The 144179-nt window shown below is 39.0% G+C and overlaps 1 protein-coding gene and 2 pseudogenes across 5 annotated transcripts; all 3 read right to left on the reverse strand.

Moving 5' to 3' along the window:
- Window positions 1-6259: 6259 nt before the first annotated feature.
- Window positions 6260-34395, reverse strand: LOC145800282 (pyruvate decarboxylase 1-like; annotated as a pseudogene). Its single transcript, XR_014341437.1, has 7 exons — window positions 34096-34395; window positions 22622-22814; window positions 21530-21692; window positions 8478-9126; window positions 8275-8392; window positions 6539-6727; window positions 6260-6430 (listed from the first exon to the last, which is right to left on the reverse strand). The product of XR_014341437.1 is annotated as a pyruvate decarboxylase 1-like (transcript).
- A 9312-nt stretch (window positions 34396-43707) lies between these two features.
- LOC145800283 (receptor-like protein 6) lies at window positions 43708-46953 on the reverse strand (annotated as a pseudogene).
- A 13992-nt stretch (window positions 46954-60945) lies between these two features.
- LOC145801053 (uncharacterized) lies at window positions 60946-67673 on the reverse strand. 4 transcript variants are annotated; one of them, XM_082891233.1, is made up of 4 exons: window positions 66987-67673; window positions 65790-66695; window positions 61964-62075; window positions 60946-61636 (listed from the first exon to the last, which is right to left on the reverse strand). In XM_082891233.1, exons 2-4 carry the CDS (start codon window positions 65810-65812, stop codon window positions 61238-61240), a joined length of 534 nt encoding a protein of 177 aa, XP_082747359.1. In that variant the 5' UTR covers window positions 65813-66695; window positions 66987-67673; the 3' UTR covers window positions 60946-61237. The 4 variants fall into 4 exon arrangements, with proteins under 4 accessions (XP_082747359.1, XP_082747357.1, XP_082747358.1 ...); XM_082891231.1 differs by having other exon boundaries at window positions 60946-66695; window positions 66987-67083; window positions 67245-67671; XM_082891232.1 differs by having other exon boundaries at window positions 60946-62075; window positions 66987-67669.
- Between the last annotated feature and the right edge of the window lie 76506 nt (window positions 67674-144179).

A 144179-nucleotide genomic window follows, 5' to 3' on the forward strand; every position in this document is an offset into this window, starting at 1 on the left:
TCTGATGAAATATGTTTTAATCATGTTTGAGGCCGTAGGTAATCTCTTGATTACTGGTCGGTTATGACCCTAATCCACAGGGGCGGGTTCGGATCATGACAGGTTTGGTGGTTTAGGTCTTAGACACCAACCTATTTGAGTTAATAACTTTTATTTCATAGTTTGCATATATGCATTCACCCTTGCAATAATCATCTCTGCAACCTCCCTCCTTTCTTGGTTTTTTTTCCTTTTTCTTAAGAGTTGTTTCAAACAATCGATTGTTGTTTAAAGTATGAGAAAGAGACCTTCCATTCTTAATGGTTTAATCTCATCAGAGGTTCATTACCAAGGCATTACATCTCTCTCATGCCAAGAACAAATTCTTGTTTGACACTTCTCTTCATTAGTGGATATAACTATCAATTTTGGACAAAATGACTAAAGAATGGAAAGGTAATGAAAGGGCTAATAAAAATTGGACTAAAAGAGGCGCAAGATAATAAAATTGAGTTAGGTTCAATCGGACGTTATATTGAACCCATTGAGTCTTGAGTCATTTTATACTCTTTAGTGATGATAATGATCCAAGAATCAATGTCTATCGCTTCCCTTTAGGTAACTCCGTGATAGGGAGGAGGTTTTGTTAGTCTTTTATTTTCATTCATTAAGCCTTTGTCCCATCGACTCATGGATCATCATGCAACAACCTTGCGACCATTGATGATTTATGAACCGATTCTACTCCTCCTTTGATCAATGTCATGATAGAGAGAGGTTGAGAGGATAAACATCCCCTGGAAACACTCTGGTTTTGCTCTGTTTCCATTCTGTTGCAGCAGGGTAGTACCAAAAATTAGTGTCCAACTGGCCACCCTTTGAATCTGGCCGACCATTTTTCGTGGCCGACCGGCGACCTTTTGTTGAGCAGATAGTGTCATTTTCATGACAAAGCAGAACAGAAGCTGGGGCAAAAACAAAATAATTATTCGACTGCAAACAGAATAGAGTCTGGCAGCAAAACAAAGGATTTTCCGAGAGGATGTTCTCGGTTGCGTATGTGGTTCTTCGACTGCCGTTCGAATTTAATCAGCTTAAATTGCTCTTAGATTAATTAGTTAAATTCCTTCGCATTTGTAATAGCTAGTTAAACTTAGGTAATTAATTTGGTGTTGTAATAGTTAGTTAATTAGGACATTCATTCGGACCTTCTAGTGCGAGGGCCAATTTATAACACTTGTAATAATTTGTGTATGTCTTCCAACCCTCATTTCTTTCTCCTTTTTATTTACTCGCTTATAATGGTAACATCATATTTTCATTAGCATTTCCCATGTGTACATATCCATGTTGGCATGCGTAAGAGTTCGGCTCATCATACTAATCAATGTCAATTTCAAATTCCTTTCTCAAATACGTGTTTTGTCGCATGTCTTGAATTGACTCACATGCCATACTAGTAGCCGAGCCTATTAATTGCATGTTGAATGCGTTGCATTAGTCAGATTGCATTATTTAGGATCATGCATTTTGTTTTCTAACTATTTTCTTTATTTTGGCTCGCCTCAGATATTTGGGGTAAGCATTTTTTTGCTTTAGCATTTTGCATGCTTGTGATTGTTGCCATATCGAACATGTTTACCATGAGGCTAAGTGTTTATTTGAGATATCTCTTGAATACCGGTGGATGAAGGCTAATTTGCTTAAATTGGGATGATTCGATTAAAGTACATATGAGCCCACTTTTTCAAGTGACACATATTCAAAACAAATTTTCAAACAAAAATGAAATCAAAGCATTCCAAATTTTGTGAATTAGTCTATACTTGTGTGCTTTACAGAATAGCCTAATAAATTGTAGTTGCAGCATATAATGTAAATAAAAATCATATCATGATTAGTAGAGGCCGATCTTTGATAAGGTGAGTGGAGTGCTCAATTCATGACCTTCCCCTCTCATACTTAACTTCCCAAGCCGAGACACTTTGGTGATGACAGATAAGTGGCCATCGCCACGAGTTACGGGCTTCTTAAATTTTTCAAAAATATTTAGGTGGCGACTCTAAAATCTAGCAAAGCAGTCCATTTTTGGCATTTTTGATTGAAAATTAATTTTCCAAAAGATTTGCCAGATTTGGACTCATTTGTATTTATCTATTTCACATTGCACTTGTGAAATCAGATTCAGAACCACGGGAGTCCAAACTGTAGGGCTATCATATTCGAGGAGACTAAACCCCTCCAAGGAGCAATGAGAAACCAGCTACAGTTATCACTTCTATCTTTTCAAACCTAAGTGAGAGCGTCATGGAGCTGCAACCATGAAAATAAGGCTATTCCCTAACACTCTCATGAGAATCAAGATTGAGCACATGGCTGCTAATAGGGCTAACCCGCGCCACAATTATGTATCATACCATATGTGTGACATGTTGAATTCTAGTAAAAGGGATTTAGTTCAAGACCTGGTTCATTCAGATTTTTTTAGAATGAAACTATTAATACTAAGTGAAGTTTAGGTTTGGAAAACACCTACACCTATTGTATGGTTTTAGTATTGCCCATATTATTTTTATCTTTATATTTATTTGATATTTTACAAAGTTTTGAATCTTGTGGGGGATTGTGGAAAATTTCCTAAAAGCTTCAAAACTTTATTTGTACTTTATTTTGTAATATTTTTATTTATTTATTTATATATTTCTTTTATCAATTTTATTTGTTTGAATTTTAAATAAGTGTTTGGTTTCAAAACAAATGGTATGTCTGTTCTCAACAGACATCAAAGAGCCTATATAAATAGAATTCTAACTCAGGAAAAAAAATATATAAAATGTTCTCTGTTCTTCTCTCTCTCTTCTCTATACTGTATTTTTATATTCTATATTTCTGAGCAACTGAAACATACTTGGTAAATTCTTTTGGTGTAACTATGCATTGTATTAAATCTTGTGAAGTTTTGGATTGTATCTTGGAGTCGTTTGTGACCGTTAAAACCTACACGGAGAGAGCGTATAACGACTTTAGGACAGCGCCTTTAACGTGCCTCTCACAATCACACAGGCTATTTTTTTAACATTTTTATTCATCTTCTTGTTATTCTGTTATATATATATATATATAGTTTTATCAAATTGGAAAAAACCAAATTTTATAATCTGTTTCATTTAATATCATTATTCTGAAAAATTGTTTTTTAGAAAAATTATTGTTCAATTTCCACAACAACTTGTAGATAGAGCAAAGTCGTGTGCCTTGGAATAGCTTTTGTAAAATATCTCTTGTACTACTTTTCTTTCATAGTAAATTATTTGTCTGGCCGGGAGTCCGTGATTTTTTATCACAGGTTAGTGTGGATTCTAATTACGGTTTTTTCATATAAAAAATCTTTTATGTCGTGATTGTGATATTTTACTCCATTTCTATTTTGATCATGATTGCATAAATTTTTATTTGGATTGCCAAAATCAATAATCACATAAACACAAGACATATCTAGATTTTCAAAAAGAGTTTTCAATAAATTTAGATATTAGAGATTGAGCATTGCTATACAATTCAAAAAATTAGACCCAATTTTCAAATTCAATAATGTGATAATCAATTAGGATATCTGAGATAACACTATCTCTTAAATTTTATCAATTATCAATCAATCATATCATTTATACATCACTAAATTTAAAAATAAGTCCAAAAAGTAAAATTATATATCATTTTACCTAGTGATTTTTTAGTCATTTTATTGTCAGTCCCTCCCGCAGAAGGTCGATTTCAGAGAAGTTGGCTTCCGATTCCAATTCCACTTCTTGCGAAGTGGACGAGTTTCTTAGGCTGTATTTGATTCATATATTTGGGAAGAAATTTAAAAAGAAAATATATATATATATATAATTTAAGTGAAATGTACATATATTTTATTCACATTTTATCTAACTTTTTCTTTTTTTCTTTTCCTTTTCAAGTCCCTCCCAAAATCAATGAACCAAACACAACTTTAAGTGACATTTATTTTATTTTTAATTATATGCACATTTTTTCAAATGAATTATCCATAATACTCCTTATATTATTATATTTTCCAAATCTTAACATATAGGTTATTTGTAATACAATTTTATGTCAGAATTTTCAATCCAATAAGAAAACATGATTCAAATTGTATATGAAAAATAACAAATTAAGATTAATTATTTTTTTATACGAATACAACTTTGACACAATTTAATAATACAAATATTAAACAAGCCAAGTTAACATAAAAATTGCACAACACAATTTGATATAGATAATCCATTTAATAAAAGATTAATAATTTATTTTAGCATTATTTTCATTAAGAAGTGTCATAACATATTTAAATTCCTTATGTAATTCCATCTAGCTAATTAAAAATGTATATAAAATAGGATTTTAAAACTAATATATCTATCTACCTATCTATTTATTCTATTATAAAGTGAACTCCTATGGTGGTGTGATGGAAGGAGTGAAACTTAAATCTTACACCTTCGTTCTAATGAAGAAGACTCTTATTCATTGAGTGATATACAATATATAATAAATGTTTTATTTTATTTTTTACTTATTTGAATTACACATAAATCGTATGTGCTACTAGTGTGTGTATATATCTATATTCATTTTTAATTGTTTTTTGATTGAAGATAATATACTTTTTCATCATAATTAATCTAGTGAAAAAATATAAGATAAATTATACTAATCTTTTTTAGATTTAAAAATAATACATCAAGTCTGATAAGTTTGATTTTGCAGGACTTTCAAGTATATATTCACCAAACATTCATTAATCTGCCAAAGTCCTCATAAAAGTCATCTTTGAAAGTTCATTTTCAAAAAGAACTTAAACTACGAGAAGCTATAACAAGAGTAGTGATTGAGGCCCCTCAATCACCAACCCCCACCACCTCCCACACACACGTGGGGGTTGGTGATTGGAGGAAGAGGAAAAAAAAAAATATAGCCAATCAAAGGCCAGAGGGGGTCATGGGGGTCACCCTAGAAGGGGTCACCCCTGGAGGGATCCAGATCATTTTTCCTACAACAAACATCTAAAGTGCGAAGTATTTACAGTAAAAAGTATGTTGAGAGACTGTGTTTGGTTTAATTTAATATGAAATCATTTGTATGAAAATTCAAAACAAACCCTCTATTTACAGTAAAAAGTAGGTTGATAGACTCTGTTTAATTTATGCTTTGAGATTAAAAAAAAATTAAAATTAAAAAAAAAATTGAGAGAGTTTAAAAAAAAATTTAATTTGTTTAATTGTATATTTTAAAAACAGTTTTGGAGCTTAGAAGTTTGGAATAATTTGATATTTTGTTGTAGTTGAATAGATATATGTGAGAGAAAAAGTGATTGAGAATGAGAAAGGAGAGCGAAAAAGTGATTGATTGATATGTAAGAGAAATAAAATAATTTTGAAAATATTCTTTCAAAAAATTTTAAAAAAAAAATTTAAAAATTATATCTTAAAATACAGACCAAACAATGCGTCATTTAACAAAAATGCCGGAAAGCTATGCCCTTCTCTAGTGCAGCTAATTTTGTATAGACTTTTATTGCTATTTATAAATATCTAGTGTTTATTCCTCAAAAAAAAAAAAAAAAGATTATTTTCCTTGCTTTGAGTTTGGAAAGTTGTTATTTGGAACAAGTTGATACATCACTTTTTTATTTTTCTACATATTTTTTTTATAAAAAATTAAAAAATTACTAAACAATCTCTAAAATTAGTCCCTTTTTTATTTTATTTTTTATATATTTTTTATGGTGGTACTTATTTTTTATGAGAGGGAAGGTTAGAATAAAACGACGACAAATAAATACACCATTCTGTCTCAGAACAACACTTCAGTATTATCAACTTCAAAAAGTAGTTTGAGAGACATTATTTATGCATCATTTTCCATTGACGAAGATATCCAAATCCATTTACTCCATTTCATTTTCATGCCTCTCCATTTCCATCTCTCTCTCTCTCTCTCTCTCTCTCTCTCTGTGCATTGGTCCATCCAATTATTCCAAACATCTAACAGTCAAACTAAAAGGAAAGTTTTAATATGAAAAAAAAAGATAAAAAATGAGGCAAAGAGATCGGTAGATGTTAAAAATCAAAGGGAATATACACAAAAAAAATTCAGCAGAACTATGCAGAATACGCGAACAGGTGACTCAAGCGAAACCTAGAACTTAATATACCCAAGGAAGCATAAAAATGTTGTTCTATCCACTTATAGCAGCAATGATAAGTATTTACTGAGGGTTCGGTGGTCGGCTATTTGCAGCAGAGACTCTGGAGCCCCATTCAAGCAGCCCTTTGCTCGTGTCATCCTTGTGAACAATCACTTCTATGAAGCACAAGCAATCACTCTTAGCACCCATTGCTGTATCAATTGCTTCGATGAGCTCTTCCTCACAGCGCACCTGCAACAGTAAGGACAAAAAAACAAAAAATAAGTTTTTTTGATCACTAATCGTCCCATTTCAGAGTTGATACATCAAAGCGAATGTGCATTAAGCTTCCCAACTCACCTTAGCTGTCCAACACTTGCCTTCACTGTTGTGGATTGCATGGACCAAATCAGTGTAGTTGCAGTTCTTGATCACATTGAAAGGACCATCATGGATCTCAACTTCTATGGTGTATCCCCCATTGTTTATAAGGAAGATGATGGTCCTCTGTTCACATCTCAACATTGTTGACACATCTTGTGCAGTCACCTGTGAAGCATTCACCAAAATGAGTGTTAACACGGACAAATTCAGGAGATAATCAGTAGTGAATTCCATTATTGCAATACTTAAAGTTTCGAGTCTTTCATATTGTGTATGCAAGGTGATATAAGCTGAAGATATACAAGCATAGACAGCAATACAACACAACCCTTAAACATACGGTGGGAAATATTGCAGAGGAAGTCAACAATCTTCCAGAACATTGGGAGAAACTCATACAGATTTAATTTGAATTGGAAGAAGCATTCTCTTTCTTTCCCGAAATAGAGATCTATGTCGTATTTTTTGAGATAAATAGGAACAACAGAGAAGTGATTGCCAGAATTCATATGAAGTATCATTAGGAAAATTTACAAGAATCAAAACTGTTAGGTTTTATTCTTGGCAACCCCGTTTGACAAAACTCCTTTCAGTTGTATTTATTTTCGCATTTTTATTTCAGTGAGGCTATGAGTGTTTAGATGCGAATCCAACCTGAATTGTACCTTTCAGAGAAGTTTGTGATGCTAATACTTTCAAGATTACCACTTCGCTGATTATGACGGGGGATCGAGCTGCCCGGTCAGCTCGCGGGGGTCTAGGGAGCAGCCCCCCTTGGCGGGTCCGGGGCAGCGCCCAGGCGGGGTCGAGGGGCAGCGCCCCCGAAGCAAAATGCAAAAATGCATTCCAAGTTGCCTGTCCGCTCGAGCGGACACTTCCCTGCTCGAGCGGAGAATCCCTGGTTCCAGCAGTTTTGGTCGCCTACAAAAGTACTGAGATATGTGATTTCGTGCTCGAGCGGGTTCTATAGCGCTCGAGCGGACCTCTGTTATATCACGCGCATATTTTGCTGAAGCCGCTCGAGCGGGCTATTGGGCGCTCGAGCGGACCACGCGAACACAGTTTTTCGGATTTCAATAAGGATTGGGTTTTCTTCCAAATCTAGGATTACTTTTGGTTTTCTATAAGTAGTTGGTTTTCTCCCAAAACTAGACTACTCAAGTCCTCTAGATCTTCTTTTTGGATTCTAAGGTTTATATCTGGGGATATTTTGTTAGTTTTCTTTGATGTTTTATTAAGTATTCAACTCATGGTTCAAAGAGAGTACATCAAAGGTTTGTTTGTTCTACAAAAGAGAGAGTTGTTCTTCGGTGGATTCTGAAGAATTCGAGCCTGAAGCTTTGGTGGATTCCGGGGTGGCTCATCGTAAAGACAATTCCGAGGTGAAGACGGGTTGGAAGAGGCACATAGAGGTTGGTTCAATTAGGCGTGAATTCGCTAGGTAATTGAGAGTATATCTGTATAATTCCTTTAAATCTTCTTAGTGGATTGTTTTGTGGCTGTTGCCCATGGTTTTTTTATCACAGTTGGAGGTGTCCAATTGTGGTTTTTTTCACGTAAAATCGTTGTGTCTCTGTGTCTTGATTGTTTGATTGAGACTGTTATATTATGCTTAAAATTGATACATAATCACAAATCAATATCTAGGAGGTTTCTAGATTTTTCAAAAACCATATGGAACACAACAAAGATGGATATGTATGCATAAATACCTGAAAGCTACCATCACCAATGCAAGCAATCACTCGCTTATTTCGTGCAGCCTGTGCATATCCAAGAGTTGCACCTATAGCCCAGCCAATTGATCCATATTGCATCTGGAACTCGTACCTGCAAACCCCAATTTCACAATGTTGTTGAATCATGAAGTGTAATAAAAAATAAAAACAAACGCCACATTCTCTCAGCCACTTACCCACATCCCTCGGGCAATTTCAGTTTCTGGCAATTAAACCAAGAGTCCCCAGTCTCAGCAATCACAGCACTGTCACTTGACAGCATCTTTTGAATGTGGTGGAACAGAACATTGACCTTTAAGGGCTCGTTAGGCTCACACTTGAGAGGATGTCCCTCGGGAACATAGATCCTATGGTAATTATCATAGGCAGTTGCGTTGCGCTTAAGCCACTTTGACAGAGTTCTCAAGAAATCTTTCATCGTAACACACCCAAACGCAGGCCCATTTCCAATCACCACACGTTTAGGCTGCACGATGATCACCTTCTCTCTCTTCAGAAGCAAAGAGTACCCAACAGAGCTGTAGTCATTGAAAATGGGTCCTGCAAAAGAGTAAGCATCGGCAGATTCGACGATTTCTGCACAAAATGCGGTGCTTACAACACCCCAGTAAGTCCCAATGAAATGGGGATGGTTCTCCGACACAAGTCCTTTTGCTGATGGCATCACGGCAACTGGATAGCCACAGGCATCGGCCAATTCAACAAATGCATCAGAAGCCTTTGACACTCGCTTTCGGCCCAGCCACCAACACTGGCTTCACTGCCTTGTTCAAGAACTCTGCTGCTACTTCCACTACAGCCTCCAAACCCATCTGATTACTCAATCTGCACACCATTAAAATCAAAATCAATATAAATTGAACCAAAATATATCATTCATACGTGTACACACTCACCACTGCAATACACACACATATCTATTTATATTAAAGCACACAACTCATAACTTTATCACCCGTTTTTCTATTCCGAAAATACCAATAAAATTAGTAACTGCTAAAACTCCATGTCCAATAATTATTAAATGGTTTTCAAATTCAACCATCATTCGTTAAACTGGTCAAAAATTTCTCACTTGCACAAGTCAGCAGGTGTAAACACTTTCTTGGTCACGCTTTTTTGATTTTCTAAAAATAGTCATAACAATTGATGAGTTTGAAAACTACGTGTAAAAAAATCAAACTGATTCAAATAATTAAATCTCATGAAAGGTTTCTACACATCCCCTTCATTCGTGAGAGGGAAATTTATATGAAAATTGGGCCGAGCTGGGTAATGGGCCGTTATGGGCAACAGTATGAAGGGCTGAGTAAAAAGGTCATAAAGTTACTCTGGTCCAAAGGAGGCTTAAAGTTACTCCGATCCAAAAGCGGCTTGAAGTTACTCCGTTCCCAAAGAGCTTACGGTAAGCTTGGTTGTCACACACAAAGTTATCCCGGTCGGGACCACGTTATTGGTTATCCCGGTCGAGACGTACCATGGTTAGCACTGGGAGAAACCGGGGTAAGAGCAGTGAATGGAAGAGCCGAGCTAAAATTAGCTCGGTCTAGTCTGTGGCTTAACATAGCCATACTTACCTCAGTCATATTGGAGTCCGACCATGGTAAAACCATCTCACTTGGTTTAAGCAGTGAGGGGGGTGTTGAAGGATAAGCATTATCTTTCAGGAATGTGATTCTTAGGAGGACTCTACATGGAGGAGTAAAAGTCCTACTAAGATTGTGCCACGCGGAACCTATAAAAGTTCACAACATCACCTATGGAGAGGTAACACAACTTTGATTCTCGAATTCACAGAGCTTTGTATATTTGTCTATTTTTGCTGACTTAGGCATCGGAGAGGTATCCGGCACACACCCACCGGCCAGCTCACGTTTGTGCTTTCAGGAAGTAAAGCGACGACGTATGGAGGAGCGCAATCTTCATCAACAGGATTATACGATAAGGTTTATTTCTTTCCCGTACAATTGGCGCCGTCTATGGGAATAAACAGAACGAACAAAACCTCTTGATTAAGTTTTCCTCGCTAATTGAATGGCGCACAACGAAGATTTGCCGCAGTCTGCCATTGACGGACAAACCCCAGAGGGGGGTGGGAGGCGCGAGGGATTGCCCTCTAGCCCTCCCATGGCGGACTTAGAGCCCCAGCGACAGAATCCCCGGAGGGATACAAGGGGGAGGTGGAACAACAACCCCCGTCGCTCTCGCTCACAAAGTCCTGAAAGGCAAAGGCGAAGAATCGACCCTCAAGCTTTGGAGGATCACGTAAAAGAGCAAGATGAACTGATAAGGAAGATGGCGGCGGACATGGAGACCATGAAGCGCCAGATCAAGGGAAAAGGGGTGGCGACAGGAGAAGGGCGCAAAGGCAATACACCTCCTCGCCACTCAGAAGATCGTGGTGGGCATACCATGCCATCGCAAGCAGAGAGTAGAAGCCTCAGGACAGGCGACACTCAATCAAGGACTTCCAGAACTCGTTACTCCAGGTCTGAGAGAACGAGATCATTGAGGTCTTACACTGAGGGAAGTACCTATCGGCCTTCACACACGCACCAGACATCATCCAAGCAAACAGAGTTGCCTAGATCATCCGACTTACGGGCTGTGCTTGAAGAAAGGGTGCGACAGAAGGAGGATGCCAGGGCACGCGACCCACACAGAGTTTCAGCCCTTCAGCGGTTGGCTCCTCGGACGCATGGAAGCGTCGAGGTTGGAATGCCAATACCGCACCTTGCCTATGAACCAACAAATAAAGCGTTGGCAAGACTACATAGCTCGCCGTTCGTTCCAGCGATTGAGAACGCACCATTACCCTCAGGCTTCATCCAGCCTAAATTTACCACGTACGAAGGGAAGACAGACCCTTACATGCACCTAAGCCACTTTCGCCAGGTTATGGCAGTATACCGGCGGAACGAAGCTTTGATGTGCATCCTATTCCCATCTAGCCTTGGTGACCTAGGTTTAACTTGGTTCAAAAGGCTACTAAAAGGTAGCATAGCCTCCTGGGCGCAATTAGCGGAGGCGTTCGTGACGAGATTCAGAACGAACACCAAGACGCCAGTGGGGATTGATCAGCTACTCTCTATCGACATGGGCGACAAAGAGACATTAAGGTCCTACAACAGTCGCTACTGGGAGACGTTCAACCAGATAGGGGACTGCCCCACCAATCTCGCCATCGCACAGTACAAAAGAGGACTTCCAGTCAGAAACAGATTGAGGGATTCGATTACAATGACTCCACCCCTCACGATGGAAGCCTTGATGGAAAGAGTGCACCAACATATTCGGGTGGAGGAGGATGGCGCTCGTGCCAAGGCAAAATCTGGTGCGACAATAACACCAGAAAAGAAGACTACGGCAAAGGTCGATACAGTAGAACGTCAAAGCAAGAATGGATGAGGCAGGAGAAATAACGAAGAAGACCAAGATAAAAGATGGTTGAGAGTCCGCACTGCCATCACCACGGTATTCAAGAAACCAATCTACCAAATTCTCAGTGAGATACGCGATGAACCATTCGTCAAATGGCCAGCTAAATTGGGAGAGGCGCAAAAGGACTACGACGAAAGATCACGGTGCACCTTCCATAAAGAAAAGGGGCACCACACTGAAAATTGTACACCATTGAGACAGCATCTAGAGGAGTTGGTGGCAGCCGGTCACCTGGACAAATACATTGAAGAAGGGGCGCAGCCAGCCCCCAGAATGACAACCACCCAAACGGAATGCAAATCGACACCCCACCTCAAGGCGTGATAAACGTAATACATGGGGTATGCGAACCTGAGCGCGTATGTGAGCTCAGGGGCATGATCAAAAAGGCTGAGCACTTAAGGGAGGTTCTAAGTGCACAACCCACAATCAAGAAAGGAAGAACGGAGGCCACCAATGTCATCTCTTTTTCAGATAGAGACTTGGTGAGGATATATTGCCGTCACAACGACGCGCTGGTCGTCACACTCCGCATCAAGGATTACGACATCAAGCGGATTTTGATAGACCAAGGTAGCTCGTGTGAGATAATGTACTATGACACCTTCAAACAACTGAAATTTGAGGACAAAGACTTGGCACCAGTTGTATCCCCCCTGATCGGATTCAACTCAATGCCAGAGTGGCCAGTCGGCAAGATTATCCTTCCAGTCAGGGCAGGAAGCGTGACAAAATAAGTGGAATTTTGGGTGTTGAAGGTCCCTTCCACTTACAACATAATCTTGGGAAGAACATGGCTACATGCCATGCGAGCGGTAGTTTCATCCTACCATCAAGTAATGCGATTCCCCAACGAGGCCGGCGTAGTTGAAGAGGTCTTTGGAGACCAAATTATGTCCAAGCAATGCTTTGTCACGGTTAATGGCAACCGCGCTGCCAAGGGATATGTCCATTCGGTGGAAGAACCTAAAAGCAATGAACTGATCGCAGATGTCGGCAAAGCAGCTAATCAAAAAGTAGTGGAAGACTTGGTAGAGGTAAGAATAGATGAAAAGAACCCGGATAAGTTCTTTTTGCTCGGTTCATCGTTGTCCAGCACTGAGAGATTAGAGGTCTTGGAATTCTTGACCTCTAACATCGAAGTGTTCGCCTAGACGCCCTACGACATGCTAGGAATTGATCCAAACTTCATCTGTCACCAACTCAATGTCCACCCATCCGCCAGACCAATCATTCAGCGTACTCGCAGATCGGCACTCCACCACGCTGAGATAGTGGCGGAAAAAGTAGGAAATCTGCTCAAGGCAGGAGCTATCAGAGAAGTGCACTACCCCAGATGGATTTCCAACACAGTCGTGGTGCCAAAGAAGAATGGCAAATGGCGTGTCTGCGTCGACTATAAGACAGTCAACAAAGCATGCCCAAAGGACAGCTTCCCCCTACCACAGATAGATCAACTGGTAGACCAAACGGCGGGGCACAACCGACTTAGCTTTCTTGATGCGTACAGAGGCTACCATCAGATCGCCATGTACGAACCAGACCAGGAGGTCACGTCCTTTACAACTCCAAGAGGACTGTATTGCTACGAGGTCATGCCCTTTGGCCTAAGGAACGCAGGGCCAACATTCCAGAGAATGGTCACCAAGATGTTTGAGCCGTTGTTAGGCAGAACAATGGAGGCTTACATCGACGACATGGTGGTCAAGAGCAAGGATGAGAACGACCATCTAAGGAACCTAGGTGAGATGTTCCAGATTCTGAAGAGGCACAAGTTGCACCTTAATGCATCGAAGTACGCGTTCAGTGTAGGATCTGGCAAATTCTTGGGCTTCCTAGTGACCAACCGGGGTATAGAGGCAGACCCCTCCCAGATCAAAGCTATTCAGGATCTAAAGAGGCCTAACTCAGTAAAAGAAGTGCAGCATCTCACCGGCATGGCAGCTGCACTCAACCGATTCATTAGCCGGTCGTCAGACAGACTACGACCATTTTTTCAAGCATTAAAAGCCAAGTTCGAGTGGGACGAATAATGCGACCGCGCTCTGGAAAACTTGAAAGAATACATGTCTTCTCCACCACTGCTTGTCACCCCAATACCTGGAGAAGAACTCTTCATATACCTGGCAGTCTCTCAGCACGCAATTAGCGCAGTGTTGGTCCGTGTGGAAGGAATCCAACATCTGCCCATCTTTTATGTCAGCAAGACATTGCTGGGCACCGAAACAAGGTACTTGCCATTGGAAAAATTGGCCTTGGCCTTGGCCTTGATGATGGCCTCAACGAAGTTGTCGCACTACTTTCACGTCCACACCATAGTCGTCCTCACAGCTTTCCCATTAAAAGCTTTGTTTGAGAGGGCAAACTTTTCTGGGCGAATCTTGAAGTGGGCAGTAGAGTTGGGACAATTCGACATCAAGTTCCAACCCAGAACCGCGATAAAGGCCTAAGCTTTGGCAGACTTTGTCACAGAATTCACCCCAGGAAGTCATCATATTTGCCCAGTCGACCTGACTGACACAACCGAACTAGGGATAGAAGTTGACGCCGGAATAGCGCAACCCCTGGTGTAGGATACTCAGTCAGACCCCAATGCAGACCAGAGTAAAGAAAGCAAGGAAGAAGCGAACCATGCTACACCAAGCCAAGACTCACCAACAAATAAAGACTGGGTACAATCAGATAGCGAGGGGCAGACAGCAACCATGGACCTTGAAGAAAACACCAGCAACATTCTTGACCCCACGACATCATCTGACCCCTCAGTTGTTCATTGGAGAGATGTGGAAGCTCTTCGCAGATGGAGCATCCAACCAGCACGGCGCAGGACTTGGCATAGTCCTCATCTCACCAGACGGCCTAGTTGTGGAGCAAGCAGTCAACCTTGGCTTCCCAGCATCAAACAACGAAGCAGAATATGAAGCGCTTCTTGCAGGTCTCAAAACAACATTCTACATGAAGGCCACCGAGCTAATGGTTTACAGCGACTCACAACTGGTGGTAAACCAAATTTCAGGCGACTACGACGCAAAGGATGACAGGATGGCTAAGTACCAAGACTTAGTCAGAAAAGAGATCAAGAAATTTGAAGTAGTAAGGATAGAACAGATTGGCAAGGAGGAAAATAGCAGGGCAGACGAACTAGCAGGCTTTGCTTCAATGACGAATACATCCATTCCTCATCCGCTGCTAATCGACTACCTACCAAGACCAAGCATTGAAGACCCAAAGCAGAAAAGGTATGTTGCGCCGAACTAGGCCCCTCGTGGATGGATCCCATCATACTATTCTTAAAAGACGGCGTTTTACCAGAAGAAAAGAAAGAAGCCAACAAAATTAGAGCAAAGTCGCAGGGATTTTGGCTCTCCCCTTCTGTGGCATTGTACAAAAAGTCATTCTCAGGACCTTATCTAAAGTGTGTTCACCCCAACAAAGTAGAAGCATTCTTGTTCGAGATACACGAAGGTGTGTGCGGAAGCCACCAAGGAGGAAGATCGTTAGCTTACAGAGCCATTTCGCAAGGATACTGGTGGCCATACATGCAGGCAGACATGGAGAAGTATGTGAAGAAGTGCGAGAAATGTCAGAAGTTCGCACACCAAATACATCAGCCAGCCAGAGAGCTCCTACCATTGACCAGCCCATGGCTCTTCACAATGTGGGGCTTGGACATAGTAGGACCACTTCCAACAGCACCCGGAAACAGAAAGTTCTTTCTCGCAGCAACAGACTACTTCACAAAGTGGGTGGAAGCAGAAGCATTGGCATCAATCAAGGAAAAAGATGTGAAGAAGTTCGTCTAGCAGAATATCATCACTCGGTTCGGCATACCTAAAGCCCTAATATCAGACAACGGCACTCAGTTTGATGGCAGAATTTTTAGAGGCTTTTGTGAAGAATACAACATAGAGTTCTACAATTCTACACCGGCATATCCCCAAGCAAATGGCCAAGCAGAAGCATCAAACAAGGTTGTCTTGGATGGATTAAAGAAGAGGTTAGAAAAAGCAAAAGGCAAGTGGGCTGAGGAACTGCTTCATGTCCTGTGGGCTTACCGTACCACACCTCGGCAATCAACTGGAGAGACACCATTCTCTTTAACCTATGGCATGGAGGCAGTAATCCCACTGGAAGTTGGCCTCCCCACAATTAGAAGCGAAAATTTTGATCCAGACTTGAATGGAGAAGCCATAGCATTGGAGCTCGACCTCGCCGAAGAAAGAAGAGAAAGAGCACTGGTTCACATTGCCTCGTACTAGCAAGAGTTATCCAGAAAGTATAACAAAACAGTACATCCAAGACAATTCAAAATCGGAGATTGGGTACTACGCAAAGTGATCGGAAACACCGTGGTACCAGGAGATGGCAAGTTGGGGCCTAATTGGGAAGAACCTTACAAAGTGGTCGGATTAGCTGGCAAAAGGGCATACCACTTAGAAGATGAGGACGGCAAAGCAATTCCCTGGCCATGGAACACTGCCAATCTCAAACTATTTTATTTTTAGCCTTTTTTCAGAATACTTGTAATTTTTCCTTTCGCAATAAAATAAGTAGTTTCTTTTCAGTATAGTTGTTTCCTTCTGTAAAAGATCGTTTTAGTGAGTTAGGGACATTGAAAGCAAAGTTGGCCGGAATAAACCAACTATGCACCCTCCTAAGCCTAGGATAAGGATCCAGGCTGCAGGACGTTTGGTCGGAATAACCAAACACTTTACTCTAGGTTGGCTAGAAAAACTAATCTAGAGGTTGGCTGGAAAAACCAACACCCCTCCTAAGCCCAGGATAAGGATCCAGGCTGCAAGACGTTTGGTCGGAATAACCAAACACTTTACTCTAGGTTGGCTGGAAAAACCAATCTAGAGGTTGGCTGGAAAAACCAACACCCTTCCTAAACCCAGGATAAGGATCCAGGCTGCAGGACGTTTGGTTGGAATAACCAAACACTTTATTCTGAGAGGGCAGGAATAACCAATAAAGAGTGGTTGGCTGGATTAAACCACCTCCTAGTACTCTTCAGCCGAGGTAAGTATCTCGGCTGAAGAATAGTTGGCTGGATTAAACCAACTCTTGGTACTCTTCAGCCGAGGTACGTATCTCGGCTAAAGAGTGGTTGGCTGGATTAAACCAACTCTTGGTACTCTTCAGCCGAGGTACGTATCTCGGCTAGAGAGTGGTTGGCTGGATTAAACCAACTACTAGTACTCTTCAGCCGAGGTAAGTATCTCGGCTGAAGAATGGTTGGCTGGATTAAACCAACTCCTAGTACTCTTCAGCCGAGGTAAGTATCTTGGCTGAAGAATGGTTGGCTGAATTAAACCAACTCTTGGTACTCTTCAACCGAGGTAAGTATCTCGGCTAAAGAATGGTTGGCTGGATTAAACCAACTCTTGGTACTCTTCAACCGAGGTAAGTATCTCGGCTAAAGAGTGGTTGGCAGGTATACTTGTAGTTGCAATGATTAAGACCGGAATAAAGTATCTCGGCAAGAGAATGTTGTACCTCATCCAAGACTTCAGTTAAAAAGTAAAGTATAAACATAGAAATCAACCGAAATAAGAGTTGGAACAAAAAAGCAGACTTCATTAAAAATTCAAAGCAAGTACAAAAGATGGGGCCTCAACCCGATTACAATCTGTGTCCAAAAGCAAAGAAAAGAAAATACAGAAATCAAGCAAAGAGAAGAATAATGCAAAGTCAGGCAAACAGATCATCAAGATCCGCATCAAGTTCAACTCGTAGCCCGGTTTCAGTTGGAAGCTCGGTTTCGGTCGGGAGTATGGTCTCAGTTGGAAGCACGGTTTCAGTTGGTAGTTCGACAGTCAGGTCTTTCACCGTTGGCTCCGACCGAGCCGACTGACAGGCGGGATCATTGACAATCGGGGTATCGTTGGGCACGGTTTCTTCTTCATCTAAAACTTCAAGAAACTGTTGCTGAGTGGTAGCAGCATACTCCGCCAGTGAGCTCGGTATGAAGTATTGAGGAGGATTAAAGACCTCGGTCTCAGGCCCATGACCGAGCTGCACCACAGCACCCCTCCACCCGCATTTAAACAAGAGATCCTTTACAGCTTCACACTGCTTAATGTATAGGGCTTCACCCTCTTTAAAGCCCCGGTCCTCTGCAGCCTCCAACTTCTTCTCAAGCTCCGTTATTTCGGCTTTATTTTTTCCTTTGAGCTTGGCCAGCTCGCACAGGTATTTGTCTTTCATCACGGCCAGGGCCTTTTGTTTATCAGCATTAGCCGAGGAAACTAGTCCGGTTAGACGGGTCACCTCGGTCTCTAGCTCAGTCGTCTTCTGTTGACATTCTTTCAGCTCGGCCGATTTGGCATCCGCTTCTGCCATGGCTTGCCTTGTTGTTTTCCTAAGTTCCAACACTCGCTTGTGCGCGATATGGTTTTACTGAATAGCCTGCAAGAGGATAGAGAGTAACTTTTTAAACTGAGCAGACAGTTGAGAAAATCAAAAAATAATGAAAAAAGGGCAACTTACCAGCACCATGGATTTTGTGGACGAGCGAAGGGCTTTTAGCTCGGTCAGGTGGTCGTGGTGCCTCATGTCGGCTAAAAGGCAAACACCTTTAGCCAGGTTGAATGCCATCAGGTGGTCTTTCTCTGCGACCACTGAGTCAGAATCTGTGATCGCACGGTTCTGAAAGGTGATTTTTGGAGCCCATTTGGAGGAGGTAGCTTGGTCGGAGTGCTCCGGTTGTGGGCTCGGTGGAGGGCTTGGCAGAGTGGTTTGAGAAACCACGGTTTCATCTTCATCAATAAGACGTTGCTCGGTTTGGGTAGTCCGGGCACGCTTCTTTGGGCGAGATGATGAAGGTTGTTGAGAAAGAAGGGCCACCACACGGTCCCCTGAGTTTGATTGGCTGGTGGTACCTCGGTTGGGTTTGTTTCGGTCAGAAGGGCTCGCAGGGCTCTCTTTTTGGCCATTTCTTGTTCAGCAGTAAGAGGGATAAGGTTGATTTGAGGCAAGGATGGGTCCGGTTCGGGAGAAGCTTCTAGCAGAAAGTCAGTTACCCTGGTCCTTCGCTTTCCACTGTATCGGTAGGTCGGTTCAAAATTCAGCAGGTCAGTCCAACTCTGGTCTAGATATCGCAGCGCAGCTCGAAGCACGTTCAAGTTGGGGTAGTTGTATTGGGACCTAAGAAAGTTCCTATCTGCAAAAAAGAAGACAACATTTAGTTCGGTTCACAATCAGAAAACTGAAATAACGAGACGAATACAGTAAAGCCGAGGCAACCCTACCGACTACACCCTTGTTCCAATTTATTCTGTGGCCGGGGATCTGGGCTTGGTGGTTTTCAAAATTCCCAGATACCCAGAAAAAATCATCATCGTTCAAGTCTTTGTCCGGTGTGTCCTTTATTATTTTTTCACGCCAGCGCTTTATTCGTAAGTAGTAAACCCAGCCATCTTCGGCTGATCCTATGGAATACTAGTGGAAGAGCTCGGCTAGACCGAGGTTAAGGCCAGCCCGGCGGTTTAGCTCGGCTATTCCGTTTATTGTGCGATAAGAATTGGTGGAAAGTTGGGTAGGGCAAAGTTTGGTTTGCCTGAGGAATTCACAGAGTAAGGGCTGTACAGGGAAGCGTAGACCACACTCCACAATGGAAATAACATTAAAAGGGACAAAGCCCTGTTTACCCCAAGGAACAGTTTCTAGTTCGGCCACTGAAAGGTGGACGTTATCTGGAATTTGATAGTCTTTTCGAAATTCGGCCATGGCACCTGGTGAGTTTACTAAAAATCTATACTTTCCCATTTGTGGTTTAAGTTATGAATAAGTCAAACTCGAGTGTTAGCTCGGTCGAAGAATGATTCTGAGTAGCTCGGTTGAGAGCTCAAAGGAGTGCCTGGGCAACCTAAGTCTGCAAAGTGAAAAACAAAGGTGTTAAGCACAGATCGTTGGACCATGCTAAAAGAAACAAAGGCAAGATAAATAAAGTCCTAGCTCGGCTATGTGAATTGCTTCGTGTCTTAGCTCGGTTTGAGCAAAGGGTCTGTTAGCTCGGTTTTAAGCGAAGGTTTGCAAGCTCGGTTTGAGCAAGGGATTTGTTAGCCCGGTTGAGCCTATAGGGGCAGCATTCTTAGTTCGGTTTGAACTAAGAAGGCTGGTTTAGCCCCGAGTTGTAGCTCGGTCATGGTCGAGGCTTTCAAGCATACTATTAGCACGGATCAATAGCCCGGCTAAGATAAGTGAAACAAAAGATGGTTCGACCTGATGAAACTACTAGTTTAGCATGAAGTGCTAGTCCAGTTGGTAGTCTGGCTAGATTGACATCAACTACAAACAACTTCCTAGTTCGGTTATATTGTGATTTTGGATCGAAACCAGTGTTTCTCAGGTTATTTCATGAATACAAGTGATTCTATTACAAAGTTTTTTTCCAGAAAACGCAAGGCAAAGCAAATGGAAAGAATATGTTTTGTAAAAACACAAACAAAAAGCTATGGATTAAACAAATGCGAAAACAACAAAAGCAGAATATATCTATATAGCTTACCAGGTCAAGATGAGGGCAACAGTTGCAAGAAAAAATCATGAGCTTCACAGTTACCAGGTTGAAATGGTGGGTTCAGAGGCTTGCAAGAAAGAAAGGGTGAATAGTAAAGTGAGTGATTCAAAGCATTAGGGATTGTTTTGTGAATAGAGAAGGGCTAAAGGCGGGAACTGTTCAAAAAACACGAGGTACGAAGGCGGCGTGACAGCTGCCTTCAGCCAATGAAAGCATGCCACGTGTCCTTGGAAGGAGGAGCGATTCAGTTGCTATGATTGAAGAGACATTTTGACCGGACAGGTACAGCCCGGTGTGAATCTAGCTCGGCTGGAAAGGCTAAAAGAGCTTTAGCTCAGCTGGAAAAGCTTAAAAGCTTAGCTCAGTAGTAAGATTAAAGTTTTTAGCTCGGCTGGTAGACAAGGTAATCCCTATCATGCTGCGCAGATGGAATTAAGGGGCAATTGAGAGGGAAATTTATATGAAAATTGGGCCGAGCTAGGTAATGGGCCGTTATGGGCCACAGTACGAAGGGCTGAGTAAAAAGGCCATAAGGTTACTCCGGTCCAAAAGAGGCTTAAAGTTACTCCGGTCTAAAAGAGGCTTGAAGTTACTCCGTTCCCAAAGAGCTTACGGTAAGCTCGGTCGTCACACACAAAGTTATCCCGATCGGGACCACGTTATTGGTTATCCCGGTCGAGACATACCATGGTTAGCACTGGGAGAAACCGGGGTAAGAGCAGTGAATGGAAGAGCCAAGCTAAAATTAGCTCGGTCTAGTCTGCGGCTTAGCATAGCCATGCTTACCTCGGTCATATTGGAGTCCGACCATGGTAAAACCATCTCACTTGGTTTAAGCAGTGAGGGGGGCGTTGAAGGATATGCATTATCTTTCAGGAATGTGATTCTTAGGAGGACTCTACATGGAAGAGTAAAAGTCCTACTAGGATTGTGCCACGCGGAACCTATAAAAGCTCACAACATCACCTATTGAGAGGTAACACAACTTTGATTCTCGAATTCATAGAGCTTTGTATATTTGTGTATTTTTGCTGACTTAGGCATCGGAGAGGTATACGCACGCACACCCGCCGGCCAGCTCATGTTTGTGCTTTAAGGGAGTAAAGCGATGACGTACAGAGGAGCGCAATCTTGATCAACAGGATTATACGAGAAGGTTTATTTCTTTCCCGTACAATTCGTATGCTAAAGATCTTCACACACAAATCACTAGTATTTATATATATATATATATTCGACAAGATCAAATTATCGAAGTTTTACCTGGGAGAGATTGAAAATGGAACAGGCTCGGGCTAAAAGTAGGATGTGGAATTGCTGGCAAGTTGCAGCTAACACTGATATAGACAGGTTTGCTTTCTTTCAATGCGGTTAATATTGCATTATCGATCAGTTCATGTGCATCCTCCAAGTTATTCACAACTGCCTAATTGCATCGCAATCCACAATTCACTCAAAAACATTCACTTCAACTGACATCATACATACACATCCACACACACATTTATACAAACAGATCTCACTCAATTGGTGTTCGATCAAGCAAAACTTGCCTTGATTTTGAAACTCAAAAATAAAATATTTTCGAAAAAATTTATTAAAAAAAAGGGGGGGTGAATTACATCAAATGTACCTATAGTTTGGGATTTGTGTCCTAACTTTTCAATTGTGACACATTTGATCCTGAATTTTGAATCTTGTTTCAAATAAAAACAATTAAAGACACTATTGCATTTTTTAAGGGCAAATTCGTCAATTTGATAAAATATAAATTAATTTAACAAAAATAAATGTCAAAAAATTATTTTTAAATTTTTTAAAATTATTTCTACCTACTAAAGATTAAATTATATAAAATTGATAAATCTTTTAGACATTTTTTTTTTTACCAAATTAATTTTTATTATGTATTTGGATGATGATCATATAAAATTAATTTTTAAAAATTAATTATGTAATTTTTATTAATTTTTATCAATTTTACATAATTTTATCTATGGTGGGTAGAAATAATTTTTAAAAATTTTAAAATATTTTTTTGACATTTATTTTTGTCAAATTAGTTTATATTTTATCAAATTAACGATTTTGTTTTGAAATTAAGTAATTGTATGATCAATTGTCCTTATTTGAAACAAGATTCAAAATTTAAGGTCAAATGTGTCACAATTGAAAATTCAGTCACTAAAGTGACACGAGCCCCAAACTGTCAGACTATTAGTGTAATTTGCCCAAAAAAAAAAAATACTAAAAACAAATCAGTACATTTTAGTTTTTTTTTTTTAAAAAAAAAATTACGTAGATTTAAAAAAACAAAAATTCAAAAACAATTCTCAAACACTAAACTCTACTGACCTGGTAGCTAGTAACGGTTTGAAAGCAGCGAAGCTCTTGATTGAAATCAGGTAGTCCGATGGTGTGATGAAGAATTCTATTAGTTCCATAATCATTCGAATTAGGACCGCCGACGATACAGATAACAGGGAGATTCTCACTGTAAGCTCCGGCGATGGCATTGATGACGCTGAGCCTCCGACGGTGAAAGTGACTGTTGGAAAAATGGTTTAATATAGGCATATTTTTTTTAGCCCAATTTGAGTGGGCCCCAAACGTCTTTTGGGGTGAGTCTGAAGAAGTGAAGTGTTCCTTGCCGCTTGGCAAATCACACCGTGAAGACGGAACGTCAAAACTATTTATGAGTGAATGGAAAGTTAACGTCGTTTTTGGGTCTAACATTAATTTTTTAGATAAAATTCATTTGAATTTTTTCAATAAAAATTATTGTGGGAATTTAATTTAATTCTAAATTAAAATTTTGGACTCCTAAGTGGTTTCCTAAAGTTTGTAATTGTGGGAATTTAATTTAATTCTAAATTCAAATTTTTGTTTCCTAAAATTTGTACCTCTTCCTTTATTTATTAAACAATTTCAATAGTTTAATATATATATATTTCAAATAGTTTAATAAAATACTATTTCAAGCAGTTTTGAACTTGGTCCTCCAACAGCTACTTTTCAAATTGTTTGGAAGGAAATCAGTTCCTTGTGCAATGGGCAAAAATCTGTTTGAAACAGATTGCATCTGTTCATTTGGTTTTGGTACCTGTTCGAACAAAGTTTGTGCTTATATATACCCTTCAATTCCAGCAGTCTTGGGATCTAATTTTCCATCCAAAAATCAGTCTAGAAAATTCCTTTTATTGTCCAAACTTTGATTTTTGGTGCATTATTCTTCATTTTAGTTTTAGAATAAAATAAAGAGAGTATTAGAACACAGGTTTGGTTCGCCGAACAATTTATTTTGGAGTGCTACTACAAATTGATTAAAGATCATTGTATCCTGGGAGATAGACGCCACTCAACCGTAAGCACTATAGCGGGGCGAATCTGTCTTAAGGACAGAGTGTCACACACTCGACTTGGTCTTTGAATTATTTATTCGATTCTACAAAATAATTACTGTAAGTTTTATTTTATTTTGTTTGAATTAGTTTCAATTTATTTTATTTACACAGAAGATTGTTCCAACAATCTTGAGACAGATTCGAATTATTCTGTTTACAGAATTTTTCGTTTGTTTCCTTTTCTCTTTCTTCTTTTAAGAAAATTATTTTCTGTGGATTTACAAAATAATATTCTGGTTGGAAAAACAAATAGTGATTATATGCTATTTGACAGATAGTAGTAATATACTGTCTATTTTCTTTGACAACTAGTAGTACGATACTGGTGTCATTAACAATTCAGAATATATTTTTGTGAAATTTTTTCAGAAATTAATTTTGGGTTTTAGAAATTATTTTCTGAGTTTTTATTACTTAAAATTCTGTTTTAGTATTTTAATTATTGAAGTGTTATAGAAATTAATTTTCTGTGTGGAATTAATTTGGTTGAATAAAATTTTATTTTATTTCCAAATTAATTGAAAAATAAAAGTTATATTCTTATTACTTTTATTTTACAGAATTTAATTTCCTGTGTGGAATTAATTTGGTTGAATAAAATTTTATTTTATTTCCAAATTAATTGGAAAATAAAAGTTACATTCGTGTTTCTTTTATTTTTTACAGAATTTAATTTTGTGAATTTGGTTTAATTTTCTGTGTAGTGTAAATTCTAATTATAATTTGTTTTATAAATTAGAATTGATGGCTACTGAAACTAATGCCCAAACAAGTACTATTGTGGTGGCTACAATGACGCCAACCCCCTCTCCTGTTGTAACAGTACCGGTAAATCACAGTGAAAAGCCAGAGAAGTTCTCAAGAACTTACTTTAAAAGATGACAACAGAAAATATTGTTCTATCTTACAACTCTGAACCTGGCTCGTTTCCTCTGTGAAGATGCTCCTATCTTGAAAGAGGATGAAACCGACCGGCAAGTGGTTGCTGCGGTTGATGCCTGGAAACATGCCGATTTCCTTTGCCGGAACTACATCTTGAACGGACTTGACAACACATTATACAACGTCTACAGTCCTATCAAGACAACAAAGGAACTTTGGGAGTCTTTGGAGAAAAAATACAAAACGGAAGATGCCGACTCAAAGAAATTTGTGGTTGGCAGATTCTTGGATTTTGTAATGGTTGATTCAAAAACTGTGATCAGCCAAGTTCAAGATTTCCAACTCATTCTGCATGACATTCACACAGAAGGCGTGTCTCTCAGTGAATCCTTCCAAGTTGCAGCCTTAATTGAAAAATTACCAAAAGGCTGGAAGGAATTCAAGAACTACCTCAAACACAAGCGCAAATAAATTTCTATGAAAGAATTAATTGTGCGTTTGAGGATTGAGGAGGACAATCGCAATTCTGAAAAGCGGGCCGGTAAGCATCCTATGGAGTCTAAGGCAAATGTGGTGGAACATGCTTCAAAAACCAAGAAACGAAAGTCTTCTGGAGAAAGTTCATCACAAGGCTCTAAAGGGGGGGGAAATAAAAAGTACAAGTTTAATGGCAAATGTTACATCTGTGACAAAGAGGGACATCAGGCCAAAGATTGTCGTAGCAAAGGCAAAAACAAAAGAAGAACAAGCAAGAAGCCTGCTCAAGCCCGTATGACCGAAGTGGACAAGATTTCCAATGGTGTAGATGACATCAACCTTTCTGCAGTTGTTTTCGACGTAAATCTTGTCGAAAATCCTAAAGAATGGTGGGTGGTGTAGACATCCCCCGAACGCCCCGGGAGGGAATCCCGTTTTGTTCGTTTGGGCCCACTACAGTTCAGGACTCAAATTGTCACGGTTCTAAATCTGAGCCAAAGAGTCCAAATCCAGCAAATTGTTTTTTGAAAAAAGATTTTTTGTAAAGAAGTGCCAAATATGGACTGCTTTGCCAGATACAGAGTCGCCACCTAAATATTTTTTATAGGGAAATTTAGGAAACCCTGACTCGTTTTCCTAAGGCCACGTGTTGCCTCGGCTCGGGAACTTGGGTACGATTGGGGAAGGTCAGTTATGAGCACCCCCGCTCGCCCGATCCGAAGATCGGCCTCCACTAACCATGATATCTAGTTTTGAAAACATTATGTGTCCTTATTCTGATTAATTAGCTAATCTTACTATGTGATGCGCACAACACAAAAGTATAGACTAGATCACCTAATTTGGAACAAAGCATTGCATATCCGTTTGTTCGGAAAATGGTTTGAAATTTGCTACTCGCGAGTAGGCTAAAATACGGATTTCAACGAGTTGTTCCAACTCAAGCAATCCAACCTTCACCCACAGGCATTCAGGCAGTTATAACACATAAGCACATAGCCTCATGGTAAGCATGCTATCATGGCAACACTTACACTCATGCAAGGATGCTAAAACATTAATGCTCACCGAGTACTCCAAGCCAAAACAGAAACTAGTTAATAATCATATACATGATCCTAGTTCATGTTAAGATGGCTAATGCAACACATGCAAAATGCAACTACAATAGGCTCGACTATTCTAAGATGGCATATGATGATGCTATAACTAACACGTATTCAACTTGGAATTAAAATACAATGCAGTTAGTATGATGCACCGAGCCCGGTGAATCCAAGACAAATGTATGGATGCACGCATGCATAGCATAAGGTATGCTAATTTAAATATGCCCTAATACTAACCATAGAAAGCAGGTAAGTAAAAGGGAGAAAGAAATGGGGTTGGAAGACATGCACACACGCACGCACACTTATTACACAATTGCCCTCGCTCGAAGGGTCCGAAATAATAATACATGCCAAATAATGAATTAACTATCCTAGCTAATTAATTATTACAAAACTTCTAATTAATTAACAAATTAATTACAAAAAAAAAAGCCTAAACATGAAACTAAAGAGACCGCCGCAGCTCTGCCTCGGAATGCGTGGATGATGCCTGCTTGACTCGCCTTGCTCGGAAACCCGGTACCATGCCACTGTTGCCTTTGTTTACACTGCCTTACTCCTCTGAAAATTATGAAAGTTTCCAGGACCCTTCTGAATAACTCCCTAAGTGTTGTGGGATGCCACCGGCCATGATAGAGCATTACCGGCTATGAGAATGTGGCCATCGGCCAAAAATTGAACCACCGGCTGGACTTTGGTAGCCGGTCGGCACTGTAAGTGGCCGGCCGGCCATTCCTTCCTACAGAACCCTGTTTTGACAGCAGCAGAGGACAGATAGTGCATGGCATGGAAATTTCAAAGCAATGTGTGCATGGTCACTCTCCCAATCATGTTATGGACTCAAGAGAGTGCGGCCCTTGGTCCTCAGGCCACCAATCACGCATTTCGATGCATGATGGCCAAAGGCACCAAGCTTGCAAATCAATGTAAATGCATGCGACAAAACAAATGAATGCCTCATGCCCTATCATGTTGAGATCAAGGGCATCAGCGACCGAGGGTTGAGACGTGTTTCGTCACTTGGAGTACGAAGACACCTCACCCCTCTTGCTTGGTTTGACACCCCAAACCAAGCAAAATGTAATGCATGTATGCAACATGGCTCAAACATGCGAAGTAGCTCAAGTATGCCATATGGGACTAAGGTAATGAACATGCCAAATGCAATGTGCCAAACATGCAAGATGCAATGCCATGCAATCTATCATGCAAGCTAGGATACGAAATGCAACTAGCTAAACAATATGCAAATGTGCAAACATGATACAATGCAAGCATGATACCAAAGCAATGCAACACATTAAACATGCGATTATATACAAAGATGGACTTAAACCGAGATGGGAAGGCCTCAGCCCATCCCAAAACAGTGGCCAAGAATACTAAAATAATGGTGCCAATCATGCAAAATAAACATGCCAACCGAAGGGCCTAAGACTAAGGCATGAAAGGCAACTCTCAAGAACACTCAAAGATGACAAAAATGGACATTAAGCACTCATGTTAAACTTTGAAAAGCATGCGAAGGATGATGCCAAAACATGCTAGGGAATGGGTGAGAGATAGAAGACATTGAAGGCCACAAAGAAAGCATTACTCAACACCTACCCCAAGCAAACATGGCATGGATTTTTCAATGCAAAACAAAGTTTTATCATGCAAAAATGAGCCCCAAAAACCTCTGATATGGAAGTCCAAAACCTCAAACACATAGGCATGCACAAAAGCCCCAAACATGGAGCATAAGACCACATCTCTTCAAGGCATTGAAAGGGTAACAAATGCAATTATGTAAGCATAAAACATGAACTGAAATGGCATAATAAGTGACTCCAAATCACTAAAATAGCCCAACTAAAGCATGCTTATGACTCACACACCCAAGGCTCAGTACCCAACAGACCTTAAGCATGGCAAAATAATGCTAAAACCTTCTTGGAACCAAACCAAAATCATGCTAGAATGTCATCTCATAACATAATACATATTAGACCAAAACATGAGATTACAAGGCAAGCATATAATGCATGAAATGGACCATTAATCCGACCAAAACAGTGATATAATATGACCAAATAACATCCAAAAACCTCTGAAATGGAGCCAAAAACAACTACGCATGCATGCTACCCTTGTGAGCCAAAAAAATGAACAAATGAGAGACCAAGGGAGAGGGGTGTCCCTCCCCTATGCAAGACTTCAAGACCCCTTCACCACCACTGAAAATCCACTGGGTTTCAGTGGTGAGAAGGCCAATACACAAAAGGTTCTAAAGCTCAACAAAAGAAGGCACAAAAGGGGCCAAACAAGGCCTAAGAGGGGGAGGTCGACCCCAAACACAAAAGAGACCTTAATGAAAGATCTTAATTATGCAAATACAAGACTTTTTTCAGTTATACACAAAGCTTAAATCAGTATGCAAGATAGGTTAAAAACTAGTGCAAGAATGGGGAATATAAAGCAACTATACTCACCCTTGAAGAACACTTGAAGAACAGCAAGTCCAGCCCCTTTTTCTGATCAAAACCAACCCAAAACCTCCAAGAACAATCTCTCAACACCTCAAGAACCGAAGTATGGTGTAATACTATGTGTTTTAGTGCAAAACTAAGAACAAAACACCCTTTTAGGCCCTCTAACACACACAAATGAAGAGAGAGATGGAGATATAGAGAGAGAGTGGTGTATATATCAGATATATATGTATTATCTCTGGGTTTGTTTTTTTTTTTGAACCTCTTCAAAGGAGAAGGAAGGCTCTCTTATATAGACAAGGCCAAGGCCTAAGCTTCCAAGAGAAGCTAACAAAAGGGGTCAAGGCTTCTCAAAGAAGCTAAGGCAAAGGGGCCAAGGCTTCTTTAGGAAGCTGAGACAGGTGTCCAAGCTTCTTGAGGAAGCTAAGACAAAGGTCCAAGCTTTCCCAAGAAGCTAGACCAAAAGGGTGCAAAGGGTGCAAATTCCTCCATACACGTGTATGGAGGACAGGTCCGTGCACTCCAGCTGGCACAGCTGGCATGCATAATGCCTGAAAAAGGCAAAAAGGTGGTACCGGCCAGAAAAGGAGTCCATCGGCCAAATAAATGGTCGGCCGACCACACAAAGTGCCGACCGGCCATCACCAATGGCCGGTGGCAAGAAGACACGGCCGGTGGCCTCAAGCCATGGCCGGTGAGGCGTGGGGATGGCCAACAAGCCATTCTCTACCTTCTAAAGCAAAAACCAACAAGTGTTTGGTCCAACCAAGCACAAGACAACCGAGTTGAGAGATCTTGAGGCAAGGTGCGTAGCCGAGACCTCCGGGAACTCAAAACGAACACGAACATGGATGATCACCAAGTGTTCAAACGGTGACGTCCAAGTCTTGAGGACGGTCAAAAATGGGGTGTCTACAGGTGGACACTGGTGCTACTCGCCATATCTGTGCCGACAAAAAGATGTTCACATCTTATTCTACAGTGGACAATGGTGAACAACTTTTTATGGACAACTCCTCAACTTTCAAAGTTGAAGGACAAGGAAAGATTGTTCTCAAGATGACATCAGGAAAGGAACTCACTCTCAACAATATGCTGCATGTACCGGACATTCGCAAGAATCTTGTTTCCGGATCTTTGTTGAGTAAGAATGGGTTTAGGCTAGTATTTGAGAAGGATAAATTTGTACTTACTAAGAATGGGATGTATGTAGGAAGAGGTTACATGTCTGATGGCCTTTTCAAGTTAAATGTAATGACTGTTGTACCCTCAGTTATTAATAATAATACATCTTCTTCTTACTTGCTTGAGTCTTCAAATTTATGGCATGGTAGACTAGGACATGTTAATTATGGATCTTTGCGTAGATTAATTAATATGGAATGTTTACCTAAATTTGATATTGATTCAAATCATAAATGTGAAATTTGTGTTGAGGCAAAATTATCTAAAACTCATTTTCATTCAATTGAAAGAAGTACGGAACCACTTGAATTAATTCATAGTGACATTTGTGATTTTAAATCAATTCAAACTAGAGGTGGGAAAAAATATTTTATCACTTTTATAGATGACTATACTAGATATAGTTATGTTTATTTAATTCGACCCAAAGATGAAGCTTTGGAAATTTTCATTCAATGTAAGAATGAAGTTGAAAATCAACTTGGTAAGAAAATCAAGAAACTTAGAAGTGATAGAGGTGGTGAATATGAATCACCTTTTGGTGAATTTTGTAAAGAACATGGAATAATTCATCAAACCACTACTCCTTACTCACCTCAGCAAAATGGAATTGCTGAAAGGAAAAATAGGACTTGAAAAGAAATGATGAATGCCATGTTAATAAGTTCTGGATTACCTCAGAACTTGTGAGGGGGAGCAATACTTTCTGCTAATTATATTTTAAATAAAGTACCCCGAAAGAAAGTGAATCAAACACCTTATGAAATGTGGCATGGTAGAGTACCATCCTACAAATACTTAAAAGTGTGGGGGTATTTGGCTAAAGTGGCTATTCCTAGTCCTAAAAAGACTAAGATAGGTCCTAATACCATTGATTGCATTTTCATTGGTTATGCCAAGAATAGTAGTGCATATCGGTTTTTGATTCATAAATCAGAACATTCCGAAATACATGTAAATACTATTATTGAATCTCGGAATGTATCATTCTTTGAACATGTATTTCCAAATAAGACTAGACAAGAGACTAGTAACCAAAAGAGATCTCATGATGCTATTACTAGTCAGGATCAAGAACAAGAGTTAGATCAAAATGAGGAAGAAGAACCTAGGCGTAGTAAACGTGCTAGAACCTCAAAATCTTTTGGTCCAGATTTTCCAACATTTTTGTTAGAAAATGAGCCTTTAACTTTTATAGAGGCTATGTCTAGTCCTAAGGCTCCTTTATGGAAAAAAGCTGTCAACAGTGAAGTTGAATCCATCTTGCAAAATCACACTTGGTAATTAGTGGACTTGCCACCAGGTTGTAAACCTCTTGGGTACAAGTGGATTTTCAAAAGGAAAATGAAAGCGGATGGATCAATTGACAAGTACAAGGCAAGACTTGTTGTCAAAGGATTTAGACAAAAAGAAGGTCTTGATTACTTTGACACATACTCACCGGTTACTAGAATAACATCCATTAGAATGCTAATTGCCATTGCATCTCTATACAATCTAGAAATTCATCAAATGGATGTGAAAACCGCTTTCTTAAATGGTGAGTTAAATGAAGAAATTTACATGGAACAACCATAAGGTTTTTCTGTTCCCGAAAAAGAAAAGAAAGTGTGTAAATTGGTTAAATCATTATATGGTTTAAAACAAGCACCAAAGCAGTGGCATGAGAAATTTGACAAGGCAATGATGTCAAATGGATTCAAAATTAATGAGTGTGACAAATGTGTTTATATTAAAAACACAGACAAAGGTTATGTCATTGTATGTCTTTATGTAGATGATATGCTCATCATAGGTAGTAATAATGATATGATTAAAACTACCAAGAAAATGTTAAATAAACATTTTGACATGAAGGACATGGGCATTGCTGATGTAATTCTTGGTATAAAAATTACCAAAACATCAGAAGGATATGCTCTGTCACAATCTCATTACATTGAGAAAATACTTGACAAATTCTGCAAAGATGATGATCATCTTGCTAGAACACCTGTAGATGTTAATTTGTTTCTATCTAAGAATGTACAGGAAAGTATTTCTCAATTAGAATATGCCCAAATTATTGGAAGCTTAATGTACATGATGAACTGCACTCGCTCAGATATAGCTCATGTAGTAAGTAAATTAAGTAGATATACGAGTAATCCGGGAGTAGAACACTGGAAAGCAATTATAAGGGTTCTAAGGTATCTCCGATTTACTCATAATATTGGGCTGAATTATACTAGATATCCAGCAGTACTTGAAGGATACTGTGATGCAAATTGGATATCAGATACTAGAGACTCAAAGTTCACCAGTGGATATGTCTTTACTCTTGGTGGGGCGGCTGTATCTTGGAAATCTTCCAAACAGACTTGTATTGCTAAGTCTACTATGGAATCAGAATTCATAGCTTTAGACAAAGCAGAGGAAGAAGTAGAATGGCTTCGCCACTTCCTTGAAGATATTCCAATATGGCCAAAACTGGTGCCTGCTATATGCATACATTGCAATAGTCAATCAGCAATAGGTAGAGCACAGAGTCATATGTACAATGGTAAGTCTAGACACATTCGTCGTCGACATAATACCGTGAGACAACTACTCTCCAATGGAATTATTTCCATTGATTATGTAAAGTCTAAAGACAACATAGCGGATCCACTAACCAAAGGGTTAGCAAGAGAGTTAGTTGAGAATTCATCGAGGGGAATGGGACTAAAGCCTATTAAATAAGAGTTACCACAACGGCAACCCAACCTAGTTGACTAGAGATCCCAAGATCTAGGTTCAAAGGGACAATCGAGTTGTGAATGATTCAGAAGGATCACTGGGGAGTTAAACTCCTACCCGTTTCTATGCTGAAATAGTGATGACTGCAGAGTTTTAGGTTAAGTAATACTTTTAATGATTCTTATATCTAGCTATACCTAGTGGAGTATAGCAGGATACTCATCATAAGCATCACCTATGTGAGTGTGAACTGGGCCGGTTCTGTGAGATTTGTGAAGGGCTACAATTCTCTAAAGCACTCACGAAAGACCAAGTTGTTCAGGGCCAAAATGAACACAATAGTGAGAACTAAACTGTGTCTGGGGATATACTGTGTGAGTTCTATTGTCCTGGTTTACACAAACGGATGAACAGTTCAAGACATCATGTTCACTGGTTAGCTAGTAAATCCGATAGTGTCTCACAAGGGAAGGTTCAAAGCCAAAAGCTACCTACCATTTGCAAAATATTTCCAATTTCTATACTCTCTGTATTTAGATCATGTTATTGCATTTTCTCTCCGTCAAATTCCATTCATGTGGGGGATTGTTGGAAAAAATGGTTTAATATAGGCATATTTTTTTTAGCCCAATTTGAGTGCGCCCCAAACGTCTTTTGGGGTGAGTCTGAAGAGGTGAAGTGTTCCTTGCCGCGTGGCAAGTCACATGGTGAAGACGGAACTTCAAAACCATTTATGAGTGAATGGAAAGTTAACGTTGTTTTTAGGTCTAACATTAATTTTTTAGATAAAATTCATTTGAATTTTTTTAATAAAAATTATTGTGGGAATTTAATTTAATTCTAAATTCAAATTTTGGGTTCCTAAGTGGTTTCCTAAAGTTTGTTTTGTATTTAATTTAATTCTAAATTCAAATTTTGGTTTCCTAAAATTTGTACCTCTTCCTTTATTTGTTAAACTATTTCAATAGTTTAATATATATATATATATATGTACAAATAGTTTAATATATATATTTCAAATAGTTTAATAAAATACTATTTCAAACAGTTTTGAACTTGGTCCTCCAACGGCTACTTTTCAAATTGTTTGGAAGGAAATCAGTTCTATGTGCAACGGGCAAAAATCTGTTTGAAACAGATTGCATCTGTTCATTTGGTTTTGGTACCTATTCGGACAAAGTTTGTGCCTATATATAGCCTTCAATTCCAACAGTCTTGGGATCCAATTTTCCATCCGAAAATTAGTCTAAGAAAATTCCTTTTACTTTCCAAACTTTGATTTTCGGTGCATTATTCTTCATTTTAGTTTTAGAATAAAATAAAAAGAGTATTAGAACACAGGTTTGGTTCACCGAACAATTTGTTTTGGAGTGCTACAACAAATTGATTAAAGATCATTGTATCCTGGGAGATAGACGCCACTCAACCATAAGCACCATAGCGGGGCGAATCTGTCTTAAGGACAGAGTGTCACACACTCGACTTGCTCTTGGAATTATTTATTCGGTTCTACAAAATAAATACTGTAAGTTTTATTTTATTTTGTTTGAATTAGTTTCAATTTATTTTATTTACACAGAAGATTGTTCCAACAATGACGACGCAGGCACCAACGCCGCGGGACCGAGCGAAGCCATCAGCGTAGCCGGCGTTGAGCTCGTTGCAGCAGTCGATGAGGTTGAGACCGGGCTCGGCGAGGAGGTGGTCGAGGAGAGTGAGGTTGAAGTCGCCGGGAACGGAGAAGACGTCGGAGACGCCGATCTGGACGAGGCGAGGTAGCGGCCGAGGATGGAGACGAAGCCATTGTGAGGTAGAGTTCCAATGACGTCGGTGGAAGGGATGTTGGTGGGTTCGACTGGTCCGATCGTAGTGTCCATTGATGATGATGATGATGATGATGATGAAAATGAAATAGAAGCACACAAATATATATAGAGTTTAGATTGTGCTTGAGGAAACCAGGAGGTTTTGCCGTTTGTGGTGTTCTGGTTTGGAGAAGACCTTTTGGGAAAGCGGTGGGTGGTGGTGTGTGATCTTATTGCAAATGTTATTATTATTATTAAAATTACTTTAAAAAGGTGATTTTAGAATAGACTAGAAACGCGGTGTCCAAAAATTAACCGGTGGTGTTATATTGCATGTGGACCCAACCGCATAGTGGTAAGTTGCCGATTTATATAAAGGTGGAGGATTGATTACATATTTCTGATGGGAATTGTTAAGGTTGCGTTTGATTTTTTCAGGAATTATAATTTTAATTAAAATTTTTAATTTTTTTAAATTCATATCTAAATATATAACTTAAAATTACTTAAAATTTAATTCAAAAATTATTTTCAAAACTTATAACTAAATACATACTTTAAAACTCTTTTCAAAACTTAAAATCAAACTATTTTTAAAACTCTATTTAAAAAAAAATCAAATTTTATTTATTTTATTTTTTAAAATTATTTTTAAAATCATGATTTTAGTGTGGAGTCATGTTTTGAGTTCTGAGTTTTGAGAAGAGAAAATTTGTTTGCTTATGTGTTTTGAGTTATATTTTGAGATTTTTGAGATTTATTTTTTTAAAATATTTAACAAATTTCTTAATTTTATTATTTTAGGGTAAATATTTTATATTTTAAATATTTATTTATTTATTTTAATGTGTTCTATATTTCATACATTTGTGTGCAGTATTTTTAAAAATATTTTAAATATTAAAAAAAATTTAAAAATTATTTTTTTATTTTAAATATATAATTTTTATTTTAAATTTTTTTATTTTTGTAAATATTTTAATTTTTTTGCTATGTGCTTGGTTACAATTTAAATGTAGAGTTTTGAAAGTAGTGTGGAGTTTCGAGTTGTGTGTTTGGTTATCAGTTTTGAAAATAGTTTTTGAATTAGTTTTGAGTTATGTGTTTGGTTACGATTTGAGTGTGGAGTTGTGCTCTAAATTTAAAATATTAAAATTAAAAAAAATTAAAATTTTTACAAAATAAAATAAAAAATTTTAAATTAAAAAATTTAATATATTTAAATAAAAATTATATATTTAAAATAAAAATAATAAATTTTTTTTGATATTTTAAAAAAATAAATCCAAAAAATTTCAACAACTCAAAATTCAAAGACTCAAAACTCTTTTCAAAATTCAAAAACTTTTTTCAAAATTCAAAAACTTTTTTCAAAACTCATAACCAAACAAATTTTATCTTTTCAAAACTCAACTCACAATTCCACACTTAAATCACAACTGCACACTCAAATCATAATTTCAAAACTAAACCAAACATAATGTTCCTGTTTTTTTTTCTTAGTATCCCTTACTTTTTTTTGAATTCCTATCATCAAAATTGCTTTCTTTCTTATTTTTCTTTAGATCTTTTTCATAATTCCAAATATATCCTTTAAACTCTCATCTCAATACTTTTCAACCGACAATCTCCCCCCACCTCCAGTAACCCCTTTCCGTTGCCGACAACCCTCCAACAGCCCTTCTCCTCCACTGGAGACCCTCATTCAGCACCATTTCCCTCACCGGTGACTTTTCTTTTTCGACGGCTCACTCCTTAGCTCCATCTCCCTTTCCCTTCTTTCACTGGCGATTCTCTACTTTGTTTCTTTCACCCAAATCTCTCATTCCACGAATCTCAGTCATTTGTCATCGCTGTCACCCATACAACTACCTTGGAGCCCTTTCCTACATACTCGTGCTCGATTTTTCTTCATTTGAAATTTTCTTGCTTGGTTCAAAAAACCAGTATGAAACAAATGGTGGAAGTTCAAATGTAAACCACTGAACAAACGGTGGTAGTTTAGTTGTAGACCACCGAACAAATGGTGGTGGTTCAGCCTTGAACTACCAAACGAAATCTAGAGAAATCATAAGCGATACTACAATCGTGACAATCATGCAAGGAGGGTAGATTTGCCATCATCACTGGTCTTCTGTAATCGCGATTACGATCTGACGAGAGACAGATAGATAGAGATAAAAGAAAGTGAAAGAGAGTCTATGAGTGGTGTGGGTAATGGCGTTGTTGGTAGTTGGTGAGTAAGGGTGGAGGTGTTAATGGCTAGAGGTGATGTTTGTGAGATGGTTGGTGGGATTAGAGTTAGGGTTTGAAAATTTAAGGTTAGAAAGTTAGGGATGGGAATATAAATGGAATTTTATGTTCAGACAAAATTGAAATTAAAAAAATAAATAAAAGATGTGGGGGTCTTAAGAAAAATGCTAGAGGTAAATAGCACTAGTCATTTATGATACTGAGTATAATGCGCTCAAATTAAAAATATTTGTTCTACTAATTTTATGTATTTCAATAATAAGTCGCAGACTCATATATAGACGGAGATAAAGATTTATTCTATCAACTGTGTCTGACGCTCGAGCGAGGCTTTCTACGCTCGAGCGGACTACGTGTATAAACAGTCCGTGAAGATGATGTTTTGTATCACTTTTTCACTTCTCTCTCTCTCTAAAACTCACATTCTCTCTTAGATTTCATCTAAATCTATTGACCTTTTCACCCTAGTGTCTTTGAGAAAAAGGTAGAGTGCATCAAGATCTACATTTTGATCCGAATAGAAGTGGGTTTTGATGTTCTCGGAGTTCCACTCTTGCTTGGCTCGTCTTCTCTCTTTGAGGTAGGGATTTTCTACACTTTGTTATGGTTTTTAACTTAGTTATTTGTACATTGTGTAACAATGGTGGTCTTGGAGGTATTATGGACAAACCTAGGGTTTAGGATATAAAATGAAAAGAGGGGCTTTAGAGGAATGTGGAATAAGTGGGTTTGGGGTTTGAATATAAGACTATATTGTATTAAAATGGTTGATTTGATGCTTGGGTTGATCTTTGAAAAAATGGAAGTTGTGCCCTAAATGACTAGAATAGCTATTTTATATAAATAGTTGAAATTGATGTTGTAAATTTGGAATTGGGCAAGTATTGAAATGGATGGTGAAATTGAATAGATGGTATGTCTCATCTTCGGAAATTTTGAATAAATTATCTGTCTTGAGATTGTATATCTGTTTAGAAATATCTTTATTGGATTATCGGCGGAGGATAGTTTTGATTGTTGTAGAAATTGCATGTGAATTAGGTGAATTGAAACTAATCACTTGTTGGTTGTCATTGAACATGACTATGCTTATATACATTGTATATGTATGATTATTTGGGAGTGGAAAGGGGATGTGCACCATATATGATTATGTGTTTAAATACATTGCATATGTATGAATGATTGTTTGGGATGAGAAAGGGGATGGACTCCATTATAATTAAGTTGGCCAAAGTGTCTTCGGTGAAAGTCCCGAAATTATACATGGGTGCTGATCACGCAGACGAAATATCTGTAAAATGGCAATTGAAATTATACATGGGTGTCGATCCCGCAGACGAAATATCCATAAAATAACAAGCTGGAAGTATTATCTGTTGAGTGTGAAATTTGTTGGACCATTGAGTTGTAGGCTCATTTGGATTATTGATAAGTAGTGAAATTGACTTATGTATTGAGATGAATTAAAAGAGAATGAAATTGAATAAGGAATTGATATTTTATGAATATGTATAAGGGTATGAATGTTACATCCCGGATATTGTTTATGCATACTGTATTTATACATTTGTTAAACCTCAGATATTGTGTTAGATTATTTCTACTGGGTTGTGGCTCACCCTATTTAGGAAAAACCATTTTCAGGTAATGATGGCATACCTCCACCAAGGCAATAGCATTTAAGGGATTTTGGAAAGTAAGAGCTTCTTGTTTTGTTTCATTTTGTATAGCCTAGGACTAAATTTGGAAGGGCTAGTCCCACTTTTGTTGTAACCAAGTCAAGGCTTGGAAAGGTGTAAGCCCGAAGGGAATTTATTCATGATAAACTATTTTTGTATTATTAACTTTATGTAATGAATGGACTGTTTACTCTGATTTATGTAGCTATAAATGAATGTTTTGGGTTACACTTACTATATTATTTTGGGGGCGTTACAATTGAGACATTGGCAATGTACTGGAACAATACAAATGCAGAAGATCAAGAGAATAGTGATAGAGAAAAGCCAAGCAAAGAATGCAATTATCATGTTTAAGGGTATTGTGAAGCACAAGCACAACAATGGAATTGAAATGAATTGCTCAAGTTAGGAGTGGTGGCTTCTAGTAAAAAGCCTCTTGCAAAATTTAAAGGCTAGTGTTCCAATATTTTCTCCTTCTATTAGTGTAGTTCCTTTGACTGTTTGGCAAAATAGCATCACCTTTCCTTTGTCATGGGATGATAATCTAAAAGGTACTCTTTTTGGATATTTTGGTCTTGAGATTTCTCTCTAGCCCCATTCCCAATGACTAGGTAAATCATTTAGTCACTTAATTCATTGGGTTTAATATAAGAAATTTTAAAAATTCTTATAATCAAAGGTTCTAATTTTTCAAAATTGTAATATCATAAGGTTTTAATGTTTGGACGAAATTTAAAAAATTTAATCCACTACTATTCTTGAGTTGATTCAGGTACACTACCCCTCACCAGAGGTGCTAAAGGTCTTGGAAAGACTAGCAAATAATAATGGGTAATACACAATAAGGAAAGTAGAGATCTCCATTTCAATTTATAAGATTGTAATATATTAAATTTTCAAGCAATGATTACTAGGTCAATATGAATTTAAAATCTACTACCTTAACTATTTTTGAAATATGCCAACCAACTCTATGGCTGCTTTAGTTAAAGCCACGAGAATTTGACATATTCCACATACTCTGTTTTTCCTATTTGTTCTTCTATTTTGCCTACAAGTCAAGATTGGTGTAATTGATTTGATCTAGATCAGTCCAAGAAATGGGTTAGATGTCTTAATCTGGAATTCATGTTCTTGGTGATTTCACACCCACTCAAATTTTTATTTATTTATTTATTTATTTTTCTGACAACTACTTCCCGAGAAAATTCGAAAAGATAACCGGTCATGTAAGTTAGTCATATCGTTAGCTTCTCTTTAATGTAAATAATAGACAATGATTTGAACCATCTATTTCTTTGACATGATTTTGTGGTGATCATATAACTATCGCTATCCAATTAACTTAATTTTTACATAAATAATCTTCTCGATGGGTTCAACAAGATTGTTAGGTTTTTGTAATTGACAATCTTGTTGGACAAAACTTTATTTAATTATATATTCATTTGCTCTATTGTATCTGTGAGTTATGAGACTTTAGATGCGAATCTAACCCGAGTTGTGCCTGTGTAGAGGAGTTTGTGCTAACATTCTATATTTTGACTTGAGCATTCCTTATTTGCCACTTCACTGACTAAGCACGAGGTGTACTCGAGTGGTGAAATGGTTCATCCAGTATCTCTGCCTGCATTCTGAACTTCTGGGAAACATATTTTATCGCTCGAGCGGTAGATTTTACGCTTGAGCGGTTGGCCTATATGTGAGTACCACCTTTAGTCACACCACTCAAGCGGTAAACTGAGCACTTGAGCGGTCTTCATGGCTTTGTTTAGTATAAAGTGCACTGTTTGTTATTTTTAAGATTTAACCCATCCAGATTCTTAGAGAGGAGAAGAAAACAAAGTATTCTATATTGGATGGTATTTATGTATTGATTTTCTTGATGATTTGAGAGTGATTAATTGATTAATGAGCTTCATATTAACTATCATCAAGGGTTTTTTTGTTCTTTTATTCACAAAAGGTGAGATGTGTTCATCGGTGGATTCCGGGAAACTTAAGCCTGAAGTTTTGGTAAATTTCGAAATAACTCATCGTTGTGAATTTGACATTGGCATTGTGGATTTAACATTGGGCAAAACAATTTCGAGGTGTAAACGGTGGTGGAAGAGGCACATCGGGTTTTATTTAATTAAGGCACGAATTCACTAAGTAATTGAAGGTTCTCGTATGTAATTCCTTTTTATCTTCTTAATGGATTATTTTATGGCTTTGGCGCATGATTTTTTTATCACAATTAGACTCCTCTAATTATTGTTTTTTCCACATTAAATTATTATACCGATTTGTTGTTGATTGTTTGATTAAAATTATTATTCATTGTTTAAAATTGAATCTGTTGGTTTTTTTGGCTTTTGAAGGTTAATAATGTAATTTTAAGCATACCAGCAAGGATCAATAAGTCCTTACAGAAATTTTAATTGCCAACCAATTGTCAGACGATTGTGTTAAAGTTCTTTCAACTTCAATGAAGATGACTTTTTACTGGTGGTTTTGCTTAGGGGAGAAAGTTAAAGCTATTGAAAATAACAATAGATAAAAACAGTTTCATGAATTGAATTTCATTAAGTAATGAGAACTTACAATGATACTTTCGCACTTCCATAGTCTCGAAGGGTTTTATAGCAACAGACTACTTGTAATTACTCCTAAGAATTGAAGTGCAGTACAAGAATTGAAGAACATGAAATGTAAAAACTGGAAAGAAAATATAAAGTAAATAACTAGTTTCTGAACCTGAGTCTTGGTCCTTCTTCTGTTAACCTTCTCTTCTATTTATATGGTAACCGTCAAAGTGGGCTTCTAACAGTCGAAGTGACCTTCCACGATCACTGATTGCTTCTACTATGCCATTATTGCAGTTGGGCTTCCCTCATGAATTTGAATTTGAATTGTGAGTAACTGTTGAGCCATGTCACCTTGCGCCTTCTAACTACTTTAATGCTGCGCAGATCCATTGTCACCAAGTTGAACTGTCACGTGTCTGCTGTTGACTGGAGACTTGCATTAACTCCTCAAATTATCCTTTACGAGTCATGTGTTAAGCTGCGATTGGCTTATACAAAATATATAGTCAACAAAATCAGAATCACAAATCAATATATCAGGAGTTTTTAAATTTTTTAAAGATGAATGATTTTAATTATTATGAATTCATAGTAAGCAAACCAATCTAATTATCTAGATCAGAGAATAAGCATTATTCTTATTCTTATCTTATTCTTATTATATACCGAGTAAAGGAAAAAATGTCGAGTAGGGCATTGGCTAGTGGATTGTACTTCAGAATGCAGTAACCTTTTTTCTTTTCCTGTTTTTGTGAAAATATTGTAATGACAAACTATTGGAGGATGGAGGGATATGAATTTTACGTCTTACTGAACCAAGCTTCACGGTATTGGACCACCTGGATGGAGTTTGATTTTGACCTCGTTTGGGAAATTGATTATTTTATTAAGTTATTTTAATTTTTGATTATTTTAATAAGTTAAAATATTTATATTTAGAAAGATGGTTAAATTTTTTTGTAATTGGATATAATGTTTGTGAGAAAAAAAGTAAAATGATTATGGATTTGATGTCATATTTTGAATTGTTTTGAAAAGTTGGTTAAAAGCAGACTTTTTAATTTTTTTTAACTTCTTTTAAAAAAACGTGTAAAAAAGTATAGGTGATGTGATCCAAATTTGACTTTTAACCATGTTATCAAATTAATCCTTTATCTTATTGACTATTTTAACTTATTTTATTTTTTTGTAATTTTTAATTAGAAAAAAATAAAAAAGAAAAAAAGCATTGGTTCGTTGTGAACATTACTCATCTCCATCATTGATTCTTTCATTCGAATTCACCTCCATCAAGGTTACAAGCTCTAAATGGTGCCTTAACGCTAGCATAGAGTGTTTTGGAAAGATGGTTAAAATTTAATTTTTTAATTTTTTTAAACTTTTTTTTAAAAAATGTATAAAAATATATGAGAGATCATATGTCCTAAAATGAGTTAAAATATAGGAAGTGACTTTTAACCCATTTCCCAAAAGATGCCTTAATTAGGGCAAAATGTAAGCAAATATACTGTTCATATTCATATTCATATTCATGTTCATCTTCTTCTTTTTTTCCTTTTTTTTTTTTTTTGGTAAATTACAAATGCAAGTTTATAAAGTTTGGTTAAAATATCAATTATTCCCTGTAATTTTGAAAATTATATCCCGCCCCCTAAAATTTTTAATTTTATAACAAATAATCCTTTTTATTAATAAATAATTAAATCAATTAACAGTTTTTAATAATAGAATAAATTTATTTTAATTGATAATTTAGATAATATTATTATTGTATTTTGTTCCAACTTCACTATGTAGTATATATAGATATAGGACTTATTACAAATTATATTTTGTTCACACACTTCTCAAATGTATGACCAAAACAATTTTCGTTTTCGAGGTACATTTGACTGTAGAAAACATCAAGAGCTTTTAATCATTATAGAAAAGATAGTAACCTAGGCAAATTGTCAAGAAATGTACTCTGAATAGTGAGATGTGTTCTAGATTTTTTAATATTTGTAAAGGAAAATGCCTGGTAGCTCGAAGCTACCAGGCTCGAAATGGCTCGAGAGGAAGAGAGGGAGAGGGAGAGGGAGAGGGAGAGAAAGAGAGGGAGAGGAGAAAGAGAAGGGAGGGAGAGGAAGAAGGTCAGCGTCGTCGCAGCCCCGCCCCGCCGTCGTCGCAGCTCCGGCCGCCGCTGCTGCTTCCTCCTCCGTCGCAGCCCAGCCTCCCCTCCTCCTCAAACCGGTTTTTATGGCCCCCTCCCCTCCCTCCTCCTCCTCCTCCTCCTCCTCCTCCCTTCTCTTCTTCTCCCTTCTTCTTCTTCTTCTTCTTCTTCGTTCTGCAAACCAGGAAAAACAAAAAAAAACAAAATCGACACCAAAACGGCGTCGTTTTGGTGTCGAGCCGCGTTTCGAGCCGCGGCATTCGAGCTACGTAGCATGATCGTATTTGTAAAGTAGGACTCACGCATCAAATTAGTCATAACCACACAATACATTTTAGAATTTTTTTAACAAAAATGTTTCATGCCCCTTTTCCCCCACCCCCTTTGACCCCCTCTCTCTCTCATTGGTTACATTTTTTTTTTTTTTCCTGCTCCTCCAATCACCACCCGCCACGTGTCTGTGGGGGTTGTGGGGGCGGTGATTAGAGGGGGTCTCTATCATGACTCTTTTTTTAAAATAAATTTTCTGAGTCCTGACGTTGTTGTCATCATTATAGTTTCTGAATCACTCCTTTCAGTAATGAACTTAACACTACCATTTATCTTAACATTACAGCGATGAACACACTTAAACTATAACCAAAAAAAAAGGGGGGGGGGAAATCAAGCAAGTCCTAAACAATAATATAGTGTTGTTAAGATTTATTCTAACCTTCCACCACCACTAAAGTCTCCGAAAGGGATCTCTGTAAGCTTGTCGTCTACGATTTCTTCTTCTTCTTCGTTTTTCTTCCTGATGGAAAATCCTCTCAAGAACTTGTTCAACATGTTTGAAGTACCATTCATTCCATCTTTTACAACAAACAAGTAACCCAATGAAGATTCCCAAACCCACCACAAATCCAACAGAAGCATTTATAAAGATTTCGGGCTCTAAACTTAGTGGAAATTCTAAGGGCACTCTGTCAGATCTCGACACCGGTGATGGTACCGGTGAGGCATTGTTGCAACTGATGTTCAAAGGATACCCACATAATGCCTTGTTTCCTTGAAAGGAAGTGTCTCAAAATGTTTGAACTTGAGAGCCTTTTGGGATCATTCCAACTAATTGATTATATGATAAGTTTAGGAATGCAAGAAATGTAAGGCTTTCAAGTTGCATTGGGATGCTCCCACTTAGCTTGTTATGTGAGAGGTCTAATGATCCAAGCTGTGTCAAGTTCCCAATTGATGATGGAATTGGACCTGTGAGAGCATTGTGCGATGGGTTAAGAACATAGAGAGATTTGAGAAACCCTACTGTATTTGGTATCATCCCTTGGAAATTGTTGTTCGAGATATCAATGGAGGTAAAAATAGTTAAAATTTTCACTAGCTCCATCTCCATCCCTTTATTGTTGAGTGTTACTGTATCTTGATAGTAGAAGCCGTTAAGTTTTAGGAACTCAAACTGCAGGTGACTGAAATTTGATTTTGCATTATGATCAGCAGCAGTCATTGCTGTCCAATGTAAGAAGACTTTATATGGCAGATCACCACTAAAGTTATTCGAAGCTAGGTCAATGATTTGAAGCTTTGGCCACATATAATAGCCTAGTAGACGAATGTGAATGCCTCCATGAAACTTGTTGGATCGCAAAACTAGTACACGCAAGCTAGATGAGTTCCCCGAGAAGCACAGGAAACTATCATTTATCTGATTGTTACCAACATTTAAAACCTCTAACACTGTGCAATTGGCAAGAGATTTGGGAACCTGCCCTTCCAAATGATTCCTACTGATGTCTAGTGTCTTCAAAGCACAACTTTTCGGAAATGTACCCAAGATTACCACCAAGACTGTTATTTCTCAAAGTCAGCACCCCAAGAGTCTCAGTACTCCTTTCAATCAAGCATGGAGGTATTGTGCCACTGAAATTATTATTGGATAAATCAAGAACATTGATGAACCTTGCGATGCATATTGATTTGGGGATGGTTCCTGTGACGCTATTACTTGAAAGAGAGAAGAAATAAGCAAAGGTGAGCTTGTTGCCAATTTTAGCAGGTATAGAAGAGTTGAAATTATTGCTTGAGGAATCCATATAGGTAACAGACTCTAGTGGTATTGGAATTTCCCCATGAAGTTGGTTAGAATGCAGGTCAAGGACAGAAAGACTAGGAAATTTATATGGGTTTTCCAAATCTACTAGGAGATTATGAGAGAGATTCAACTGCATCAAAGATCTAATTTTCGAAATCCAGTTTGGTATTCTCCCTGAAATTTGATTGGCTGAGAGGTCCAAACTAATCATTTTTTATCGGTTCCGTAGCTCAGAAAATCTTCGCAGCTTGCAAGAAGCCATTTTTAATATACTGATCTAGGGAAAGGAAGACAAGCTAGACTCACTGTCACTTGCATTAATTGACAAGCTATTGTATGAAAGCTCAAGACTTGTGAGATTTTGGAGCCTCTAGATCATTTCTAGCTGTATGGTGCCACTGAAGTTGTTGAAAGAAAGTGAGAGGACATTGAGACTCCGAAGTTCAAACAAAGATGAGGGAATTGACCCTTGTAATTTGTTTCTACTCAAATCCAATGCATCCAATGAAGGCAAGGATTCGTTAGAAAATCCAATAACAGGACCATCAAATTGATTTTTGGAAAGCTGAATTTTTTGCAGCAATGGTAGTGAAAACAAAGACAAAGGAATTCTCCCATTGAATGAATTGTGCGCTAAATCAATATTTAGAAGATTTGAAAGGCCTTGAAAGTGAGTGGAAGGAGCATGACCTGTTACAGCATTATGAGATAGGTCTATGTATTTAATATTCTTGGATGCCTGAAAGGATGGGATTGTACCGGTAAAACTGTTGGATGACAAGTCCAAATAAACAAGTTGATTAAGGTTTGCCATAGTACTCAGAATCGTTCCGTTGACATTGTAGCCTGGAAGCTCTATTATGGATAGCATCTTCAGGTTACCAACAGAATCTGGTAATGTCCCTGAAAAATTTGTGTTGCTAAGGACCAGGGTGTGAAGGGATCCATTTGGAGGAAACTGTGGCAAAACCCCTGAAGATAACTATTTCCTGACAAGTCAAGAGCCTCCAATGTTGATACTTGGAATATCTTTTTCGGAAATTTTCCATGCAAGTTGGAAGAATAGAGATGCAAGGATCTCAAATTAGGCAAATCTGCAAAGAACTTCGGAACTTGGGCATAGAGACTGTTTTGACCAAGTCGGATGTCAGAAAGAAACTGAAGCTTCTAGAGAGAAGAATCAATAGGACCTGAAAGATTGCAATTGGACAAGCTCAAGACTCGCAGATTAGGTAGTGAAGACGAAATGGCCTCACACCACTGGCTTGCCTGGGCCGAAATATTTACCCCATCAAGTAGGAGTGTTTTCAGCCCCGTGAGGTTTTGAACGAGCTTTAATAAATTTGGGTTCTCAAGTTTCAGTGAAGGTGCTCCAGGGAAGTATAGGGTAGATAGATCAAGAGTAACCTATGTTGTCATGCGCGACAATACAATCGGAATTTGCCCAGCAAAATTTGCATTTGACAAATTCAAATATGTCAGTCTGGTAAGATTGCCGAAATTGGGTGGAATTTGTGTGAAGTTGAAGTTGTTGTAAGCCAAATTCAGGTTTTGAAGAAATTGGAGAATGAAAAGACTACTCAAGTGGCTGATTCCACCTGAGATTGATTCTCTGGTCAAGTCGAGACCAATAACATGACCCTCTTTGTCGCAAGTAACGCCCTTCCAACGGCAACAATCAGTTGTTTGAGTCCAATTTACCAACTTGACAGAAACTGCTGAATTATATCTGAGGTTGTTCTTCAATTGGAGCAACAGTGAGCTCTGATCATTGAGGCATTGGCTGTGTACTGGAACAGTACTAATGCAGAAGCTCAAGAGAAGAGTGATAGAGAAAAGCCAAGCAAAGAATGCAATTCTCATGTTTAAGGGTGTTGTGAAGCACAAGCGCAACAATGGAAATGAAATGAATTGCTCAAGTTGGGAGTGGAGGCTTCTTTATCAGGTCTATTCTTCTAGTAAAAAGCCACTTGGAAAATCTAAAGGCTGGTCTTCCAATATTTTCTCCTTCAATTGGTGCAGTTCTTTTTACTGTTTGGCAAAATAGCATCACCTTTCCTTTTTCATGGGATTGTAATCTTAAAGGTTTGATTCACAAGATTAATAGTGAATGTGTAAATAATCCTATCAAATTAGTGTAGTATTCATTATCTAATTGGATTAGTAGGATAAATTATCCCTTTGTCAATTGTTTGATTTGCATTGGATTAGTAGGTAAAAGAGTTTTTTATTTTATTTCCTAACTTAGGATATATAATCTCACCCCTACCCCATTACTAATAATCTTACAAATTTGTTGGATTAATTATCCATATAATAATTCTTAAACAAAATTTCAAAACAAACACAGAATTATTGGACTCACCAATTAATAATCTCAATCTCATGCTCTAATTCTATCAATCAAACAAGCCCAAAGGGTACTCTTTTTTTGGATATTTGGTCTTATAATTTCTACTCTAGTCCCATTCCCAATGACTAGGTAAATCATTTGGTGACTTAATTCATTGGATTTAATAAAAGAAAATTTAAAATTTCTTACAATCAAAGGTTCTAATATCATAAGGTCATGTTTTAATATATAGACTGATGAAATCAACAAATCTTTAGCCTCTACTGTTCTTGAGTTGATTCAAGTACAATACCCCTCAGCCGAGGTGCTAAAGGTCTAGGAAACTAACCCAAATCTGCTATAAATGTGGTTTTGAGATGGCTATGGACAATATTCCTCAGCTTTGACGATTACCATTTGGACTTGATTCAATATCTTTGGAAAGACAAGCAAATAATAATGGGTAACACAATAAGGAAAAGTATGTTATTATTTATGAATGGATAAATTGTTAATAGGTCTTAATAATTGGACTTAATTCCCATTAAGTTCTATTGAAAATAAATCTTAGTAAAATTGTCGCTAAAAATAATTTTTTACATATATAACTAAAAGTTGACAATTAGTGACTTTTTTTGTCACGTTTTTATGAATCGTCGCTAAAACTTACAATTAGTTACCTTTTTTGTGATGAATTTTTCAAACTGTCGCTGAAAGTTAAACATTAGTAACTTTTTTGGTGACGATTTTTTTAAACTGGCACTAAAAATTAGTAATTAGTGACTTTTTATAATAGTATTTGATGAAAAACGTCATTAATTATTAGAGGACATATTGAACAATAAGTTCACCTATGAAAATTTATACATAAGTCCCTGTATGACATAGATTAGAGATTTCCATTTCAATTTACAAGATTGTAATATATTATTGAATTTTAAATCAACAATTACTAGGTGAATATGAATTTATTAATATGCCAACCTGCTCTGTGGCTGCTTAAAGCCACGAGAATTTGACATATAGTTTCCACATACTCTGTTTTTGCTATTTGTTTCTTCTATGTTGACTAGAAGTCAAGATTGGTGTAATTGATGTGATCTAGATCAGCCCAAGAAATGGGTTACACATCTTAATCCGGAATTCATGTTCTTGGTGATTTTACACCAACTCATTTTTTATTTATTTATTATGACAAATACCTCTAGAAAAAATTGGAGAAGATATCCGGTCAAGTAAGTTAGTCATATTGTTAGTTTCTCTTCGGTATAACTAGTAAACAACAATATGACTTATCTATTTCTTTTACATAATTTTGTGGTGATCATATAACTATCGATATCTAATTAACTTAATTTTTTACATAAATAATTTTCTTAGTGGATTCAACAAGATGAATGGTTCAGATTATCAAAATGGATTCATGATAAACAAACTATATGCTCCAATCTAATTATCTAGATTGGAGAAAAGCGTTATTTATTCTTATTCTTATTATTACTATTATATACCAGTGTAGAGAGAGAGAAAAATGTTGAGTAGGGCATCGGCTAATGGATTGTAGTTCAAAGTGCAATAACTTCTTTGAGAAAATATTGTAATGACAAACTATTGGAGGATGGAGGGATACGAATTTAAGTCTTACTGAACCAAGCTATACACGGCATTGGACCACCTGGATAGAGTCTTATTTTGTTCATTGTGAACATCACTCATCTCCATGATTGATTCTTTCATTGGAATTCACTTCCGTAATTGGTTTCAAGTTCTAAATGGTGCATTGACGCTAACAAACTTAATTGGGGCAATATGTAGACAAATATACATTTCATATACTAAAAAAAAAAAAATTGTAACCATCATAAGCCATCGCAAATAATAAAAATACAGTCGTAAAAGATTTTTTGCAACAATCATGCAAATAGGAGACGCAAATGTGGCGGTAGCAAATACTTTTTACGACATCACTTTAACTACTTTTTGTGATAGCTATGTTGCAGTTGCAAAAAAATAAAAAAAATAAAAAAAATAAAAAACAACATCTATGTTTTAGCGACCATTTTTTGAAGGTCACAAATAATTATTTATTATAAAAATCATATATAGGTTTGCTACAACAAAAAATCAATTGCAAGCACCCAACAATTTTTTTAATGAAAAATAACATGAAATTAACAAATTAATTTAAATATAGACATGTGAACACAAACACACATATAAACTAGTGAAAAAATCTCGTGCAAGGCACATGCTAGTATGACTTTTAACTCTAATGTTTTATTGAGTATACTAAATGAAATGGAATAATATGACATTTTTTTGAAAATATTTATTTTATATTTGATTCATTCAAAAAAATAATAAAAAATGCATTGTAAAAGAAATAATAATTATTCCATAAGAAAATAAGAAAATAATTATTTCATTCCATTCCACTACCTGAACTTTTTTTCAAAAATAAGCTTAGCTTCTTACAAAATTGAATAGAATCAATGATTAAATATATGATAGGAACTTTAATTTCTATTATAAAATATAATTATGGAATAAAGAGATGAGATAAAATTTTAATTCAAATGAGTGGATTCTTTTTTTTATTAATTTTTATTAGGATGGAATAATTGAATGGTGATATTACACGCCAATGATCATATGGTATCACCGTTAAACTTTGATTTAGTTTTATTTGTAAAAAATTGCTTTTAAACCCATGCAAGGCATGGACTATTCTTTTGATATATTTCCAAAATGCAAATCTTATAACAAATTATTGTGTTTAGTTTGATTTTTTAAAAGTTATTTTAGACAATTTTTCATTTGTTTTAATAAATTTTCATATTTTATTCATTTTTTTTTTATTTTGTTAAATTAAAAATTCTAATAAGGAATAGTTGTGATTTCTAGTCTTATAACCTCATCCAAATTAGTACTACTAATATTGGTCAATAATACAAAGTAAAAAACAACGACTCAATTATTGCACATTAATATGTGTTTAGAAGGGAAAAGATTGAGTACATATTTAACTTTTAGCATAATATACAAAGTGACTTGAACTCATAATCTCAAGATTATTAGGTCAAATCTTAATCATTGAACCAATGGTCCCTTGATAAATAATACAAAATAAAAGAGCAAAATAGAAAAATTAAAATGCAAGCCTCTAATAATAAATAATTTTTTGGGATACTTACGTGTAGGTCCTAATAAGTAGACTTATTGTCTAGTAGGTCCTATAGAAAAAATTTGTCATAAAAAAAAGTCACTAATTGTAAGTTTTAGCGACAATTTATAAAAATCATGACAAAAAAAAGTCACTAATTATCAATTTTTAGCAACATATATAAAAAATTGTCACAAAAAAATTATTTTTAGCGACAATTTTACCAAGATTTATTTTCAATAAGACTTTATAGGAATTAAGTTCAACTATTAAGACCTATTGGTAGTTTACCCTAATTTTTTTTTCTAAACCAACGGATAAAATTAAACAAAAAAAACACAAGTCTCAAGCAGATAAACACTTCCTTTGCATATATATATATATATATATATGCTTATCCTTATCGCTAGTGAATATTACTTTTAAGTCAGGAATGAACGGTGCTTTTCAATGCGTGAAAAGTCAATTTTGCCAATCTGTCTAATAATCTTTGTCATTAGGTCGTGGGGGCATTTATGGAAATATGTAGACTTTTTGCCCTTTCTCTTAACAAATACTTTGCTGACAACTATCTATTTGAGGGGTAATTTAGGAACTTCACGTACAGTGTCTACTTACACCCAATGGAGATAATTTGGACGAGTTGGAAGTAAAGTTGCCCAAGTAAAAGATGTGTCATGTTCATATGAATAAAATGGGACTCCATCCAAGCATTCCAAAGTAGTGTACATTGGTTTTGTTGGAAAATTTAGTTTTATAAGGCTTATTTTGGATCATTTTTGAGCTCAAAATTGAGTGGGCTCCAAACGTCTTTTGGGATGGGCTTGAAAAGGTGACATGTTCCTTGTCGCGTGGCAAGTCACAAAATGAAAACGGTTCGTCAAAACCATTTATGAGTGAATGAGAACTTGATGCCGTTTTCAGGTTCGTGGAATGAATGTTTAAAGAAGTAAAATGTGGGTTTCCTTGAAATGGTTATCCTACATTGAAACTTTAAGAGAGCTTTTGTGAGTATATAAGCTCTAGATTACAACACTTGGGTTGGGCCCCAAGGGGCACCCCAAGTTTGTAGAAGGGAGGAGTTATGGACAAAGTGAACCTTAGCCCAAACCGCCGCTGCCGCTAGCTGTCCGTACCGGGTGTGGGTCAGGTCAGTTCTTATATTAATTTTTTGGACAAAATTTGTTTGAATTTTTTCCAAAATTTCTTGAGGGAAAAATTAAATTGAATTCGTTTTTTGTCCATTATTTATGCCCCTTATCAGGTCCGAATTGCACTAATTTTCCATCTGTTGAACAGTTAGAAAACTGCCCAGACAGATTCAAATCTGTCCAGCAGTTCTGCAGATCTATCCAGGTTTTGAACTGCATCTGTTCAAAGCAGTTGCATATCTGTTAGGCAGATTGAACAGATTCAAACAGTTTTTTGACCTGTTGGAACCTTAACAGATTCATAACTGTCCAGACAGATTCAAAATCTGGACAGTTTATTTAACTACTGCAGTTATCTGTTTGAATTTCAAACTGTATTTGTTGAAACAGTGCACTTGTTCCATATCTGTACCAGTTTGAAATTAACACCTGTTCAGGTCTATAAAACCAGATCTGTTCCAGCATTTTTCCAGATCCGAAATCAGTTTGAAAATCATCCAAAAAAATTCTGTTCTCTTCATTTTCTTGCTCTGTTTGCATAAATTCTTCATATTAGTTTTAGAGAAAATTAAAGAGAGTATAGAACACAAGGTTCTAGTTCGCCGGACAAATTTGTTTGGAGTGCTACTACAAATTTGTAAAGATCATTATATCCTAGGAGATAGACGCCACATAACCGTAAGCACCGTAGCGGGGCAAATCTGTCTTAAGGATAGAGTGTCACACACTCGACTTGTTCTTTTATTTTTCATTTGGTTCGGTAAAATAAATTCTGTAAGTTATTTATTTTATTTTGTTTGATTTAGTTTCAATTTATTTATTATAGACAGAAGATTGTTCCAACAGGTTCAGTAGAACTCAGTTTCATAACCCTTCAATTACACTCTCCAGTGTTTGTCTAGCGGGTGACATACGCGATATTTGTGCAATTCAGATACCTAATAATAAAAATAAATATCATAATATGTATGTTACTTAAGTGATAAATATGTTCTTAATGAAACTCTAGTTCTTGAGTTGAAAATTTGTTTACGCTGTGTATAATAATTTTTTTATTTTATAATATATATAAAGTTATCACGTGATATGAGGAGAAGAATGTTTCACTAAACCAATTTAGGCCTTCATTTAATAATAGTAAAATAGATAGATATTTAATCTAAATATATTGAAAAGACAAAATATCTATTAAAAAAATTAAAATTTCAACAAGCGCTTCTTATAAAATATCTATTAAAAAAATTGAAATTTCAACAAGCGATACTTATCTATCTATCTATACTATTATTAAGTGAAGGCTTAAATTGGTTTAAAGCTTAAATTGATTTAGCGAAACCTTTTTTTTCCTTATGCCACATGGCAACTTTATATATGCTAAAATAAAAAAATTATTATATATAGTGTAAGCAAATTTTGAATCCAAAACCTTGGGTTTCATTAAGAATATATTTATTACTTAAGTAACGTACATATTATGATATTAAATTCTTTATTATTTATTTTTATTATTAGTTATTTAAATTATACACGTATCACGTGTGCAACCCCCTAATATTCTTTTATAAGAAGGTAATCGATCACCACCACCACCGCCACTATCTGCTACCACCACCCACCCGCCATCCACCACCCACCTGCCACCACCATCCACCCATCCGTCACCGCTTTCCACCACCGTCTTCCGCCGCCACTACCCACCACTTGGCATCACTTTCCACCACCGTCTTCCGCCACCACCACCCATCCACCCGCCACTTGCCACCACTTTCCACCACCGTTTTCTGCCACCATCACCCACAACTTGTCACCATTTTCCATCACCATCTTCCGCCGCCACCACCACCTGCCATCATTTTCCACCACCGTCTTCTGCCGCCACCACTCGTCACCACCCACCACCCGCCACTACTTGTCATTTCTCACTTTTTTTATATTTTTAAATTTTTTTAAACATTTTGTCTAAACCAAACGCGTTTGTAGTTTATGTTTTTTTAAAAATAAACAAAAAATAAACAAAAACCAGTTTATAAAATTTTTGTAAATATAAACTGAAAACGTAAACGTTACCAAACAGGCCCATAGTTTTTACTGATTTGCAACTTGTTACTCATTTCCCATTTAAATGATATTTGGGGGAATTGCAAAAAGGTGAAAATAAATCAAAATAATTGCGAGCAAATGGATGCAAGTGATAGGTATGTTTTACACAGATCCATTTGTATTTTCATAAAGATGCAATTATTTTGAATTGTTTTCGTTTCACTGAATTGCAATTTCCCCATGATGTTTTTATTTTCTTTAGAAACCCATAAGTAGATTGAGCGAAAACAATTTGAATAATTGTCATTTTTTCTTTGAGATTAAGGCTCTTGAGTTGAGTTGAGTTGAGTTTATTGCTCGTATGATTTGGCTAGCAAGTGACACCATTTATCAATTAGCTTCTCGCTTAATCATTGCTATGGAACACTGAATTATGCAATGATAATACTTTAATATGGACATTACATTTAATAACGGGAGACTTCATCCACTAAAAACTCGTTTGAGAATTGATTATTTTAATTAACTTTTTAACTTTTTATGAAAAGATTGCAAAAATTAAAAAGACTGATGTGACAACTTATAGTGTCTTTTTGGCTTTTTGTCTATTTTTACGTATTGACAAACGAGGTTAAGTTAATCTTTGATATCTACCTTATCAATCGACTTTCCCATTAGTACCCAAATTGCATCTCATTCGACAACCAGTTTTACTAGATAGATGTTACATGTCAATTTTTTTTTATCACACTATAACATTGGCATCAATCAAGTCACAACAATCTGAATGTCTGGCCTTTTCAGCCAATTAATGGAGACAAACTCCCAAAAGAGTATTCACCCAAAAAACTCCCAAAAGAGTATAAGCTGAAGTAGAATTGTGACAGAGCACAAGCCTATGTGATGAACTTACTTGAAAGAGGGGATTTCAATGCACGACACTTGAATGAAACCTTTTCTGGTTGATTTATGGTAATGTGGACAGCTTTGTGACTGGGAAAGATTGAGAGCATATGTGTTTTGTATTTTCCTCGTGTTAAGAGATTTTCTTTTTCACTTTTGTGAATGTTTTTTTTTTTTTTTAGCTGTATTGAACCTTGGGAAAGTATCATATATTTTATTGTAATAAATTTTGCTCACTTAGCCAATAATAAATAAATAAAAAGTCTCACACTAGTTGGCTTCTTGATTTCAATATTAAATCATTCTTACTCTCTCAAGAGGAATTGATTTAGGATGAAAATGTTAATTAACTACACTTATTGCTCTTCTATTTGCAACTAGAGAGGATGGTGCAACTGAATAATATGTTTTTCCCAAAAGATACCAATGCTCTGAACACTATCAAGGCAAACAAAATGAAATGAAATTTATGAAATAATTTCACACTTTTCCCCCATTTTCTTCTTACTTTTTCTGGTTTCTTTTACCCTCCCCTTTCTTCACAATCCATGATTCAATTTTTCTTCAAGGAAAATGATATTTTGTCACTGTCCTCGTTAATTCTCCTATATGAAGAGAGGCACACAATACAAATGCTGTTTATATTGGTCTCGTTCAATTACAGCTGGTCCATTTTCCACCAGTCAAATCCAAATCAATATTTGCAATCGACACTCAGATCAACTAGATACAGAGGCAACTCTACAGCTATCATTAGGTGTTCAATTGGACACCTTGAAATTTTTTATTTTATTTGATACATATATGTAATTTAGTTTAAAACTTTATGTTGAACACTCTAATCCACCTTCCTGAACATCCAACTCAGTTGAACACCCACTCAAGCTCACTTTCTTAAACACCCAACCCAACTCATAACCCTTTAATTATATATGCTTTGTGAAGCAATACATAGTATGTTTTGAAGTTTTGCTTCCTCATGTGTGCAAAGTATTTCTTTGACAAAATTATGTAATTTACAATTCCCAACAAGTATACCACTTGAATGTTAATATCGATCAACAGTTTTATACCTTATCTCAATTTAAATTAAAGGAGATTTCTTCTTCTTTTTTTTCTTTTCTTTATCATGCTAGTGATAAAAACAAAATATATTTATGTAAATTTTTGTATTTACATTTTATTTTTTAAAACAATGATATTAATATATTAGAATTTCATTTTATTTATTTATTTGTGTGATCTGAAAAGTAAAAAAAAAAAATTAAGTTTTTAAATGTTTACTCTGAAAAAAAAGTCACCCACAATGAACACCTTGAAAAAAAAAAAAAAAAAATTGGAGTCTCCACTGACTAGATGAACATCCGAATGATCCACTTCCGAGGGATCAGAGGCGGTTGATTTTGTGATTGGGTAATGGATGCTTCCTATCATCAGCTGTGATGAAGAGAAACAAAGATACTGCAATGAGGTTGAGGAACACCAGAACAGAACCATTAGAAAATCGTTTACTTTGACATTAGATTGGCAACAAAACCATTTACTTGTTATGTCTTGAAAATATGTAATCAGAGTAACTGCTAATTTCTCTTCTTCCATTGCAAATCCTAAAATGCAAATATGATTATAAGATTAAAATTTTACTTTTATGTTTGCACTTTCTGATCGACTTTGAAGTCTGTGTTGTAAAGTACAAAATTTAGAAAGAAAAGAGAATGTATTAAATGTGAAAAAAAAAAAAAAAAGTATTACAGTTATATTTCTTTATTAAATTAACGAGTACCAAGAATTTTATTTTTGTTGTTTTTAATAAGTAATCCAACATGATTGATAAGGTAGAGATCAAAGATTGACTTACTGGATGAAGTATCCCGTTATTAAATTTCTGGATGAGTAATTGTATGGTGAAAATTAAATTTATATAGTGTGGGATCTATGTATAAAATAAATATGAATCACAAGATAATTCTGAATAGTTAAATCTGAATTTATAATATTACTGTAAATGGAAGGAAAAATTAGTCTAAGGTCCCTCTCCCATTTTCAGTAATGGAAGAGATCCACAAAATTATTTTTTGATGTCTAAGATCCGTAAACATATATCAGAGAAATTTGACTCTTTGTCTCTCCTCCTCTACTGCAGAGCAGCACTTTCTCTCTCTCTTTCTCTCCGAAACCCTAGAGAGAAGAGATGGGCAAAGTCAAGGGCAAGCATCGTTTGGACAAGTACTGCCACCTAGCACAAGAACACGGCTATAAATCTCGTGTCGCATGGAAGATCATCCAGTTCGAGTCCAAATTCAGCTTCCTCTGCTCCTCCCGCGCCATCTTCGACCTCTACGCCAAGCCCTCCTTTGTTTCTGAATTGTTCAATAATGATGATGACTTGCTTAACTGAGTCTCTGCATCGAAAAATGCGAATGAAGCCTTGGATTTGATCGAAGAAAACTTGAATCCAAGTGGTGGTGGTGTTGTGAGCGGTTCAGATTGTTGTTTGATCATATCTGTTGTGTTTGATCGGAACATTGTTGACTTGGCATTGTCAGTTTTCTCCGCCATGCATTCTAGCTTTAATCCTGGTACATAATACTATATATATGCACTTGCGTTTACCAAATTTGAAACTAAAAGTAGAAGAATCGGTGCTTAAATTAGGTGAATATTGATGTTCTATGCTGTAAATTGTGTTGTTTGTTATTGTAATGCTGAGCCACAGCTGCTTTTAATGCACATTGCTTATTATGATATGAAATTATTAAGTTTAGTTGAAAGTATCTAATTTTTTTTTTATATATTTCTTTATATTCATTTGCTTAGTAATCATAGTGAGATGATGAAGATACAATACTGTGCTTGAAAAGGAGAAAAGATGTGGTTTAACTTGGTATTTATCATCAATTAGCATAGTATTCTGTAGATGGAAATTATTTTTCACTTATTTTTCTTGGCAACCAAACAAACTTTATGCTTTATAGTTCACTTGAAATCCAAAGAAAATTCAGAAAAAATCCAGAGAAATTCTCTAAAAATCAAAGAAGATTGGGTTTTAGATAATGTGACTCATCCAATATACAGAGAAGATGAATATGAGTTCCTCATAGCTCGAGTTCATCTCTCTCTCTCCCTCTCTCGCTACTTGATCTCTATACCATTTTCACTAAGCTTCAAGCAGTTCGATTTCATATCTTATTCTCTGAAAAAGGCCAGAGAAATTCCCATAATTTGCTTGACACCAAGATTGAAGGCAAGCAAAGCATGCTGCTCAGTCATCTGACCATCCTTGGAAATACCAGCTTCAAAACTACCAGTGGTGGAGTTGATGAAATCACAATGGCCAGGAGCATCAATGACAATGCAGTAGTATTTGGTGGTCTCAAACTTCCACAAAGCAATATCAATGTTCCCTGTTGAAAAATATTTCTCCAGCTGCAAATCATGCATGGATATATTTTGCTTCAAGAAATGATGTTGAAAAGAGAAAACATGATGGGATGAAGTACACAAACATGCCTGCAGAAGTATCCTTGATGTTGATACAATAGTTAAACCTGTTGCTGTTAGGGGAAATAGAAGCAAATCAATGTTGTTTGATGCTTGCATTCTTACCACGTTCACATTCAAAGGTCTATAGAAATTCTGGAGAGAAATTTCTTTGGACGAAATTTCTCTGGATGAGAATTTCTCTGGAGAGAAATTTCTCTGGGAAGTCTAGAGAAATTCTCTAGATGAAATTTCTTTGGATCAAATTGAGGGACCTTAGACATTATGAAAATATTTGGTGTCATTTATACTATAAAATTTTAATACCATGGACCTTAAAAAAAAATCCCCTAAATGTAATGTCCATATTCAAGTATTATTATTGCATAATTCAGAACTTTCTGTATTTCTTTTCTCCTCCCAAATTGTGTTTAAAAAAATAATAATTTGTTTGAAATTAAATTATTATATAATTAGAAACTAGTAATTTTGTTTCAAACTGCCTTATTGGACTTGCAATGAGACCAATTCACCATCGTTTAAACACAGCCTTGCAATGATTTCTTTTTTTGGTTCTCGCATTAGCTGCTATTTTTTGTAAGGTTTGCTGTCAAATATTAAAAAATAAGATCAATGAATTATTTTACAAGTAAAAAGTTTTACAAGAAAAATATTTTTCTTGTAAAATATACATTACAAAGGTTAAAAGTTAAAAATAATTTATATTTATTCTGTACACTACACAAGTCAACTGCTAATAATAACTTATTCTTTTACACTTCCAACTCATTTTTACATAATTTTCACATTGTTAGAATAGTAAAGATAGAGGAAATAATATATATTGTATTAAATGAATTAATCATATACAATAGAAGGCTTGTATATATATGCTGAAAAAGAGTATCCTACTAGAAGTCTAACTATAAGAAAAAGTATCTTATAAGAAACCTAACTATGACAATATAAATATATTTAGGAAATCAATACCTAATATATCTAAGAATATATACTATATATATATATATTAATATCTCCCGTCAAACTCAAGAAGGATAAACATCTTGAGTTTGGAGAGAGAAACTAAAATATGAAATAAAACTAAATAAAATGAAAGACAAATAGATTGCAAAGTCTAGAACGGAAGCGCAAGAGCGCTTGAGATATATCAGAGACTAGAGCTAATACCGGGAGATAGTTTTATGATCGTGTCGAATCGTTATAGGAACTAGCCAAAACTAATGCCGAAACAGTTTAAAGTCATGCCGGATCGTTGTAGGAACTGACTAGAATTAATGTTGGAACAGTTTACGGGGTCATGCCGAACACTTGTAGAGATTGGATGTTGAACCAACAAGTGTGGCACACACAACTTATAACGTGGTACTAAATGATAATGGTAACAGATGACTAAGTGCGCTAAGGGGCGGCTTGGATGGTACACAAGGAGCGGCTTAACTTGTGTGCTAGAGATTGGATGTTCAACCAAGCAAGCGTGGTATACACATAACTTATGACGTGGTACTGAATGATGATGGCAACAGATGACAGAGTGCACCAAGGGCGGCTTGGGTTGCGTGCCAAAAGAGGCAGCTTAGATGGTACGCCAAGGGGCGGCTTGGATGGTGCGCCACAAGGGACAGCTTGAATTGTGTGCTAGAGAAGGCGACTTAGGTGGTTCATATGGTATATCACCATACTCACCATGATATAGGTATAATACCCCTCTCAAATTCAAATAGGTTTGAAGATAAAAACTTATTTGAGGTTAAAACAGAGGGAATGACAAAGTGGAACAAAAACACACAAAAAAATAGATTGTGAGTAAAAAAAAATATGATAGAGATATGAATAAACTAGTAGACAGAGAAAGATCGCCACAGAGCAATGCTGAAAAGAAAATATAGCAGCAAAATGGAATAAGATCCGATTGGCGGCCAAGGCAAAGCTACCACCGCCTGCCTGTAAAACAAAATTATTAGGTACTTAACCTAACTCTGATACTATGTTAGAATAGTAAAAAAAGGGAAAAAATAATATATATTATATTAAATGAATTAATCTTATATAATAGAAGACCTGTATATATAACCTGAAAAAGAATATCCTATTATGAGAAAGAGTATCCTACAAGAAACCTAACTATGACAATACAAATCACTGTGTTTGGTTTGAGTTTTCTGGATTAAGTTTTTTAAAATCTAAGTTTTTTGATTTTCGTATTTTTTTGTTTTTAGTAAATATTTTTAAAATTTTAAACATTTTTTTTACTTTTTTAGATGCACCTTACTTAGATGTGTCTAAAAAGTAAAAAAATTGTGAAAAAATATTTTAAAAAATTAAGAAATACATAAAAATACAAAAAATATACTAAATTCTTGTATTTTTTTTATATTTTTGGTATTTAATGAACTTTTAAAAAAAAAAATTTTTACAATTTTTTTACTTTTTAGGTATATTTATGTTGTGTGTCTAAAAAATAAAAAAATTGCATAAAATATTTTAAAAATTCAGTAAAAACAAAAAAACACGAAAAACAAGAGTGTAAAATTTTCTGAAAGGTGAATATATCTAAAAAATCAATACTTAATATATCTAAGAATATATACCATACATATATTAACACATTGAATTTCAGAAGACTTTATACAAATACTACCCTTACCACTGTGAATTTCAGAAGACTATACAAATAATACCCTTAACCAGGGTTCATCGCGTGATAGAATTCCTCTGAAAATGAACCAAGGTTGTTGGGTAGTACACAACTACACATTGGTGATTCAAATCCACTCATCTATCACAAACTATTTTGGTTTTGATTTTCTTGTTCTTTTTCGTTTTAAAATAAGATTTCAAATAGACAAACAAAAAAATACGTACTCCAAATTATTTCCACATTTTAATTCCAGTGGCATCCTTCTACTTGTAGCAGTATCTTGGGACCTCCTTAAATAACAGAAAAACAAGCGGAGCACAACATACATAACAAGCTACCCCAGGGCGGGGATGAGCTATTTCTTACAAACAGTGGAAATTGGTAACAATGTCTCCAACAAATTAGACACCAAACACCCAAGCTTGGTTCAGCATGAACATAAATTACACAGGCAGTTCGTGATGCTGATGCTGATTTTCATCCTGCATTCCATACTCGTTGCTCATTTGCATTGCCATTCTCATTGCCCTTCTAATTTCTTCAACAGCTTTGAGAAGTTCATCATGCATTCCATTAACTTGTTGCTCATTTGCATTGCCATTCCTCAATGTATTCATTGCACTTCTAATTTCTTCAACAGCTTCGAGAAGTTCATCCTGCATTCCATTAACTTCTTGCTCATTTGCATTGCCATTCCTCAATGTATCCATTACCCTTATTCTAATTTCTTCAACAGTGTTGAGAAATTCAACCAGCATTCCATTAACTTGTTGCTCATTTGCATTGTCATTCCTCAATGTATTAACCCTTCTAATTTCTTCAACAGCATCGAGATTTTCACCCTGCATTCCATTAACTTGTTGCTCATTTGCATTGCCATTCCTCAATGTATTCATTACCCTTCTAATTTCTTCAACAGTGTTGACAAAGTCACTTTTGATCTGAAAATACGAGTTACGTACAACAATTCCAAGAACACAGCCCCATATGCCCAAAACCAACCACCCTATGGCTGGCACAATGATCAGTACCAGCAAAAAAACAGCAAGTACACCCAAGAACGAACTTAATTTGTTCACTATCACAAGATTTATGCCATAGGTTTGTTGTACAAATTCAGCCAACAATGATAAAAAATAGATCGTTATAGTGGAAATGAATGCTACCACCTCTGGATAATGTGTTTCAAATGGTTGATACATTGTTTGGAGAATAGTAGCCAGCAATCCAATGAAAACCCAACACATTCTGTGGAATTTATCAAAGTTAGCTGCCCGCTCCCTACAACCATCACAAGAGAATGAAACGGGCATTAGAATACAAAATAAAGGGTTAACTGCAATACAATTGAATGCACAATAAAAGCAGTAAAAATGCACTAGGTATGATCAAGGGGTGGCAAATGCAATGCCAACTCAGACACAGGAACCCAGCCAAATCCGCTACCAGTTAGTGGTTTAGGTTTATTTATTTTTACATGTAAGGTCGCATTTGGAAACCTTGATGTTTAAAGGATGCCTGTATGCAGTCCTAGCAGCATGGGGCAAGAAATAGATTAAAAAGAAATAAATAAAAATTAATTAATTAATTATGCAACACTTGGGCAAATTAAGGCTTGAAGTTAAAAGAAGATACTTTACCACTAGAGTCTCCTAAGGGGGCACCCCAACAACTTAGGCCAAATTTCCCCAATAAAACACAACTTTGAGTCTACATAAATTACACATCAAAAAAGATACTTAAACCACTTGACCAATTAGCACATGATGTTAATCTAAACATACATGATATTCTCCTCCTTCGGGTTAGTGGGTTTGCATTTTGAGTGCTTTTTTTTCCTTGCATACGAGTTTATTTTATATCATGTAAATTTAAGCATATACACATTTATTTCATATATATAAATATACCATCCATATATTATTAAATATGTAAACTTACATAGGTTAGTGGGTTTGCATTTTGAGTGCTTTTTTTTCCTTGCATACGAGTTTATTTTATATCATGTAAATTTAAGCATATACACATTTATTTCATATATATAAATATACCATCCATATATTATTAAATATGTAAACTTACATACACATCACATATAAACATAACGTATGGGACATAATCAACTATGCTTGATATAGAGTTTTTAGTCTTACATCCATTCATGACTTCTTATTGGATCTTAACTCCACAAACTACGATTTAAGTATTTCTTCCATAAATTGCACATGAAAATTTCAAGTTGAACAGAAATAGATAGAGCTCTCATCTACAAGCCCTCCTATCAGAGTTGTATTCTGTGAAGAAATGTGGACATAACTACGAGATGGCTCTTAAATTCTTAATCTTTGTCGGGCTGGAAATTTGGTAATATGGTATATATTATGGCTATGAAAAGAGTAAAAAATCCAACAGTCAATTTTTGAGAAAAGCAAATCTGACAAAAAGGTTATGAAAGAGTTGTAACACAATTTTACATACACACATTTCTACGTATACACATTCATGGAGGTACATTTCCATTCCTTTTAGCTAAGTTGAGTTTTTTCTTTTAGTTTCCTCTTCTCTTTTCTTACTTTCTTTCCTTTTTATTTGTTTTCTTTGAATATTTATATAGGCAACCCTCAACTATGACCCATTTGATCTCACACCCCCTAAATTATATTACCTAATGGGTACACCCGTTAAACTCAGATCCTGTGCCCCTTTGGTAGTCTATCGCAAAATTGAACATATGCAAGTCACATGCAAATTTAGAGGTTGTTTGAGATGTTATAAGTAAGTGCACTTTTTGACTTTTTATAAAATATGGATTGGGTTTGAAGTGATGTGATAGAGAGGTGATGTGACCTAAATAAGATGATATGAAATAGGATAGTGACTTTTTAACTTTTTAACTTTTTTTAAAGATGTCAAACTTGGCCTTATAAACTGAAATGACAATCTTACCCATCCATCTCTGTTCCTCTTCTAAATATACCATTTGTTTTCTAAATATTTTTTGTATTTGATAGAGAGGAATGCATGCATATATCTACATATTCACATATATAACACAAATTGAATGCTTCCAAAAAATCAAGGTTACAACTTCCATATACATACTGATTTATGTGTGCTTGTATGTCAAGAAATACACACACATATGTATCCATTGCATATCGCGCATCATGGCCCTATCCAATTCCAAACTGAGAGAGTAGTGAACAATCAATAGTCATACAAACATGTAACACCCCTATATATTTTGAGGTATAATTGATTACGCGGTGGAAACATTTTAATTTCCTTGGCTTGATTATCCCAAAAACATCCATTTAGAACAATTGCATAAATAAATGAAATGAAACATTCACTACCATTTATTATACCTTCCCAGCCTCAAACACAAGGAGCACAAGATATTATAAACAGAAGAGAAAAAACAAACTTGTTCTTTCCAAAGCTGAATGTGTACAAAGATCTCAAACATCTAGCCCTTCCATTCAACATCTAGGCATACAAGCATCTATATATAGATATGCACATAGCTTTAAACACAAAATCATTATGTTTTATATCACTATGACCTAAATTTATAGGGAAGAGAAGTGAGCCAAAGCCCAATAAACAATGATACAGCAAAGCTATTTTAGGACAAGGATATCTCCTATTTCAATAATTGTAAGTCTACGAAAATCTTAGAAGCTTAATTTGCATTTTAAGCATAACATATTTAATGCATTTCCATTGCCAAACATAGTGATAAGGCCCATCCGGAGAATGCATATCATAACATATCAGAACATGACCATGTCGACTAAGATTTTGTTAGAACCACAAACTAGTGGTGGTAGATACCATCATAACAAATTAGTATATTTTCCATCCCCTAACAGCCACTAGGATCATTGTTGTCAAATTGAGATACGAATTGTGTATCATTTTTTTTATCTTTCTAAATCACATAGCATATCGTATAGTGTATCACAAGACTTTTTAACGTCTTTAAATATAGACAGGAAAAAAAATAGTAATAGAAAATACAAATATTTTGAGTGAACAATACATTAAAAAATGTATTATTCTTAAAATTACAAAAGTAAGGTTTCTTAAATTAAAGCTATTATAAAGCATGTATACTTCGACAAACATGTCATACCCGCACTCAGCATAGTACTTTTGCATACGCGTCATATGCCAGAAGTACCTAGTGCACTAGAGTGGTGTGGTAACCGGTAGCCATGAGCTGGTGGACCGGTGGTGAAGTGCCTGGTACGGCAGTGCAGTGGTCATATATGGTAGTATGGCATTGCTATGGTGCAATGGAGGTGGAAATGTGGTGTAACGGGTAATATGTGGTGTAGAAGGAACGAATAATGGTTGTAGTTGATGCCATTCAAGGCATCGATAGTTAGAGAGAGATGGAAAAAAAATGATTGAGAAAAGGAGAGGATAAATAGAAGGAAGGCCGCACATAGAGGAAAAAATGTTTTGAATATTTATCTAGAAAGGGTAAATTTCAACTTTAAAAAATAAAATAAAATAAAACGCTAAGGTTTGATCATTGTAACAATTTAAACCCTAACTTCTTAATTATTACAGTATAAACCCTAAATTTTTAAATCAAGTAGAATTTAAGCAATCCATCCATAGTCTGTTAAGAATGTTAAACTATATGGCACTCATGGCAATGTTTCATTGCCTTTTTTTGCACCTCTCACACATCACTCATCCTAAATTACTCTTCATCCTTCTCTCATCGACCACCTTTCTCTTTCTTCTTTTTTTCTCTTCATTCTGTCAACTACACGACCACACTCAACCTCCATCTCCACCAAAGCACAACCAGCTCTGCTATTTCCTCTGGCAATCCACCTTTGCTACCCACAATTTGATCCACCATCAATCCAACTCTCTGAAGTTATGGAAATTGGTTTTCTCCAATAAAATTAATCATTACAATTAGAATCCAATATTAGCTATGTAAAACGGACTGAGAGAGTTGACTGAACTAACCTTTGATGCTCGGGGTTCTCCATTTTCAATTCGCCCAAAATTCCAAGAGACCAGAGATATGAAACCAGAATCAGTCCCAGAGAGAGAGAGAGAGATAGAGTCACAGATCTAAAAACAAATTTCCCAAAACCAGCTAAAGATGTACAAGTCTACGCGAGTCAGCAATGTAATCCACTCTACTACTTGGTTTTGGTTTCCAAAATTTAATTTTTAGAAAATTCTCCATTTTTATTTTTTCTATTTCAATTTTTTTTAGTTTTTAAACACACTTAACTTAAATACACTTGAAAATATAATTTTTGTGAAAAAATCTTTACAAAATTCACTAAATACCAAAAAAATACAAATATATATATATATATATATAAATTCAGCATATTTTTCATATTTTGATGTATTTATTAATTTCTAAAATATTTTTTTCATATTTTAATTTTTAATATGTTCTAAAAAAATTGTTCAAAATTTTAAAAATATTCACTAAAAATAAAAAAATAAAAACTCAATTTCTAAAAAAATGAATTCAGAAAATTAAAACTAAAATGGGGGTGGGTGTTTTGTCGGGTCGTGCTTTTGCAATCAGGATTTGGACATGGGATTGGAGATGAGCTGGGCTTAACTCGACTCATCGTCGGGCCCAATGTGACCATTCCAAAACCCGCTCTAAAAGGAGATTCAAAACCCATTTGGCCCACGAGATCTGGGCCCAGCCCGACTCATCGTCAGGCCCAATTTGACTCTTCTAAACCATGCTCTAGAAGGATCTTCAATACTTAGCCGGCCAACACAGCGCGTGAACCTTCCCACACACCAAACACCATCAAATCTTCCGGAAAACCGAAAGAACACCGGAAAAAACTTCAAAAGGATAACAAGGGCTCCATATTTTAGCAAACTTGGGAGTCCCTGCAAATTCAATAGCATATTATCAAGTACAATCCACAAAAACTGCAGATCGGATATAACAGATTTAATCATGTTGAGTCTCCGCAAACACAAGCCACAAAAACAAACAGATTTAATCATGTTTCAGTAAACTTGGGAGTCTAGAGCCATATATATATATATACAAGCACACACACCCAGAAAGAGATTGGATTGAAAATCTTCAAAAACCCTGAAAGATTGTGAATTAAAAATGAAAGGTGGGGTTGTTATTGAAGATGGATTCATATATGAAGAAGAAACCCATCTCACCGTTTTTAAACCTCTCTTTTCTTCTCTGGCAATGGCTTCACTGTCTACGATTGCAACGGAGACCTCGTCTTTGGAGTCGACTCGTACAGACCCGACACTCGCCACCAGAAAAACAAACAGATTTTAATAATACAAATTTTTATCAAATAAAAACCTAATTTCGGACGTCAGACAGCAGATTAAACTCAAATCTGAAATGTTTCTGAGAGATTAGAGAGAAAGAAAGACTATAGAGAGGGAAAGAGCGAGAATCATCACCATCATACACAGATCTGAGATGCTTCGGCGAGATTAGTGAGAGAAAAGCCATATTCAACACAATCGCCAGCGGCGGCCGAAGAGGGCTGAGATCCTGACGAGTGACATCGGTAAGAGAGGGAAAGAGCGAGAATCACCACCACCAGTTGTAGATCTGAGACGTTTCGGGGAGAGAAAAGCCAGATTCAACACAATCGCCAGCGGCGGCAGAAGACGGCTGAGATCGGCGGTGTTCCTGACAAGTGCCATCGGAAACCGGCGGTGGTGAGCTTGCTGCAGCAAAGGTATTTTAGCCATCTCATCAACGCAAAATTCAGAACATAGGAAAGATGATAGATAGCAGCACAAAACATAGATGGCAACGGGAACACAAAATATAGATGGCAACGAAAGATGGGTGTGGGGGTATTTTGCCTGTTCACACGGGTATCTACACTTGACAAACATTATGAGACGGACCTGCAGTGTCACCATCAGAGTCAAGATCCTCTCATTGCGCTCCCTCCTTGTACTCCCTCTTTGCAGGTCCTTCGGGCCCATTTTTAAGTTAAATTTTGATAATTCAAATCGTTAATATTTTAAAATTTATTCAGTATATCATACCTGTAAAAAATCAAGTTGATCGGATTTCAGAAAGTATGTGTTCGAAAAAATTGAGCTAAAAACTATTTTTTTAAAGAATTTAATAAACAGTTTTTCGAGCACATGCTTTCTGATATTCGATCAACTTAATTTTTTACAGGTATAATATAATGAATAAATCTTAAAATATGAACGGTTCAAATTATCAAAACTAGACTTAAAAGTGAGTCCGAAAACCTTATAAGGAAAGATATAGAAAGGGAGTGCAAACGGAGGATCCCAATTCTCCGTCAACAGGGGGCATCACCTTTGTTATTGCACCATTTACTTTTTATTAGGGCTATACAGAAAGGAAAGGTCCAAAGAGATCAAAGGGTTGAATTCGTTGAAGGTTCATTGCATTAAAAATAATTATAAGAGAACCAACCCAGAAGTGGAATTTTTTCAACCCTCTTTTTCTTTCTCTCTTCTCTCTCCATGGTTGGCAAGTTGAGTTTGGATTTTTTTGACTATTTTTTTTGACTAAAATTTATAAAATCATAAAATAAATTAAAATAATAATAAGACAAAATATTATATTAAATTTATAATTATTTTATTTTTTTTTTCATAAATATCACATCTAATTATAAAAAAAAATATAACCCTCTTTCCAAGCCCAACAATTTTAACATATTAAAATAACTAAAAATTAAAATAATCTACTAAAATAACTAACTTCTCAAACAAATCTCTCTTATGTCCTCATTTCTCTTTCTTTTACATGTGAAATCCCATAATTTTTTTAGGATAAATTATAATTTGTCACTTTATATTTGACCAATTTTTTATTTTATTTCTTTAAATTTCTTTATTTTTTACTTTGATCTTTTTTATTTTAAATTTTTTAAATTTATTACTAAATTTAATTTCTATTCAAAAGTAGACAAAAAAATATCCTAATAACTGTCATATAATATAAAATATATATTATTATATTGAAATTTAACTTTATGTCAGATATATGAGTTATATATAATAAAATATTTTTATGTCACATGATTGTCAATATTTTTTTTGTCTAATTTTTAATAGAAATTAATTTTAATAGTAAATTGAGAAAAACTTGAAATATGAAAGGTCAGTGAGAAAAAAAATTTAAAAATCAAAATAGAAAAGTAACTAAACATAAAAAGGCAAAGTGTAATTTATCTTATTTTTTAAATATAAAAATTTCAACAATAATGCTACGCTCACTTACAAATTTATTAATAGTTCTAAATTAGGGAAAAATTATGCTAACACTCTTCAAATGCACCTTATAATTAAAAAAAAAAAATAGCATAATTTTAATTTTTTGAGTTATAACCAAAAAATATATCTCATAACTAAATACAATATGAGATATAATTAAAAAATTATCATAACTAAAAAAAAAATAACATAATTAAGAATACATATAGTACAGTATTTTTAAAGAAATATATATTAAAATTCCTCTAAATAAAGCATTGACAGCTCACGCACTCACATAAGCAAGCATTATAAAAAAATAATAATAATAATAACAAAAAAAAGGGTAAATTACAAATACGCCTTTGAAGTTTGTTTAAAATACAGATTATTCCTGTAATTTGAAAAATTATAAATATTCTTTTGTCAAATTTTTTTTATTTAACATAATTAACTAAAAAAATGAAATTCATAATTGCACTCCTCTACAATAATAAAATTATCTAAATTATTAATTGAAATATATTTGTAATATCATTAAAAACTGTTAATGGATTTAATGATTTATTTGTAATATCATTAAAAATTATTAGTTGATTTAATGATTTATTAACTAAATGAATGATTTATTATGAAATTCAAAATCTCAGAAAGCGAAATGTAATTTTCAGAACCACAAGAAGCAATTCATATTTTAATCAAACCTAATTTACCTATAAAAAAATAAAAAACGAATCAATAGGGGCTGTTTGGTAACCTTTTTTTTTTCAATTTTCAATTTATATTTACAAAAATTTTAAAAGCTATCATAAAAATTTGTTGGATAATTTTTTTTGATTTATAAATGGTTGTTTCAGTTTGTAAATTTGAGGAAAATTGTAAACTCAAAAAATGAGTTTACATTGGTTTTTAAACAGAAAACGGAAGCCCAAAACCGCAGAGCTACAGTAACACAGACCATGGTTCGAATCTGCGGATGAGCATTTTTCAATTTCCCAACTACAACGGTAATATATACGTTATCTCTAACTCTACTCATCTTCTTTCTTCACTTTGTTGTTCAAAAGATCCACGATCGAGGCTGAAGGAGAAGGATCGACGCCGGAGAAAAAGTATCGACATTGGATCAAGGTCGGAGGAGGAGGATTGACGCTGGAGGAGTCACAATTGACGCCGAATAGCTCTTCATCATCGTGTCGTCGCCGGATCTAGGTGGTCAGTTTAGAGAGGGGTAGATCGATGAGTTTTCCGAGGCCGACGCGAATGTTGCCGCCAGTGGCGGTAGAGGAGGCGAGAAGGCCGAACAGGAGAGAGAGGGCAAACCAAAAGAGGATGGATTTGAGGGGCTCAGATTGGAGGAAGAAGAGAGAGAGGACGAAGAGAAGAAGAAAGAGAGAGAGAGAGAAGAAGATGAAGATTGAAATCTGGGTCTACTTTCGTCCAAGAACTCCAATTTAGAGAGAGAGAGAAAGGGGTTGACGAAAGACTTGAGGCCTTAACAAAAAAATATAAGAAAAATGATGCAGACCACTAATTAGTGGTTGCACTAGGGATGTGGCAGTGGGTCCCACTCAGTGCCACATGTGTTTTGTGTCTTAGTTTTTTTTTTTTTTTTTTACTTGCCACATCATTAGTGGTGGTGTTAGTGGTAGGAATTTAGTGGTATGTAGCATTGTTGAAAAATATAAATACATTTCCATACCCACTTTTGAAAACACTTTCTAGGCGGGATTTGAATTTTGAAATTTGGTTTACCCAGACGTCCCTTCAGATGTCCGGCCAGATGACCGAAATAGTGTTCTTTTTTTTTTTTTTTTTTTGCAATTGACACCTGTTATTTTTTTATATTTTAAATAAAAAATAATTTTTGAAATTTTTAAAAAATTTTATAAGCTTTTAATAGAATTTTGAGTTGTGTGTGTTGGTTATGAATTGTAAGTTTTTTAATCAAATATCATATGTCACATCAAAAATTTCAAACTCAATTCAAACTCTTTTCAAAACTCATAACCAAACAAATTTTTCACACTCAAATCATAATTTCAAAACTCATAAACTCAAAATACAACTCTATCTCAAACTTTACCAAACGCTACCTAAATTCATATTAATGTGAACATTCACAATGTAACATGAAACAAAATTGAAAGAAAAAAAAAAGAGAAAAAAAAAAAACCATTTCAATTGTTTAGTGGAAAAAAAATGATTATTCAAACAACAAGTATAATAACAAATAATCAATGATATGTGAACATTCACATCTTGCAAAATATATAATTATGTTCACATCTATATTTCAACACTTATTTCTTAAACTTTCAAACAATGCGAAATGTTAACATTCACCCTGATTGACAAAAAATTAGAAACAATGGCTGTAATAGAATTAGAAATCTAAAAAAAAATCAATCACTCTAAAAACAAAAAAAATATCACCTACATCGTCATCTCCATCATCATCTTTATCATTATCACTATCAATAACAATCTATGCAATATTACCATTCCACAAATCCAAATCAAACTAAACCCACCTTTGAAGAATATGTTTGTAACAAAATTGACTGGACACAAATAGAGCTTCAACTTACAGAGCCAGTTCCACCAATCCACCATTTCACCAATCCACCAAAGCAGTTCTGTGTTCATCCATTGTTGTGGTGAAGTTCTGTGAGCCTTCAAAGCGTGCTCGAGCAAAGTGTTCATCGCTCGAGCGAATTGTGCAAATTCTAGAATTTCCAAAATTGCATTCAAGGTTCAAAACTCAACTTCAATGAATCAAAACTCATTCTTTTGGGTCAAGACTTTAGAAAACACTTGGAAACTTGTATAAAAACATGAAATGAAGATCAATTCCCAAAACCAAGGCCCAAAAGTATACCAATTCTTCAAAATCATACTTGAAACTTCATGTTACATGTATGCATGTAATGATTTGAACTCCAAACTTCCAAAAGATGGACAAATGAAGTATTTAAGTATGAAATCATAATGAGCCCTCATAATTTGACAAAAATAAACTCTTGTAAGAATTGGTCGAAATTCAAACTCAAAATCCATGAATTATGCATGCATGAATGGATTGATTCTCAATTCTACGTTCTAAGCTTAATTCTTATGTTTAATCACTAAAGCTCACTAAAACCTATTGAATTCATGCACTTGATGTCTTTAATACAAGGTTTAAGAGTTGAATTCTTGCCTAGTGTCTTGAATTCACGAGTTTAGTAGTTTGATTCTATTCCAAATCCTCTTTAATTCCCTTTTTTCTAGCTTGAATTCAACTTTCTCTCTCTCTCTCTCTCTCTCTCTCTCTCCCTACGTTTTTCTTGATGTTCAAGTATGATGAAGGAATGTTGAGTGTGTTCTAGAATTTGTCTTAGCCTTATATAGGCTTGATTAGTGGGATTTAATTAAGTATGGTTAAAGTTAATTAATCCAACTCAATTTTATTTAATTTATTCTAATTATTTGGTTCCGAATCGAATTCTAATTTAACATACCTTAAGGCTCTAAAAATTCTAAATAATACGTTGACCTAGTCAATTTCGTGTTCGGATGCCGATAAGCCCTTCAATTTTCATATCGAAATAGAATTCTAAGCAGATAATCCTACGATAGACAGATAGGAATACAATTAACACACAAAAATGCGCAATTAACTCGTAATTTCATCTGAAATACTTATTAGGCATCCTTAATTACAGATTAACGACTAATTATGGATCGGGGTTGTTACAGTCTTCCCCCCTTAAAGAGTTTGGTCCTCCAAACTTTTAGTTACCTTTATTATCATCGAACATAGGATCTAGTGGAAACAATTCCAGATACCTTTCCATCATATCTTATTCTTTTTCCCAAGTCGCATATGTCCCTCCATGTTGTTGCTAGTGAACTTTCACCAATGGGATTTCTTTATTCCTCAATCATTTGATCTGGCGATTAACAATTTGGATTGGCCGTTCTCGTAGGTAAAGCCATCTTTCAAAAGTGCATGAGTTGGCTCAATAACATGTAACGAATCTCTTAGGTAATCTCAAAGCATTGAGATATGGAAAACTTTATAAATATACTCCATGACTGGAGGTAAGGCCATAGGTTACCGGATTGATCTTCTCTATAATCTTATACGGTCCGATATAGCGAGGCGCCAACTTTTCCTTTGATCTGAACCGTGTTTGCCTTTTCATTGGAGTCACCTTGATAAACACACGGTCGTCCACTTCATATTCTCTATCCATTCTTCGAACATCTACGTAACTTTTTTGACAACTTTGTGTGGTTTTCAACCGTTGCTAAATCACTTTTACTTTTTCAGTCGTTTCTTGCACAAGCTCGGGTCCCAACAAAGGTCTATCGCCTACTTCGGCCCAACAGATTGGTGATCAACATTTTCTTCCATAAAGAGCTTCATAAAGTGACGTGCCAATACTCGAATGATTACTGTTGTTACACAAACTCGGCCAAAGGCAGATAAGTTTCCCAATTTTCTTGGAAATCCAACACACACATTCTGAACATATCTTCCAATATCTGAATAGTTCGTTCTGACTGACCATCTGTTTATGGATGATATGCACTATTGAGCCTCAATTCAGTCCCCAAGGCCTGTTGCAAACTTTGCCAGAATCTTGAAGTGAACTTCGAATCTCTGTTTGAAACTATTGATACATGCACTACATCCAGTCTCACAATCTCATCAATATAGATATTAGCTAATCTATCTGCATTGTAAAAAGTCTTAACAGGTAAAAAGTGAGCAGACTTAGTTAAACGATCAACAATGACCCAAATAGAATCCATATCTCTAGATGAGAGAGGTAGTCCGACAATGAAGTCCATCGTGATATGCTTCCATTTCCATTCTGGTATTGAAAGCGGCTGAAGTAATCCAGCGGGTCGTTGATGTTCAGCTTTCACTTGTTAGCAATGTAAACATTTGGTTACAAAGTCGGCAATACATTTCTTCATTCCAGGCCATCAAAAATTCTGTTTTAGGTTATGGTACATCTTCATGTTTCCCGGATGCATAGCAAATTTAGAATTATGAGATTCAGTTATGATACACTTCCTTAGTTCAAAATGGTCCGGCACACAAAAGTCTACTCTAAAATTTCAATACGCTATTCTCAAAAACAAATCTGGGTCTCGGTTTTGAATCAATTTCCTCAACAATCTTTTTCAAAAATTCATTTTCTAGTTGTTTTTCCTTAATCTCCTCAATCATTGCTGGTTGTGCAAAAATGACGGCTAAAACTCCACCATGTTCACGCAAAACAATTTTAATCCCATTTCTTTTCAAATCACATAACAATTCTCTTTGCCCAGTAAGCAAACATGCTAAGTTCCCGATTGACTTTCTGCTCAATGCGTTAGCAACTATATTAGCCTTTCCCAGATGATACAAGATTTGTAGGTCAAAATCTTTTATCAATTCTAGCCACCTTTTCTGTCTCATATTCAGTTCTTTCTGAGTGAAGAAATATTTTAGACTCTTATGATCAGTGTACACCTCACAAGTCGCCCCATACAAGTAATGGCGCTAGATTTTCAAAGCAAATACCACAGCTACAGGTTCCAAATCATGGGTTGGATAATTCTTCTCATGAGGTTGGAGTTGTTGGGAAGCATAAGCTATTACTTTTCCATTTTGCATTAACACACACCCCAAGCTATTGTATGAAGCATCACTATAAATTGTGAACCCGTCAGTACCCGAAGGCAAGGTCAGAATTGGTGCAGTTACTAATCTGGTCTTTAAATCTTCGAAAACTAATTCTCTTTGATCATTCCAGTCAAAAAAGACACCCTTCTATGTTAGCTGGGTGAATGGCAAGGGAAGTTTGGAGAAGTCTTTTACAAATCCTCTATAGTAACTGGCAAGTCCTAGAAAACTTTGAACTTCAGTCATTGTGGTCGGTTTTGGCCAATTTTACAATAGCTTCAATCTTTTGTGGTGTATGCACCCCATTTTTGACTGCCCTTAAGACTTGGGTGCTTGATTCCGAACACCCAATGATGAAAGTTACACTGTGCAATCTTTTGAATTCTCAGCGAAGAAATTTGGATTCAAGCTCTAATCTCAAACCTTACACCCCATTTTGGCCAAATTATTTTAGACCTTAAAACCTTCTCTTTCAAAATATATTTTTGAAAATGTTTTTACGATGTTCCGATGTTCGCATTTCGTTAAATATTGCACTTTTCGGTAAACCGAGTAAGGACAAAGTGGAAATGAATGAAAAAGAGGTGAACTCTTTAAAAAATCTTTTAAAACTTCTTATTTATAGGTTTGGAGTTGAAGAAAATTGGAGGAGAGGGAAGAAAACTAGTTGGGGAAGAAGTTGGGCATGAAACCGTTGAGAGAGAACTGGGCAACCTCGATAAATGAGGCCTATCCTTTTGTAAACTTGGACTTTAGTTGTGAGGCCACAACCATTGGAAACTAGACTTCCAAGGCTTCACTTTGGACTCAAGAATCATCTAAAACCAAGTTTGGATGGCAGAGATATGGCTGTTGGACGTTGGGCATCAATCCGGTTAGGGCAAAACTAAGCAACCTTCACTAAAATAGGCATATCTTTTGGCACACTTATAATTTAGATGTGGGGCTTCCACCATTGGAAATTAGACTTTTGGGGCTTCAATTTAAACTCAAGAATGACCTACAACTGAGTCCGGATGAGGGAGATATGCACATTTGAAGTCGGGCATGAATGCAGATTTTGAGGGCCGACCAGGTCTACGTATAACCGGCCGTGCTTCGTCGAGGCCTGGCCAGGCCTTGATGAAAACTTTTCCCAAGCTCTTCTTTAGGCCCAGCCGTGTGTTTTGAGGGTCGGCCATGTGTTTGGAGGCCCGGCCGGGCCTCGATGGCACTAGACAGACAACTGGCGAGAATTGAATAAATATCTTTGTTTGAAGATATTTTCAATCTTTTTGGCTCAAATTCTATAAATAGAACCTCTTCCTTCAGATTTTAAGGTTAGAAAAAACTTCCAAGTGGCTTGGATATTGATTGTGAGGGCTGAATAATGGGGATCGTAAAGAGGCCGAATGGATGAACTTGGAGAGTTAGAATATAAATATAATATTCGGCAACGTTCCGCAATTTCAAATCCTACCCTATTCGGTCGAAAGGCCGGTTGGGTAAGGGGCCGAGTGAAAAGCAGTTTGCTACGAAAGAGGCCGAATGCCAAATTGTACATGGGCCCAATCCTGAGGCCCAAGAAAGAAAAGATACAAATAGAAGAACATCAGCCAGAAAGAGGTATGTGAGAACCATTACGCTTAACTTTAAATACAAGCAATCTTGAGTGTAGAGACTGATTTGCCTGTCGGAGTGCTAATTCCGGCACCCCCGACCGGAGTGTTTATTCCTTTTCAGGTGACTACCAGAGGATCACGAGCGTCCCCCAAGATCATAAGAGTATTTCCAAACCACTTCTCCATATTGATGAACCTCCTTGAACCTTCAAGCTTCTTTTCTTCTCTAAATCAATTTTCACCCTCCATACACCATTAAAGCTTGGATTTGAAGCTTTATTGTAGAGAATTTACAACATATTTTCATAACCTAGAGGGCTAGGAAATATCTCATAAGCTTTGAAGGTTTTTGAGAGCTAAGAACATTCATCTCCCTCTAAACTTCATATCACCTTTTAGCTATACATACACAATACATACACTATTGGAGCTTGTCCTTGAAGCTTTGTTGAGATTTCAAACTAAGTTTCATAAACTTGAGGGCGTTGGAATAAAGTTTGTTAACAAAGAGCTTACCTCTCTTTCAAAGGTATAATTTTGCACTTTTTTCTTTCATCTTCTACTCTTTTCCTCTATTGTTTTTGTCTTTATATACTGATTTTCAGAGTTTGTAAAGGCTAAAAAACATGGTTTAAAAGTCTCAAAAGTTGAGGGGTTAGCCACCTTTCCTTGATTTTGCTTACTAGCTTTATATCTCTTGCTTTTGTCTATCTTTTTGTGATCTTTAAACACACTTTTAGCGACTATTTTTGGGCTGATTTTGGACTGTATTTGGACTATTTTGAGGCTGAAACATGTGTAGACACCCCATTTTTGACCGTCCTCAAGACTTGGACGTCACCGTTTGAACACTCGGTGATCATCCATGTTTGTGTTCGTTTGGAGTTCCCGGAAGCCTCGGCTCGCGCGCCCTGCCTCAGGATCTCCGAACTTGACCGTTTAGTGTCTGGTTTTGCACCGAACACTTGTGTTTTGCCTTGGAGGGGCAGGGAAAGCCTTGTGAGACATCCCCACACTCCACCGGCAGTGGCTAGAGGCCACCGGCTGGTCTTTTGCTGCTATCGGCACTTTTGTTTGCCGGTCGGCACATTTTATTGCCGGTCGGCATATTTTGTTGCCGGTCGGCACTGTTTTTTGCCGAAATGGCATTTTTGGGCAGCCGACCACTGTTCATCCACTTTATGGAGATATTTTGTGCCAGCTGTGATAGCTGGCACCAACTCTTCCCCCCTCCATACACGTGTATGGAGGGATCTCCCTCTAAGCAAGCTTGTTGAATAAGCTTTGCAAGAGGGAGTCTTATAAGAGGAAGGCCTTCCTCTTTGATCTAGGTTAGACTCTTGCAACCAAAAACCAGACCTTGGAGATATAGATACATATTATCTCTATACCTCCCTCTCTCTCCTCCTTTGTGTGTGTTTCTTAGCTCAAAAGGTGGTTTTTACCTTACTTTTGCACCATTACACACACCATCACACCTTACTCCGAGATTGAGGGACTTGGGGGTTTGTTTCTTGAGTTTTTGGACTGGTTTTGATCAAAAGAAGGAGGCTAGACCATTTGTTCTTCAAAGGTTCTTTAAGGGTGAGCATCTTGATTTATATTCCCCAAACTTGCAATATTTTTTTACCTATCTTGCTTGCTGTTTTAGGCCTTGTGTATAACATAAAAAAGGCTTGTATTTTCCTGCTTTAGCACTTTCATTAAGGTCATTTTGTGGTTTGAGTGCAAACTCACCCTTCTAGGCCTTGTTTGGTCCATTTTGGTGCCTCTTTGATAAGGTTTTGTTCACTTCAGTGTTTTGGCCCTTTGACCATCGAAAATCAGTGTATTTTTAGTGTCAAAAAAGTTGGTTTGAAGTCTTGCATAGGGGAGGGACACCCCTCTCCCTTCATGGTTTTGTTTCCTTGAGTTGTGGCCCAAGAGGGTGACATGCATGCTTGCTCGGTTTTTGCTTCATTTCAGAACTTTTTGGGTGTTTTTAGGTCATGTGGGATCTCTATTTTTGGCTGGATTTGTACCTCCTTGTATGCTTGTAGTACTTGCTTTGTATTGCTCCATTTTGCTTAGAAGTGCATCTCATGATTAGGCCATGATTCTTGTGTGTGTTGGCTTAGTTCCATGAGGTTTTTAATGTTGTTTTTCCATGCTAAAAATCTGTTGGTTATCCATTTGTTCATGCTTGACGTGTTTGTTAGGGTTGCTTTGTATTATGGCCTTGAAAGCTTTGAGCATGTTGACCTCTAGCATGCATGGTTGTGATTACCCTCATGATTTAACACCATCTAGGACCACATTTTAGTCCAAGAATCATGTTTGTATGTGTGCATGCATGACCTCTTTGATGCCTTGAGGGTGTACCCTTTTGTGCCTAGGAATGAGCCTTAGTGCATATGCCTTTTGGGAGTCATCTTTAGCTGCCATACTAGGAGGTTTTGGGGTCCCATTTCGCATAAAAAAATCTGTCCTTACTTGTCTTAATCATGCCATAGCTTGGTCTTGTTGTTGGGGGTAAGTTGTCCCCTTTTGTGCCTTAACCTTGGGACCATAAGTTTGCTTGTTGGCATGAGTTGTTTGTCCATCATTTTGAGCACTCTTGGTGCTGTTTTGAGGTGAATAAAGGTCTGCACCTTTATCACTTTGAGGCCCCTTTGCATGCTTATCTCATGTTGGTTGCATGATTGTCCCATTAATGTGCTATTCCATGCTAACTTTATGGCAAATTGGTTCATGTTTGTATCTCAACTACATCTTGCATGATAACATTACATACTTGTCATGTTTTGTTGCATGATATTTGGCATGTCTTGCATGTTTAGCATCATGTCGCATTTTGAGCCTTGTGAGCATAACATGCATTGCATCATTTGGCTTGGGGTGTCAAGCCAAATATGAGGGTCAAGGGACATTCATACTCCAAGTGATGCAATGTACCTTGATTCTCGGTCACCGGGGCCTTTGACTTCGACATGAAAAGGCTTCGGATCTCATTTTGTTTGTTGCATGCATCCTTACATTGAGTGGCGAATTTGATCCCTTGGGTCATCATGTTCCATTGATGGCTCAAAGATCGAGGGTCGTGCTTCTTTGAGTTCAAAAACATGATAAGAAGCACAACCATGCCCACATGTACCTGAGAACCCCATGCCATGCACTGTCTGTTCTCTGTTTGCTATCAAATTGTCTTCTGCAGGAAGTTTCTGCCGACCGACAGAATTTAGTGCCGACCGGCAATATCTGGAGTGCCGAGGAATCCAACAAATGCCGATGGGAGTTGTGAAGTGCCGGTGGGAATTCTGTCCGGCCGGTGGTGCTCTGCAGGATGCAAGGAACTTGCTCCAGTACTTTGGCAATTTTCAGAAAGACAAGGCAGTACAAACAGAGGCGGCAAGAGTACGGTACGGGTTTTCCAGGCGAGACGGATTCGAGCATGCACCATTCGCGCATCCCGAGGCAGAGGCTGCGGCTGCCCTCTTCTTTCCTTTGCCATCTTTTCTTTTAAATTAAATTAGAAATTTTGTAATAATTTTATTTGTTTATTATTTTGGGACTGTAATATTTATTTAGGCCCTCCGAGTGGGGGGAAAATCTGTAATAAGTGTGTGTGGGTGGTGTGTATGTTTTCCAATCCCCATTTCTTTCTTCCCTTTTATTTACCCGCTTATGATGGTAGATTAGGGCATTTTTTGAAATTAGCATACCTTATGCTATGCATGCGTGCATCCATGCATTTGTATTGCATACATTAGGCTCGGTACATCACGCTAACCGCATTTGTATTTTAAATTCTAAACCGAATATGTGATAATTGTGCATTTTCACATACCATGTTTTAGGACTAGCCGAGCCTGCCTAGATCGCATTTTGCATGTGATGCATTAGCCACTTTTAACGTGAACTAGGACATGCATGTTTGCTAACTAGTTTACTGTTTTGGCACGGAGTACAATGTAAGTATTTTTGCTTTAGCATCCAGCATGCGTGTGAATGTTGCCATAATAGTATGCTTGCCATGCGGCTAAGTGCTTACATGAGATAAACTGCTTGAATGCCTGTGGGTGGAGGTCAAATTGCTTAAATTGGGATAATGCGTTAAAACTGTGAATTTTAAGCCCACTGGATAGTGGCAAAACCATCTTTTCCAAAAGCCCACTTGAGGGTGGCAAAAATCTGCATTTTAGCCTACTTGCGAGTAGCAAACCATTTTCAAAACGAACATAAAATGTTTTATTTCCAATTTGGGCGATTTGGTCTATACTTGTTTGCCGCGCGTATAACATAGTAATGCTAGGCTTATAATTGGAATAAGAACACATAACGTTTTCAAAAACGGATATCACGGTTAGTAGAGGCTGGTCTTCGGACCAGGCGAGAGGGGGTGCTCATAGCTAACCTTCCCCGATCGTACCCAAGCTCCCGAGCCGAGACAACTCCGGTGATGATGGACATGTGGCCTTCGGCACCGAGTCAGGGTTTCCTAAATTTCCCTATTTTAAAAATATTTAGGTGGCGACTCTGTATCTGGCAAAGCAGTCCATGTTTGGCACTACTTTTTCAAAAATCTGTTTCTCAAAATGATTTGCCAGATTTGGACTCTTTGGTTCAGATTAAGAACTGTGACACAAATCGAGTCCGAACTGTAGCATGAGGCCCACGGGCGCGTCTACAACATGTGATTTAAAATTGCAAAAAGTGAAGGGGTTAGCCACCCCTCCTCGGACTTTGTTCCATAACTTTTTCTCTACTCTTTTTGCTTATCTTCTCTTGTTTTACTTTAGGGGCTGTTTTAGGGCTGTCCTAATTTATTTAATTACTTCAAGCTTTGATTAGTTCATTTGTTGTCTCCTAAGTTTACTTGTATAACTTGTTGTATGTCGTTCTAGCTTTTCTTTAACTCATTTCCATGTTTAATAACCTCATTTTAATAATCAACTTACCATTTATTTCTTTCATTTGAGAGTTGTTTCAAATGGTTGATGGTTATTCAACACATGAACTAGAGTTTTGCGCTTAATGGCTTAATCTTTGCGGAGATTCATTGTCAATGGTGTAATCTCTCTTTCATGTTGAGAATTACATCTCATTTGACACTTCTCTCCTTTTAGAGGACTTAATCACCATGGACAAATGGACTAATGAATGGCAATGACTAAACAAATTGGTTTGAAATTGGATCAACGCACATAAAGAAAATGGATTTAATTGCTTAGACTTGGCTGGACGTTATACCAAGTTTGTCGAGTCAAGAGTCATCATGCACTAATTCATGGTGTTTTGATGATTCTTGAAGCGCCTCTACCACCCTCTTTGATTTCATTCTATGACAAGAGGGAGGAGTGGTCATATTCATTGTATTTCATCGATTTTTGTCCAAAATTGCATCCAAGACCATCAAGCAATCAATTTGCTCATTGATGGTTTTGGAGTCAATCTCAACCTTCTCTTGAGGTTTTCCTATGACAGAGAAGGAAGGCAAGACAAATAGAGCTTGAAAACCTCTATCTGCACTGATTTCACCTTAGAGCGCAGAAACAGAGTTTGCACCAAATCAATGTACGGGCGGTCCTCTGTAGGCTCGGCCGGCCATCAGTAATGCACGACCGGCCCTTGGTGTGTGGCTAGCAGTGCAGTTTTGTCGAAATAGAGGCAGTGGCTGAAGGTGAAACAGAGGCAGTCTGGGGCAGATAGAGCAGCTTTCAGGCGATGCTCATGCAACCTCCATCCATTTTCCTTGGTGCTCATGTTCATTGCGTTTGATTGTTTAATTGTTTCATTAGCATAGCAAATTGTGTTGTAATATTTAATTAGTCTAATTAGTTATAGCTAATTAAGTGTTGTAAATAATTAGTTAGTTTAACTAGTTATTTAATTTCGTTTTGTAATTAGTTAACTAGAACAGTTTAGTTTCAAGTTTTGTATTAGTTAGTTTAATTAGCCTAGTTAGCTAGTTTGCTTTTATTCATGCAGACCCTCATTCGCGAGGGTGTAATGTTGTAATAATTGTGCGTTTATGCGTGTATGTCTTCCAACCCCACGTCTTTCTCCCTTTTATTTAATCGCTTTTGATGGTTAGATTAGGGACATGTTTCGATTAGCATATCGCATGCTTGCATCCATTCATCTTGTATTACATGCACCGAGGCTCGGCGCATCATTCAAACTGCATTGCAATTTCAAATAAATCTTGGAATACGTGTTTAATCGCATGTTATCAAATCACTTCATATGCCGTATTAGTAGCCGAGCCTATTAATTACATATTGCATGTGTTGTATTAGGCACTTAACATAGTTAGGAATCAGGCATAGTTTTCTAACCCATATTCTCCTAGCTTGGAGTACTAGGTGAGTTTTTATGCTTTAGCATACTTGCATATATGTGAATGATACCATGACTAGCATGCTTGCCATGAGGCTCTATGCTTACTTGTTAAATTACATGAATGCTTGTGGATGAAGACTTGTTGTTTGAACTGGAATGATTCAACAAATGTGCGTTTTAAGCCCACTTTGTTGAGTGGCAAATCATGTTTTAAGCCCACTATGTTTGGTGGCAAATCAGCAAACTTTAAGCCCACTTGAGGTGGCAAATTCAAACATTTTTCGCAAACAAACATTAATTGAGTTGTTCCAAATTGAGCAAACTAGTCTATACTTGATTGTGCGCATCACATAGTAAAGCTAGCTTAATAACCGGATTAAGAGCACATAATGTTTATAAAAAATCATATCATGAATAGTAGAGGCCTATCTTTGATCAGGCGAGCGGGGGTGCTCAATTCATGACCTTCCCCCTTCGTACCAAGTTCCCGAGCTGAGGCAACTTTGGTGATGACAGACACGTGGCCTTTGGCACTAGTCAGGGTTTCCTAAATTTCCCCAAAACAAAAAATATTTAGGTGGCGACTCTGTATCTGGCAAAGCAGTCCAATTTTGGCATTATTTGATTTAAAATTGATTTTCCAAAAGATTTACCGAATTTGGACTCTTTGGTGATTATCAGTTTCACATTGCACTTGTGAGATTAGATTCAGAACCGCGGGAGTCCGAACTGTGAGGCCTTCTTTTCAAACCTTCCGAAAGGGGGTGCGAAAAAAGTCGAGCCATATGTGGGTCAACAGATATGCCATCCTTGTTGATTACATGTCCCATAAAAGTCACACTGTCAAGCCATAATTCACATTTGGACAGTTTTGCATATAGTTTCTTCTCTCCCAATGTCTACAACACAGGTCTTGGATGATTTTCATGTTCTTCCCTACTTTTAGAGTAAATCAATATACTATCTATAAATACAACAACAAATTCATCAAGGAATGATTTAAAAATTTGATTCATCAGACCCATGAAGGTAGTCGATGCATTAGTTACCCCAAACAGTATTACTAGAAACTCATAGTGCCCATATCTAGTTCGAAAAGCGATTTGCTCTATGCCTTGACTTTTAACTGATGGCACCTAGATCTAAGATCTATTTTTGAAAGCACTTGGGCCCCCTGGAATTGGTCAAACAAACCATCTATTCGAGGCAATGGGTACTTATTTTTCACAGTCACTTTATTCAACTCCCAGTAATCTATACATAGTCTCAGAGTCCCATCTTTCTTTTTAACAAACAAGACTAAGGCACTCCAAGGTGAAGTGCTCAGTTGGATGAATTTCTTGTCTCTTAGTTCTTGTAGTCGAATTTTCAATTCTCTTAATTCTGTGGTCGACATCTGATATGGAGTCTTAGAAATAGGCTGTGTGCCTGACACTACTTCAATTGTGAATTCAATTTCCCTATCAATCAAGTCTCCGGGTAGTTCATTTGGAAAAACATCGGGAAATTCACAAACTATAGGGATATTTTCCACATTAACACTATCCATAGTCACATTCAAAACACAACACAAATAACCCTACAACCCTTTTTAAGTAATTTGTTTGCCTTCATCAATGAAATCAAATATGAGAGAGGTACGACACCATTTCCATTAAACACAAATTCAAACAACTCAAGCAGTCGAAACACAACTTTTTATTAACACAATCTATAGTGGCGTGATATTTTTTCAACCTATCCATACCCGGTTAAAATGATCAATAGTCAATGGCATCAAATCAACATATAACAACATATCTCCAATCACAACATCACATGCAGGATACACATAAGCACACATCATAAAACCCCCAGATGGTGTAAATACAAATAACAGATAGTTCATAGGTTCTAAGGATCTAGTTAATTTTTGAGAGAAAGGATGTGACACAAATGAATGAGTAGATCCGGAATCTATCAATACACATACATTTTGGGCACAGATAGGGAGTATACCTGACACCACTGATTCGGTAGTCTGATCATCTCCCGGCACAAGCGCAAAAACTCTACATTACATCAGAGTTTCTTTTCCAATATTAGCCTTTGCATTTGACTTTGGTGTAGAAGCAGATCCAGCCGAGCTTGCCACAGGGCGGTTGGTATTCTAAGACAAAAGCGAACAGTCTTTTACCATGTGGCCAGTCTTGCCATACTGGAAACAAGCACCAGAAGTTCGGTAGCAAACACCTTTATGTTTCTTTTCATATTCTGGGCAGGTAGGTGCAGAATTATTTCCCTGACTTGAGCTGCTCGTAGACCTCATGTTTTGCTTCTTATTCATGAAGAAAGACCGACCCTTTTTGAAATTAAACCCAAATCTTTTACCTCTCCATTCAATTGTTGGAGTCTTGGCTTGTTTTAGAGCTACTATATTGCCTTTTGTAAAGCCCCCAAATTATTACAATAAATCTGATTTCTATAACAGAATGTTAATAGAAATATTATGCTTTCATTCATTAGAGTTCGTATTACAAAATTTTAACACATGCAGTATACATTCATTAATGTTCATCCTGCATCTATAGTATGTACTAACGGTGAATAATCACAAAATAAATGCCTTACGGGCTTACACCTTTCCAAGACATTACTTGGTTACAGCAAAAGAAAGAGTCTAACTCAATTGCAACTTAGCCATTGGCTATACAAATAAATAAAACAAAAGGAAGCTCTTGCTCCAAGTCTCCTCGAAATACTGTCTCGGCAGAGGCATGTCCCCAAGAAAGGGAAGCCAAAGCCCAATAGAAACATACTAACACAATATATAGGAATTAACAAGATATAAGTATGATGCACATGTCCATTGTCCTATGAAAAAATCTATGTAATTCTTTCCACAACCATATTATATCAATCTTACGTCTCAATTCTTTCACTTTGGTTCAATAGATACATTCACTGCATTTAACCCGTCAAAAGAAGTTACACCTCACAAGTTTCCAACATATAAAATCATCATACAGATACATTCACTTCTATTTGCCATTTCACGAAAATTTCGTCTACGGGAATAGGCACCTATGTATACAAATGGTTTTTGGGACTTTCACCCTGGACACACAAGCCAACTTTGCTCAATGGAGACCATCCCCTTTCTTCTCGTCAAAACATGGAGTACATCTCCCTTTTTCGCCCAAATATCATACAGATACAATGTATATCATTCATAATCATATTCAATGATAATTGTTAAAGGGTTAGTTTCAATTCGCCTAATCCACATGCAATGCCTATAACAATCATGACTATCCTCCACCGATAGCCCAAAAATAGTTATCTCTAAATAGATATACAATCTTTATAACAGATAAATCATCAAATTTCCATAGGTGAGTGGTTAAGCAAATCTAACAACACCATTCACGCATACATTCCCCCCAATTTCACATCCTTCATACCAATTTCATTATTTATACAAAATAACTATTCAACATATTTTAGGGTAAAGCTCCCCATTTTCCAAATATTAATCCAAAGGCCAAAATCAACTATTTTGACACAAAATAACTTTATATCCAAACCCCATAATCATTTATACAACACTCACATGGAAACCCCTCTTCTCAAACTCGGACCTAACCATAGGTTTGCTCAAAACATCTCCAAATCCCACAATTTTCATACAATAACCTATAACCAAGTTAAAACCCATATTAAGGTATAGAGAGTCCCTACCTTAAAGAAAGAAGGTGAGCAAAACAAGGATGGAGCTTCAAAGACGCCGAAACCAAAGTCTATTCGGATTAAAATGGAGATCTTGAAGTGCTCACTCTTTTTAAAAAAGGACAATGGGTTGAGAAATCACTAGAGTTTGGTGAAAATCTAGAGAGAAGGTAAGTTTAGAGAGAGAGAGAGAGTCTTACTTTTAGGGCTTTAGAGAGAAAAGATCTTAAAAAGTGATATAAAAAGTCATTTTCGCTATCTGATATACGTACAGTCCGCTCGAGCGAAAGGTTTAACGCTTGAGCGTCAGGCATAAAAAGTTGTTCCGCTTGAGCGCAAGAAGTGACCCACTCGAGCATAGAATACACACATCTAGTACTTTTGCAGGTGACAGACAAACCGCTCGAGCGCAAGAAGGGCTGCTCAAGCACCTACCCACTCGAGCGTAGTAAACGTCGCTCGAGTGTAGGAGCAAAAATTGCAAAGCTCGCTTGAGCGCAATAATGGCCGCTCGAGCAGAAGAGCAAAAATCTGGGCAATAAAGGTTTGGAAAAACAAGCAACCAACCTGTTCCAAACGCACAACCACAATTCAATAACCAAATTTAAGGGGAATTAAGGGAAAAAGACAATGACTAACATTTAGAAACCATAAACCCAAGTCCAGACTATCACAAGTGACGGGTCAAAACTGAAATCACTATAGCTTCGGACATTTGAACTTTGTCTAGTACATCCACATACTTAGTTAACTTCAAAACTTCAACTTGGTCAAGCATATCTAAGTGAAGGCCTCCTTCAAATTTCTTGGCCTTTTTGTAGTCCATGTCAACCATGTGAGGTGCAAGCCGGGCTAATTCTATGAATTTGGCCTCATACTCGACCATTGACATGTTACCTTGCTTCAACTGTTCAAACTCAAAAACTTTACGATCTCGAAAATATTGGGGAAAGTATTTCTCATAAAATATTTCCTTGAACTGATTCCATGTCATAGCTCCATTATCATTAAGAACAAGCATCCACCACCATCTAACTTCTTCTTTCAAGTGTAGGTAGCTAACATAACTTTTTGGACTTCGGAACATGGAAAGACTTCAAATAATTTCTCGGTCTCAAGCATCCAAGTTTTAGCCTTTAACGGTTCAATACCACCTAGAAAAGTCAGAGGCTTCATCTTATTAAATTTCTAAGTCAAGGTGATGATATCATTATTTACCAGCTCTGCTTGCACCGGAGAAGGCGAAGGAGGCACAAGTTACTGTCTTTGTTGTTGTCTCATGGATTCGGTCAAAGCTTTTATCATTCTTTCCAAACGGTCAATACGGGCATCAAATGATTCAGATTCATCAACACTTCTTATTCTTTCCATATTCTATATGTAAACAGGACGATAATAAACATAGGAAAATTGTTCTTATAGTTTTCACAGTGTTCAGTTTCATTTCATTTCATATCAAACATGTTCGTACTTTCATTTCATATTAAACATGTTCACACACACTCAAACATGTCAATGCAATGTCCCTAATTCTTTTCTAAGACATCCTATAGCTCATATGGACTCTTGTGTGTGGTATAACTCATGCTTTGATACCATTCTGTCACGACCCAAACCCGCCTCTATAGGTTTAGCATCATGACTAACCAGTAATCCTGAGATTACCGAAGGCCTCTAAAACAGATTCACAATATAAGGGGCTAACGGAAGCAAATACAAATATACAATCTCCATAGAGCTATACAGACTTATATGAGACAGAAAATTTAAACTTTTATTTACATATATTAACACATCATCTTACATCATCATATTTACAGATAAATTAAAAAGGGACTTAGCCCTATATGCAAAGTAGACAAAAACTTATCTAGATAAAACAAAAGAAAATAAAAGCTTGGGACTAGTTCACAAAATTTGATCATATTTATCAGGAACCTCTTCGTGAGGCACAGTGGTTGGTTTGACAGAACAGATCCAGACTGGAAGTCCTAAGCTTGGTCACGTGCGTGATTACCTACATACATAATATAAACAATGAGTTGAAGCCCAATGAATAACAACATAGTAAATGTTTTAATGAATGATGCCTCTAACAGATTCAGAAATCAGAATTATATATTCAGATTTTATAATCAGTCATACGTGGTACATCCATTTGCTAACAGAATAGATTGGTCACAAGGACTCATATACAGAGCAGATAGTCATTAAGACCCATTCATATTAGATAGATAATTAAGAACAATCGTATTAGATAACCATATAGGTTTCATAGATAGTTCCATGAAAAAACCCACAAAGATCCCTGGTACCAGGTAACAGATAACAGATGCTAAGGATGCCACGATACATTTCAGAAATTAGACAGTCATTCATTCTAATAAGAAAATAACATTTCAAAAAACAGAGCTTATCATTTCAGTTAGAAAATACTTACAATTGAACATATCTTTACAAGGTTGTTACTCACAGATAGCTCCAGAAGCAAATTAGAAAAATTAGACGGACGGTAGTGCGTGACCTATACAAACACATAAAAGAGACACATTGAAACACACGTTCTGTATATTGCTAAACGTAATTCAAGTCGTTTTAGTATGTTTCTAATTTATTTCCTCATTATTCTGGTTTAATCATGGCTTAAGAATGCCCATAATGGAATGAGGATGCAATTACGCACTTTGAAACATTTAGCAAAATTTCAGAAAATAGGGTAGTTCGCTCGAGCGAAGCTTTGGTCACTCGAGCAGTCTGCAAGATCTGTAAAAGTACTGGATGCCAAAATCTAGGCTCGAGCCAACTTTTTGGTCACTCGAGCCAATGTCCAAAACATAGAATGGTTGCTCGAGCGGTCTTTTGGTCACTCGAGCCAACCATCAAACTCAGCAAAACTTCTGTGAGCCTTCAAAGTGTGTTCGAGCAAAGTGTTCACTGCTCGAGCAAACTGTGCAAATTCTAGAATTTCCAAAATTGCATTCAAGGTTCAAAACTCAACTTCAATGAATCAAAACTCATTCTTTTGGGCCAAAACTTTAGAAAATACTTGAAAACTTGTATAAAAACATGAAATGAAGATCAATTTCCAAAACCAAGGCCTAAACGTATACCAATTCTTCAAAATCATACTTGAAACTTCATGTTACATACATGCATGTAATGATTTGAACTCTAAAGTTCCAAAATATGAACAAATGAAGTATTTAAGTATGAAATCATAATGAACCCTCATAATTTGACAAAAATAAACTCTTGTATAAGAATTGGTTAAAATTCAAACTCTCAAAATCCATGAATTATGTATGCATGCATGCATGGATTGATTCTCAATTCTACATTTTAAGCTTAATTTTTATGTTTAATCACTAAAGCTCACTAAAACCTCTTGAATTCATCCACTTGATGTCTTGAATATAAGGTTTAAGAGTTGAATTCTTACCTAGTGTCTTGACTTCACAAGTTTAGTAGCTTGATTCTTCCAAATCCTCTTCAATTCCCCTTTTTCTAGCTTGAATTCAAATTTCTCACTCTATCTCCTACGTTTTTCTTGATGATCAAGGATGATGAAGGAATGTTGAGTGTGTTCTAGAATTTGTCTTAGCCTTATATAGGCTTGATTAGTCGGACTTAATTAAGTATGGTTAAAGTTAATTAATCCAACTTAATTTTATTTAATTTATTCTAATTATTTGGTTCTGAATCGAATTCTAATTTAACATACCTTAACACTCTAAAAATTCTAAATAATATGTTGACCTAGTCAATTTCGTGTTCAGATGCCGATAAGGCTTTCAATTGTCATATCGAAATAGAATTCTAAACAGATAATCCTATGATAAACAGATATGAATATAATTAACACAAAAAATGCGCAACTAACTCGTAATTTCATCTTAAAAACTTATTAGGCATCCTTAATTACGCCTTAAAAGCTAATCACGAATCGAGGTTGTCACAAGGGTGTTCGATATCAATACCAATGGCCATGCAATAATTATCAAATGCTCGGGATGTAAATTCACTAGCATTATCAAGACGAATTGTCTTGATGGGATGGGATGGTTTGGAAAATGTGCTCGCAATCTAATTATTTGAGTAAAGGGTCTGGCAAATACAACATTTAATGTTGAAAGTAAACAAACATGTGACCGTCTAGTCGATGCATCTATTAAAACCATAAAATAACAAAATGGTCCACAAGAAGGGTGTGTGGTCCAGATACATCCGCTTGAATTCTTTTCAAAAAGGATGGATATTTAACAATTACTTTTGTGGGTGATGGTCGGGTAATTAGTTTCCCTTGTGAACAGGAAGAACATGGATAATCACTTGGTAAAAGTATTTCCTAGTTCTTTAATGGATGTCGATGTGAATTTTTAATTGTTCGATGCATCATTATAGATCCCGGATGCCCCAGTTGGTCATGCCATTGCATAAACATTTTTGGGTCAGAGCAATTTTGTTGCATGACAATATGTGACTCAATCATTTTTATTGTCATATAATATAATCCAGATGAAAATGCAGGAAGTTTTTCTAATACTAGCTTCTGACTAGAATTAGTTGAAGTGATCAATACATACTCTTCCTAACCTATATTTATAGTTTCAATATGATAACCGTTACGACGTATATCTTTGAAACTTAATAGATTTTTTCTAGATCTGGTAGAAAACAAAGCTTCATCAATACAAATTTTTGTTCCATTTGGCAACATAATATTAGCTCTTCCTTCAATCATGTTTGTAGAACCTGAAATTATATTGACATTAACTTTTCCCATGATTAATTGTGTAAAATATTTTGCATCACGTAAGATTGTGTATGTAGTTGCACTGTCCACTAAACAAATATTATCACCAATCATGTTTGAATTAGTCAATGTATCAATGAAAGCCATGCCTACATAAAAAAAAAAAAAAAAAAAAAACTACAATTCATTATTCTCAAAACTTAAAGCAAGAAAATACAAACTATTAAACCCAAAAATACAAATTTCAAAATCATAATCAAAACAAGACAATACATCATGATATCTAGAAAATCAAGTTAATCAGTGTGAACATGTCCATCACCAATTAAATGATCAATTTTTCCTTCAGAATCTTCAAAGAAATCGGAAACATCAAGATGATTAATGTTGATTGGTTCATAATGATCTGTAAAATACATCTTAATTCTTTTTCCTTTTTCTTTTATTGATGCTTGATCAAGATCAACCAAATGTTTGAGCGTACAAAAGGTACGTGACCAATGTTCTTTCATACCACATTTGTAACAAGTATTTTCATGATTCTTGAGGGGTTTATTCTGTAAACATTTCCCCTTTTCTTATGATGTCCCAAGATTATTCCACTTCTAGCGGAATGACATGTTATTTTTCTGAACATATGCCCTACAATTCGGTAATTATTTCTATCTCGGCCACGTCCAAAACCATGACCTCTTCCTCCCCCACGACTATGAACTGCAACCTTATTCACTTCAGGGAATGGAGTAGAACAGGATGGATGGGATAGATGATTTCTCAATAACAATTGATTGTTTGTTCAGCCACAAGAAGGCATGAAATCAGTTCAGAATACTTTGAAAAACGACGCTCTCTATATTGCTACTGCAGGAGCACATTATCAACGTAAAATATGGAGAGTGTTTTTTCAATTATATCTTCTTCAGTAATTTTTTCTCCACATAATTTTAATGGATAGATTATTTTAAATAAAGTAGAGTTGTAGTCACTAACTGATTCCTAATCTTGCAACCTCAAGTGCAACCAATCATAACGAGCTCTTGGAAGGATTACAATCTTATAGTGCTCGTATCTCTCCTTCAAATTATTCCACAGAATTAGTGGATCTTTTACCATAAAGTACTCATTTTTTAATTATTCTTGGAGATGATGGTGAATGAATATCATTGTCTTTGCACGATCCTGTAGGGATGCTTCACTTTCATATTTTATGGTATCTCTAAGATTCATTGCCTCAAGGTGGATCTCAACATCAAAAGTCTACAATAAATAATTTTTTCTAGAAATGTCAAGAGCTGAGAATTTTAATTTTGAAAGATTTAACTTGTTTACTAAATTTTATGAAAATAATATATTTAGTGTTGTGTAACATGTGGATAACCATGAGGATAACCACTACCAAAGGAAAAAGTATTTTTAATTCATGGTGGTAGGTGTAAATCTCCCTGGGCGACTCCATAATTTATGCAGTCCCATGTATTGAACCAATTACAAGCTGTCATTATATGCCTATAAAAGCAATCTATATGCATTGTAATACATGCATCCATCAGAAGTGAAATAAAGGAAGAATTCTTATTTGGCCCCTTATTTTCTAGTATCCTCTGTTGTTTCCATCTATTATCTATTATCTCTTTCATCTTTATTTTCTAACACGTTATCTGCACGAGATTCTAGTCAACTGAGAAGAAAAAGCTACTAAGTGGTTGAGGTACATATAAATAAATTCTAAATTTGTTAATATTTGTTATGTGGTGTCCTGTTTTCATTTTCATAGTGATATGCTATCTTTTATTATTTTTCTTAAATAAAATTTTATCTTTTTCCATCTCAAAACATAAATGATCGGTGCTTAAATATTACACATTTGACCCGTTAATATACACTTTATTAGTCTATTTATTTAAATTATTTTTTGAATTTGTGTGATTTTATGTGCTTGTATATAAATTAGTGTAAATAATACATTTAGATATTTTGTATATTATATTTTAAAATAAAAAAGAAAAAGGAAGTGGGTGCCGACCACTTCAATTCAATAATGCATGTCAAATTATATATATATATATATTAATCCAAAAACAAAAATAGAGAAGAATTAATTAGAAATAGAAATAAAGAAGAATTAATCAAAAATAACTAAATAATAAGCTAACAGCATCAACTTGGCTCTAATACCAAAAGACAAAGAGCATCGAACAGAGAGCAGATTAAGTAATTAAAAGACAGAGAGAAATTAAACTAATAAAAAATGTACAATTTAACTTACAATTTGTTTACTGGAAGCAACTTGAAAACAAGGCTTCAAAATACATAACTTCAAAATAAAAGTTTTATAAAATTACAGTAGTGAGAGTGAGAGAGAATTTCTGGCAAGTTGAAATTTGAACTCTGCCTTCTAACTGACTGAAGAGACTCTTTTATAGGCGAAGGAGATGACTATAAGGCTTGTGATCTCAAAAGCAAGTTTGACTAGAAAGTAAGAAGCACATGGGTGCTGTTGGCTGCTTTCGGTGACTGGTTGAGAGCTGTCTTTACTTTTGACTATTCTAGTGAATGGTGAATAGTGAATAGTGTCTTTTTCCACTGTTCATTTACTTTTGGTGGAGAGGCATGACTGCACAGTTGATTGATGGGGAATCAATATATACACATCACTAGCTTTTCTCAAAGTAAGAGTAGTGATTAAAGTTGATATATATATATATATATATATGTGTGTGTGTGGGGGGGGGGAGGGGGAATCTAATGATTGATTTACGCATATGGGTCCTTGGCATCATGGAATTGTGGACCATATAGATCATGACTGGTGGAGGCTTCAGATGAAGCCAAATTATCTAAATTATCATCTCCATCTTGTGACTTGGCTTGGGCCAAAAGTAACTTTGCAATCTGAATGAGTTCTTCATTACTAGTCTTGGACTTGGGCTTTGCTTTGGACTTTGACTTGGATGACTTGGATTTGGGAGGCTTAGTGCTGGCTGCTGGACTTCCAAGTCTAACTGAGGTGAGAGGAAGTGGGCTTCCTTGGGTGACTAAAGCAGTTGGGTTCTGCTGAGAAGACTTGACCATTGTTGGAGTAGGAGCATGAATGTTGACTGGGAATTCTTGCTAGACTTGTTCAATAATGCGATGGGCTTTAAATGCATCCCACCATTTGACAAAATGTTGTCGAATGACTATGTTTGCAGAGACATGGTATTGCTATTTAAATATTCAAGGGATTTTGTATTTGGACATAAAATAGAGTAGTAAAGGAAACTGACTTTTATGTTCACTCAGTTTGTATACTAAAGAGGAATAATTGACTTGTTCCATTAGTTCAGAGGGAATGATTTCGGGGATAGCACCATAATGAGACCACTATCTCAGAAACTAGGAAGGAAATTCTGACTTGAACTTATGATCAAAAGAGAAAAATCAAGAATGACTGTATGACTCATTTTGGTGTAGGAGGATTGTGAACCAAGCATTAATGTAATCATAGTAACTACATTGTATCTTATGATTGGGAAGATCTCGAAGTAAGAGAGGGATACCCCATTCATCAAGAGAGACAATATTGTGAATACACAAGGAATCGTAGATAATTTTACTGGTGTTTACTCTGCCATAGATGGGTTTAATGACTACAGATTTGTGATGAAATAGAATATCCTTATAAAGAGTAATTGACTTGTCTGGATGGGAGGGAATGAAATGCCATCTAGTAAGGAAATAGGATTGGACTAATTCAAGGACATTGTGAATATTTTTGTGGACTGGTTTGTTGTAGAAAAGGTTGATTGACTGAGGTTTAAGAACATAATTTGTTCTTGGTGTAGATCTGTATGGATGATTAGGAGGTGAAAAATCTAAAATCTCCAAGATATTGATTTGTGATTATGTATCAATTTTAATCAGTAAATAGCAATTCCAATCAAACAATCAAAGACAAAACGACACAACAATTTTACGTGGAAAAACCACAATTGGAGGGCCTCCAATTGTGATAAAAAAACCACGGGTAAAAGCCACAAAACAATCCACTATGGAGACAAAAAGGAATTGTCTTACCCAACGTTGAATCCACAACGCCGATGTCGAATCACGACAATGAGCCACTCCGGAATCCACCAAGGCTTCAGTCCTGAATTCCACAGAATCCATCGAAAAATAACTTCTCTCTTCTGAATAAAACAAAATAAATAAACCCTTTGATATAATCCACTCAATTCATGATATAAACTCTCACAGATATCAAAGGAAACAACCAAAGATGCTCCAGATGAAAACCTTAATACCCAAGAAGAAGATCTAGAAGTCGTACCCTAGAAAATGAATTAAACACATATTTAAAGAAAACATAATCGCGATCTCTGCTCGAGTGCAGGAATGGCCACTAGAGCAGACTGACTAAAATGCGTGTTTCAGAACCCGGATCTACGCTCAAGCACAAGAAGTGTCGCTCGAGCACAAAAACACAACTCCCAGTACTTTTGTAGACAATTCAAACTTTTGGAACCAAAGATTCTTTGCTCAAGCGCACAAATGGCCACTCGAGTGGAGAAGCAACTTTGACTGCATTTTTTCTCAGTGAAGTGGCAAACATGATAGGATTAAGATCACAAACTCCTCTGCATAGGCACAATTCAGGTTGGATTCACATCTAAATACTTATAGCCTCACTGAAATAAAAGAGCGAATAAAATTACAACTTAAAGGAGTTTTGTCAAACGAGATTGCCAATAACAAAAACCTAACAGGAGGCATTGGCATAATTGACTGGGAAGCAAAGGGATCAGAAGCAAGTGCAGAGGTGTAACTAGGTTTAGGAATATTACCAAGAATTTGGTATCGATTAACTAGGTCAATTGGAGAGGCAACAAATAGGTTGATTGGTTGGAACGATGGCAAGAGGCTTGGAAGAATGCTTGTGACTTGACATCTATAATGGAAGAGATAGAAATAGATTAGCATGCACTGAGGATATCTAACCTATCAATATGAAAGTTGAGCAGATTAGTGTAATGGCCAATTAAATTGCGATGACTTCTAATATGATGAAATTGAAGGTAAGGATCTTGGTCAATGGATTTTAGGTAGGATATTTTAAACGCATAATGACGAATAATTTTGCGATATCGAGTGACTTGTAACTTGTGTGTAGAATAATGAGTAGGCACAATTTAATTCTCACTGTAACTGTATAACTCACTATCGACCCTGTAAAAATTCTCTGGTAAGGAAATTAGGAATAGAATTTTGGCTACTAGGAATATATTCAATATCAAAATAAAAAATACTTAAAATAGATTGCCAACGAGTAAAAATATGTTTACTAGCAATATTTTGAACATCTTTTTCCAAAACATATTTAGCACTCTTACAATCAACATGTAATAAAATTTTTTGATTTAAAATATCATCATGAAATTTACTAATACATAATACAATATATAAAATTTCTTGTTTAATAGTACTATAATTTTTCTGGGCTTTGTTCCAGACACCAGAATGGAAACGAACAATTTGTTCAGATGACTTGGGAGTGACTTTTTGAAGGAGTATGCCACCATAACCAACATCAGAGGCATCGATTTGAATAATTTTGAATGAATTTTTAGTAGGAATACCAAGGCAAGACAGTTTTGACATATTTTTTGACATGTTGAACAATAGTAGTATAACTAGAAAACCATGGAAGGATTATCTTTCAACCTATCAAAAAAGGGTTGACAAGTTTTCCTAAGGTCTTGATAAAATTCAACAATATAATTAAGGGATCCCAAAAATCATTGTAACTGAGTTTTGTCTAAGATTTCATCAGGAAACTTGGAAGCAAATTCAATAGATCGACTTATGGGGAGAATAGTACTTTGGTAAATATCATATCGTAAAAATCTGACTTTAGTTTGAAATAACTTAATTTTAGGCGCAGAGATGACTAAACCATTATATTTAATAATGTGAAAGAAGGACTGAAGATGTTTCCAGTCTTCATCAATAGATTTGGAGAAGACAAGGATATCATCTATGTAGTTTATAGAAAAATGACTATAGGGATTAAATATTTCATTCATGATATTTTGAAATTCACTAGGTGTATTTTTTTAACCAAAAGGCATTACATTCCATTCGTAATGACCAAATGGTGTAGTAAAAGCAGTTTTGTATTGATCATCAGGGTGAATTTGTATTTGCTAAAATCCACTTTTAAGATCAAATTTACTAAAGATGACGGCTTGACTAAGTCTTTTAATTAATTTTTTTTTAATTAGGGATGGGATATCTAATTCATTCTAAAACTTTATTTAATGGTTTGTAATTGATGACTAATTGTGGAACACCACGTTCAGGTTCAGCATTTTTATTAACATAAAAAGCAGGGCAAGTTCAGGGGGACTTGCTTTTACTAATGATGTTGTTCTGTAGTAATTCATTGATTTCTTTTATACACATTCCTACTAATTCATTATTTATCTGCATTGGTTTGGATTTAGTAGGAATTAGTTTTTCATTAAAAATTTTAATATAAGGAAGTGTAACTACATGTTTTTTCCTATGCCAGAAAATACTAGGTAAAGTAGAACATACAGTAGTTTCTAAATGATTTTTAAATTGTTCAATTTTAGAAACAAGAATTGGATTAGTTAATTGTCATGATCCAGACCCACCCCTATAGGTTTAGCGTCGTAACTGGCCAGTAATCCAAGATTACCAAAGGTCTTCCAATACAAATCAAAATAATTGGGGCTAGTGAAAGCTTAATATAAAAATATATATAACAAGTGGTCTAATGAGCAGTGATTCTATATGACATAACACATGCACATAACATTAATTCACCCATCTTGCATTACATACATCACATCTTGTACAAAAACATTTATATACATGTTCACATATAACAAAATCTTAATATCATGATCAAAAACTTGACAATGGGTTTGAATATCATGATCACATCTTGTTACAACTTAATATCAGAGCGTACCGGGTTTGAACACTTTGGGTACGTGGGAAGTGGTTAGTACCACAATGGGTTTGTCTTGCTTGTTAGAGACTTAAGTATAGATGATATGTGCTTATATGATAACATGCTTGTGTGATTATATGGGTATGGGATTTGGTTCCTAAGATGTTGATTGGGTCTACGAGTTTCTGGAAGTCCTATTAGAAGAGCACTTGATCACTGTTGTTTCTAATTGAAACTCTAGCAATGCCGTGGGACAATCACTATCTAGGAAGGAAATTCGTATGTGTTTATGTGATTATGTGCTTATGTGGAATGAGTTACTGTTGTCCACCGTATTAGAACGCGAGTGAGATAGCTTCGGCACATTTGTGAATGTGCTAATTTCTTTTGGTTACCTTCATTAGGATGTCAGGACATGGACGTGAACGTGGTAGTGGTAGGCATGGTAGGTACGAGATGCCTATACCGGATGAAATTCTGGCATAGGATGAGGGAGTTGGTTAGGCCAATGTAGCCGAGCCAGTTGGTAAATAGGCCATGGGAGCCTTAGCCCATGAAATGGCCGGAGCATTGCGGGAATCCATGGACATTCTTAGGGCTGAGAATCAAGTCCAGGCCCAAGTAGCTGATGCAAGGCCATCTTTCTTGAAGAGAGAGTTCTTTCAGGCGAATCCGGATGAGTTTTTGGGTGTTCCCAAGGAGCCACTAAAGGCCGATGAGTGGCTGGAGCAGGCGGTGAAGACGTTTGAGATGCTCGACATCGAAGACGGAGGTTTGAGAGTGACCTTGGCGTCCTTCCAGCTGAAGGGAGACGCGGGTCAGTGGTAGAAGTATGCGCGGGGGCACATTGGAGGGACTTAAGAGGCCTTTGTTGATGCCTTTCAGGACAAGTACTTACCTACTACAGTAAAGGAGAAGTTAAGGGATCAGTTTTCTCAACTCAAGCAGTTGAACACACTAGTTGCTGAGTTTGAAGCCACGTTCACTAGCCTGTCTAGGTTTGCACCAGAGTTGGTGGCGACTAAGGAGTGTCGTTGCTTGGAGTTCGAGAAGAAATTGAGGACCGGGCTCATGTTTAGAGTGGCCGGATCCATGATTAGGGACTATGGGCGCCTTGTGGAGGCTACAGCCCATCTTGAGACTATTATGCATGCAGAGGAGGAGAGGATAAGGGGCTCCAAGAGGAGTTAGGATAATTAGGGGGACATTAAGAGGCAGAAGGGTTCTAATCCTCAGCAGTCCCAGGGAGTGCAGTCGAGGTCTACCTTTCCAATGTCGAGTTCGGGTTCTGGAAGAGGTGGTCAAGAAGATGTGACTTGTTTCAAGTGTGATGGGCCACAAGTCACCAGCTTGCCCACAGAGGGGAGGAGGGCAACGAGCAGCATCATCTTCGGCTTGTCCTCAGGGCCAGAATCAAGGTAGAGGGTAGCCGCTCACTTGTTATCAGTGTGGGCAAGCGGGACACTTGAAGAGGTTTTGCCCATAGTTAGGTGGTACACCTGGTGTGTCTGGTTCGAGACAGACACAGAGTCACCAGCCTGCATAGTCAGCACAGGCCTCGAGGGCCAATCAGGGATCCTCTTTAGCTCAATTCGTGCAATAGGGCTATCCTCCGAGGGATGAGCAGGTAGATCAGAGGCCAACAGGGCATGTGTATACTGTTACCGCGCCAGATCTTGTACCGGCTCCATCTGTTGTGAGAGGTACCTTTTTGTTTTGCAATTCAGTTGCTAGTGTTTTGATTGATATGGGTGCATCCCATTCATTTATTTTGTTTACATTTGCATCGATTTTGGGGTTGGAGTTGGCACAGTTAGCATCTCTTATTTGTGTGGAGTCACCTATTAGTGGTGAGGTTATTCTGAAACAGGGGTGTCGGGGTTGTGACATAGAAGTCGCCGGTCGTCGACTTCCATTTGCATTTGTTTTGCTTGATATGATTAGTTTTGATGTTATCTTGGGTATGGACTAGTTATCGTCATATCGAGCTGTTATAGATTGCTACCGTCAGAGGGTTACTGTATGTACCTTGAGTGGTGATTGTTTTTATTTCTTGGGGGACCGGGTGGATAGATTCTTATCATTGGCATATGATCCGCGTGGGCAGATTGAACTTAGTTGTCTTCTCACTAGCTTTCAGAGTGGTGAGTGTGATGAGGGCCTAGTTGAGTTACCAAGAGTGGTTTGTGAATACCCCGATGTTTTTCCCGAGGACCTTACTAGTTTGCCACCTCACAGAGAGATTGAGTTCTCTATTGATCTAGTGCCTGGTACGACACTGATTTCTATGGCACCGTATCGGTTTGCACCTGCTGAGTTAAGTGAGTTGAAGATTCAACTCCAAGAGTTGTTAGATAAGGGTTTTATCCGCCCTTGTACATAACATTGGAGAGCATCGACTCTTTTTGCTAAAAAGAAAGATGGAGCGTTGCGACTTTGTATTGATTACAGAAAGTTGAACCGGGTTACTTTTAAGAATAAGTACCCAATGCCTTGTATAGATGATCTGTTTGATCAGTTGAAGGGGTCTTGTTGTTTCTCTAAGATAGACCTAAGATCGGGTTATCATCAGTTGAGGGTAAGGGAGGAGGACATCTCGAAGACGACATTCCGTACGTGGTATGGCCATTATGAGTTCTTAGTGATGCCTTTTGGGCTGACCAATGCTCTAGCGGTATTTGGATTTGATAAACTGGATTTTTCATGAGTTCCTAGACCATTTTATGGTCGTCTTTGTAGACGACATCTTGATTTATTCACCTTCAGAGGAAGAACATGAGGAACACTTACGGGTAGTACTTGAGTTACTTAGAGCCCACAAGTTGTATGCTAAGTTTGGAAATTGTGAATTCTGGCTGAGAAAAGTTAAATTCTTAGGTCATGTGGTATCTGAGGAAGGGGTGACTGTAGATTCATCCAAAATAGAGGCGGTGCAAGATTGGGCACAACCTAAGAACGTTTTTGAGATCCGTAGTTTCTTGGGGTTGGCCGGGTATTATCGGAGATTTCTAAAAGATTTCTCCAAACTAGGTTCACCTTTAATGAGGTTGACGAGAAAAGGAGCCAAATTTGTGTGGGATGAGACTTGTGAGAAGTCGTTCCAGGAACTTAAAGTTAGACTTACCACCGCTCTAGTTTTGATTATTCTAGAGAGGGGTTTGGGTTATTCTGTATACTGTGATGCTTCACGGGAAGGTTTGGGTTGTGTTTTGATGCAAGAGGGGAAGGTAGTAGCCTATGGTTCGCTGTAGTTGAAAACCCACGAGAGGAACTACCCTACTCATGACTTAGAGTTGGCAACGGTGATTTTTGCCTTGAAGATTTGGAGGCACTATCTGTATGGTGAGAAATTTGAAGTATTTTCCGATCACAAGAGTCTGAAGCATTTGTTTATACAGAAAGACGTGAATTTAAGGCAGAGGAGATGGATGGAATTCATAGAGGATTATGATTTCGAGTTACATTATCATCCCAGGAAGGCTAATGTTGTGGCCGATACCTTGAGTAGGAAATCTATTAGCAGTGTGGCTTGTATCACCATTCGAGAATGGGGGATGTTGGGTACTCTTGGTGAGTTTGACTTGTGTCTGGGCGAGTCTGTTGAATCTGTGGCCTTGTTTTCAGTGGTCGCACAACCTACACTTATGAATCGAGTGTTAGAAGTGCAGGAGAGTGACCTTGAGGTAGAATCCTTTCGGGAGAAGATCTCCAGTGGGAAGGTAGAAAGAGGCTTAACTGTGTATCCTGATCAGAGTGTGAGATACCGTGATCGTTTGTTTGTGCCGGAGTCTTGCCGAGAGGAAGTACTCCTAGAGTTTCACCATTTACGCCTTGCGGTGCATCCGAGAGGCACGAAGATGTATCATGACTTGAGTCGTCAGTTTTGGTGGAGGGGTATGAAGAAGGATGTAGCCGTGTTTGTATCGAAGTGACTTACTTGTCAACAAGTGAAGGCCGAATATCAGAGGCCAGCGGGTTTGTTACAACCCTTGCCTATAGCCGAGTGGAAGTGGGAGCATGTCACGATGGACTTTGTTGTGGGCCTTCTAAGGAGTCAACGAGGCAGTGATGCCGTTTGGGCGGTAGTTGACTGGCTAACCAAGTTGGCGCACTTCATACCTATGCGCGTGAGTGATTTGGTAGACTATCTTGCTGACATGTATATCAGGGACATAGTGAGATTGCACGGGGTTCCTGTGACAATTGTTTCTGATAGGGATCCGCGTTTCATAACTCAGTTGTGGCAGAGCTTGCAGAGTGCCTTGGGCACTAGATTGACCTTTAGCACTACGTATCATCCTCAGATTGACGGGCAGTCCGAGCGTACTATCCAGAATCTTGAAGATATGTGTAGACACCCCATTGGACGTCACCGTTTGAACACTCCGTGATCATCCATGTTCGTGTTCGTCTTGAGTTCCCAGAGGTCTCAGCCAAGTGCCTTGCCTCAGGATCTCTCGACTTGCCTGTTTTGTGTTTGGTTTTGCACCAAACACTTGTGTTTTGCTTTTGAGGAGCAGGGAATGGCTTGTTGGCCAACCCCACATCTCACCGGCCATGGCTTGAGGCCACCGGCCATTGTTTTGTTGCTATCGGCCAAATGTTTGGTCGGTCGGCACTCTGTTTGGTCGGTCGACCATTTATTTGGTCAATTTGGCATTTTTGGCTGGCCGACCACTGTGCATCTGCTTTTGGCAGATATTTTGTGCCAGCTGTGCTAGCTGGCACCCACTTTGCACCCCCTCCATACACGTGTATGGAGGGATTTCACTCTTGCTTAGCTTGTTTTGTAAGCTTTGCAAGAGTGATCCTCTATAAAGGGAGGCCTTCTCCTCCCTCTTCAAGGGTTAGAGGGTTGAGTTCCAGAGGTCTGGATTAGGGTTAGCCATAATGTATCTATTCTATCTCTATATCTCCCTCTCTTTGTGTATAAGTGTGTGTTTGTCCTTACTTTTGTGCACAAACACATAGTTTTACACCTTACCTTGGTTGCTGAGGAGCTATTAGGTTGTTCTTGAAGTTTTGAGCTGGTTTTGAGCTAAGGAAAGCAGCTGGAGTGCTGTTCTTGAAGGGGTCTACAAGGGTAAGAACTTTACCTTTAAATACCCCATTTTTGCATAGTCTTTTTGCCTACCTTGCATATGTTTTTGAGCTTAGTGTATAACATATAAAAGTCTTGTTTTTACTTGCTTAAAATAGTTGTTTAAGGTTGCTTTGAGCTTTGGGGTTGTTTGATCCCTCTTAGGCCTTTTTGACCCCCATTTTGTGCTATTTTGGTGAGCTCCGGGACCACCTTGTTTGGGCCTCCTCACCACTGAAATCTTGAGGGATTTCAGTGGTGGGGATGGTGCTTTAAGGTCCTAAGAAGGAGAGGATCACCCCCTCTCCTTGTTGCCTTAAAAAAGGGCCATTTTAGCCTCATGTGTGAGCACCATTTTTAAGTTCATGTTGGTCATGTCTTAAGTGTTATTTGTACTTATTTTGTCATGATATAGCACTGTTTTAGGTTGGTTTAGACACACCATGCATGCTTAGCATACTTGTCTTGTAATGCCATGAATTACCTTAACATGTGCCTAGCATTTAGACCACTATGCTTACTTGTTTTGGCCTAGCTTTGTGAAGATTTTATGCATGTTTTAGTGTGCCCAAGGTTTGTTTTTGGCTGCTCAGGTCATTCATGCTTTGCTTTGTATAGCTACCATGTAATCCCCCTTGTGAGCCTTGAGTGTTGACCCCTCTAGCATGCTTTACTTGCTTGTTTCAGTGGTTTGGCACCACTTATAGCATCATTTCAGTCCTCATGGTATGCTTGTATGCTTGCATTTGATGCTCCTTTAATGCTTTAAGAGGTTGTTGTCTTATGCCCCATGTTCGGACCCTTCCACATGCTTCCATGTGTAGGCCACTTATATGCCATCTAGGTGTGTCCTTGGCTTAGTTTTGGTCTACCTTGGGACTATTTTAAGTCCTTTTAGCCTTGTGAGGCTTGGTTGACATGGCCATAGTTTAAGCCCCCCCTTGAGTCTTGGACATTGTTGCATGCTTGGCTTGTCTTGTTTACTTGGTTTGGCACCTTTATAACATGATTTTCAGAGCTTAGTATGTATGCCACATGTCCATGTTTGTCCCTTTTAAGTGTGCTTAAAAGTTGCTCTTTGGTGCCTAAGTGTTGAACCATGTCTGCATGCATGTTTGTGTGTATTTTGGCCCTCATTTCCTTAGCATTTGGCCACTGTCTTGGGCTTATTTGAGAGCTGCCCAAATTGGTATAAGTCCATTATTTGCATGTTGTTGCATGCTCGCCTTGTGTGTTGTCACATACTTGGCCTATCGCATGTGTTGCATGCTTGAGTCACTTTGCATTTGGCATGCATTTCCTTGGTTAAGTTGCTTTGCGTGTCTCCATGTTAGTTCCCTCACATGTTGTTGCATGTTTGCCATTAGCATTGTTGCTATATGCCTTGCACGCTTACTTGTTTAGCTCATGTGCCTATTGCGCATGGTTTTGTTGCTTGCATTTCATGGTGCATACTTAGCTCACATGCCTAGGTTGCATTGCATTGAGCATGCATGCCTTGTCTCTTGATCAAGTGATAGAGGTTGGGCCTTATGTGCTAATTTGGTTTGCATTTCATTTGATATCAAAATGCATAACTTAACTCCTTAGACCAGCACACATTGAAATGCGCGATTGGTGGCCCGAGGGTCGAGGACCATCCTCTTTTGAGTCATGAACATGATAAGGAGGGTGTTGGTGCACACATTGCTTGAAATGCATTGCCATGCCATGTTTTCCCTCTGCTGCTGTCAAAACAGGATTCTGCAGGAAGACATGGTCGGCCGACCATTCTAAGTGCCGACCGACCAAATATGGATGGCCGAGAGATCAACAAATGGTCGATGACCACTTTAACATGGTCGGTGACCATTCCTCTTGGTCGGTGATGACCAGGGAGTGATTCTGAAGCATCCTTGGGATTTGTGCAAGTCTCAGAGGAGAAAAACAATGCCAACAGAGGCAACTTGTGCATGGTAGTGGATTTCCGGGCGAAGCCAATCCGAGCATGCGTGCATCCCTTTTCCCGAGGCCTTTTACTGCTTTTAATAGCTTAATTGATTCATTAATTAGTTAAGTGTTGTAATATTCAATTAGCTTATAGGTTAATTAATTTGTATTATTTATTCGGTCTCTCCGAGAGAGAGCATAACTGTGTAATAAGTGTGGGTGCGTGTGTGCATGTCTCCCAACCTCCACTTCTTTCTCCCTTTTACTTACCTGCTTTGATGGTTAGTATTAGGGCATATTTAAATTAGCATACCTTATGCTATGCATGCGTGCATTCATTCATCAGTATTGCATGCACCGGGCTCGGCGCATCATGCTAACTGCATAGTATTTCAAATCTAACTTGAATACATGTTACTTGTGGCATTCCACATGCCATCCTAGGATTAGCCGAGCCTATTCTAGTTACATTTTGTATGCGATGCATTAGCCACTTAACATGGACTTGGATCATGCATTTGATTGCTAACATGTTCTTTGTTTTGGCTCGGAGTACGCTGTAAGTATTTATGCTTTAGCATCTCGCATGAGTGTGAATGTTAACATGACAGCATGCTTACCATGTGGCTATGCGCTTACGTGTTATAACTGCCTGAATGCCTGTGGGTGAAGGTTGGGTTACTTAAATTAGAACAATGCATTGAATACGAGTCTTAAGCCCACTCGAGGGTGGCAAAATCTGTCTTTTAGCCTACTTGCGAGTAGCAAACTGGTTTCAAAACAAACATGAAATGTTTTGTTCCAATTTAGGCGACTTAGTCTATACTTGTATGCTATGCGCATCACATAGTAAATCTAGGCTAATAACCGGAATAAGAACGCATAATGTTTTCAAGACAAGATATCACGGTTAGTAGAGGCCGATCTTCGAATTGGGCGAGAGGGGGTGCTCATAGCTGACCTTCCCCAATCGTACCCAAGTTCCCGAGCCGAGGCAACTTTGGTGATGACGGACACGTGGCCTTAGGCAAACGAGTAAGGTTTTCCTAAATTCCTCCAAAATAAAATATTTAGGTGGCGACTCTGTATCTGGCAAAGTAGTCCATGTTTGGCACTTTTTACAAAAATCTATTTTCCAAAAACGATTTGTCGGATTTGGACTCTTTGGTTCAGATTAAGAACCGTGACAATTTGAGTCCAAACTATAGTAAACCCAAACGAACAGATCGAAATTTCCCTCCCGGGACGTTCACGGGCGCGTCTATAGTTTCTGGCAACTCTGCTGGGGATTTAGAGAACTTGACTCGAACTTGTGATATCTTGTGTTGATTTCACTTATGTGTTTCTTTGCATTGCATGTGCATTGGTGCGCCTAGGACACCGTGTTTGCCGTCTGCTATTCCTGAACGGTTTGTCGGAGGCTCGCTTCGAGAAGCATGCCATAAGGCTTTACCGATTACGGGCTCTGCCACGATGGGAACACAAACCCCGGTTGTCACCGGGGCACCCTTCTTAACCATTCGACCTAGTGCATATTCGGAATCCATAGTGACCATTCCAAGCTAGGACAGGTTGCTTACCCGATTATAGGTTGTTTGAAACCGCTGCGTGCGTAGTGAAACCCTAGCTCCTGACAAAATAGGACAGGGAAACCCTACCCCAACATAGGGGTGTTTTGACTCTCATTTACTTGCTATGTGCTTTTAGAGTGTGTCTCTACAGGGAATGCATATACCAGTTTGCAAGTCTGAATATCAGGCCTGAGGGCATCAGTATCGGAATCTGAGAATCAGTTATATCTGCAGGTATCAGATTCAGTTTTTGGGGCAGTGATTTTTGGGGAACAGTGATCAGTAATAGAGTACAGTTATTCGGCTACGCTTGTGTCTATTATGATTGGGCCGAAATGCTGCGTGTTTTCTCTTTCAGTTCAGAGATTCAGCACAGAATAGCCAATATTCTCTTTCGCTGAGGCAAGATAGATATCTCATCCGTCAGTCACCGTTCAGCTTAGCGGACTTATGATGACCCAAAGTTCAGAAGAAATTGTGGTTATGGCAGCCACATTAGACCAAGGAATCATCTTTCAGGATGAGACCAATGTCGATGTACCACATCCACCCAGGTCGCCTGCTGCGCGCCCGATCTGGGAACCCCAGATGTGTCAAGCTCGTGAACCCACCACGTTTGAGTTAATGGGAATGATTGGCGACCTCCAAAGATCTGTAGCCGATCTGGCCTACGGAATGTCAGCTTCGCCACCAAATGCACCATATGCCGGGAATTTTGTACCGTAGGAGCCCCCGCTATTGGGGCGAATTGTGATTGAGCTCAGCCAACCTGAGGCTGTCCCAAGCTATGACCGTGACGTACCAACAACAACCGGGTTTTGCTCTGATATAGCAACCCAAACCCTCGATCAGGCTGAGGCTAGAGGTAAGAACAAAGTGGGAACAGACGCTGATCCCGTTGAACAACTGCTGTGGGCAGTCGAAGCTTTGAAAGCTGAGGGGATGAATAAGCAACAAGTACTCGCAGTTATGGCTAAGACTGTGGATGATGCTTTCCCCACTCCAACCGAAGGCAGTTCAAGCCAGGCGGAAAATCGGGATAGGCCCTGTCATGCCAGAACAGTTCCTTCCGCTCCCAACCCTGCTCCGGGAAAAGATCAGAAAGCCAAGGTAGTGCCTGCCGACCCTTTCACTAGTGAGTCTAGCAAGAACCCTCAGACTTCGAAGTATCTGCCTCGAGGGCGCAGAGTCTTTCATGCCCTCTACATGCCTTTGTCTAGGGCATTTCAAATTTTGGCTAAAAAGGGGCATCTTAAACTCCTTGAGCCTCGACCTCTCCCGAAGAATCTTCCTCTCACACATGATGCTGCCTTGTACTGTGCGTACCACCAGCAAATCGGTCACAACACCGATGGTTGTTTCCGCCTTCGCCACGAAGTGCAAGATTTGATCGACAATGAGGTCATCCTCCCACCCACCTCAGCAAAGTCTGTCACCACTGAATTGTTGGATTTCGAGGATACTGCAAGTATGTGATCAGGGGTTGGACCACTTACGGGCGGTGCTCGGTGTATTTCAGATGTGGCATTTGGCACGCACTGTTGGGAGCTTTTGCGGATGCAGTTTTGTAACTTCTGGCTTGGGTGTCGAGTCAGTTTTTTGTTTTTGTTTTTGTTTTGAGTCTGTCTCTTTGTCCTGAGTCAGTCTTTTTGCTTAAGGGTCTGTCTTGTTGTATCGAGTCAGTCCCATTGTGTAGAAATCAAGTGATTCCAGGGTTGTTGCCTCAGATATCATTATTTTGTTTTGTAATTATGCTTTTGCTTTCTTTTGAGTCTGTCTCTGCTGTGGAGCCAGTTGCAACCAGGAAAGCTGAATGAAACGGCTGCGGCTATCATGTTTTCGTGCTTATTGCTACTTTGAGCTAGTTGTGCCAAAGCATTTGAATGAAACGGCGGAGCATCTCACTTACTCTTCTGCACCTCGAATTCATTACATTGACCCAAGTTTTTCAAAACTTTTTTAACACTATGGTGATGAAAATGAAGAGGAAGGAATTCCTCGGGATTTGCAAAACTTTGATCATTTGAGAGAAAAAGAGGCGTGCTAAGCCCTTAATGATTGAAATCATGTTTGTTAACGTGAGTACTGAGAAGGACCCTAGCTTGAGCCTGAGGGCCGAGTGATGTGAGAATCACAAATGAGAAGAGGGTGGGAGATAATACCCGAAGAAACTGGCTCCTCATGATCTAAGAGGCCTCTCGTATCGGCAGCACGTCTGTGTGTCGTGTCTTTTGTTTTGTTTACCTTAACTCTTGTTTCGGGTCTGTTTCGAGCATGTCTCGTTGTGTTTAGGTTGTATACCTTTGGTTGAGTCCTTTTCGCTGTGTTTAGTTGTAGGCTCAATACCCGGTTGAAAACCCTTTTCCTCAAATCATTTTGTGCTCAGAGTGCTGTGCCATTCTCCACATTTGTGCAAAGTAAGATTGGTTCTTTCAACGACTGCAGGGCCCACCCCGATAAGTGTGAACAGAAAAACCTAGACCTATCTGAAGCTTTTGGGTTCTGGATTGCGAAGCAAGAAATTTTGGAGTATCTGAGTGTGTTTCAACTTTTGCAGTGTTCAGAATGGGCTATGTGTTCAGAATAAGCAGTGCGTTGTATGAGCTGTGTATATGGGCTGCATGCTGATTAAACCAAGCACTGTGTTACGAGCCGAGTGTTCAGAATGAGCAGTGGGTTGTTTGAGTTGTTTCGCTGTTGGCCAGTTCACTACCTGGTTATTACAATACAAATGTTTGATTTTCAGACAAAAGATCAATCTCATTTACGTTGTTATGTGATATAATGCAATGCGATGCGATGTACAAATGTAACACTCTTTCAGGCAAAAAGTTTGTTTCATTTCACCATATTTTCAAGTACAAAGTTTCGAAGAAAATAAAACCTACCTGCGGCAGTACAAGGTACTCAAGCTACCAGGAAAAAGGAAAAGTAAAACAAAAAGAAGAAAAGCAGCAAAAATCTGGATCAGCATTGATCATCTCAGGCCTGAGAGTCTGTCCTCGTCCTCTTCCTAGACGAAGGTCCGGGAGCGTCATCGCCACCTCCATAGTCTGAGCCTGAGTCCGAGCCATCTCCGGTCTCCTTCTCAGATGCCTCCGTCTCCATCTCTGCCTCGGACTCGCCATTATCTGGGATCGGTGCTCGAAAGCTACTCCCGACATGAGTGCGCCCCGCCTTGGTGCGGGGATATACTGTGCCTCCTCACCCTCCTCCTCGAGCAGGAACAGAAGGTCCAGCTAGAGCACCTCCTGCGGCCGACATCTGGAATGGAGGCTGAAAAGCACAAATGGCAAACGCATCAGTATGCTACGCAAAACAGAGTATGAATACTGTGAGCAGTGTATCAGTACAGAATGCAGTGTGTGAGTACAGAGTATGAATACTGTGAGCAGTGTATCAGTACAGAATGCAGTGTGTGAGTACAGTGTATGAGTACTGTGAGTAGTATATGAATACAGAATGCAGTGTGTGAGTGCAGTGTATGAATGCCGTGAGTAATGCTGTGGACAATCTGTGGCTTACAGTGTATCGAATGCCGTGAGGGCCGTATATCAAGTACTGTGTTGATGGTGCGATGCATCAAATTATGCAAAGTTTGAGATGATGGTCGAAAGAACGTACCGGGATACTGTAAATGGCCAGCAGGTCGAAGCTTCGCTGTAGCATCCCCATCATGGAGGCGTTCAACTCCAGGGACTGGCGAGTATACTTGAAGGAAGCCTGCGAAAGCGTGCATCAGTATTCTGCGGAATATCAAAAGAAATAAAATGGAATGACAATGCAAGATGCAAAATGTAATAGTACATACCGGGGGCAAGTCATAGAACCCAACTAACTCGTGATCAGCCGGAGGGGGAGCAAAGGGGATCTGATAGGTCTCCCCATCCTGTCCTCGGCATGTCATCATCTTGGGCAGTGCTGGCCAACTAGCCCCCTGTCCTCTCCGGGCCCCACTCCTGCCACGGACCCGAGCCACCCTCGGCGCTCCTGCTCCCGCTCCTACCCTAGCCACCGGCGCTGGCCTCTCTCTCTCAGCTCGACGGCCACTGGTCAAAGGCCGCATGATGTAGGTCTGGACGTACTCTGTGTAGTCGCCCTCGCCCCTGAAGCCCTCAGCATCCCATCCGATCGTGTAATCGGCCATCTCCTCCAGGGTGTACCTCTCGGTGTCGCTCATATGGACAGGGGGCGGACCTAGAACTATCTTCTTTGGTAAACCCAAGGTCTGGCGCAGGAAACGCTGACCCAGGTACCAAGCCCAACAGACCGGGCCCTCCAGCAAGATCCTGAACCGAGCGGTCTCCTTAGCACCGGCAAACCGCTCCCGAACCGCAGCCGGCAATGGAGCCCAGGGCTGCCAGGTGATCTGAAAATGATATACAGTCAGTTATCTACTGTTATTGAAAATAGAGTGCAAAGCGAAGCTTGAAATAAACTCTAAAGTTGAAAATACCTCTGCGGCAGTAATGGTATCGAAGTAGCGGCAGAAGAATATGAACGTCTCCCGGGGTCTCCGCACGCATCTCACATCGAAGCGTCGAGAGAATGAAACGCCGAGGGGAGTCTCCTCGTTGGGCACTGGCGCAAGCCTCGGGAAGTAGGCGTAGACCCACAACTGTAGAGCAAATATCAGTATGCTTATCAAATAAAGCAGAGTGCAGAATGAAGCAGAAATCGCAGAACCGTGTATCGTGCAGTATATTGTGCAGAATGTACAGTTTGTGCAGTGTACAGTTAGTGTAAGGCAGATTATATATGTACTGTGGGTGCAGTATACAGTCAATGTGAAGTAGACCGTAGTGTGTGCAGTGTACATAGTACAGGAAATGTAAAGCAGAAATGTAAAAGAGGAAGAAAATGTACCTCCCAAGCCCGCCAGTAGCCTCCGAGCAACTGCTCGCTGCACCGAGAGGATGAGCTCATGTATCCATAGAGTGTGGCCAAGGCTGCCTCACCCCAGTCGTAGCGCAGGATCCGTGTGACGTCCACTAAAGCGCTCAGCAGATAGAGAGGCACAGTGTTCGCCCGGTCGGCGAAGATGGTCGTCCCCAGCAAGAACATAAGGAAGCCGCATACATACTACTCCGCCTCCTCTTGAGCCATCGGGGCCTCCTCAGCTAAGGCTGGCTGAATCCTAAAGTGGTCCTCGAACCACGAATACCTGACGAATCCTGGACGGGCAAGAGGCGGTAGGTCGCCAAACAAGTACATCTGAGCGGCCTCCCACTCATCCATGTCTGTGTCAAAGGGGATTGGATCACCCCTACCCCGATGCCGGTGAGCATCGAGAAGTCATAGGGAGTCATCGTTATGTCTCCAGTCGCAGAGAAGTGGAAAGAGTCGGTGGTGTCCCACCATCTCTCCACCAGAGCGGCAAGAAGAGGCCTGCTCGTGGTAAGGCGTGAGAGTCCCCTGCAGAAGGCGCCGAAGCCGACCTGGTCAACAATGTGACGGACTGCGTCCGGTAGCTCCATGTACCATCCACGGGCAGCAATATTCCCATACCCCCGGAAGGCATGGGAATCCCCCTGTATTCAAAAGCAAACAGTTGCGAAGCAATACTCAATATACAGTTTTGAAGAATATTCAAAATTGATGCAGATATAGTGTGTGTGTACGTGTTCAGATTCAAGCAGACATGGGGTGCCGGTGTGCTCGCAGTGAACTACAGCATATGATGTGTCAGTGTGTTTGGGTGGTTCAGTATAGATATAGCGTGTGCACACGTGTTCAGATTCAAGCAGACATCGGGTGCCGGTGTGCTCGCAGTGAACTACAGCATATGATGCGTCAGTGTGTTTGGGTGGTTCAGTACAGATATAATGTGTGCACACGTGTTCAGATTCAAACAGACATCGGGTGCCGGTGTGCTCGCAGTGAACTACAGTGTATGATGTGTCAGGGTGTTTGAGTGGTTCAGGGCAAATACAGTATGTGTGCACGTGTTCCAATTCAAACAGATACCGAATACAGGTGTGTTCATAGTCAACTACAGCATATAGTATATCGGTGTATCCGGATCAAACAGTTAAAGGCAGAATCGACTATGGCAGTTAGGTGTTCTACTTTGCAAAAAATGAAATGGGAAAGAATATACCTCGGAAGCGCCATATGAAAGGTGCGTCTCTGGCTCGCACAGAAGCAGCTCTGGTGGCACCCTCCTGTCAAAACTCCTGAACTGGCGAAGTCCGTCAGGAGGCAGCACATGAATCGCCGGTCTGTAGGCCGCCGGATCGAACGGCCGGACGTGAAGCGGCAAGAGCTCAGCTTCTAGGTCCATATCTATCTTCGGGGGAGCCCCACCGCCTGGAATGTCGTCCGCCATCTCGAGAATGGTGCGAAAATGGCTGGAAGAGTGAAAACCGGGCAAGAATATGAAAAGTCAACCCCGGGAGGGTGAAAAATGGCCAGAAAAGCCGAGGTATGGGAAAGGCACGAAGACTAAGGAAAACTTGGGGGAAACAAACCCCAAGTGGTGGAAATCAAGAAAAGTACACCGAAATAGAGATTTGTTCGGTTCAAAGTATTCGAAACGCGAAGGAGTTCACGAATCGATCGACGAAACGGGCTCTAAAATGCGACAAAAGCGTGGATCGAGGGTTGAAAAAACACTTAGAGAGAGAGGGGAAGAAATTTCGAGCAAGAGGAAGTGAACAAAATAGGGTTTAAACCCCTATTTTAAAAGACCCGTGCCAAAATGTCCAAACTACCCCGATTCAGGCAGATTTGGCCGGTCGGCCACACTGTTGGCCGGTCGGCCAAATATTTGGCCGATATACTTTTTTGGTGGCCGATGAATGGCCGATGACCTCCTCCGATGGCCGATGAACCTCTTACACCTTTGTTTGGGTCTTTGATGTGATTTGGGGCCTCCATTGCTCAACACAGTGCAAGAGAGTGCATTTCTGAAGCTCAACCGGACTCCGTTTTGACCCCGGACCGTGTTTTTTGTGCATAGCACTCGAATACGTGCGCGGCGTATCCTTTTTGTATCCTTTTGTCTCTAGAGAAATTCGAAAGTTGCCCCACGTGCATACGTTACAACGCTTTGTCGTAAACGCGCGTTGAGTTGTACGTCATTCCACTCGCATTGTCATGCGCATGCCATACTTGCACTAGTATGCATCTTCTTTATGTCGCATTGTCATGCGCACTTCACATGCATTGTCATGCATTTCGAGCGACTCGTGTCGCCACACATTCGAGTTCGCATGCATTATCATGCGTTTTGAGTGACTCGTGTCGTCACGCATTTAAGATCATGTGCATTGTCATGCATTTCAAGAGACGCACGTTGTAGCTCATTCAAGGTCATATGCATTGTCATGCCTTTCAAAAGACACGCGTTGTCGTGCATTCAAGATCACATGCATCATCATGCACTTTTTATACGTTTTCAAAAAAACAAAACAAAAAAAAAAACTTTGCATATGTCATGCATCATTGTATATATTGCATATGTCATGCATCATTGTATATATTGCATGTGTCATGCATCCTTTGTATATAGTGCATATTGCATGCATTTCATTATAAATATTACATTCCACTGCATATTGCATATATTGCATTGTAGCTTGCATGCATTCATTGCGTCACCTCCATCCACGGCTTGCGCCTTTCCATGTTGAGCTTGGTCTGGTATGTGCCCATACTTTTCACGTTGAAGCACAGTTATGATATTATGTGTACGCGCCTATTCCACTGCTGGTATTGTGGTTTGAGGGTGACGGCACCGTTTTTGTGTTAGACGCGGTTTGTATGTGTCCATGCCTTTCCTAGGCAAGATACGGTTTGGTCGTAGGCCTTATTCGCTGCATCCATTGCATATTATAAATATTGCATCGTAGCTTGCATGCATTTATTGCATCACCTCCATTTACGGCTTGCGCCTTTCCATGTTGAGCTTGGTTTGGTATGTGCCCATACTTTTCACGTCGAAGCACAGTTATGATATTATGTGTACGCGCCTATTCCACTGCTGGTATTGTGGTTTGAGGGTGACGGCACCGTTTCTGTGTTAGACGCGGTTTGTATGTGTCCATGCCTTTCCTAGGCAAGATACGGTTTGGCCGCAGGCCTTATCCACTGCATCCATTGCATTTTAGCTAGTAAATATTGCATTGTACATAGCTTGCATTGTCATGCATCTTTCCTTACATGCATTGTACTACATTCTTCCTTACTTTGCATTGTCATGCATTTCCCTACTGCATCATTTAGTATGTAGGTTTCATTGTAAATAGTGCATTGTCATGCATTCATTGTATTGCATTGTAGTTGCATGCATTCATTGCATCACCTCCATTTATGGTTCGCGCCTTTCCATGTTGAGCTTGGTCTGGTATGTATCCATACTTTTCGCGTTGAAGTACAGTTATGATATTATGTGTATGCACCTAGTGTTGAGGGTGACGGCACCGTTTCTGTGTTAAACGTGGTTTGTTTGTGTCCATGCCTTTCCTAGGCAAGATATGTTTTGGTCACGCGCCATGTCCATTTCATTCATTGCATTGTAGTGTAGTGTTTTGCATCTAGCATTTAGGATCATAGTCTTTCCTCAGCGGGTCATTCCCCACTTATATCATCCCACCCAATTACTTGTATCTTGTTTTCCGTCTACACACTCATAGTTCTGCATGTGTACGCGCCTATTCCACTGCTAGAATTGTGGTTTGAGGGTGTCAGCACCTTTTCTATGATAGACGGACTTTGCATCTCCATCATCTTTATGATATTTGTGTGGTTTTGAATTGCTTATGGTTTGATCATGTTTCAATTGCATTGCATATCATTTGCATTGCTTACATATAGTTTTGTATATATTGCACTATCATTTTGCATCCATTCCGCATTGTTATGCGTTGTCACACATAGGTTGCATTGTCATGCACTCCTTCACTTGCGTTGTTATGCAGCTTAGATTGCATTGTTATGCATGTTGCTAACGATATCGTACCTGCTAAGTTTTCTTTCTCTTTCAGGCACGATATTGTATGTACGGTTCACTTGAAGCTGGCGCAACCAGACGAGCCGCACAGGTATTGTATTCTCTGTGTGAGACGTATCAAGAATTGAATAATTCTCTTACATCCTTTCTGCATTGTAATGTAGCTTGGTTCTTGCTTAAAACTGTTGCATGTTATGCTTCGTTACAGTTTTCTTTGCATAATCATAAATTATGTTCAGCTTCTTGCATTGTTAGTTGCATTTTGCCCCCGCCTTCGGGCACATATCTTTATTGTCTTGCATGTTTGTCTAAGTCTTCGGCCTTGTCAAAAATGGGTCGTCTTTGGGCTTTGACACTCACTCCCGTCATTGTTATGACTTTCGAGTTCTGTCAAAGAGGGGCAACTGTAGACACCCCATTTTTGACCGTCCTTAAGACTTGGACGTCACCGTTTGAACACTCGGTGATCATCTATGTTCGTGTTCGTCTTGAGTTCCCGGAGGTCTTGGCCACGCGCCTTGCCTCAGGATCTCTCGACTTGCCTGTTTTATGTTTAGTTTTGCACCAAACACTTGTGTTTTGCTTTTGAGGAGCAGGGAATGGCTTGTTGGCCATCCCCACATCTCACCGGCCATGGCTTGAGGCCACCGGCCATTGTTTTGTTGCCATCGGCCAAATGTTTGGTCGGTCGACACTCTGTTTGGTCGGTCGACCATTTATTTGGTCAATTTGGCATTTTTGGCTGGCCGACCACTGTGCATCTGCTTTTGGCAGATATTTTGTGCCAGCTGTGCTAGCTGGCAACCACTTTGCACCCCCTCCATACACGTGTATGGAGGGATTTCACTCTTGCTTAGCTTGTTTTGTAAGCTTTGCAAGAGTGATCCTCTATAAATGGAGGCCTTCTCCTCCCTCCTCAAGGGTTAGAGGGTTGAGTTCTAGAGGTCTGGATTAGGGTTAGCCATAGTGTATCTATTCTATCTCTACATCTCCCTCTCTTTGTGTATAAGTGTGTGTTTGTTCTTACTTTTGTGCACAAACACCTAGTTTTACACCTTACCTTGGTTGCTGAGGAGCCATTAGGTTGTTCTTGAAGTTTTGAGCTGGTTTTGAGCTAAGGAAAGCAGCTGGAGTGCTGTTCTTGAAGGGGTCTACAAGGGTAAGAACTTTACCTTTAAATACCCTATTTTTGCATAGTCTTATGCCTACCTTGCTTCTATTTTTGAGCTTAGTGTATAACATATAAAAGTCTTGTTTTTACTTGCTTAAAATAGTTGTTTAAGGTTTCTTTGAGCTTTGGGGTTGTTTGACCCCTCTTAGGCCTTGTTTGACCCCCATTCTTTGCTATTTTGGTGAGCTCCGGGACCACCTTGTTTGGACCTCCTCACCACTGAAATCTTGAGGGATTTCAGTGGTGGGGATGGTGCTTTAAGGTCCTAAGAAGGAGAGGAACATCCCCTCTCCTTGTTGCCTTCAAAAAGTGCCATTTTAGCCTCATGTGTGAGCACCATTTTTAAGTTCATGTTGGCCATGTCTTAAGTGTTATTTGTACTTATTTTGTCATGATATAGCACTGTTTTAAGTTGGCTTAGACACACCATGCATGCTTAGCATACTTGTCTTGTAATGCCATGAATTACCTTAACATGTGCCTAGCATTTAGACCACTATGCTTACTTGTTTTGGTCTAGCTTTGTGAAGCTTTTATGCATGTTTTAGTGTGCCCAAGGTTTGTTTTTGGTTGCTCGGGTCATTCATGCTTTGCTTTGTGTAGCTACCATGTAATCCCCCTTGTGAGCCTTGAGTGTTGACCCCTCTAGCATGCTTTACTTGCTTGTTTCAGTGGTTTGGCACCACTTATAGCATCATTTCAGTCCTCATGGTATGCTTGTATGCTTGCATTTGATGCTCCTTTAATGCTTTAAGAGGTTGTTGTCTTATGCCTCATGTTCGGACCCTTCCGCATGCTTCCATGTGTAGGCCACTTAGATGCCATCTAGGTGTGTCCTTGGCTTAGTTTTGATCTACCTTGGGACTATTTTAAGTCCTTTTAGCCTTGTGAGGCTTGGTTGACATGGCCATAGTTTAAGCCCCCCCTTGAGTCTTGGACATTGTTGCATGCTTGGCTTGTCTTGTTTACTTGGTTTGGCACCTTTATAACATGATTTTCAGAGCTTAGTATGTATGCCATATGTCCATGTTTGTCCCTTTTAAGTGTGCTTAAAAGTTGCTCTTTGGTGCCTAAGTGTTGAACCATGTCTGCATGCATGTTTGTGTGTATTTTGGCCCTCATTTCCTTAGCATTTGGCCACTGTCTTGGGCTTATTTGAGAGCTGCCCAAATTGGTATAAGTCCATTGTTTGCATGTTATTGCATGCTCGGCTTGTGTGTTGTCACATACTTAGCATATCGCATATGTTGCATGCTTGAGTCACTTTGCATTTGGCATGCATTTCCTTGGTTAAGTTGCTTTGCATGTCTCCATGTTAGTTCCCTCACATGTTGTTGCATGTTTGCCATTAGCATTGTTGTTATATGCCTTGCACGCTTACTTGTTTAGCTCATGTGCGTATTGCGCATGGTTTTGTTGCTTGCATTTCATGGTGCATACTTAGCTCACATGCCTAGGTTGCATTGCATTGAGCATGCATGCCTTGTCTCTTGATCAAGTGATAGAGGTTGGGCCTTATGTGTTTATTTGGTTTGCATTTCATTTGATATCAAAATGCATAACTTGACTCCTTGGACCATCATGCATTGAAATGCGTGATTGGTGGCCCGAGGGCCGAGGACCATCCTCCTTTGAGTCATGAACATGATAAGGAGGGTGTTGGTGCACACATTTGCTTGAAATGCATTACCATGCCATGTTTGCCTTCTGCTGCTGTCAAAACAGGATTCTGCAGGAAGACATGGTCGGCCGACCATTCTAGGTGCCAATCGACCAAATATAGATGGCCGAGAGATCAACAAATGGTCGATGACCACTTTAACATGGTCGGTGACCATTCCGCTTGGTCGGTGATGACCAGGGAGTGATTCTGAAGCGTCCTTGGGATTTGTGCAAGTCTCAGAGGAGAAAAACAATGTCAACAGAGGCAACTTGTGCATGGTGGTGGATTTCCGGGCGAAGCCAATCCGAGCATGCGTGCATCCCTCTTCCCGAGGCCTTTTACTGCTTTTAGTAGCTTAATTGATTCATTAATTAGTTAAGTGTTGTAATATTCAATTAGCTTATAGGTTAATTAATTTGTATTATTTATTCGGTCTCTCCGAGAGAGAGCATAACTGTGTAATAAGTGTGGGTGCGTGTGTGCATGTCTCCCAACCTCCACTTCTTTCTCCCTTTTACTTACCTGTTTTGATGGTTAGTATTAGGGCATATTTAAATTAGCATACCTTATGCTATGCATGCGTGCATTCATTCATCAGTATTGCATGCACCGGGCTTGGCGCATCATGCTAACTGCATAGTATTTCAAATCTAACTTGAATACATGTTACTTGTTGCATTCCACATGCCATCCTAGGATTAGCCGAGCCTATTCTAGTTACATTTTGTATGCGCTGCATTAGCCACTTAACATGGACTTGGATCATGCATTTGATTGCTAACATGTTCTTTGTTTTGGCTCGGAGTACGTTGTAAGTATTTATGCTTTAGCATCTCGCATGAGTGTGAATGTTAACATGACAGCATGCTTACCATGTGGCTATATGCTTACGTGTTATAACTGCCTGAATGCCTGTGGGTGAAGGTTGGGTTACTTAAATTGGAACAATGCATTGAATGCGAGTCTTAAGCCCACTCGAGGGTGGAAAAATCTGTCTTTTAGCTTACTTGCAAGTAGCAAACTGATTTCAAAACAAACAAGAAATGTTTTGTTCCAATTTAGGCGACTTAGTCTATACTTGTATGCTGTGCGCATCGCATAGTAAATCTAGGCTAATAACCGGAATAAGAACGCATAATGTTTTCAAGATAAGATATCATGGTTAGTAGAGGTCGATCTTCAGATCGGGCGAGAGGGGGTGCTCATAGTTGACCTTCCCCAATCGTACCTAAGTTCCTGAGCCGAGGCAGCTTTGGTGATGACGGACACGTGGCCTTAGGTAAACGAGTCAGGGTTTCCTAAATTCCCCCAAAATAAAGTATTTAGGTGGCGACTCTGTATCTGGCAAAGTAGTCCATGTTTGGCACTTCTTTACAAAAATCTGTTTTCCAAAAACGATTTGCCGGATTTGGACTTTTTGGTTCAGATTAAGAACCGTGACAATTTGAGTCCGAACTGTAGTAAGCCCAAACGAACAGATCGGGATTTCCCTCCCGGGACGTTCACGGGCGCGTCTATAATATGCTTCGGGGCTGTGTCCTTAATTTTAAGGGGTCGTGGGAGAGGCACTTATCCTTGGTAGAGTTTGCTTATAATAACAACTTCCAATCGAGTATTGGTATGGCGCCATTTGAGGCCTTATATGGCTAACCTTGTAGGTCTCCAGTGTGTTGGGCTGAGGTGGGTGATGCACCTTTGTTAGGTCCAGAGTTGGTTCGGAAAACGACGGAGAAAGTTGCACTTATCCGTAAGAGGTTGGTTACAGCCCAAAGTCGTCAGAAAAGTTACGCCGACTGTAGGAGGAGACCCTTGTCTTTTGAGGTAGGTGATCATGACTTTTTGAAAATATCACTTAGGCGGGGTTTGATGAGATTTGGGAAGAGTGGGAAGTTATCCCCTTGGTTTATTGGTCCTTTTGAGATCCTTGAGTAGATTGGGGAGGTTGCCTATCGTTTGGCATTGCCGCCACAACTTTCGAGAGTGCATGACGTGTTTCATATTAGTATGCTTCGGAAGTATGAGCCGGATCCATTGCATATATTGAATTGGACCGACTTAGAGGTATGTGACGGCCAAATTCCTTTCATTTTCTCTTTTTTTCTTCGCTTCGTTCTCTTTTTTCCTTCGTTGGATTTGAAATGTCCAGGATGGTTCCCTAGATTGGAGTTCTAGTGTTTTTCTATTCGGTGTTGAATCTCGCTTGTTCCGGAGGGTGCGCGGGTGAGTCCAGAGTGCTAGGAGCGAAGCTGAAATTTTGGGTGGCTGGGCTAGGGTCGGACGTGCGGGGCCCTAGGCCACACGTATGGAGTTGGGCCGCATGAGTGGCGGAGGCTGCAACCCAGAATCTTGCATTCTGAAAGTGGGCCGCACGAGCGGAAAAGTGGGCCGCACGAGCAGTGGAGGTGGGCGCTCGAGCGGTGGGGAGGGCCGCACGAGCGGCCAACTGGGCAGTTCGAGCCCTGTTTTTCTTATACACTTTGGTCCGAATATATATCACTTCTAACTCATTTTTCTCTCATTCTAAACCTAATTTCTCTCCACCTTCTATCTAGAAAACAACTCAATCACCCAAAACTCTTTGATTCTTGGAGCAAGATCATCATCATCACTCTCAAATTTTGAAGATTCAAAGCTAGGGCCTCACTTGGGTGGTGGAGATCTGAAAATTTCTCTCATCTTTGAGGCTAGGGTTTCATCTCTCCTTTCATCAACAAGATTGAGGTAGGGATTTCTTGAGTCATATATACAAGTTTTTCTATATTGTTGTTGATTTAAAAGTGTTCTTGAGTTTTGTGTTGATTTTGTTGTTTTTTTTTATTCAAAATGTAGAGAGAGTTTTGAATGAGGTTTTATAGTTAAATCTTTTACTACTTCTTGAGGGTTCTCCTCTACTAAACTCAAAGAAAACTTCTAGATGGAGCTTCTCTTAGAAAAATGATGAAGGTTTCTTTCCTATGAAAACCCTAGAAATTGGGGCTTTTGAAAAATAATGAATGTGCCTTTGAAATTGTTTATTTTCTTGTATCAAGAGAATGTATGAGAGTGAGTCTCACCAAATGTTTAACAAAATAGCAACTTCTTGATGTATATATATATATATATATATAAAATGGAGGTCCTCTATTAAAATCCTTTGATAAATGCATTTTTGTGTAGAGTGGTAAGATGGTGAGTTGTTGAGTGCCATAAGTGATTGCAGGGGTCGAATAATGGAAAGATCAGATGGTGTGTACCTTTGGAAGATTGATATTAATCGGCTATATCCTACGAGAGCGGGGAGCCGAATAGAATATATGTGCCGAATAAAGTATAAGTCCTTAGGGCCGAATAAAGGAAAGGACAATGATTCAAAAGTAGGCCCTGGCCCCGAGGATCAAGAAGAACAGGTATAAATATAGGAACAACGGTTATAGAAAGGTATGTAAGAATCACTTCACAAAACTGGTAAATAAGCTATCCTGAGTGTCTGAACTAACTTATCCGTCGGAGTGTTAATTCCGGCACCCCCAACCGGAGTGCTTGTATCTTTTCAGGTGACTAGCTGAGGATCACTAGCGTCTCCTTGGATCTGAAGAGTATTTCCAAACCACATTCCCCACAATTGGCGCTGTCTGTGGGAATACTCAAATACATCCATGGCAGGCGTGACTGAAGATCCTCCGGTAGCCATTGACGAGACCGCACAGGGAGATGACCTCACTCCAGCCAATATGTTCGGAAAAGAAACCATCGCTGCAAGACGTGCCTTGAACTTCGAATCACCAATGACCTCAGCGTAAGAGACAATGCAAGTGATCATCGAACAAGAAAAGCAGAATGAACAAAGGCTGGAGAACATGATCACTGAAAACGAACGTCTCCGTCAAGATTTGGCCCTCGAAGTCGCAAAATCGAGAGAAGCCATGCGCCAAGATCCTGAACGACCTCCGAGGGCTGGTGGACAACGACCTTGAGCCCGACCAAAGGATACCGATAGCGACTCCAACTCATTAACAACGGAGCTCAACAAGAAGGGACGATCCAAAACTTCCAGCTCTTCCGAAAAGAGTCTGCATACAAGGAACAAGCGCAAGAGGAGCAGTTCAGACGAAGAGGACCAGCACGATCCTTTTGTCCGACAGATTGCAAGGGTGACCCTACCTAAGAAGTTCAAAGCTCCGTCATTCACTCTTTACGATGGAAAATCAGACCCCAATGATGATATCCGTCACTACAAGCAGGCCATGACATTGCATGCAGACAATGAAGCCCTCATGTGCCGAATATTCCCTAGCAGCCTGGGGCCGTTAGCTGTCAGGTGGTATTACAAGTTGGAGCCGGCCTCGATCAAAAGCTTCCATCAATTATAGAAATCTTTCAGGGCCAGGTTCATCACCAACGAGGTGCAGCCGAAACAGGTCGACTCTCTCTGGGCTATGCAGATTCAGTCAGGAGAAATGCTCAGAGCGTATTCAGCGCGCTATTTGGAGTGCTTCAACCTCATCGACGACGCTTGCAACGACTCCATGGCCATCACTGCCTTCAAAATGGGACTACATCCTGACAGTCCCCTTCGCAGTTCCCTGACCAGAAGACCCCCCAAAATAGTCTGGGCGTTGATGAAGAAAGTTGAAGAGTATTGCAAAGTGGAAGATGATGCCTTGAGAATAAAAGCCGGCCAAATGTCCAACAAAACGGCCCCCCTTGAAATTGCTCAACCAATAAGTTCCGCGCCACCTCCTAGCCCAGAGCCTCAGTAACGCGCTAAATGAGACAAAAGGTGGGATACTCGCCGATCAAGCGATCAATGCTCCCATCGGACGAATGAACAACTGCAAGTCGACAGCAGGCGTTGGAGACATGCCGACAAGAAGTACACAGAGTTGTCAGAACCGATCGCTGCAATAATGACCAAAGTCCAACACCTTTCATTCTTCAAATGGCCGTCAAAGATGGTGGGGCCGCCCGACATGCGAAGAAGGGATAGGCGGTGCAAATATCACAAAGATCACGGCCACGAAATGGAGAGTTATTACGCATTAAAAGATCACCTGGAAGAACTGGTGCAAGGCGGCCGACTGCAACAGTACGTGAGAAAGGGAAAGCCAACCACGGCACTGGCCTTGAGGCATGACTCACCTCCACTTGGCCTAATCCATATGATCTATAGCCTGCCTGAACCCCTAGCCGTGCACACAATTCAATCGCATCCAATCCCCCAAAAGCAACATATTCCGACTGAATGGCCCAAAGAAGCTCCGACAATTACTTACAATGACTCCGATCTTAGCGGCACAACAGCTTCCCACATCGATTCGTTGGTCATTAAATTACGCATAAATCGGTTCACCATTGAACGCATTCTCATAGACCCGGGGAGTACTTCAGAGGTTATGTACTACCAAACTTTCATCAAACTCGGCCTCAACAAGTCAGATCTGTCTCCGTCGCCTTACCCATTGTTCGGCTTTAATATGAATCCCGAATATCCGTTAGGGAAGATCATACTACCTGTTCGAGCGGGTTCCAGAACGGTCGGAGTAGAATTCCTGGTCGTAAAGCTCCCTTCGCCGTATAATGTCATCATGGGGTGAACCTGGATACATATGATGAAGGCTGTTCCAAGCACTTATCATCAGCTTGTGCGCTTTCCGACAGCCCATGGCATTGAAGAAATCCGTGGCTCCCCCCAATCGGCACAAGCAGAGACTTAATGAAAACCCTATCACTGACCCGATCTGTGGGCATTGATACTTGTATATATATCACTTCTGCAATGCAAACCATTTTTCTTCGTGGCTCCATTCATCTCTCAAAGCCCCGCTTTGGTGCATGACACCTTAGGGCCGACTAAGACTCCGGATTCGGAGCGCCATTCATGGATATCACGATTGGCCAAACAAAGTCTCCGGATTCGGAGCCCCCTTTGGTGTATGACACCCTAGGGCCGATTAAAGTCTTCGGATTCGGAGCCCGCTTTGGTGCATGACACCTTAGGGCCGACTAAGACTCTGGATTCGGAGCGCCCTTCGTGGATATCAAGATTGGCCAAAGAAAGTCTCCGGATTCGGAGCCCCCTTTGGTGCATGACACCTTAGGGCCAATTAAAGTCTCCGGATTCGGAGCCCCCTTTGGTGCATGACACCTTAGGGCCAACTAAGACTCCGGATTCGGAGCGCCCTTCGTGGATATCACGATTGGCCAAACCAAGTCTCCGGATTCGAAGCCCCCTTGGGTGCAGGACACCTTAGGGCCGATTAAAGTCTCTGGATTCGGAGCCCCCTTTGGTGCATGACACCTTAGGGCCGACTAAGACTCCGGATTCGGAGCGCCCTTCGTGGATATCATGATTGGCCAAACAAAGTCTTCGGATTCGGAGCCCCCTTTGGTGCATGACACCTTAGGGCCGACTAAGACCCTGGATTGGCCAAAGAAAGTCTCCGGATTCAGAGCCCCCTTTGGTGCATGACACCTTAGGGCCGATTAAAGTCTCCGGATTCGGAGCCCCCTTTGGTGCATGACACCTTAGGGCCAACTAAGACTCCAGATTCGGAGCGCCGTTCGTGGATATCACGATTGGCCAAACCAAGTCTTCGGATTCGAAGCCCCCTTAGGTGCAGGACACCTTAGGGCCGATTAAAGTCTCCGGATTCGGAGCCCCCTTTGGTGCATGACACCTTAGGGCCGACTAAGACTCTGGATTCGGAGCGCCCTTCGTGGATATCACGATTGGCCAAACCAAGTCTCCGGATTCAGAGCCCCCTTGGGTGACGGACACCTTAGGGCCAATTAAAGTCTTCGGATTCGGAGCCCCCTTTAGTGCATGACACCTTAGGGCTGACTAAGACTCCGGATTCAGACCGCCCTTCGTGGATATCACGATTGGTCAAACGAAGTCTCCGGATTCAGAGCCCCCTTTGGTGTATGACACCTTAGGGCCGATTAAAGTCTCCGAATTCAGAGCCCCCCTTTGGTGCATGACACCTTAGGGCCGATTAAAGTCTCTGGATTCGGAGCCCCCTTTGGTGCACGACACCTTAGGGCCGACTAAGACTCCGGATTCGGAGTGCCCTTCGTGGATATCATGATTGGCCAAACAGTCTTCGGAATCGGAGCCCCCTTTGGTGCATGACATCTTAGGGCCGATTAAAGTATCCGGATTCGGAGCCCCCTTTGGTGCATGACACCTTAGGACAGATTAAAGTCTCCGAATTCGAAGCCCCCTTTGGTGCATGACACCTTAGGGCCGACTAAGACTCCGGATTCGGAGCGCCCTACGTGGATATCACGATTGGCCAAACCAAGTCTCCGGATTCGGAGCCCCCTTTGGTGCATGACACCTTAGGGCCGACTAAGACTCCAGATTCGGAGCGGCCTTCGTGGATATCACGATTGGCCAAACTAAGTCTCCAGATTCGGAGCAACCTTTGGCACGAACAAAACAAAACTCGCCAACATCGCAAATAAGGTGCTTAACTGAGCATATAAAAAATTCAGAATAAGACGCAAATGTTCAAAATAAAACTTTTTGTTCAATCAAGCAGTTGTTACATAAACGCAACCCGCATTTGAGCGTTACAATTTTTATTTAATCACACAGTTGTTACATAAACGCAACTTGCATTTGAGCATTACAATACCCATCTCCAAACTTAAAAGCTAAAAAAGGGAGAAGGCGCATTAGTAAAGCGGCAGCGCCGAATCACCTCCCGTCTCCCGGAAGTCCTCCGCGGTTTGCAATGCCTTGAGCCAACTGTGCCCAAGTCCTCCACTGATACCATTGACAATGTCAAGGCAAAGATCCAGGACAAGGAAGGATAAAAACCTGACGGTCGTTGCCTTTCCTTTCGGGGTGATCTACTTCGACGACTTGAAGATTCATGCCAACGTTTGGACGCCCTACTTCCCATACGGATGGGTCCTCTGTCGCGCTCCATGGCAACACCAAGATCGGCTGAACTCCAGTCTCTCTAACTAACATCCCCACTTATCCCACCACACATGAGTGATTGTTTATCTGCGCGAAGCGCCCACTCCTTTTATTTTCAATACTGGCAGTGATCTCGAGGCCCCAATCCCGAGGCGATTTCACTGACTCTAAACTCCATGAGAAAAATGTCGGTTGACATTCACCACGGCGTAGTTATCCAAACGACTTTTTGAAGCACGTGCACTGTCCGAAAATCTTGGCCCCGAGCCGAGTTGAATTTGCCGCAGCCACCTTACCCACTGGCTTTTGGCTTCCTCAAGTTACAATAGCCTCATTCAGGGATAAACGGCTATCACGTATGGGTCGACCCTGCCGATCAACGTTTATACATTCATTCAAACATATACAGAAACGAAACGCATACATACCAAATACGAACTGCAACAAAATATTTATCATAGAACGCTTTTTATTCGATAAAACAGGCAATATATTACATAGTTTTCAACGCGATCTGTGTTTCAACCTTACAACAAGTACACTTATACGGCGTCACCCTCATCCTCACTCTTCTCGACTTCAAAAGAAGAAAATGGAAAATGTTTACTGTGGTAGAATGGCGATGCCGAATCAATGCCCGACACTCGAAGAGTTTCTGCGGCTTGAGATGCCTTGATCCAACCATGCCTAAATCCACGATTTTCACATCGGCAAACTTCTTCGGCAAATTTTTGCTTTGTCTTTTCGATTCTAACTTTTCGACCGTCATGAAAGCCTTTCTCATAGGCCCTCCCCTTTGCGTTCTCTAGTGCAAACATACTTGCCGTCTCACGATCGGCAAGCGCGGAACTGATGAGCCGACTGGTAACCCTTTCTTCCATGATTGGGTTTCCGTGCCCGGCGGTTTGTGCCTGGGCCGCCTTGGTCTTCCTTAACTCGTGCTCAGCCACCTCCACGCGAGCCTCCAAACTTTGAATACGTTCCTCTTTCTTCTCCATCTCTCGGCGGGCAGCACGCAACCGCATGCCGATTTCATAGGCATGTAAAGCCCCTTCACTGCCCCGTGAATGCCTTCGCGAAATACTTCGTAGTCCTGACGACCTACCATCGATTGCTGAACCTCAGGAGGAAAAATTTGTCAAGCAAACTCGACCGCTACATTTGGGTCCCGCACGATCAAGTCTGCCTCTATCATGGGTCTATTTCCCACAAACACCGCAAAGCTTAATGGGCACGGATTCGAGTCAGATCCCTTCTCAACTCGAGGTTGAGAAGACCTGCCCTGCGATTGCTTGTCCCGCCTGGGCGACCTGCTTCGACGTCAAGGAGACTGACACCTCTCTCGATCCTTGGAACTCCTACCCCCTGTGCGCGAAGGGTCACCACCTCGATGCATGTCTCCACCTAGCTCAGCTAGCGTCTTCGCTTCCCCTCTGCTGTTAAAGAAAAGTCTGTTCGACATTCACACGATTCCTTCAAAAGCTGGAGTCAGTTGTTTACTGTATTCATAAAAGTTGTACCCATAATCATTTATCATTCACAGAGGCAGCACCCTCAAGGTAATTTCATTAATTGTGAAAACCTCAATTGCCCAGCGCCGACTGGATAGACCCGTCGGCATCAGAATGATCATGCCCTGCCTGTGACAAGGGCGTGATAGATTAATGAATCCATTCGGCTTAGGTGTCCCAGTCGGCTCACGAATCGACTTCAGAATGATCATGCCCCGCCTGGGGTAAGGGCAATCTATTTGGCTTAGGTACCCCAGTCGGCTCACGAATCGACTTCAAAATGATCATGCACCGCCTAGGGCAAGGGCGTGATAGATTAATCAATCTATTCGACTTATGTGCCCCAGTCGGCTCACGAATCGACTTCAGAATGATCATGCCCCGCCTGTGGCAAGGGCGTGATAGATTTATCAATACATTCGGCTTAAGTGCCCCAGCCGGCCCATGAATTGACAACAAAACTAAGTTTGCCTCCTCAGGCGCCCGAATGATCATGCACCGCCTGGGGCAAGGGCAGATTAATCATGATATTCAATCATAGAAAGGTAAACAGAGTAGTCATTCTAACTAAAGTAGTGAAAGGCAAACATTCTACACCAACATAACATCACAAACTGCGCATTAGTAGTGAAACAAGAAGATAATTTTCATTAATAAATTGAGCACAGACAATAGCCAATTTATACATGAAAACTACTCAGAACCAACAAAAGTCCTAAAAACAAAAACATACATTAAAAGGGAAAGTATTTCATAAAATTCGACTAACTCCCAGATCAATCCTCGGGGTCAGACTAAAGTGGCTTAACGTCCACCTGCTCATAAGGAATTGGCAAGGCCAATGTAACCCCAGCGGCACCAAGGGCCTTGAGCCACCCGTGTTTGAACCCCCGATTCTCAAACATGGGGACTTCATCTACGTATTCTTTGAAGGCGGCGCCTTTTCCTGCATCGAATGCGGCAGAAACCTTAGATTATGCCTTTTCCTTAGCCGCCTTCAACTCTGCTAACTCAATCTCCATCCTTGTAAACGCCTCCTCGACTAGCCTAAGCAATTCTTTGCTCACGTTTGCCCTATCTTCGGCTTCAGAACGGTGCTGATCCACAGCCCGAGCCCTTTCCACTTCGGCTTCGGCTCGCGCAGTCTCCATAGCGGCCCTCATCATCTCAAACTCGGCCCTGCTCTTTTGATCGACCACTTCCGACTGCAAACGGTCAATCCCCTCAAGGGCGTCGTGTAGGCGGCGGCCCAAGTCGGCGATCCTGCCGACTGTCTGCAAAACGAGTTGCGATCGTTAGATGCCATAGGCAACCAAAATCAAAACAAGTCAAAGTTTACCTACCAAAAGGGCCGACTGCGCAGATAGAGCTATGGCCACCAAATCCGGCACGGCATGAAAGGACGCCTTATCAGCTGGTAGGGAGACTGACGCCGCTAGGCTCAAGGCTACCGCCGGGTCGGTAATGATGGATGCGTCAGAAGGAATCGCCCGTTCTCTAATCTTTGGCTGAACAATAAAAGGAACAACCACATTCGATTCTTCTAAGCGAGGCCTTTTGTCGGCAAGACTATCTTCTGAACCGGCCTCTCCCTCGGCGCTACGCTTCTTGCCCCGCTCTTCCGGAATCAACCGTTCATCAATGACCGGTTGTTCGACCTCTTTCGCCGTTTCGGCCTCAACAATCTTAGCCGGCTCTTCAATAACGGGTTCAGAAGACTCAACCAAAGCAGGTCCAGAACGGGCGGCCTCGACCTTTTTCCGGGCGGCCATACGCTTGGCATTTTTCTTTCGAGCCATCTACGTGAGACTTTTCCCAGCCATACCTTCAAAAAAATCGCCGGGTAAATCTCCCAAACCTCCAAAAATATCTCCAAAAGAAAACTCGGCCCGACCCAAAGTGGACGGCGAGGTAGGCTGACTACGTCTGGCTGCCTCAAATGCCGAGTTTAGGGCCTCGTCAACCTCTTCGGCCTCCTCAGCGAACTCTCTGTCTGGTTCGGCGACTACCTCTACTATCGGCTCGAAGTCTTGCCCCGAGTTAGAGGCTTCGAGACCAACTTGTCTGAGACTCTTGAAGCTAGGGAAAATAAGAGCCGCAAGCTGTCGATCGCCGGATGGAATTGGAATATTGTCAGCGGCCGAAAAAGTAGTGTAAGTAGGCTCGTATCGAAGAAGCATGTGGGCCGCTCTCCCTTGATTCTGTAAGTTCGGACGGCCGAAGTATCTGAGTGCAGTCGTAACCTGTGAAAGGACCGCGTCGTCGGCAGAAACCAGAATCTTCTTCAAATTACTGTCTGCAAAGGCAAGGGGTTAGACACAGGGGGAAAGCTGAGTAAAAGAAAAGTTCAGTAAAACAGAAGGAGGCACACGGCAACCTGGTTCACCCCTTCATCTGGGAATAGGGTCTAGGCGATCCTCGCCTTCGCCAAATTCCCAGTTCCCTCAGATATTGACCATTACGTCATCCACACGCTTGCCAGAACTGGCGAGCATGGTTACCAAATGATGGTCAGTATCCTTGGCCCTAAGAAAGTACCGCCCAAGCCGACCGGAGGATTTGGCTAAAGCATAGCAGTGCCGAATGGCCGGAACCTCAAGGTCGATCTTGAGGCGTCGGTTCAACTCTACGATCCCCATTACGATCCGAAAAAAGTTCACGTTGGGCTGAGAAGGAATCAGACCCCAATAGCGGAGGACGGCCCTAAGGAATGGATATAGGGGACAGCGGACCCCGCCCTCTACAATGGATAGGAGAGGAAAGACGGTTGAATTTTGATCCTCTCTCTCCATATCCAGACTGTTGTCCGTCACTAGAGATAGATGAACATCGTCGGGGACCCTCAGAAAGGAGGTCTTTCAAGTGTTTGGCCATTTTCACGGGGAATAAAGGGTTCACCAAAATGAAAGTGATAAACAAAAAGTAAGATTGCAAAGAAAAGAGAAGAAGACTTACGAGGAACAAGGGAGACGAGGGTAGACGGAGAAGAGTTGCAGAGAATACAAGTTAGAGAAGGGATATCTTCTGGCGGTCCAAGAGTCTCGAATACTTGACGAATTGTGCATTCGAAAGGACTGAAATTTCAAATCACAATAAATGCGAGACGCACGGTTGAGGCGGGAAAGCGTAATGATGAACGAAAAGGTGTGCGCATCCTGACGTCTATATTGGGGTACGCAAAGCCGCTTGACCTATTTTAACCTTTCCAATTCAAGACCAAACACGCTGATTAACTTCTGTCAATGGGGAGTTCGGGAGGCAATTGTGGGGGCCAAATAATGGAAAGATCAGATGGTGTGTACCTTTGGAAGACTGATATTAATCGGCTATATCCTACGAGAGCAGGGAGCCGAATAGAATATATGTGCCGAATAAAGTATAAGTCCTTAGGGCCGAATAAAGGAAAGGACAATGATTAAAAAGTAGGCCCTGGCCCCGAGGATCAAGAAGAACAGGTATAAATACAGGAACAACGGTTATAGAAAGGTATGTAAGAATCACTTCACAAAATTGGTAAATAAGCTATCCTGAGTGTCTGAACTAACTTATCCGTAGGAGTGCTAATTTCGGCACCCCCGATCGGAGTGCTTGTATCTTTTCAGGTGACTAGCTGAGGATCACTAGCGTCTCCCAGGATCTGAAGAGTATTTCCAAACCACATTCCCCACAGTGATGTAAAAATGCTCAATTGTAATGTAATGGGAAATGAAATAAAGGATGGTATGCTAGACATATGGAAAGTTTGGTTATGATGAATTATTGTTGAGGAATTATTGTGGTGTGTCGAAGATACATGACTATTGTGCGAAATGAGAAATTTTAACTATGTGTTAGAGATGTATGGGTACCTTGTGGAAGAACATGGTAAGGAGGAAATGAAAATGTGATGTTGAATATTGTTGTGGACATGTTTTTGAATATAAAGGAATGCTATGAATTAGGAGTTATTGCATCATATTCTCAATTGTTTTATTGTCATTATTGTACATCTTGACATGAGTTAGAAATGCATTTATTTTGAGAAAGATCATTGTAATGAGAACTAATGGAAATGTTTATGGGGTAAATACGGGGGTAAGTCCGGATAGGGGTTGTAGTTGAACTTGTTAAGTTAGCCTGAGTGTCCTTGGTGAAAGACCAGAAAGCCGCGCGGATAGGTGTCAAGCCTTCCAGTTAATACCGATAAAAATGACGGTTTGGTAGTACTCGTAGAGTCTGTTTGCAGACACCAGCCTAGGGATTACCAGTGTCGTATGTACCACCCCTGTTGATTTAAATATTAGAAGTTTGAAATTGATGAGATTGATAAATATTATTGAGAACATGATGATTTTGAAATAGTGCATCAAAATAAAATTTTCCTTCATTATTGGCACTTGCATGGCATTACTTACGCATTTTTAACATTGATGGAATTGGCATAACTGTATATATTTTGTGAGGAATCTCTACTGGGCTTTATGCTCACCCCTATGGGATTTGGTGCAGGTAAGAAAGGTGGTGATCCCGCCGAGTTGATGGCGTGGACGTGATTGTAAAGAGTATTTCGCTCTTATATTTTTGTGTAAATTTTTGTAAAGCCAAGGGCTAATGTGTATGGGTCCGAGAGACCATTTTGTGTAACCGGGCGAATGCCTTGGAACTTGTAAGCCCTTGAGGGCCTTATTCATTTTGATTAGATGATTTACATGCTATAGATTCATGTACTAGTTTATCAATGAATGTATAGCCGCACGTGAGATTATTTTTGTAAAACATTTGATCTTATGTAAAGGGTTATGGTTAATGTCCTATTTTGGAAGTGAGTTGATGTAATAGTTATGTGGGTAGTTCATGTCGAATTATTTCGGGCGTTATAGGTAGATGAGGATGCCTCGTATGAGGAGAGACCGGTGAGAGTCTTGGATAGACGGGACCAAGTCTTGTGAGCCAAGACAATTCCTTTGGTCAAAGTATTGTAGAAACATCACGGGGTTGAGGAGGCAACTTGGGAGTGTGAATTGGAAGTCCGTGAGAAATATCCGAACTTATTTGTTGATGATTGAGTATATGTTAGCATATAGCGATCCCGGTTTCTCCTCCTTTGATTGTTGTATTCCGGACTTAGGTTCCGTGGAGTTGGTGGTTATATATCTTGTTGTTATCATTTAATTCCGTGTGTTTGAGTTTTAGGATGTATGGGGCGTGTTTCGAACAGGTTGGTTGAGCTTTAGTCCCATTCCTTGTTGCCCAGAATTTTGGTGGTACGCTCGAGCGGGTCCCTTTGCACTCGAGCGGAGTTTGATTTTTGGTTGTCCGCGCGAGCGGGTATTCTTGTGCTCGAGCGGGGTTTACATACTCTCTGCATTTCGTGCTTCTGCAAAACTTCTGTAGGTGTGTTTTTCACGCTCGAGTGAATTTTCTTACGCTCGAGCGGGTCGCGCTCGAGCGGGTATCTTGGCGCTCGATCGGGTAGTTCATTGTCTGTAAAAGTACTGGAAGGGGGAAATCTATGCTCGAGCGGCTTTCCCTTTGCGCTCGAGCGGGTGTGTTTTGCAGTTGTGTCTTGGCGCTCGAGCGGGTCCAGTTTTTGTGCTTGACACTCAAGCATCCTATTCTCCGCTCGAGCGGGTCATACGTATATTAGATATCAGCTGGGTCTTTTTAGATCACTTTTCAACTTCCACTCTCTCTCTTACTTTTCCAAAAACCCATTTTTGAGAGCCTCTCTCTCTACATTTCACCTTCTCTTTAGGGATTGATCTATCTTGAGTGATTTACTCCCTTAGTCTCTTTACGGAAGGTGTAGAGCTTGGTTTGGGCTTCCTTTTGATCCAAAATTTTCTTGGTTTGGAGCACTTTGAGATTTCTCCATCATCTCCATTGAGTTTCATCTCTCGAGGTAGGGATTCTTACTCATTCTTATGAGCTTTAACATAGATGTTTAGTTTTTTTGTATAAATGGTTTGATTTGGGTAATTTTGGGTGTTAGGGTTTCAAAGGTATGAAAAAGGGGTTTTCTTATTTTGACTCATAAATATGTAATTTGGGTCTTAAAATGATGGTATTGTTGCTGGTTGTTGATATTTGTGCCTTTGGGCCAAAGTTGAGAAAGAGGGAAGAAAACGCTAATTTTTGTTATAAGTTAATTTATACAATTAATTTGGGAATGTTATGGAAATATGAAATTGGGTTGAAGAATATGAAATTGACTCATTATGAGATAGAATGGTGAAGTTGGAATTATTAATCACTCACCTTGGAAATTGTTGATAATTTATCTGTTGGATGAAATTATTATCTGATTAGAAATAATTGCTTTGGGCTACCGGTGGAGGGTAGTCTTGATTGTTGTAGACAATGCATGATGATTACGCAAACTAAAATTAATCAAATGAGTATGCCATCGAATATGGTGGTTGATAAAATACATGAATTTTATGTATTGATTTGATTATGTATATGATATGTGTTTATATACATTGTGTTGTGTGGAAGGAGATAGGGGATGTACTCCACGGTTTAGGGGAAGATAGAGGATGGACCTCTAAACTGGATATTGATTAGGAGGAGATAGGGGATGGACTCCATTGATACAACACTAAAATGTGTATCTATGGAAGTGTTTTTGTTTGACATTGATACAACACTAAAATGTGTATCATTTGTGAAGTATGGAAGTGTTGCCATGTGTTATTGATACAGCACCAAAATGTGTATCTGTTATGAAGTGTGAAATGTTTAATATGAGTTATTATCTCATCTAAAATAGAAATACTGTGGATATGAGATGTGATCTCAATCAAATTGTTTGGCCAGGTTCTGAGCCATAGTTATGAATTGAGAATTGGATAAGAAATGGAAAATGGAATAAAACATGGTCACTTTTGTCATGTAATTGAAATGGTTTATGAATTGATTCATATGAGTCAAACATTTATCAATGGCCAATGTTTTAGTTATTGCTTATATTATGTTTAGCATATCTCTACTAGGCGTTGGCTCACCCTATATGGGACATCATTTTTAGGTACAGGTAGCATGCCACCTCCAAGGACGTAGTTTGAGAGGCTTAGTGGCTGGGACATCTTTTGTGATTACATTTTTGTATTACATGTATATCAAGCCAAGGGCTTATTTTGTGTTTCGAGTTAGTACTCCGTTTTGTAACCAAGTGTTGACTTGGAAAGTTGTAAGCCCATAGGGCATTTACTTTTGTTGTCAACATGTAATACATTTTGTAATGATTACTCTGATGGAATGTAATTATGCTTTATTTTCTTATGTCTAAACATGTCAATGTTGTATGATTTATGGGTTTATTTTGAGGGCATTACATAGCACTTTAGTTTTGTTCATGAACTGTAAAGACATTGTATATGTTTTGAATTATGAGAACATTGTATATATTGAATATGTTTCGGAAACATAAGTTTAATATGAACATTGTATATGTTGTTTAAATTTTGGAAATGCGAATTTATCATAAGCATTGAATGTGTTTTGGAAATATGAGATATACGTATTGAAATTGGTTAAAAACTATGGGAGATGCATACTGGTAACATATGTTGAAATGTATATCGTGAATTTGTTCATCTTGTGAAGAGATTGAATGACCGGTATATAGGTCATGGTGTTGAGTATTGATTTGTAATCATTTTAGAAGTTGGCTAAACTTGATTTTGAAACTTAGTTTGTAAATTTCGGGGACGAAATTCTTTAAGGGGGGGAGGTTATAGCAAGCCCGGTTTTTGACCCGGCTCTTGTGATGTTCCAAACTCGGGTTTAATGTTTTCATATTGTTGTTTATCTCTTTCTTCCCTTGTAAACCTTTGAAATTGGTCTTTGGGTTATTGTGGTTGTGTTTGGAATAGGTTGGTTACTTAGTTTTCAAACCTTGCTTTGCCCAGAATTTTGGTCCTTCGCTCGAGCGGGCTATGTAAATTTTGGTCTTCTGCTCGAGGGGCCATTCTCGCGCTCGAGCGGGATTTGCAAACTCTCAGTACTCTGCACTTCTGCAAAAGTGCTGGAGGAGTGTCTTTTACGCTCGAGCGGCGTTTCCTACGCCTGAGCGGGTAGGCGCTTGAGCATCCTCTTTTGAGCTCGAGCGGTTGGTCTGTCATCTGCAAAATATTGGAGGTGTGTAATTTGTGCTCGAGCAGGCCTCTTCTTGCACTTGAGCAGAACAAATCTTTGTGTCTGATGCTCGAGCGTGAAACCTATGGTCGAGTGGACTGCGTGTATATCAAATCGCGAAAAGCAGTTTTTACATCACTTTTTCATATCTTTTCAGCCAAAACCCTAAAGTTGAGAGCCTTTCTTTCTAAAATACTCCCTCTCTCTACATTTTGGCCTAGATCCTTTGATCTACCCACCCTACTCCCTTTGATAAAAAGGTGGAGCTTCTCAAGATCTTCTCTTTGAACTGATTAGGCTTGGATTTCAGCACTTTTGGGGTTTCTCTCTTTCGTGGCTCAACTTCTCTCTCTGAGGTAGGGATATTCTACACTTTGGTATGACTTTTAACCTAATTATTTGTTGTTATGTATAAATTGTGAAATTTTGGGAGTTTTTGGGTAAACCTAGGGTTTGGTTTCAAATTGAAAGAGGGGTTTCTATGTTTTGCTTCGTAGATGATTATGGGGTTTTGAATAGGGGTACTTACCTGTAGGTCCTACTAAATGGACTTATTGTCTAATAGGTCCTATAGAAAAATTTGTCATAAAAAAGGTAACTAATTATAAGTTTTTGCGACAATTTATAAAAACCATGACAAAAAAAAGTCGCTAATTGTCAATTTTTAGCGATATATATAAAAAATTGTCACAAAAAAATTATTTGCGAAAATTTTACCAAGACTTATTTTCAATAGGACTTGATGGAAATTAAGTCCAACTATGAGGACCTATTAGTAGTTTACCCTTTTGAATATGAGGATATCTTGTGTTGAAATGGTGGATTTTTAGCCTTTGGCTTAACATTTGAAAAATGGGAAAATTTTCCCTAATATGTCTTGAATATTATTTTGTATAAATAATGAAATTGATGTGAGAAATGGGAAATTGGGGGAAAGTATAAATGGATGGTGTAGTTGGATTTGTTTAATCACTCACCCATGAAATTTTGACAAATTATCTGTTATAAAGATTGTATATCTATTTAGAAATATCTATATTAGGCTATCGGTAGAGGATAGCTATGATTGTTGTAGAAATTGCATGAGGATTAGGTGAATTGAAATTAATCATTTAAGTTGTGTCATTGAATATGACGGGATGATTAAGGCATTGAATCTGTGTTATGGATAGTCATTGTATATGACGATATTTTTAAATACATTGTATATGTATAACGTTTTGGGAGAAGAAAGTGGATGTACTCCATTGTTTGGGAGGAGATAGGGGATGGACTCTATTGAGAATTAAGTTGGTCAGAGTGTCCAGGGTGAAAGTCCCGAAATCTTATGTATACATAGGTGCCGATCCCGCAGACGAAAATTTTGTAAAATGGCAAGGTTGAAGAGTTTGTATGATAGTTATGTGGATAGAGAACCACTAAGTTGTAGTCTCAGTTGGATCATTCGGAAAATTATGTATATTTTTCATATGACTTGAAATGAAATGAATTGACTCGAAATGAATGGATGAAAATGGATCGAGATATGAATATTAGTATTGAATGGTTATGTGAAGAATGTAAGTTGGTCATGAATATTGAACATTTATCTGACACTTATATCTTAGTTAAACCTCATATATTGTGTTAGACTGTTTTTACTGGGCTTTGGCTCACCCTACTTGGGAAATCATTTTCAGGTACTGGTGACATGCCTCCTCTAAGGACGTAGTTTGGGAGGACCTCGGAACTGGAGGCTCTATTTTGTTTTGTAAATGTTTAAATGTTTATTCAAGCCAAGGGCTTTATATGTATTGAGCTTACGACTCTTTTGTTGTAACCAAGTAATGTATTGGGAAGATGTAAGCCTGTAGGGCATTCATTTTGTTGTTATTAACTAATGTTACATGCTATAGATTTAGGATGAACATTTATGAATGTATATTGCATGTAATACCTTTTGTAATATAAACTATGATGAATGAAAGTATATCATTTCTATTATGTTCATAGATCTTATGGATTGGATTATTTGTATTTTTTTTGGGGGTGTTATAACGGTCTTCTAGACCTGGCCCCAACTCTGGGGCACCAAAACAAAACTCCATAGGCTTAACCGGTGGCTCGACTAACGGTGTGCATCTAGGATTGATCTTCATGTCGCCAACCTATACATACATATATATATATATATACAAACAGTGAGCTATAGCCCAGTGAATAACATTAAAGTAAAGAGGTTAGTAAACAAATTCCATACATGTCATATACAGAAAACAGACCATAACAAACCAGTCTCATATCTGAACATATTAATGGTACATCCAATAGAACATATCATATTGTCTTCTGACTAGAGTAATCGGTCCCAGACATCGATTATCATACATAACACCACTTTGTCAAGTGGCTAGCGAGATCTCGTAAACGTACTATAGCGATCCCGGGTTTACCCTTGTTGTACAGTGATCCGGACATGTGTCCGTGAATGTTGGTAGTTGTTTATTTTCTAGTTTGCATCCTCTTTACTTTGTATATTGGGTTATGGGATGTGTTGGGCAGGTTTGTTACAGGTTGGTTGTGCTTGGGAGCCTAGTGTTGCTGCCCAGATTTTTGGTCCTTCGCTCGAGCGAGGAGTTTGTCGCTCGAGCGAGAGTAGTGTTGCCCCGGTTCTGGACCTGAGAGTTGTAGTTTCTGGCTCGAGTGAGCTTTTCGTGGCTCGAGCGGTCTGGGTTTTTCTTCGCTCGATCGAGAACTTCTTGGCTCGAGCGAGAGTTTTCTGTGTCTGGTCGCTCGAGCGACCAATCCTTCGCTCGAGCGAGAGTGTTTTATATCAGCGGACAGCAGCGTCTAAAACATCACTTTTTCACCTCTTTTCTTTGAGCAAAACCTAAATCCGAGCCTCTCTCACTCTAAACTTACACTCTCTCTAAGATTTCATCTCCCTAGAGTGTGAATCTAGCCTAGGGCCTTTGTTAAAAAGATAGAGGGCGTTGAGAGCTTCGATTTAATCTGAAAAAGTTTGGATTTGGAGCAAGTTGATCTTGGAGTCTTCATCTCCTTTTGGGCTAAAACTTCAAGGTAGGGATATCCTACTCCTCTCTATGGGTTTTGTCTTTAAATTTTGGTATTTTGAGATGTTGGGCTTGGTTTGGTAATTTTGTAAAGTTTGGGGCTTTTGTGTAATTTTACAAAAGTTGGGGTTTTAATCATAATAAACCTAGATGCATGTTTGGCATAGGAAAAATGGAATGATTGTTGAATCATTGATGAAAATGGAACCTAAGGGTTGAAATGTTAATTATGGGAATTGACCTAATTACATTGTTTAATTAATTGGGATAATTAATTGAGAAGAATGAGGAATGAAATGTTGATTGAATATCCATTGTGCGTTTATTTTCTGTTTAGAAATAACTGCTTTGGGCTATCGGTGGAGGATAGTCGTGATTGTTGTAGACAATGCATGATGATTAGGTAAACTGAAACTAATCAATGAAATGTGTCATGGAACTTGACGGTTAATTGAATACATTAATTGTATGTATTGTGTGATTGTATATAGAACCAATGTGTTTATATACGTTATGTGTAGAGGAGGAGATAGGGGATGTACTCCGCGGTTTAGGGGAAGATAGGGGATGGACCTCTAAACCGGATAGGTATTTGGAGGAGATAGGGGATGTACTCCGTAGACAGAGCTCATATGCTTGTCTAGAGAAGTGAAGATAGAGCTCATATGCTTATCTTTGTGAAGTGTGGATACAGCTTGTATGCTTATCTGTGGATATTGTTGATATACATATCTGTTGTAGAATGTGGATACAGCTTGTATGCTTATCTGTGGATATTGTTGATATACATATCTGTTGTAGAATGTGGATACGGCTTGTATGCTTATCTGTGGATATTGTTGATATACATATCTGTTGAGAATGTGGATATAGCTTTTATGCTTATCTGAATGTGAGATATAGTTTTTATACATATCTGTGGAAATGATGATAGAGCTAGCATGCTTATCTGTTGAAAAAGGGAAAATGAAAAGTAATTGGGACTTGTAAGTCGTTGACATAAATATGTAATTTATGTGATTGAATCAGTGTTGACCAACTATCAATTGCTAATGTTTTAGTCATTGTCCATGGTTGGTTTAGTGTATTTCTACTGGGCTGTGGCTCACCCTATATGGGAATATCATTTTCAGGTGCAGGAAGCATGCCACCTCCAAGGACATAGCTGGGAGGCTAGTGGCGGACATAGTTTTGTCGTTTTACTGTTGATGTATTACATGTAATTTCAAGCCAAGGGCTTAATGTGTAAACGAGTTAGAACTCTTTGTTGTAACCAAGTGTTAACTTGGAAAGCTGTAAGCCCGTAGGGCATTTTGTTATGAGGTTAACATGTAATACTTATGTAATGGAACTCTAATGAATGAAAGGAATGCGGTTAGTTTAAATGTAAATGCATGTCTTACCTGATGGGTTTATTGTTATTATTTTGAGGGCGTTACAACTTGGTATCAGAGCGTACCGGGTTCGAATACTTTGGGTACGTGGGAAGTGATTAGGATCACAATGGGTTTGTCTCGCTTGATAGAGACTTAGATGTGGTATAGATGTGGTATCATATGCTATGTGCTTAAGTGATAACATGTTTATGTGACTATGTGGGTATGGGATTTAATTTCTGGGATGTTGATTGGATCCTTGAGTTTCTGGAAGTCTTGTTGGAAAAGCACTTGATCAATGCTGTTTCTAACCGGAACTCTAGTAACGTCTTGGGACTATCATTATCCGGAAATGAAATTCGTAAGTGCTTATGTGTTTATGTGCTTATGTGGAGTGAATTACACTTGTCCATGCATTAGGACGTGAGTGTTTAGTTTCGGCACACCTATGAATGTGCTAACGTTCTGTGTTACCTTTATTAGGATGTCAGGACGAGGAAGAGGTGCTAGGCGTGGTAGACCTGCGAGGCAGGAAGTACCGTCACAGGGTGAGATTCCGGCAGAGCAGGAGGGAGTGGGGCAGGCCAATGTGGCCGAACCAGTGGGTCAGCAGGCTATGGGTGCCTTGGCCAGAGAGATAGCAGGAGCTTTGGGTATTCTTAGAGCTGGGAATCAGGCAGCTGAGACAGGGCCTTCCTTCTTGAAGAGGGAGTTCTTTCGGTGTAATCCGGATGAGTTTATCGGGGATCCTAAAGAGCCGCTTAAGGCAGATGAATGGCTCGAACAGACAACGAAGACGTTTGAGATGCTTGGCATCGAGGACGGAGCACTGAAAGTGACCTTGGCATCCTTTCAACTGAAGGGAGATGCGGGTCAATGGTGGAAGTACGAGAAAGCTCGTGTTGGTGGTACTTGGGAGGCGTTTATAAATGCTTTTCAGGAGAGGTTTTTGTCTGCAGTAGCTAGGGAGAAGCTGAGGGATCAGTTTAGCCGGCTTAATCAGCAGGGCTTGTCAGTGGCCGAGTTTGAGGCTACTTTTACCAGTCTGTCTAGGTTTGCACCTGAACTGGTGGCGTCTGAGGAACGCCGTTGCTATGAGTTTGAGCGGAAGTTGAGGCGGGGCCTCAAGTTGAGAATTGGTGGGTCTTATATTCGAGAGTATAGACACCTAGTGGACGCTGCAGCTCATATGGAGCTTATGATACAGGAGGAGGATGAGGGGCAGAGAGGCTCCAAGAGGAGCCAAGATAGTCAGAGTGATGGCAGGAGGCAGAGGGGTTCTAACCCTCAGCAATCGCAGGGTGGTGTTGCTAGATCGACCTTCCCAGTCCCGAGTGCAGGCTCCGGGAGAGGTGGTCAGGGGGATTTTACCTGTTACAAGTGTGGCCAGTTGGGTCACAAGGTTTCTGTTTGCCCGCAGAAGGGTGGGGGTCAGAAAGCTGCTTCTTCTTCAGCTAGACCGCAGAGTCAGAGTTTGGGCAGGGGGCAGCTCTTGACTTGTTATCAGTGTGGACAACCTGGGCACATGAAAAGGTTTTGCCCACAGTTGAGTGCCACTTCGGGAGCGTCTGGTTCTAGGCAGACGCAGGGTTTTCAGCCAGCTCAGTCTGTGCAGGCCTCGAGGGCCAATCCGGGAGTTTCGTCATCCCAGTCTGTGCAGCAGTCTTTTGCTCCGAGAGGTGAGCAGGTAGACCAGGGGCCTACGGGACGCGTGTATGCTGTTACCGCGCAGGATTTAGTACCGGCTCCATCAGTAGTGAGAGGTACTTTTCTGTTTTGCAACTCGGTTGCTAATGTGTTGATAGACACGGGTGCATCTCATTCTTTTGTATCTGCTGCATTTGCATCTGTTTTGGAATTGGAGTTAGCACAGTTAGCATCTCCTATTTGTGTGGTATCGCCTTTGGGTGGTGAGTTGATCCTGAAACAGGGTGTTAGAGGATGTGATATAGAGGTCGCCGACTATAGGCTTCCTTTTCCGTTTGTTGTCATGCCCATGAAGGGCTTTGATGTTATTTTGGGTATGGACTGGTTATCGTCATACCGGGCTGTTATTGATTGCTACCGCCAGAGGGTCACATTATGCACCTTGAGCGGGGAGTGGTTCCATTTTTTGGGAGACCGGGTTGGTAGTGTTTTGCCACCGGGGTATGATTCGCGAGGGCGAAGTGAGCTTAGCGGTTTACTTGCTAGCCTTGAGAGTAGCGAGTGTGTTGAGACTCAGAGTGTGTTGCCAAGGGTGGTTTGTGAGTATTCGGATGTCTTTCCCGAAGATCTTGTTAGTTTGCCACCTCACCGAGAGATAGAGTTCTCTATTGATCTAGTGCCTGGTACGGCGCCGATTTCTATGGCACCTTACCGTTTTGCTCCAGCAGAGTTGGTTGAGTTGAAAGTTCAGCTCCAGGAATTGCTAGATAAGGGCTTTGTTCGCCCTAGTGTTTCACCATGGGGAGCACCGGCCCTCTTTGTTAAAAAGAAAGATGGTGCCTTGAGATTGTGTATTGACTACCGGAAGTTGAATCGGGCTACGGTTAAGAATAAGTATCCTATGCCCCGTATAGATGATTTGTTTGACCAGTTGAAGGGTTCCCGTTGTTTCTCTAAGATAGACTTGAGATCGGGTTACCATCAGTTGAGGGTCAGGGAGGAAGATATTCCTAAGACGGCATTCCGTACGCGGTATGGCCATTATGAGTTTCTAGTGATGCCATTTGGACTTACCAATGCACCGGCAGTCTTTATGGACTTGATGAACCGGATTTTCCGGGAGTTCTTAGACTGATTTGTGGTTGTCTTCGTGGACGACATTCTTATCTATTCGCCTACTGAGGAGGAGCACGAGGCACACTTGAGAGTGGTGCTTGAGTTACTTAGAGCCCATAGGCTGTATGCCAAGTTTGGGAAGTGTGAGTTCTGGCTGAGGGAAGTCAAATTCTTAGGCCACGTGGTATCCGGGAAAGGGGTGTCTGTTGATACATCCAAGGTTGAGGCAGTGCAAGATTGGGCACAGCCTAAGAGTGTGTTTGAGATCCGCAGTTTTCTGGGATTAGCTGGGTATTACCGTCGGTTTGTGAAAGATTTCTCCAGGTTAGCGTCACCATTGACTAGACTGACTAGGAAGGGAGTCAAGTTTGTGTGGAGTGAGACTTGTGAAAAGTCGTTCCAAGAGTTGAAAGTTAGATTGACCACCGCTCCGGTGTTGATTATTCCGGGGAGAGGGTTGGGTTACTCGGTTTATTGTGATGCCTCACGAGAGGGTTTGGGTTGTGTGTTGATGCAAGAGGGGAAAGTGGTAGCTTATGGCTCACGTCAGTTGAAACTACATGAGAAGAATTACCCCACACACGACCTAGAGTTAGCAGCAGTGATCTTTGCCTTGAAAATCTGGAGGCACTACCTTTATGGTGAGAGGTTCGAGGTATTCTCGGATCATAAGAGTTTGAAGTATCTGTTTACACAGAGAGACTTGAATCTGAGGCAGAGGAGATGGATGGAGTTCATCGAGGATTATGACTTTGAGTTGCATTATCATCCGGGAAAGGCCAATGTTGTGGCCGATGCCCTTAGTAGGAAATCTATTAGTGATGTAGCTTGTATAGCCATCCGGGAATGGGAGATGTTGGGAGCACTTGGCGAGTTTGATTTGCTACTGGGCGAATCTGTTGAGGCTGCGGCCTTGTTTTCTGTTGTTGCGCAGCCTACACTTGTGATTAGAGTGTTAGAGGCACAGAGAGGTGACCTTGAGGTAGAATCCCTCCGAGAGAAGATCTCCAGTGGGAAAGTTGAGAAGGGTTTGACGGT

The sequence above is a fragment of the Camellia sinensis genome, chromosome 10 (genome assembly GCF_055761805.1).
Source record: "Camellia sinensis isolate YWXY chromosome 10, ASM5576180v1, whole genome shotgun sequence".
Lineage (NCBI taxonomy): Eukaryota > Viridiplantae > Streptophyta > Magnoliopsida > Ericales > Theaceae > Camellia > Camellia sinensis.

What these genes read in the sequence shown, in the direction of transcription:
- LOC145801053 (XM_082891231.1), bottom strand. Translation starts at nt 62,107, where the DNA reads ATGCCCGTTTCATTCTCTTGTGATGGTTGTAGGGAGCGGGCAGCTAAC.